Source organism: Nipponia nippon, unplaced genomic scaffold (genome assembly GCF_047370975.1).
Source record: "Nipponia nippon isolate SJK-2023a ecotype South Korea unplaced genomic scaffold, ASM4737097v1 scaffold_5, whole genome shotgun sequence".
Lineage (NCBI taxonomy): Eukaryota > Metazoa > Chordata > Aves > Pelecaniformes > Threskiornithidae > Nipponia > Nipponia nippon.
The window spans coordinates 36,589,958-36,711,853 of record NW_028262369.1 but is presented as its reverse complement, the minus strand read 5'-3'; the positions used below and the strand labels follow the sequence as shown (position 1 = coordinate 36,711,853).

Below are 121,896 nucleotides of genomic sequence, written 5' to 3'. Positions count from 1 at the left end.
CTGCCTCTTCCCGCCCTCAGGAGCCGCCAACAGGTGCCAAACACGCAGTTACCGTGCCCGGGCCCTGCTCTGCCTCAGCGGCGGGGTCGCGGAGCGGCGGCGGGGCAGGTGCCGCCACAGCGCGGCAGCGCTGTGGCGGCACCTGCCCCGCCGCCGCTCCGCGACCCCGCCGGGGCGGTGCAGGCCCTTGTTGAAAGGTATCATGGCAACTGTTCGGCCAATGGAAGCGGCGCTGGGGCGGGGGTGTGCGGGCGGCTGGGGCGGTTAACCCCGCGGGGCCCGGCGAGGGGCCGGAGCGGAGCTCGCTTGGGAGCCGCCTCTCTCCTCCTCCTCCTTTCCCCGCCGCATCAGCAGCAGGTGGTGGTGAGCGGGGCTCCTCCTCTCCCTTCTCCTCCTCCTCCTCCTCCTCCTCCTCCTCCTCCTCACCGGTGGCTCGGGAGGAGGGTTCCTGTGAGGCGCGGCGGGTAACGGGCGCTCCGCGACCGTTGGCGAGGCACGGAGGGAGGGGGCGGGCGGCGCGGCCGGGGCCGCTGAGGGAGCTGGAGCGCGTCGCAGCGCTGAGGTACCGGGGCTGCGCTGGGCTCTGCCCGCCCGCCGCCCCTCTGTGGGGCGGCCGAGGGGAACGGCGTTTTCGCGGTCTGGGCTCGCCCTGGGGCGCTCCGTCGCGGGGGGGAGGCGGGGGGAGCCTCTCTGGCCGCGGTGGTGTTGTGGATCTTGACATGTGCTCCTTCTTGTCAGGCTCCGGCTGATCCGCAGGGACGAGGGAGAGCTAGGTTAGCGGCTTGGCTTTGCCGGCTACCCCCCCTCGCTGGAAGGCCCAGCGTTTTGTTCCTCCCTGTGAAGCTACAAGCTGGAGGAGGTGAGAGTCGTACAGCTTTCTATTGAGTCAGTGAATTTGTGACGGCTCGGGTTTAGCTGGGAGTTTCACGTGATGCAAGAGTAGAGGTTCCATAAAGGATTTCAGCTTTTTTTTTTTTTTAATTTTGTTTAAAAATATTTTTTTCTTTATATCCGGCAAAGCCCATTTCGATTTGAAGATGAAATCATAATGCAAGATCAGTTTGTAGTGTTACTGCATCCCCTATTTGTGTAGAACGCTTTGCTGCTTTCTGTGCTGTTAGTGAAGTAGTTACACAGGGCTCCATATGCTACAAAGGTATGATAGGAATTTCAGGGCAACGACTTAAAATGGGAGGCATGTAAAGTAAAATGTGAATTTTAATAGTGACCTTAGAACGGAGGCCTAGAGAAATTATTTGATACCATTGATGGAGATTTCACATTATAAGTATTCAGGGGGAAGATATTCTTTCTGTGTTTTGTGGGGGTGGGGGAAGCTGTGGTACTAATATCAGTTATCATTTGGACTGGAGAGAGCATAGGAGAGGGTAATACCAGGCTCGTTGGGGTCAGTATCTTGTCTCTGAAAGTGGCTGGCAGCAGGTGCTAAGGAGAAGATTGTAAGTATAGGTTGGTTGTACAGTGATGCTTTTATCTGTGTATCCTCCCAGTATACTGCAGTCTGGAGCTGAAGATTTTCTGAGCAGAGGTTGTATTTCTCTCTTTTTAAATTTAATAGCTGCTGATGGATCTTTTTCAATGAATTGGAGCTAGTTTATGTATTTAGCATTCACAGCACCTCATGGTGATGTGAATCCACAATTTCACTGTGTTTTATATGGAAAAAAATCTCTTATTTTCCAGCTTCTGTGCTGAATGTTTCATTTCATTCTGCATAACTGTTGTGTTAAAAGAAGCAATGAATAATTATTTTCTGTACATTTTGTCCTATTTCTCTAGCTGTTTCCTCTTCTAGCTGAAAAGTCATAGCTTATTAGTTTCTTGTATGAAAGCATTGGTTGACCTTTTTGCACCATTTTCAGGTCTGTTCTGTCTTTTATGCAGGGAAGGTTATACCTGCATGTGATATTTAAGCTGGGGGAGCTTAGTGTTCATACAGAGACATTATGATGATCTCTTTTCTGTCCTCTGCTCCAATGTTCTGTTAAATGCCTGTGAGCTGTTATTTCCAGAGGACTAATCGTAGTGACCCTGGGATCTCTTCCTGCATGATAATACCTAACTAGAGGCTGTTGGTTTAAGCATGTAGCAGAGTTGTCTTTTTCACTATGTTAGTTTGCATTTATGAACATGGAATTTGAGCTGCTGATTTTTATCATCCATTTGCTTACTATGAGGACAACCTTCTGCAGTTCTTGTTATTCAATCTAGGTGTTTATTTTTCTGAATGACTCTGTATGGTACATGAGCTTCCTCACTTACCTGCTTATCACCTTTTTAAATTTACTGAACAACAAAGATGCCTGCACAGGCCCCTTTGGGACTCTATTTTTTTTTAATTAACTTTCATATGATATACTTCCATACCCTCGCCTCACCCTTCTTTAACTTATGCCCTTCCCCATCTATAATCAGTTATTAATAAATCCCCTGACATCTTAGTTTAAGAGCTTTTGATAGGAATCGTTGTGAAAAGCTTTTTGGAAATCCAATTGTGCTGTCTTGCCCAGGTATATTGGTTCATTCCTTCTTCCAGAGCCCCGTGGCTTGTTAGTGTTCCTTCCTTCCAAAGAAGGTATCCTGACACTTCACCAGTCCTATTTGCTTGCAATTACCAAGTCTGTTCTGTGACACTTCTGGTTTGCTCAATAGGAACCTAGAATTTACAGGAGAACCATTCCTTGAATTCCCTGGCAATCTTTCGAGAAATTAGTTACAGTTGCCATCTTCCATTCCATGCCTGATTTAACTTAAGGTCATATGCTACTGAAACTTGTGAGTTTCATTTCTGAGATCTGGAATACTAGTTCTGGCTCTGGCCAGTAAATATTATCAACTTTAGGAACTAGTTAAGGTTGTGGTTTGGTTTGGTGTGGGGTGTGTTTTGTTTGTTTTGGTTTTGTGGTTTTGGTTGTTTTTGTTTTTGTTTTTTTTTTTTCCAATTTCTTTCTTTTGTCTGCTTGCAGAGGCAGTCAAGCTGTGAAGTTTGACTAAAGTTGATCTCAGGAAAAGGAGGTGGAACTGCAGAAGGCACTTTCTGAGGCTTTCCTCTTGGGTACCTGTGATGTGGGGAGGTTTGGTAGCAGGATGTTCTGCCCCAGCTACATGTAGTAAGTGGTTTGTGAATGCAAACAGAGGAATACAATTTTGAAGATTACCAAAAACAGTGCTATTGTTTAGTAACAATTGGGAAAATGCCAATGTGGAGATCTATAGTGTTAGTTCAAAATGGGGTAGGAATTTGAGAGCCAGATGAAACATTTCCATGTGTTTCAATTTTTTCAGTGATTGCATTAACAGAATTTCAGTCATCTGTATGTAAAAGGTAGAGTTGAATCTTGAGGTAGTAGATCAGATTATATTCCTTGTAACCTGAGTGTTTGAGGCAAAGACCATGACAGAACATTCATCAAACATTGAATTTTATCAGATGTGAGGGTATATTCTTGTGTGGCTATACGTGTTGAGAAGGTCAAATAAACATTTATTTTCTTAAAAATCTTGTTGTTTGGGTTTTTTTTAATTTGTTTTTTTGAGTAAAATGGAATGGGGAAATGTAGTTGCGATTTTTTGAGTATGACGTGCCCAGAATGAAGTGGAGAATTAATACCCCCAGGCTGGGTGGTTTGACTTGCCTTTTCACATTACTTTTGACAATACTGAGAAGTTTAGCTGGAAATTTGACATTACTTAAAGTTCCCATAGAATGTGGATATGTGGAGGGATTTCCACCACCCCCATTTTGCAGTTAATAGAATAACGACTAAATTGCCACAATCTTGTAAATGTGGGAGGAAAGATATGAGGTCTGCTTTGATTGCAAGACCCATCATTAAAATTGCAATATTAAATAAAGGTCACTAAAACTGTAGTAGATTTTTTTAGAGGAAGGAATTCTTTCAACTATGCAGTTACCACAGGATATGACATGCATATTTTAGTGCTAATTGTAAACTGTGTTACTGAAACAGCTGTAGAGAGAGAATAAGTGTCAAAACTCTAGGGAGGAAATGCATGGACTTTCATGGTGATTACATGAATTAAAACAAGTATATCTCTTATGACATTATCAGGGGTATATTTGTAAACCTACAATGTCATGACTGGTGTGTACCCTAAATTTACATAGACTGATGTGTCTTTGTTTCTATCTGGATAAAAGCCATCTGTGTGGCATCTGTGGATTACTAGACAAATGTAAAAGCTTTAAGCAGATTCGCAGTTCCTTTTGGGATATAATTTTAGTAGAAAGAATCATGTTGCCCTTCAAGTAAAATTTAGGGGGGAAGGGGGTAGTTAGTGTTCAGAAGTCGAAACATACACATGTTGCAACTTGTAGCAGTATTTGAAATATACAGAGAAGGAATGTTTGTTTGACAATTTTTGGTTGATACTGACTCTTTAAACTTTTTTCTAGGACATTGTGATATTGTGGGCAGGTAGAAACCACCTCTCCAAAAATTGCCTTTCCCTATCCTCTCTACGTTGGGGGGGAAAAAAGTTTTCTGGGTTACCAGATACTGCATTTCCCATTTGTGTCACACCCTGTGTAGGTTAGAGATGACCAGATGGTGTAATATGATCACAGCACAGTGCTGTGACAAGTGATTCTCTTCAATTGTCTGAATGAGTTTTACAAGCCTAGTTACAACTACTCCTTTTCAAGTTTAAGCATGGTATTAAGAAATTGTAAGCGTGTTGTGTAAAGTTTATAATCCTACTTCTTGCTGCTCATGATCTTCAAGTTGTGATATGGTCTGAACTCAGGCTTACTTAATCAGATTTCTGTCTTGAATCTTGGCACATTTGTTGTCAATCCCTCCCCTGTCTCCCAAAACACAAAACAGTAATTTTTAAGAACAGCTCCTTTTAACTCTCTGGGTTTGTGAAATGTACTATTTTTGAAGTTTATTCTAAACTAGTACTTGAAAAGAAAGATGTGTTTGTTAATGAATCATGTAGGAGTTTGTGGAACTATTCCTGCAGATTTTTGTCGAAATCCCCCGTGTGCCTTTCTAAGAATCAAGTTCTGTTATATTATTACCGTGATGACTTTTTTAAGCTCTTGGGCTTTTTTTGTACTTCACTTGTTCCAACAAGCACTTGAATGCCTTGGTTTGATTATTGCTTCTTTGGTATTAAGCGAGCTCTCTGTGATTTTAGTGTAAGCATTTTTGGGGGTGTTTGAGGTGTGTTTTTTTTTTTTTTTTGCACGGTTTTTAGTTTTTTAGTTTCAGTGAGATGGCTCTGCCATTGTATTCACACATGTGAAATTGGGTCCCGGAGGCTCATTTTTTGACAATCCACTGAGGTCTTGTCCAGCCCAGGAATTTCTTCCTTGGGACAGGACGTGACAATGCCAATTGGCAGAATTTCATTTAGCAAGCACTGGCTCGTTACAAGTTTTTGGGCAAGTCATTGAACCTGTTGGTGAGGTAACTGCAACAAGTCCCTGAATACAGAGAATGGGCACAGAAGGAAAATCATTAAGTAGTTGCAGCAGTTTTGGCTGTTCAGTGGTTCTTTTTTTTCCCACCTGCAGTCAGTCAGATTTTTGCTTCCTACTGCATGTTTTCCCAACCAGGGGTTGGGGGGGGGGGGGGGACGACACTTCACAAAACCTTCTTACTACTTTTGTTTGGTTAAAGCCTTTCTGTGTTAACTAGGATAGCCTAGGGAGATCCCTAAAGTACTTTTCAATCTTATGTATTATTTTATTATTCTTCCATAATTACACAAAATACTGCTTCAGAGTTACACATTTTCCTCCTCTTCGTGAATACGTTCCCAGATATGTTATGGTGGTTAAAGAGAGCATTGTAGCGTACTAAAGGTGAAAAGTCCCTTCTGAATATAGCGTATCTAAATTAATTTTGCATCCACACTGTCTTCATGAGGAATGCTCATCTTTAGCTCTTGCATACTTCAGTGAGGCTATTCTGAGCCATGTTGCTCCAGAGGAACTGCCTAGACTGGGAAGGAAATGTATCTGATGGATCTTAATCACTAGACAGCTTTAGGAGTCACGGCTGAGGTCCTGAACTGGCAGTAGAAGCCATGTGGAACTGATGAGATGATCTTAGCATGGGACTGAAGGCTTGTAGCATTCCCTTTTGCAGCTGACATGGGATTGTCTTGTTCTGCACATCTGAGTTTAATTCTAAATACAGTATGTAAAGATGATTCAAGTTCAAAATGCTGACCACTTTCTGAAATGATTACTGCTTCAAAGCTACTGCAGTTGTTTGATGACGCATAATGCTTTAGGATACTTTGGGTTTAACAGTTCAAGAAAGTTTTTGAGCTTGGCGCTTTCCAAATCTTGAAATTGCTGAGGGTAGCTTTTAATCTGATGTATTAAACAGTGTGCAGTGTACTGCAGGTGGTCCTTTCAAGACAAAAGGCTCTAGAGCCTTCAAGGTCGATTAATGTGAGAATGTAGTTGCATTATCTGGACTTTATTGTACTGCCCATGTGTTTTTCCTTTCTCTGTCTTCACTAGACATCCTTCCGAGCCTGGGTTTGTGTGTTAATTTTATGTCCTCTTGTTGGTGTACCTAGAAACAGTGTGTCACTACAGAATAGTCTCGTAAAGCATCTGCGCTAAATGAATCTGCACACAGCTTGCAGGGCTAAAATTGAGAGAATCATTGCATTCCCACACCTGGACTAGTCCTGTTTCTGCTTCCAGTCAAACATTGTTTGGGGTGATAGATACTGTGTCAGAATAGTATTGTCAGCGTAGAGAGACCTGTAGGTTGGTAATACTGTACTTTGAGGGAATTGGGGTGATAAGATCTCATAATGGGTATGCAGCCTCTTAAAGAATAAAAGCCAGTTTGTTTGAAAGTAACGGCATACCTGAAATGTGAGTAGTATTTCTGTGGACTTCCCAGCAGTCCTTAATGGAATTTGCGTGTCTTGAGTTTTTTAACAACCTTTTGAAATACCTTATTAGAATGCAGGATTGCAATGCAAGTAAGGAGAATATACTTGTATATTAATTTGCATTCTTTTTCCCTTATATTTACAGGTTTCTCTATCTGATGGATCCAACAGAAACAAAACTTAACATGTAAGAAGTGTGTCCTCTTAATCCTTAGTTTGACCTTGAATTCCATTTTTAAAAGCACAGTTGTTTTGGATGGGTGAAAAAAAAAGGAAAGATTGCCTTGCAGATTTCTGCTATGAAGTCAGTTATTGTCAGTAGAATCTGACTCTTCACTTACTTCATTTCTGGACATCTTGGTTTTACAGGGCAAAAAAATTGACAAATGTGCGTAAGTGAATATGGGCAGAGAGAAAGCAGAAAAAAACATTTCTTAAACAAGAACAGCCAGCAGACTGTTGCACTGACTGTGTTTTCTTGCTGCCTTACGTGTACTTTCTGATATGTGCTTTAGTAGTTCCTGCAAACTTGCAACTCATCTGAGGAATAGTTGTTTACCCTTTTTATCCAAGTCAATTTATGAACCTGGAGAAATATTCATCCAGCTGGATATTTTCTTTTCTAGTGCTGAGCATTCTGTAACATGGCTGTGTGCCAGTATGATCTCTTAAAAACTTGGTGTTACTTTGGGCGCTGTGTTGTGTGCTTTGAAATATCGATAAGGATTCTTACTGTCTCTGTGTCCTCAAGAGACCGTATGGATAACAGAGCACACTTCCCTCCTTATCTTTTTTTTTTTTTACCCAACACGATAGCTTTTTTTTTTCCGCAGTGATAAAAATAAAAGGTTTTGGTGTCAGAAATTTAGAAGTTGCTTATCCAGAGTGTGTTTATTGGAACATTAGCCGGGGGGGGGGGGGGGGGGAAGGGGTTAGGGGAAAAATCCCTGTGCTTTAAAAGTCTACAGAGTCCATCTAAAACTGACTTGAGATTTTGTTCCAAAGTGTTAATTGAAAAAAGGGAGCTTTCTTTCCTGTCAGGTGGAAAGTTTGTTTCCCTGAAGTACCATTGTTCACATAACAGCTGATGGGTTGTGCTGTCCAGACCTTAAGCATCCAAGCTGGATTTTAAGTTTCCAGCAGTGTGGTAACTCTAATGCTATTATGTGCCTTCTTGCTGGGAGGTGGAGGTGGGGTGAGGGGACAATCGGTTTCTTCTTTCTTGAGAATATGTGACTTCCCTTTGGTTTCCAGAAGGTCAGTGCTGTACTGAGTGGCTGTGCCAACAGGGTAAGGCTTCTCCTATTTGTTTTCTTCAACAATTTTAAAGATTCTGCAAAGAAGCAAGCAACTTGCTAGGGAAAGGCAATATAACTAAATGTATAAGTTAAATATTTAACCATTTAAATTTAACTTATTAGAAGTTCCTTTGCCCTCTCTCTGCCAATATATCTTCTCTAGAGCCTTTATTATCTTTCTCTTTAAGTAATAATTCCACTCAGACAGATTTATGTTAACTAGGAAGCAATTTTATTAAAGATAAACTTATATGGCAGGAAAATGCTTAATATTTGGCTTGCTGTATTTTCTCTGATGTACATCAAGAGAAACAGCTGAGTTATCTACAGTGTCTTTATTATTTTCATGTGTGCGTGGCATTTTAGCTTTAGTTAATGGTTTACAAGACTTAGTTAAGTTTAACGCTAACTAAATATAGATAGATGCGTCATTTTTACAGCATAGTATTTGCTGCACTTACTGTGTTCCAAATGCTGTGTAAAGAAGTAGAAAAATTTCCTGTGGCTCAAGTCCAATAGTCACTCTCCTATGCCTGCTTTAATCTTCTAGCTGTATTAGCTGCTATTGTTAATCTAAAATGCTCTTGCTATTTTAGGAGATGCCTACGTAACACACGTTGCCAGCAGTTGTACTAAATACTTCACTGCTGAACCAGTTGCTCAGGTACCCTGCCTGTCTTTGTTGCTATGGGAGATTGGAAGACTGTTACTGTGCCAGTGCTGTCATCAGGTAAACTGGTAATATTTTGAATTTAGTGGATTTGCTGACTTTACCACTGATGTTATAGCTGTTAAAGAGAGAGAGATATGTTATGCATGACATATTTGACTAGTTAAGCAGAATGTTAAATAATATGAAGTACATACAGTGCTTTGTTTTGGATTGAGTCCTTACAGAAATGCTACTGTAAAATACTGTCCTTTCACATGTATATAAAGGTTCTAAGACTTTTCAGTCACACTTTTTATATTTTTTAAATCACACCTTTCAGGATATCTTGCATTTTTCAGAGGTTTCTTTACTTGTTCTATATTTTGCCTCATAAACTGATTACAAATTTATTAAAGGAGTAAATATTTTCTTGCCCACTTCTACCTAGTGGAAGAGTAAATTACAGCATACACTTAATATGTATAAGGATATCATACATCTATAAGAATTCTCACTAAATGCACAGCTTTTGCACCTGTGTAGAAAAAAAATAATTTAAAAAATTGTGTTGTAGCAAGCCAATTAGGAAGAAAGTTTGGGCAGTTTTTTCTTGGCAGATGAGTAAAATTGGAAAGATACAATACCTTAAAGTGTTATTGAGTCTTTAAATCTTCAGTGGAAGCTTATCTTTTTTTTTTTTATTGTGAATTGTTTAATATATGTCATTCTAGATGAAATTCTAAGCTCTAGAATTGTAAATTTATGTAAATAATAATTTGAGTAGTTAGGGATTTGATTTTTTTTTTTGTATGTGATGTGTCCTAAACTATGAGCCCTGACTTGTTTCTTAATGTTTTTAACTTTTAGATAGCAAAAATATTTTTCAATATACCTCAGAAAAAAGGATATCTCCCCCAAGCATGAACTCACAAGTGCTACGCTTGCCACTGCCTTCATCCAAAAGCATGCACAGCTTTTTCAGTGCCTTCTGCACAGAAGAGAATATTGAGCAGAGTATATCCTATCTCAATAGGGTAAGCCAGATCATCTTGTTTATTGGAGGTTGTGTGAAGGTGACATTAAATCAGTTGTGGTAGTAAAGATTCACTGGATTAAGAAGGCTTCTTTCTTGATGCTCAGAAGCCAAAGTTGGTGGGGAATAGGTTCCCCCCCCCCCCCCCCCCCTTCATATAGGATTTCACATGATATTGTTTCTCTTGTGGAGAATTGTGAAGAGATTGATCTAGTTATTTATTCCCCCCCCACCCGCCTTGTCTTTTACCAGGAATTGACAACATTGGGCTTTCCTTCTATTTATGCCGAGTCCAAAGGAAAAGAATTAAATTTAATATCTATCATAAATTGCATGAATGAATTGCTTGTACTGCAGCACAAGAACCTTCGAGCTCAGGAAGAAGTAGAAATGCAGCATCTGAAACTGGGTAGTGATATGGATCACTTACAGAACTGCTATGCTAAATTAAAGGTAGAAAACAAGATAATTCCACCAATATTATGCAGCACTTATGTTTAACAGATACTGTACATTCTTAACAGTGAGTGCTTTTTTTGGTTTTTCTCCCCACTACTAATCTGCATTTGTATTTTCAGGTGCATTTTGGGTTTTTTTTTGTCTTTTTCCAGTTGACAATTCCTTAAAGTTAATGAAATATGAATTAATGAGAGAACTGAAAACTTGTTTAGAATTACAGCCTCTTTAATCAAGGAAGAGGGAAGACTGTTCGGATTGGAAGTGTTAATGCATGCTGTGGGTGAAAATGCTAAACCCTTCAGTTCATATCATTCAGTATCACTTAAAAGGATATGCCCAGCTCTAAAAGATAAATTCCCACTATAATGGTAACAAGTAAAAGTGTAGGTAGCTTTTCTAGTTTGTGTCACAGGGTTATCATCAGTCTTTCTCCATAGCCGTAGTTTTTCTCATGGTTTTTTTTTTTTTTTGGTGTTGTTTTTGGAGTCCTTGGATAGCCGACTACAAAGTCTCTTTGTAAGAATTGCTCAGAAGCTGTTGTCAAAACTGAAGTTACTAAGCTTCGTTTTATCACAGAATAAATACATGCACAAGGCCACTCACTGTGGAGTAGCTGATACATTGGAAGTTCACAGCCTGTGCTACTTCATGGGTACTTGTATGTGCAGTCATATTAGAAGAGTGTTGTTTTTCCCTTGATTCTGTCAAGAAAACTTAAAGAAAAAGATTTCAGGGCCTTTTAGGCTTGCTTTTCACTGGGGCTGGCCAGCATTATCTCCTTGATAAATACTGCTGTAGATTATCAAAATCATAGTAGTCCTTCTGCTGAGATTGTAGAAGCATTTTGATGTGACATTAAAAATCATGTGTAGCTGCACTCATTTTTATACAAACACTGTATAATGTTGGGTTCCAGAACACTCCAGTTACTTTACCAAGACAAATTGCTTGGGGGGGGGGCAACTTGTTAGTACTAGTTCAATCCTAGGGCATTTAATTTAGCTGTCAGCTTGTAAGGTTTCTCACGTAAATATTTTCAGGTACCATGCAGCGATCCTCTTGACTTCCACTATTCTTACCTGTATTCTGGTGTGGTTTGCTTAGAAGTTCTTGTTGCTTAAATATCTCTACACATTTGTAGCTCACTACATATACAAAGAAGAGCTTATATGTAGTGTTTGGCTCTGTCGCTTAAGTTGGCAATTTCAGTTTTGTTTGAGTCTCCTATTTGTGGAAGACAACTTCTAAAATGCTAGTTTTGCCTAATCTGTTATAATGAGATCATCTGTCTAGCCTTACTCTGTATATGTGAAATTGACCATAGCAAAGCAAATGGGACCACTCTGCATATCTGTGTTAATTTTTCCCTTGATTAGTTAACAGAAACATTCCAGTAAAACCGTAGTCTCAAATTCATACAGGTTGCTTAGTATCTGCCTCACTCTCACAGTATAGATATGCTTACAGAACCCTGACTTAATGAAAAAGTAGTAACTGTATAAGATAATACCTGTTAAATACCAAGTCAAATTTTTTGTTTCTTGTGAGCAGGAGTGTTTCTTGTACTGGTGAATGTAGAACTTCATGCTCTAGAAAGTAGAACTAAGTTGTCATTGAGAATGCAAGATCATCCCCAAAACATCAGAAATCAAACATATAGGCAAACTTACCTCAAGTGAGATGGTTTGGCAGTTTTGTTTGTGTGTGTAGTTTTGTTTTTTTGGGTTTTTTTAATCCTTTGCTATTAATTCTTATTGATACTGAACTATCAACACTTTTTCTAGGAACAGTTGGAATTATCTAAAAGGGAAATAGTTGGACTTCAGGAAAGAGACAGACAACTGCAAAGCAAGAACAGAAATTTGCACCAGTTACTTAAAAATGAAAAGGATGAAGTGAGTTGTCTTATACATTAACACAAGTCATTACATAGATATTCAATAATATGTTTTTTTGCAAGGAGTCTTGTAATCACTTTGAATGCTTTTTTTTTTTGTTGGTAAATGCTGTCTTTCATCAAAGTGAAATTGGCATGTTACATATGGATAAATAGGTTCTGTAAGGGATAGGTCCAAGTTATACCGATAGTAGAGAGTACTGCAGAAATGCACCTGTGCAGTTTTCTGAGGCTTTCTGTACTTTTGAGCATAGCTTTATCTTAGAATGTTTTAAAATATCAAAAAGTAGGAGGGGGCAATAGGATTCAGTCACTTCTCCAAACATTTGTGTATAGGAGCTTTTATTTTTTTGGTCATATTGTAGAGGAGAGCAAAAGACCAAAAAGAAGGGAGGTGGGGGGAAAACCCAGCCCAAAAACACATCTCACTAAACTTGGGAGTCTTGAAAGAACCAAGATCAGAAAACACTTTGAAATCCAAGACATGCTTAGTTTGTGATTTGTTTCTGGTGTGCTCCTCCCCCCTGCCCCCCGTGCTTTACATGGCTCCTAAGTTTCTGTGAGTATTCTCTGTGTTCATAAACATATTCATACAGCTAGCAATTGCAGTACTATCTGTATATAGTGAACATCCTAAAGTTCCAGCTTAAAATATTGAATATGGTCCATGTTTGTAAGGTTAAAACTGATGATTCAAAAGAAACCAACCCCAAGTATTGATAGTACAGGGCAAGAATGTGCTGTATGATATGTTATAATGTTCTTTCAGACCAAATGGAATAGTCTGTCTTCCAGCATTCTGCTGCTCAAAAGAAGAATTTATTTTTTTGTGTAAACCTAACAAGCATACTTTTGAGTTAGAGTAAAACTAGATCCTGAACATTAATTACTGAAACTAAAAATATGCCTTTCTCTGCTCTTTTCAATAAAGGTGTTAAAGAAGGTTATGTGAATTGCCAGAACATGAGTTCAGTTGTACTTCAGAGGAACGATAGTATTAGAATATGTTGCTTATGATGTTGGTTTATGCAGAAAAGAAACTAAATCCCCAACATAACTCTGAGGTCAGAATTCGTGGGTTGAGAGAGTTCTCCTGATTGCTTTTGTCGCTTCCTTTCACCAGAAATACAGTTTAATAGAAGCATCATTTTGCTTCATGTGTTTTGGCTTTCTGAATAAATTTACGTGTTTATGCTTTAGTTGAAGAAACACCATTTTTGTGGGGTTGCTTTTAGGTTCAGAAGTTACAGAACATAATTTCAAGTAGAGCTACACAGTACAATCATGATATGAAGAGGAAAGAGAGAGAATACAACAAATTAAAGGAACGCTTACATCAATTAGTCATGAACAAAAAGGACAGAAAGATAGGTAAGTAGCTCTGTGAATTTTACTACAGCAAAATAGCATATTCTGTATGTTAAAAATGCTTAAATTTGGTTCTGGGTATCTTTGAAGTCAATATGTCCCTCCTCTTGTAGATTTTTATTTAGATGTTAGTATGTTACATAAAAGATGTAATATTTCACGTCAGCTGACTGTGTAAGGCTAATAAACTTTTATATTGTGTTCTATAAGAGTGTTTACCGAGCACAAACCAAATGGAGATCTTTACAAAATGAGCTTTTTTACTAGGGAGAATTATTTGGAATGAATTCCTAAGCTAGAGCTGTCTCTCCTCTGTCTTCTTGCTACTGCTACGATCACAAAACTTCAGATGGCGTCATAAACACTGTATTATGCCCACCGGTTACAATTGGGAAGGAATATTGCATGAGATTTTTTCCCCTTGAGATACTACAGTCTACTTCTGTTAATTACAAGCAATGAGAAATTTTAGAGAGGGAGTAACACAACATAGACATAGCATCTAGTGCTATGTGAAATAAGGAGAAAAATCTCCTTTATCATATCAGTACTCATATTGTGCTGCCCAAAAATTGTGTTCAAGACATTTATCAGTGCTATTTAGCATGAGTATACTTTTTTTGTGGTGTGTTGCTGAAAATAGGTATCAGTGTTATGTAATTAAAAAGGTATCTGCACCTTTTGGTTCATATATCTGGCCCTAGAGTATTTATATCACTTCTCTGTAGTGGAAGGGAAGTTCTTCTCTTCCTCTCTTATCCCTCCTGCCACGCCACAAATGCTCAGCTATTTGCCAACTGTAGTGCATGTTGTATTTCAGTAAGCTCATTTAGTTCACTAAACCAGAAGTTACCATTTGCTTGATAGCTAACTAGAATTGAGCTTAGACCACTAATCTGTAGTGATGTGTTGGTTTGGGGTTTTTGGTGGTGGTGTGTGTTGTGTTTTGTGGGGGTTTTTTTGTTGGTTTGGGTTTTTTGTTGTTTTTTTTTTCCTTCAAACGTGGACAAAGAGGTTTCTTTCTTTTGAGGAACATCTTGTGAAACATCAGGAAGTTGCTAACTCTAAACTGGAGAAAAAACTGGCATTATTGCCAGAAGAGAAGTTAGAGTTGATAGACCATTGATATAAAGGTTGAAATAGGGATGAAGGTGTTGTTAAGAAATGCATAAGAAAGATAAGACGGGATGAGAATACCTCCGTGAGTTTCCAAACACAAAAATTATCTTCTTTCCTTGACTATCTTATTCTTACTTTAGGCAGGGCAGTGTGGTTTCATATGGGTCTGAGGATTGAGGGGGATATTTAGGTAATGTGATCTCTTGACAATAACTACATGTAAGTGCAAATAGGTAAATGGAATGTCATCTGAATATATATTTGCATGTTGTTTCACGCTTTGAAATGTCCTTTTCATTTGTAGCTATGGAAGTTCTAAATTATGTTGGTAGAGCTGATGGGAAGAGAGGTGCATGGAGGACTGATAAGACAGAAGCCAGGTAGTTGTCTTAGAACAACATTAATTGAAGCATATATTATGGCTGTTATGTTGTTACTGTAAGATTTCTTCTTCCAGAAATGAAGAAGAAATGTACAAAGTTCTGTTAAGTGATTATGAACAACGCCAAAAACAGCTTTTAGTAGAAAATGCTGAGCTGAAAAAAGTTCTTCAGCAAATGAAGAAAGAAATAATTTCACTTCTCCCACCACAGAAACAGAAACCTAAAGAAAGGTCTGAAGATGGGCCAGTAAGTATTCTTCAGTTAAAATTAAATCTGCGTGGTAGTTTGTTATAGTGCTGGAGTAATTTGATCATTTTAAAAAAAAAAAAAAAGTAAACCTCTGAGACTTGCAGTGGACTGCACATCCTGTGCAGTGCTTGAAATCCATCTGTGTTTAAACGTTCTACTGTCTGTGAACAATACCCATGTATTCTTCCCTGTTGGTCAATGGAAGGCTTGAAAGTATACTTTGAATGAATTCTAAATGCAGTAGTTACCTGTATGTAATTCTGTATAACAATGCATTTCGGGTTTTGTCTTCCATACTAAGAGGTTGATGCTAGCTTTCAAGGTGCTTATGCAAAGAAACCAGGCTTCCCATAGAATCCATGTGGGTGGAGGAAGTGTAATTAGGGTGCACTCCTATAGTATGTGGATTAGAGTAGCTGTTAGTTCCTTTTACAGAGCTGCAGGTATGTTCAAGGAAAATGTTTGACTTCTAAGTAAAATGGCTTGTGGTGTTTTTTGTTTGTTTCCAGGTTTTAAGTATTTCTTTGTTTACACAGGATACTTTATTTTTATGGAACAGCACACTGCCCATTCATTGTTTGTTGGAGAGTTTGTTTATTCCTTTTGCTGATTCCTTGCTAGAAGTTGCGGTTCTGTTTTGATGTTGGAGTGAAGCAGGGAATAATCTAGAAGGTTAACTGAGCTTTTTCTTAGCAATGAGAGAAAGAGTATCCCTGGGCATAAGAAAGAGTTGAAATACACAAAACATGCATAAAGGCTAGATTCTAGGAATCATTCAAGATTGATGGTGTACTAGTAATAGGATATTAAGAGAATATGGTACTCTACAGAACAAAGTATGAAGTATTTCCTATTAGAGTAAATAGTACATGTTGGTACGTAAGAATGTGTAGTTGGAGCATTCTAGACTGTGCTGTTCCCGTGGAATCTAGTGCTTGCCATTTCAGAAGGTCCCCTGTCCTGCTCAAGTTCCTGTACTACTTCCTTTATTTATGAGCCACCTCAAGTGCATTTGTCCAGCCGCAGAATGTGCTGTGTAGAAAAGCACTAGACTCTCTCTGGCTGCTTCTTTGTAAGATGTGAATAAACCCTTAACATGACCAAGGGTTGTCTTTTTTTGTTGGTGTTGTTTTGGTTTGGGTTTTTTGCATTTGATCCGTTTCATGCTTTCTCTAATTTATGCCACTCTAGAATTGGGGATAGTTTTTTGTCATGATAGGGACACTGCTTACTTTTTTTACATTTGTCAAATTAATATAAACAGGAAGAATGTTGCCCAAAACTATGGTTTTGCAGAAATAAATTATGTATTTATTTAAGACTTAGTCTATTCCACAATGTGTATTTTACATGGATTAGTTTTTTGTTTAGAAGTACTGGTTTGCTTTGTGAATATCTGAAAATAAATTTCTGTTTAAAAGATTGCATCTGATAGTTCATGCTTGTTTGTGGCTCTTTAACATTTTAGTATGAAATCTGAACTCTTATTGAATCCCTTGCAGAATAAAAAAAAAACAAACCACAAACATTGCATTTCTGCTTAGAAATGCTAATTCATATTGATTCTTAGAAAGAAAAATACATCTTGGACTGTGGCAGCTAGTGATCTAGTTGCATCATTTATCATTTTGCTTCTCATTGCTAAATGACAGCCATGAAACCAGCCAGACTGTCGTATTATCCAGAGGCCTACTCCAGACTGGGCTTTCATTGTGTTAGCATATATAAATATAAGTAAAGGAATAAGATGTTTCTTTATGAAGTGACATAAAACTCTGAAACCAACCACAAAAAAAAAAAACAACCTCAACCCACCCCAAAAAACCCCACCCCCAAACCAAAAGCCTGTGCTTTTTTTATAGCTTTTGTTTTGCTCCTTAAGATCTCCTGTGATCCAGGTTTGAAAGAAAGTGCTTACTGCATATGTAAATTAATTACTTTGATGCCTTTGAACTTGGTTTTGTACTTCCCATTGCATTTTTCTTATCTACTTGGTAGATAAAGGGGATTGTATAGAATGGTTTAGATGCTTGAGAAGAGTGTATTCATGCCAGGTATTCAAACGGCTAGAACTTTTCAATTTAAATCTACTAAATTGTCCTGGGCTAGTCATCTCTCGACTGTTTAGACTTTTATGTCTTAGCTCTTCAAGATAGCATTCAGGTTTGATGTTTGAACAGTAGTGTAAAATGGAAGCGGGAGAGGGAGGTGCTAGTTCCACTCTACCTTCAGCATGTTATGGGGTTTTCTGTCATGGAGAAAATAAGGCAGGGGCAAATTACTTAATTATCAACAGGAGAAAATCTTTGTCTTAAATACTATTCATCTATATACATATTTAAATAAACAAATACACGTATTTGGAGGTGTTCGCAGCTTCTTGTTTCTGCTTCTATAGGTGCTGTCAGACCTGGAGGAAGATATTGGAGAGTTAAATAAAGAGAATATGTGGGAACTGTCTTGTGAAACTGTGCGAGAGCAGCTTACCAACAGCATTAGAAAACAATGGAGAATGTTGAAAAATCATGTTGAAAAGCTGGATAACCAAGGTGATGTTTAACTGTATTATATGTACATATAAAATGCTACTGATAATTCCACTTGGTATCATGCTCTTAGCATTTACTTTACTGACTGCCTAAGCTAAAAGGAAGCTAAAATGGAAGGCGTTGTGATGTGGTAGACTTTCTGAAAGGGCTTGTGATCGGCATTTTTCTGTGTGAGTTTTAATTGTAGGTAGTTAGGGAAGCAATTGCATACTGAGCCTGTCATCATGAGAAAGGACACGATTATAGTTTGACGCAGTAAACAGCAACTTCCTGAAGAAATAATTATTTTTCTTTTGAAAGTGCATGCCCTGTAGTAATGTTTGTTACCTTTCCCCACCTTTTTGAGATGTTCAAGTAATGCAGATGTAGCAGCCTGAAGTAATTGGATGCAAAATATGTAAATCCTGTCACATCCATATCTCTGAGGCTTCTTGTGGCATTCTAAAGTGAACTGGCTGATGGTATGGTGCTGGACTCTCCTCATTTCCAGCTGTTAAACAGCATTAAAAGACAGCTAAAAATATATAAAATTCTTTCCTAGTATTATTTTCCCATGCAAGCAAATGCTGCTGCTACCACAGGGATGTTTGCAGTCAAGAATAAGACTGAGAAGGTCACGCATGCAATTGCAAATAAAAGAGCAGATGGTCTATGAGAATATGTTTATACCATAGAAAGGATTTTAAGAACGCTTGTTCTGAGTAATACTTGATTTGGTGTAACTAACTGATAAAATAGTTGTAAGCACGAGGAAAAATATTTCAAGTATTTGCTATTTTCTTGGAGTCACCTTTTTGTTTTTTGGATTTATAGAGAAGACCGTAGTCTAGTCCTTTAGGATTAAATTAATGTTCAAACACTGGCATCAGGGGATCAAAACTTGGCTCATTACAATAACTGTGATAGCTATGCATGAAATTAAATAAAGCAGTATGTAATTATACAAAATACATTTTTTCCTCTCTAATTCATTCCCTTACTGGGATGAAAATATGCACACAATGTTTGCTAGCTCTATTTCTCCTTCACAGGACTTGAAGGAAAAGGCTTTCTTTTTATAACAGTAACTATATTTATCACAGATATATTTTTATGAATGCACAAGCCTTTCAAAAATGGGCTCAGAAGAATAGGCTAGCAGCATGTCAATGAAAAGAAGTCTTCAGTTGTCTTTGATTTTTTCTTTTAAATAACTGCTGAAACAAGTTGTTTTTTTGTGTGACACTTTTATTGCAGTGCAGACTCTTGGTTTACCTTGGGGAATGTGAAACAGCTATGTTTTCATTGCCATTTTTTTTCTGAACTGGATTTTGTGCATAATTACATGTGTAGCACCAATTCTGGATCTCTTGTTTCTGATAGAAGTGCTTTTGAATACACCGTGTATCTGTCTTCCAGGATGAAATAAATAGAGTCTAAAACCTTGTGAGGGATTTTTTTTTGTTTTGTTTTTAAGTAGCTTTTTTCCCCCCCCTTAGTGTCACTTGTAAATTCAGGAGCTTTGAATGAAAAAGATGTCATTTCAAGAGAAGACCATGAGCTGGAAACTGAAAAGCTAGAGTTAGAGATTCAGCAATGTAAAGAAATGATCAAAACTCAGCAACAGCTCTTACAGGTAGTAGGCTTTAATTTTTCTTATTTTTCTCAACTGAATCTAAGCTTTTTTTTTTGGTTTTTAATGTGCCACTTTTCTCACCTCTGACTTTGATAATGCTTTTTAAATAAAAATCTTAATGGTTGGTGTGAGTATAGGTGTGCTAGTGGGTTGGTTAGTAATTTAATGAGCTTGTAATCCTGGTAGGAATAATTTGGGGGGATAAAGAGAGGTAAGGAAGGCTGATGAGGTCAGCTGCCTGAACAGGGACATTTTGCTTGCCATCTGAAACTCTGCACCCACCAGCCACCAGCATGATACTTACTACATTGTTTCCATATTAAACTTCATTTTTCTGATAAAACTGAACCTGTGGAAATACTGCACCTCTTAACAGTCACTCCCAAATTAATGTTTGTGTCTTCTGTTGCTTTATATCTGCAGCAGCAGCTTATGTCTCCATGTGACGATGACACCACTCTGTTACTACAGGACTGCTATTTGCTGGAAGAAAGAGAGCGTCTTCAGGAAGAATGGAGACTATTTCGAGAACAAAAAAAGAATTTTGAGAAGGAACGAAGAAGTTTTACAGAAGCTGCTATTAGATTAGGACTTGAGGTATTAGAAAAATGGAAAGGTATTAGAAAAGGGAACTCCTGTGAACAATGAGTTACGATTGTTAAGTAGTTTTACTGTTACATGCACTAAAGTGCAGCCATCCAACAATATCTGTTTGCTAACGTTTACAAAGAAAGATCATTCCCATACTGTGTAAAAACATATCTTTGGTCATTGTAGGAGATCATTCTGTTGGCATTTCAAAAAAAACAATTTTTTTGTCTGTATTGGAAAATACAGTTGCTGCAACTGGAATGACCTATTTTTGTTTCAGCTTTTGAAATACCTAAATACTACCAAAAATCAGTCCACTTATTCATTAAATCCTTTAATAGATGCTGCTTAAGTTTGGTTTCGTATGAAAGAAAGGCCTTTGCAAATTTCGGTCAAATTTGGCTGTGGGATTGAATGCTCAAAGGTACTCGATTCCTGAACTTTTGTGAAAACCGGTGACTACTGCAGAAATGCAAAGGAATTGCTGCCTTTCCTTTAGTAGGGTCATCATCTGTTCTGTTCTTGTACTTAAGCTGGCCAGTGAGTACACAAACTGGAAGGCAGTCAGGGTAGATGTGTCTCTAAATGAGCTCTAGCATGTGTGTCCTTTGGTTTAGCCAGTAGTTAAGACCAAGAACATGAAGGGGCTTACAAGTTTAGCAGGGAAAGGAGACCACGATGATGTGGTCGTGAAACTATGATGGTACAAATATGACAGGAAAAAAAGCCATTGAAGGAAAAAAGAAATGGACTTTAGATTTATTGGTCACAGAACTGCTTGCTTTGACACACAGAGGAGAAGGTTGGAGTGGGATGTGACTGTAATTTATAAAACTGGATTCAGTTGGTCAGATGAAAGCAGTACTGTTGCTCACCAAATCTCTTAAGATTAGGACTAGAAGGAACTCGTAGAAACTGCTTGAAATTAAGTCTAAAACATATCCAAAAAGGTACCTTTTTTTATATACGAAGTAGTTGACTTCTGGATTTTGCTGCCATAGAAGATTGTGAAGGCAATCAATACCAGCAGGTTGAAAGAGCAGTTGCCTAAGCTCATGAGTAACACATCCACAGATGGATACTAAAAGGGGGGAAGAGGAGGCTGCCTTCCAACATCTCTAGTCAAATGACTTTTGGGGCTGGGAACCTCTGAGGAAATGCACTGCAGAAAGTGGCCAGGTTCATGTGATCTCATAAGCTGCATGTCTTGTGGCCATTGTTGGAGACAGAATACTGAGCTAGATGGACAACTTGTCTGACTCAAGACAGCTGTCTTTTTTTTTTTAAGCTGTAAAATTTATTGTAAAGAACATGAAATACTTCAGATTTTACTTGAGTTACTGGCACAGCAGTAGTTCACATGGTGACAAATATTGACTCAGACTACTACATATAGATATGTATTCTTCAACTTGTTAATTTAATTTTATTTGCATTTTAATGAGTTCATGAATTTCATGTTGGGTCTTGAATTCAGCTTTAAAAGTCTTAAGTGATAATAAATTATAATTTTGTCCAGAAATGTTGAGGATTACACTGCAGCATAAGTGTAACTACCCATGCTTCTGCTTGTTAAAATGCTTAAGTATGGAAAGAGAAGCAATGCTGTAAGCTTTGTAGGTGTTTGTGAAAGTTTGCGTTAGAGTTCAGCTTGCTCTAGTTTCTACTGACATAGTAGAAATAATTTTATATAATGGGGATATCCTGTTTCACTGATGGCTTTTGGAGATGAAATAGCTTATTGCTTGATTCCAGAGCCATTGGATCTTTTGGAGGTTGTCTTTTAGCCATTATTTTCCTTTTCTGTGCTCAGAGTGATTGGAAAATAAAACAACCCCTTTCTTTCTGCCCCAGTTTTGGATGGAAGTAATCAGTGCTATTTTCAATGTCATTTTTATCTGTTTAGGAGAAGGCTCAGGGTTGAGGTTTAAGCAGTAATCCTTATTGGCAGCTGCCCAGAAATGAGGGCTACCTCCAAGAGGTAGTGCTACACTGAGGGGGAAGGGGAGCACAGGAGGCAGCGAGAGGAGACTGTGTCACTGGAGTGGAGAACAGTAAAATGAAAGGATTAGTCAGACCTCTGTGAAACAAATCATGGGGTTTATGCTTGTAAATAAATACCTCCTCAGCTAATCCTTGTTGGATTCAAAAGCTTGCTCACGTGACTGTAATTCTGGGTTAAACTGCTGGCTCTCCTTAATTACATAGACATGTTACAACTTTTGCTTTCTCAGATAGAATAGCATCAATTTAATGTGAACTAAGCTTGTTCTTGTGGTCAAAGTGTGAACTGTCATTTCTTTTCCTAGAGAAAGGCATTTGAAGAAGATAGAGGAGCGTGGCTGAAGCAACAGTTCTTAAGTATGTCTACTGATTACAAGCACTCTGAAAATGTGACAACTCCAAGTGCCTTCTTAGGAAGCAAGTATTTGGTTCAAATTATGTTCTTGTAATGTGTTTCTTTTTCCCCCTGTTTCAATTAGAAGATGCAAATATGAACAAAACTATTAAAAAACCCCAAAACTTCCCAAGACAAATCTTACCACATATCTGTATGCCTCTACCTGTTAGGGTAACTGATAGTTCAAAATCTCCTTTCAAAAAGGGAATCATGATAACTCCCTCCCTGATAATTACTTATGTAATGAATTTATATTTGTGATCTGGTGAATGTCAAGTACCTGACAGCACAGCTGTTAAGAACAGGGAACTTTTAGAATTACTAAATTAAACCAAATACTGATTGCCAAGGCAGTTGAAGAAATCATGACCTATAGAGATCTGTATGGATTAGAAACAAGTTTTGGAAACAAGAGCATCATAATATGGAGACAGCAGCATTAATTATTTGGGATGAGGTAACATTAAACATGCATACACATACATATTCAGTAAAAAAAGAATGCTTTGGAAAAAGAAATAGTGAAAAGAGCATAATGATAACAGAAATAAATTTGAGCAATAAACAATTAAATTTTAAGATTCAAATCTTCATAAAGGAATAATTTCTTTAGAAAAGATAAAATATGGCTATGTGACATAGTTTGGAATATTGTTTTTATTGAAAGCATTTTTTACTTCCTTTCTTCTACAATTTTGTTTTCTTTCAAGTTGGTAAGTTTATTTTCCATCCCCTTATGCCTGAATATGCACATGCAGTGTTTTGGTCTTCACCACTGAGTCTTCAATACTTCCTAAGGTCGGGGGGCGCGGTGTGTGTGTGTGAGACAAAAAAGGGACAGGGGAGGAAAAAGTAGCAACAATCTCTGTTAAATAAATTCTTGTTGTGGCAGCCAACACTTACAGATAAACGTGTGAAACACCTGGCAAGTAAAGATAGTTTGAACTTGTATTCTTGTTAGATAAAGTAGCCTACCTCATGTGTTCTGTGTTCTCCTTGTTTCTCCTCTGTGCAATTCCTGTAGTGCTTCTGTAAGTGTGAAATGAAATGATCTTCACATAGGAAAACTTTTATTTTTAGGAACAGAATTGAGGTTGTTTGGCTGTTGCTCATGAAGAATGACTTAATTTAGTGATCTGTGAGCAACTTGAGATCTGTTTAACATTCATTGTACACTAGAGCTTTTGATTTGTAATTGCCTTTTTCCAAATTCTAGTGTTTCTGGATATATTTAATGCCATATTTTCTCTTCTAAATAGCATTCTTCAATCTTTTATATCCTATTTGTAAGCTACTGGATAATAGTAATAAAAACAAAAATGTGTCTGCCACACAGAGAATCATACTCCATTTGGATATTACTCCACAGGTTATCATTAGAAGTGTTTAATGTTAAATTTTCCTTTTTCACAACACTTGTCCAAAAGCTCTTAATTCTGTAGTGCTATGACTAATACTGTAGAATACAGAATCATTCGATTTTCCACTTCATATGGAAGCTTTGAAATCTGAATGTGAGGAAGAGTTAGCAGAGATTAATTTGGCCCTGCCAAGTTTGGCCATGTCTTTCCATTGACTTTAGTGATGGTTAAGTTCATATAAAGGCTAAGGCATCTAACTTACTGCTTTTAACTTTTTTTTCTATACTCTGGCAAGTTTGCAAGTTCTCATGTTGGTGTTGATTACTGTATATGCATGCTGGAGAAGTTTTTACATAAGGAGTAAAAAAGCTTTATCAATTGTAAAGCAAGAAACCTCACATTTGAGTGACTTGAAACTTGCCCTCAATATGACTACTTGCTATGGTGGTTGTGTATGTAAATGCTTCATTTTCAACTTTAGAATCCTAATTTTAACATAACTTCATTCAATAGCATTAAGTGTACTTACAAAATTTTAACACAGATCTATAACAATAAGATTTATTATTATAGACATGCCGTAAGATGTTTTGGTATGGTTTTTTAAAAATAGAAGACATAAAGAAGCAAGTCCTTCGAATGTTTTCGGTTGCACTGTAGTTTTAACTGTTGATATGTATATTTCTTAGGTTCTGACCAAGACAATCGGTTAGTGAAATCCGCATCTCAGCAAAGAAAACCTCACTGTATCTTGAGCAGTCCTGTTTCTGCAGAACCTTGCCAGACATCTCAGTATATTACACGTAACAGGTACCTGAAATGATGTTTCAGATGATTATTTTTATAGTGCTAAACTCTGTGTAGAGCACAGAGACTAAGTTGTGATAACTTACAAAAAGCCTAATCTAAGGCTTATGACTGATACATAGCAAAACATATTAAACATCATATAAAAACAGTGTTGTGTTTCTATCCAAAAGCATAATTTATTTGCATTGTAACATTCTCTTTTTCCTAGTTCCAGTGCTGCATCAAAAAAACCTGCTGGAGATAGCAAGCCAAATCAGTGGGTGGAAGGTGACAAAGAAGAAACCGAGTAATGCACAAAGTCATGGGAAGACTCTGGGGTTGGCACTCTGCTATGTAGAAACTTGCACATAGAACAACTGCCTTAGACTTCCTAGGGTTGCCTGCTGGGTTTTTTGTTAAAGACTTGTTCATAAACGTAACGTTCTAAAGTGAAACGGAATGCTGTGAGTTTGATCATTCTAGAGGATTATGCGGTCATCTGAATTGTGGCGCGTGCGTGTGTGTGTATGTGCGTGCACATGGCTTTTATTTTTTAGACCTTTTTTTTTGCCTCTTTTTCTTGCAACTCTTGAAAGAAGATAATTTAAAAATGTATAAAAGCTTTGATATTTTTCTAGTAACAGAAGCTCTGATTCTGTGAATGAAGCAATGGTCCGAAACTTTGACTGTAATGAAATATTGGATCCTAACGTTACCTTTCATCACAGGCAGAGACAGCACTTTTAGAAATTGTTTAATTATTGGAAACATTCATTTATGTCTCAAGTGTAACTGGCATTAAAACTTCTTTTGCCTCAACTTGAATGTACAGTATACTGTAGATTTTTAACAAAACAGGTTCTATATTTATTAAGTTGTGTGATTTGAAAATACCTCTTTGATATTTCAGATGACTTAAAGCGCAAAAATCTTTATATATTTGTAAATAGACAAAGTGATTATGCGGAGAAACCATGAAATTAAACACATGCATACATAGTATTATTTTACATGGCATTTTAAATTGTTTTATAGTGATACTCAGTTTACAGATGCATTAGGTATTTCAATGGTTCAGTCCGGAACCAAATTATTTCAAATGTGAACAATAAACGTGTAATTCTGTTCTAAGAAACCCTGGTTCTGTTTTTTGTGTGCACTAAACTTTTAAGCTATCATGGTTGTAGGGCTGCACACTATGTCAACAAATCTGATGCTGGTTTTGTATTTTGTTAGTTTTTGGTTTTCATTGACTCCAGAATCTTTTTTTGGCGTAGCCTTTGGGAAATCTGTTTTGTTTATAATGTAATAAAAATAGCCACGTAGAGGTAAGATGTTTCAAAGTCTCACTCACTTGACTCAAAACATGCATGTTTCCTTGCCCATTACAAATCCATCTCGTCTCTTGTTGGGTTTTCATGCATCTGTGAGCGCATGTGTAAAGCTCTGATCCTACTGTAATTGCCCTTTTGGAAGACGTCTAAGACACTTCTGCCTTTCTCAGGGTCATAGGAAAGAAACTAACCCTGAAGCTTAGAACCCTTCACTGAAAATGCATTGCTGCTCTGCCTGTTATCTTCAGAATTGGATGCAACAGTGATGGGACTACCTGGAAAAATAGCAATAGAAAAACAGGAAAGAGAAGAAGTTGGAGTACTCCAAGAAGCTAAGACAGAAAACTGCAGTTTCTGCTGATTAGTTCAGTATCTTGAGTTACAGCCTGAGATGGAGCAGTAGCCAATGCAAGCTGCAGAGGATACTTGTCGTATGGTTCTTGCACAGCACCCTTAAGGAAGCAGAAGTGTACGTAACTATATTCTTGGCCAGCTTTCTGCTGCATTGGTAGTCAGGTTAGAAATACAATACAAATAACATAATATTTCTTTTCTTATTGAGGGGGAACTGGAGAAATAAATAAATGGGTGATCATAGTCATCTGCTGAAAGGGTTTAGCAGTGTATAGTTACTGTTGGGCTTACACCTTCCCCACAACGTGTTGGACAGCTCTTGCCTGAATTTTAGTTATGATATATTGGCGATTAAGAGGGAGAACAGCACTTCACATGTAGGGTGCTTATGTTCAAGCTAGTAGGTTATTCCAGGCCCAGAAGTCCATAATTGAGGCAATATCCATGTGCCACTAGGGGCTGCTGCTGTTCTGAAGGAATTAAGGTGTGCTCGCTGGTGCTTTATTGGGATGCTGAAATGCATTCAGTTAAGTTGGACTTTTTTGCTAGACAGTTTTTCTTCATGATGGTAACTTCTAGGATAATAATGCCTTGGAAGAACAAAATGATTTACCTATTTAATCTTTTGTTTGTGCCTATTGAATGATTAGCGATTAATAAACATTTTGTACTAACTTTTTGCTTTAACGTTCTGTAACCCATCTTATAGAAGTGGAAGTTCATTTGAATGCCTCCATGGACGAACCAACTGTGCTAGAAGTGTGTATGCAGCTGAGTCCTGGTCTGGATTTCTGGGGTATAGATTCAGTCCTGTCCACACGTAAAGAAAGAAAATATGCCTGGAGTTTTTAGATTGCTCTATATGAAGATCAGGAAGCGTTTAAATCTGAAGCTGCTGCTAATAATGGTATGAATACCGCAGGTGGTCTGGTTGGGAGTATGCTGACATTGTAATGCTTCACTGTGTTGGAAACAACTTCAGGATCTTTTTTACTCAGAGACTGCTGAAGAGCAAAGGGGGGGACTGCTCGCAGGAATGTAATACAGGTGTGTCACTACACACAGGTGGATATTGGAGATAACAGAGCAAGTGGCCTACTTAAGAAGGAACAAGAAGTACTGACTACCAGTGACTGAGTAGCATACAGTTATTGTTAGCTACCTATGCGTGATACTGAAAAGATGAGTGGTTCTCTTAAACTATGGTGTTTTATTTCACAAAATCTTTACATACAATATGCATTGTTGCTTTTTCAGTCTACATGATGAGGGAGTGCTTTTACCATATGAGTCTGACTAGGTATGCGAACTTACTTTCCAGGATTAGATTACAGCTGTTAATCTTTTTCCCTTTCATCCCCAGTGGTTGAAGATGATACAATATAGCTTTTGCAAAACAGACTGTATAGCAAAAAAAAAAGAAAACTTTACTTAAGAGACCTTTCTCCCTACAAAACAGCCCTCTTCCTAATTTGAAGAACTGCTTCCACCATCTTCTGCAGACTTGCTCTATTTCAGTTGCAGCAGGACAAAAATATCCCCAGGTGTATCCAAAAAAAATCACACCATATCCTAGCTTTTCTCAGGGATTGTTCTATGTGTGCTTCAACTGGGCCAAGGTAACTAATAAATCCCCAAGATAATATCAATTTAAACAAGTTATTCTTGAAAGGAAAATAGAAGTATTTACAGGGTAATGGCAATGCTGTGTATGTTGAATTAGCTTAGCTACTACTTGTGCTGCTTTTTTTTCTTCTTTTTTTTTTTTTTAATTTGCAGTTACCACAAAGCTTTTGTGTGTGAAGACATACAAGACATCTTGCTTTTACTTTCTTCCCTTCCACCCCCCCCAATCTAATTTGTGAGAAGTAGATGACAATATATGAAAGGCTGATATAGTTGGATCCAAAAACTGATCCTGAAAGAAGTGTTCAAATTATCTGATGATTTATTTATTGCTTTCAGACAATACAGCTGACCTCTAATGTTCACTATGCCCAGCAAAGTTGCACAGTAATTAAGAAAAAACAAACCAAAAAAACATGGTATACTTTGTGGTGTAGTTTTCACACTGACGCAGTGCTCATGTTCCTTTATTCAAGTTTTGAGCTGTACAAGGCGTACGACTAACTGGAATGCGTAACAGGTAAGCTTGTTTTAAAGAAATGTTCAATGATAAATTAATTACAATTGTATGGAAGAGCTTGCCAACGTCATAGTGAAAAGTTTGTCACCTGAGGCACAAAACATGCTTATTCTCTTGAACATAATAATAGATTGATAATCATGAAAAAGGAGACATTTCTTGCTAATGTCCCCCCCTCCAAATGCAGTCTTCTGCAATGAGCTGGATGGCAGCTCTCAAAATAGAGGTTGCACAGCCCCGGGTGGAATTATGACCCAGATGAAATCTGTTTGAAGAAGTCAAGACTTGTGGGCCTGACAACCCAGGGAGAGCAGCTGCCAGTGGGAGACTGCAGAAACTGCTGGAACACAAAATAAACGTGGTTGTTAAAATAGTGTTTGCCACAAGGAGCACCCCTGTAGTTATTCTTATAACCATAGGTATTGTGGGAACAGAAATAAAGTGACTGAATAACCAGTATGTCATAGATGTTGAATTAGAATCAGATTCACGTTTTTTGTGTAACTTAAAGCCCACGGTTTATTGCATTGCCTGAAGTTACCCCTCCAGAAACACCCTCTAACTCGGAAGCCCCTGTGCATTTTTCTTGCCTTTTTTTGTTGATCCAGCTGCCACCTAGCTCACTTTGGAAGACTGCGTAACTTTTTGGCGAGCTTGACCAGCACTCATTCCTCCCTTTTTGTGATTATCAATCTATTACCGCGCTCCAAAAGGGGCAAGCGTGTTTTGCGCATCTCCACCTGCCTCCATGCCCCCGACATTTCTAGAACAGAAGGCTTGTGTGAATGTGTTCCTGGGCTGTCAGTGTAAATCAGTGATGGAGCTGGCTGCAAGCCTACATCAGTTGAGGTACTTGGCTGCATTTTGTGTTTGGCTCCTTAGGAAATGCAAAAGTTCTAGCTGACCTGCACTCCATTCCCCCTGCTTCGCTGCTAAGAGTCTCTGTGGGTTTTAATTGTTCACATTTAGCTGTCATTTACCTTGGAAGATAAAATATTTACAGATTGCTTATGAAATCTCTGTTCATTTAAAAAATATTCCTGGTCAGTGTGACCGGAGCTGAAAGGACACACTGAGCCTCTGATTTATTTAAATAAATATATATATATTCAATATATACGGGTTTTCTGCAGAATGTTAAACGTGCTTTGGTGTACATATGAATATAAGAAAAGCAAGGGTTTAGCTGTCCTCGTCTCCTGTCTACAGGGGTGGCCATAAACCAATGCTGAGGGAAGAGAAGAACACAGTTAACGTGTGTGACACTGACTCCGCTTTGTTAATTGGGCCACTATCAGTTAGATAACAGTTTGGGTCAGATGCCAGGTCAGCATAACCTGGGCAAAATCAACCTAATCTGTGGCGGGACCAAACACCAGCAGCCAGCCGTGACACAATCTAGGAAATTAAGTAATGTGTTTATTGTAAATTTATTGGAAACAGCCTAGTAAAATTGTTTTACTAGGATACGTAGAAACTTTTAAACAATCCAGCAAAAGGCTTATATGAGAAAATCAGTGGGATGCCAAGGTACGACTTCATTTCCATTATTCCATCTGAAGAGAAAGTATGATTGCAAAAAGGGAAGTGTTTACATAAACTGATAAAAAACTTGAGAATTCAGCAGAACACAGCCACGTGTTCCTGAGCTTTCTTCCATAAAAGTCTCACCATGTCTGGCAGAGCCCCATTCACCTTCAGCATGAGGGGAATCGTCCTTGCACTAGCGCTCACCCTTGTAGGTAAGCCTACATAATCCTTCTTCATCTCTCTCTCCCAATATTTCCTTAAGTTCAGTGGAAACAATTGGATCTAGACTGAATATTACTGATCTGGTTTTCCATCTCTTTTTGTAGGTGGCCAGAAGTCTGACATTGGTAAGTAAATTTCCTTCTATAACCTTAATTTGGTGACTTTGCTGTGATGCCTATTTATTAGAACACACTTATAGTATCGTGAAAATGGCTGTTATTCCCCACAGACCCTGGATTCAGTAGCAGAAAGAGCCACTTGTACAGCTATGAAGGCTGGGTGTTGAATGGGCTTCAAGAAAAGAATTTAGCCAAAGTTGGCGTGCGCTTGAGCAGCAAACTAGAGATCAGCGGGCTGTCAGAGAACGTTTACCTCCTCAAGGTACCGTGCCTTCTTCCGAACGCACAATACAGCAGTGAGCTATGAATCACAGTCGTGTAATTGCATCTGGCTAACCTGTGGTTTAGGAAAGCTGTAGGAAACAGAACTGGAGACTCAGCGCTGGAGATGTCAGAGAATGATCTGCAAGCTAAAGTTTCGGAAGTGATGCGTGATTTGGCATCCAGTCACTTAGAGGTGTTTGTTGTGGAAATTGTTCATAGCAGGTGTTCCTCAAGAATTTGTACCAGAAATAGAGGTGCCAAAATCAGGGTTTCTGTTAGAAAGTGTTTATTTCTAACTCAAGGCACTCAAGCCTGCTCTGATTTTAAGATTTGATGCTATTCCCAACACACATTTCTAACTTCTGTGGGAAGCCAGGACTTGGGTATGTAAAATCATTGTCATGCAGGCAATGAATGAATGTAGACTTTAAAAAGCGATAAAAGTTAAAGATAAAAAGTGACAAGTGATAAAAGAAAAATTTAAAAAATGAAAGGCATCAAAAAGGAGCATGTAATAATATTCAGTGTTTGGATAATGCAGTAAAAGATCTGTATGTGTGAAATCATGCCTCTCCCGACACCAATAGAGAGAGGACCTGACCCATCTGAAATAAATATGTTTCAGAGAAATACTTTTATTTGTCTGTTTAATTTAGTTACAAATCAGAGCTTCTTTTTGGGCACAGAGTTCAGTGACAGAGCTCTTTACCGGTTGCAGTCAAGCTGTAGATCTTCTTTCATTGATGAGGACAAGATGTCAAAGTTATAGGCTAGGGATTGCATTTCTCACTATAGTCTTCATCCTGAAGTTCTTAGATGGTGTGCACCAGGCTGTGCTCTGAGGCACCTAAACTAGCAGTAACTTTGCCAAAGTTACTGATATTGCTTCTGACATAGTGAAGTTTCTGCAATATTCACAAATATGGATCAAATATAGTAACTAGTTTATTAAAAAAAATTTTTGGAAGGGGATGAGTTAAAATGAAACATTCTAAAACTGTATTTTTTGACATTTAGAATTACATAAACTTTTTAAATGCTGAATTTCACCTAAAGCAGAATATTTATTTTAAGGCTGGAAAAATAGGGAGAATTTTGATTTTTTTTTTTTTAATTACTTTTTGAATCAGCTTTTCTCCCTATTGAGATAATGCAAGTAGAATGTTTAAAATGTCCCTGGGAGAATATAGTGATACGTTAACTGCTTCTGTAAGATAAAATAACACTGCTGAGCCCACACGTTTATACTGGTTTTACAATAGTGTAAGCACGAGATGAAAGAATAAACTGCTTTATGAATTTCTAAGCCTACATTTGGAAGGAAAGCATATCAAACTAGTCATTATGTTAATTTCTTCCAATCTGTTTGGATATTTAGTACCAAAGTAATTTTTTTCACATAAGTATCTTTTCTTCATTTCCTCCCAGATCCGCTCTCCACAATTCGAGGAATACAATGGCATCTGGCCCAGGGACCCATTTACTCGATCTTCCAAAATCACCCAGATGGTTTCTTCATGTTTTACCCGGCCCTTCAAGTTTGAATACAGTAGTGGACGGATTGGAAACATTTATGGCCCAGAAGACTGCCCTGATATATGTATTAACATAGTGAGAGGGATACTGAACATGATGCAGATAACCATTAAAAAATCACAGAATGTGTATGAATTGCAAGAGGTTTGTTTCTTCCATTCTAAAACTACTTTACTGAAAGGATGTGTCCTCTTTAGATGCTCTTCCTTCAAGTTTCTGTTTATTTGCTTTCAGTGCTTATAGCACTTTCAAATATTCATCATCAAAAATGGTCGATTTTTATTCATATAGAAGAAAATGTGTGCATATGTGTTGAACAAATTATCTAAGCTGGTTTCTTTTTAAGACATCTGTCTTTAAGACTTAAAATGCAATCCTTTGAAGAAAAAAGAATTATTAGCTATGAATGTATTTGTTAGATGGCTTCCCTGACACAGCTACTTAATTAATTTTATTTATTTATTCTTGATATTAATGAATTGACTACTTTTTAATTTTAAACTCCATCCCCTGACTGAGTATTGTTCACATGTCTACTTTCTAGTTCAATAGGATTAATTGTGTGTAATGGTAACAGGTTTCAAAGCATAATTAAGACTGTTCAGTAGGTCCTTACCCTCCTACTGCTCCTTCAGAATCTTTGTTCAGTAAAACTTTTTCTCACGCAGTGAAATTCGGATATAAATGGGAAGTCTCACTATCTCTATTGATCTGCCAGGCTGGAATCGGAGGCGTTTGCCATACAAGGTACGTCATCCAAGAAGACAGGAAGAACAGCCGAGTCTCTGTTACCAAAACCGTAGACCAAAATAATTGCCAGGAAAAGGTGACGAAGAGCGTTGGAATGGCTTACATCTATCCTTGTCCTGTCGACATGATGGTATGTGAGACGTGGAAAGATCTTCCTAATTAGAAGCACTCCTATTCTGTTCCCAACCACTTTTTGGGTCTCTCTGTCCTCCTCCAGAAAGAAAGGCTCATAAAAGGGACTGCGGCTTTCTCCTACAAACTGAAGCAGTCAGACAGTGGTACCCTGATCACAGAAGTGGTGTCGCAGCAGGTGTATCAGATCTCACCATTCAGTGAACCTACCGGTGTGGCTGTCATGGAAGCAAGGTAGATGGGACATGGGCTTGCTTCACAAAGTGAGAATACTTATAGTTTCTGGCAGTCCCTTTCACCCCCAGTTGAAGTGAAATGAGAATTGAGCTCCACAGCAGTTGGATAAAGCTGCGAGTACTCATACTTGGGGTTTCTGCACTCCTAAAAATTCAGTGAACCATTCTTTATTTGTACCCTGGTGAACTTGGCACTACAATTACACGGAAGAAAAGGAGAACAGCTCTTTTGCCTGCTTATACCATAAGAATGCAACTTTACTACTCTGTCCTGAAAAAGGCCTAATTTATAGCATCAGGAGGAAGATAGTGCACGTAGAAATAAGATCATTGATTACACTGTCACTAGCTCTCATTCAGAAGACAGTGGTTTAGCTCCTCAGAAACTATTTCATTGTAGATAATTCTCATACTGTTTTGCTCCAATTAGAAGGCTTTATCCATTACCAAACTGTAAGATTTTACTGTGATAAGAAAAATGATTGAAGAGTAAAACGGATACTATTGCAGCATCACTGCACTACCAAACAGCCAAGGCAGATGGAAGAGAGCTAATTCATTCCTCCCGTGACACTCGTCTCTTGACAGACAACAACTCACCTTGCTTGAAGTGAGAAGCGAACGGGGGAGCGCCCCGGACATTTCCATGCAGAGCTACGGAAGCCTTCGTTACCGCTTCCCATCAGCATTGCCACAGATGCCACTGCAGCTAATCAAGACGAAAAGCCCCGAGCAACGGGTATAGTACTTTTAGGTCTTCAAATTGCTTTCCTAATAAAAAAGTTAAGAAAAGAGTAATGATCATAAATTTCAAAGGATTTAATTATGTATGCCCTCCCTCTCTCTCGTGTTTTGTAACAGATAGTAGAAACACTGCAACACATAGTCTTGAATAACCAACAAGATTTCCATGACGATGTTCCATACAGATTCTCGGAGCTCGTCCAGCTCTGCCGGATAGCAAGCACTGATACTCTTGAGTCCATCTGGAGACAAATTTCAGATAAACCCCGCTACAGGTATTTCATTGTATCAACTTATAAGAAACTTTTCCATTTTTGGAGAATTGAGAGCTAAAATTAAGGATTTTTTTTTTAACCTGCTTGCAGGCGATGGCTGCTGAGTGCAGTTTCTGCGACAGGCACCACAGAAGCACTCAAATTCATTAAGACCAGAATTCGCAATGATGACCTTAACTACCTTCAGACTCTTCTAAGTGTTTCTTTTGCTCTCCATTTAATGAAAGCTGATGAACACAGTGTTCCAATAGCAGCAGTGAGTAAATCCGTGTGAATCTTTCCTGTCTGATAACAAAAGGAATTATAATTGATGACAACCTTTGATTATAAAGTACATTAGAGACTGGATTCTCCTCTCATGTATACCAATTTTGTGCAAATGCTGAACCATGAATTTCTTTTGGCATAGTTCTGTGTCTTCATTTTGCTGCATGGATATAAAAGCCATTCTCCCCTAACAGCTTCTGAGAGTAATTCCCATTTTAGTTTGCTGGAATCACGTCATGCCTTCTACAGACACAACTTTGTCCACTTCAGTCTCTTACTTCTGAAACAAATGGTGATTTGTGTGTTATGTCTTTTGAATAGCTCTTTTAATTGCAAACTATTCCTATAAACTGGAAAGTGCTGCAAGTGAAAGTACTAGTGCAAACATCAAATATTTTGACAGTATAATGAATCATTTATTCTGAACAGGATTTTTCCCATCTCTAGTCAATATTCTTCTTCTCAAATAGGAAAAAAGGATATGATGTGAGAATGCATCATTAGTATAATTGAGTTACCCATTGTTCTAAGGATATTCCATTTATAGATTGATGCTTACCCATAATCTCTGTATTTTCAGTGTTATGCTCAGTTGAGGAAAATCAAAATGGTGCTATGTAAACATATATATATATGCTTACTTATATTGAAACTAGCTGGGAATTAAGCTCCTAAGTGAAGTTTGCAAATAAAATGTCTACAAGCCGATTTAATTTGTTTGGATCTGAACAATAATAATTCTGAAACTGCTCCCCTCAGATAAGCTCTGATGATTTTCCTGCTCTGAAAGCTATGTCAAGCACTGTATTAAATACTAAATTATTTTTCCCCCTTTTTTTTCCCCCCAGGATTTAATGACCAGTTCTCGAATTCAGAAAAGTCCCATGCTTCAGCAAGTTGCCTGCTTGGGATACAGCTCTGTGGTCAATAGATACTGTTCTCAGACCTCAGCTTGTCCTAAAGAAGCTCTTCAGGTGGGTGGCTTTTTCTCAGGTTGTTCTTAATAGCTTAGTAATGTTCATTACATTAGCTTAATTCTTTTAAGATACAGTATAAAAATGGCAATTGGACTTACAAATACACATTTCATAGGTCTCCTTCAGAACAAAGGCAATGAATCATTTTATTAATGTAGATACTTGCTTCATCATTGAAAACACAGTTTTCACATCATAAGGTAAAATCCTGAGAGAAGCCATTACTGAGTAATTTTATTAAAACCAGTTGGTTTATTGCAATAGGCTTTTCAGTGGGTAAAGGGAACGCTGTGGACAATCTATACATTAGGAAGAAAAGACTGAACTGTGCTTTGCCTATAGCCCATCCATGACCTGGCAGATGAAGCGATCAGCAGGGGCCGTGAAGACAAAATGAAATTAGCTCTAAAGTGCATTGGTAACATGGGAGAACCAGCCAGCATCAAGCGCATCCTGAAGTTCCTTCCCATATCTTCATCCGGTGCTTCTGATATCCCCATCCACATTCAGATTGATGCCATAATGGCCTTGAGAAAAATAGCTTGGAAGGACCCCAAAACAGTAAGTATGATCTGTCAGAGATTTCTTTACTTAGTGAATTAGAGAATATATACTTTAAAGGGTAATGAAGTTAATGGTATCATGTCTGTAGATTCAGCATGTTTTAAAAAAAGGATTCTTTTTAAGAACAACACAATACAATTTTATATTTCAGCTGATGTTTTCTGCTAAGCTGTAATAATTGTTAGTCAGTAGGAAGCTTCCAGAAGGATATCAGCAGTGTTTCTTCAGTCATCTGTCATAACCAATTAAGTCCTGTGCTAGTTATGTATGGTGGAAATTCAGCCACCCAGAAGTCAGACATATAATTTAACCTGCCTTGATAGTCAAGAGGAGAGAGAGAGTCACTTTGTATTGACTTCCTAGGCAAAATGTCAACATTGCTCTGCCTCTTTTAGACCCTTCCCTTAAGGTTGGACGAGTCACCACTGACCTCCCACTGAGGCTGCTGGCATGGTGAGCGTAGGCAAGACTCCTGCCTTTCAGACGGCTTAGATATGGGAGCTATATGAGACAGCATCCACTCAGACTGACTTTGGTGAGCTGCTGAAGCTCCCCTTTTAAAAGTGGTCTAAAATAGTGAAGCATGCTCACCAAGTCAGCAGAGTTACTCCAAAGAATGAGTATATCTTAATATCTACCATTGTTTCTTCCGAAGTTATTCACCGATCTTTGAATGTCAGTAATGCAAAAAGCTATGCTGATATCTTTTTGATTGTGGTGGGTTGACCCAATACCTTGATACATGGACATTTATTTCAGATGTAGTGCCATCCCTTCTCCATGGGGCTGTTCCTCCATGGCCCCTTCAGTTGTCTTAATAAAATGTTGTGGAACCATGCAGTAAAAAAGATCAGGAAACCTTTCTGCAGGGATAATGACCCCCTCTCCCATATTTCTTGCGGGTTACATGTGGATCCGGTCTGCAAAAAAAGTCTTAATTGTTGGTAATTCCGGATACTGTTTTCTCTCTGCAGGTGCAGGGATATCTCATCCAGATCCTTGCAGAGCAGTCGCTGCCCCCTGAAGTGCGGATGATGGCTTGTGCTGTTATCTTTGAGACGAGGCCTGCCCTTGCTTTAATAACAACGATAGCTAATGTGGCAATGAAGGAGAGCAATTTGCAAGTGGCCAGTTTCGTGTATTCCCACATGAAGGCTTTGTCGAAGAGCAGACTGCCGTACACATACAACGTGTAAGTAGAGACAGGAAGGAAGTGGGTGAACTTCTGCAAATAATAAGTTCTGTTACATTCTTGTTAGTGAGCACTGCATCTGCTGACAAACTGAACTCAGTTTATATTCTGATGGGGTGCGGCTTATTTCTGGATATTATTACCTTTCTCATTTTGTTTAGATCTTCGGCTTGCAATGTCGCCCTTAAGCTGCTGTCCCCCAAACTGGACAGGCTGAGCTATCGGTATAGCAAGGTCATGCGTATTGGTGGTTACTTTGGTGAGTAAAAGCGTTTCAGTGACCAGGAAACTTTCCCTTCAGAAATCCATTCTTAAGAGACATTAAGTCCTTTGGAGAAATATGGCATTCTGCATTTCAATAAGAAATTGAATTAAATGTGACAGTCACATATTTAAAAGTGCATGAGTAACCATTTATTAATTTGGGCCTAAACAGTTAAAATTTATGTAGTGATGTATCTTAGAGTCAGTAATGGAAAAAGCTGCAGAAATATGATCTTGAATGATAAGCTGAATGGTTAGAAAAAGGACATGTCTTTTGTTTACTTCTGCCATAGATAACTATAAAGTTGGTGCTGCTGGAGATGTCTTTATTATGAACAGCCCAGGAACAATGTTCCCATCAGCCATAATTTCCAAGCTGATGGCATATTCTGCAGGGTCAGTGGCTGATTTGGTGGAGGTAAATATTTACCTAAATCAATACTAAAGAAAATTAAAATTAAAATTGACCACAAAGTTTCCTCTCTGTAAGTATGTTTCAGACTGCTCCTTCTCATGCTGTTTCGGTAGGTTGGTGTCCGCGTGGAAGGCCTCACAGACATCATCATGAAACAAAATATACCATTTGCTGAATATCCCGCATACAAAAAGATAAAGGAGATTGGAAAAGCTGTAGGTATTTTCAGTAATGCAACGTGTGGGTTATGTGAAGGGGTATTTAGTGAGGCTTCTCATGCTAGTTAAGCCCTGTCTCAGAAGGTAAACTACCCGCCTAGCAGTCAGCTCGAGTATTTCTATGAAAGAGAGATCTGCAGTAGGACTGCAGGGGACATCACTCCTGCGATGGCTGTGATAGCTTCTGTAAATTCTTGCCCTGGTCCTGCCTCCTCCCCACTTCATGTATGGCCGCAGAAGGAGCACGGGAAGAGACCGGGGAGGTGGGCATTGCAGCACGGTGTGTGTCTCATGCCTGGCAGGCTTCTTCCTCCCTCCCTTCATCTACCTCACTTAGTTTTCAAGAAACATACCTTTATCTTTAAGAGAAAAAGTGATTTGTTGCTGTGCTTTCAAACTGGGTTCAGTGGTACTAATGACCCAGGCTCTCTGTGTAAATGTTATTGTATCGGAATACAAAACACTGGACAGGAGGCTATTCCTGGACATCTCAGTGGCAGGGAGTAAGTCTGAATTAGTGCCACTGTGCTATTTACAAAGCAGCAAAGAAACGCAAGCAGCAATGGAAGGTGGCAGCTTGGTCAGTGATGGGTTTGGTCACCTTGCTGAATCACCATTTGTGAAGTGTTGCATTAAGGAACTTTGCTTGTTTCTTTATCTGTTCCCTAGCTGCTTGGATGGAAGGAGGTGCCAACAGAAACCCCCTTGATATCAGCCTACTTGAAACTATTTGGCCAAGAGCTGGCCTACGTCAGCATCAATAAGGAAGTCCTCCAACAGGCTATGAAGGTACCAGGAACCTCTACATTTCATTGCAAGATTTGACACCGTTTTACTTTTATATCCCAACCTCTTGGATCTCTGTTTTCTGGCAGACTGTGCTAGAACCTGCTGACAGGAACACAGTGATGAAGAGGATCGCCAGCCAAATCCGCAATGGCATTGCAGGACAATGGACACAGCCGGTGTGGCTGCAAGAGCTGCGGTACATCGTTCCTACCTGCACTGGTCTGCCGCTGGAGTATGGGTCATACACGACTGCTCTGGCACGTGCGGCACTCAGCGGTGAGTTGGGAAGTACAAGATCAGCTGTGCAAGCTCTGAGCAGAGAAAGAGAGGGACAGGCTAAGGTGGGCTGGAGAAAGAAGTGGAAAAACAGAAAGTTAGAAAAAGAACTAATTTTTGTAGTGGAGGGGAGGTAGTGAAGATGTTTGAAGAGAAGCTGGACATGGCTGATTTCTGCCTCATCTTTGAATGGACTGAAGACAGAGGTGGTGAGGTGAGAATCTGGGAAACCAGAGAGAGAAAGGTCACAGCATTCAAGGCCAGAAAAGAACAGGAGCTGCCTGGGGAGCCGACTGCAGACATGGGCAGAAGGGGGTGACTCCTGAGAGATGCACACACAAGCTAAGCAGAATTCAGTCGTGATTTAAACAGAGAAGAAAATAGAAGACAATCAAAAGAAAACTACCAGTAATGTTAGAGAAGGCAGGAAGAGAAGAGGGCTTGTGAAAAAAGAGAGAGTTCTGTTTTAAAAGAATAAATATGCATGTACAAATACTTATCAAGAAGTTAATTCAGTGATCATACTGTTTATTGTGCAGCAGACTTTTAATTTAGGCAAAACTGACCCTTTCTTTTGCTGACACCACATAAGGAACGAAGTGTGAACTGCATGTACTTGTGCTCTTCGTAGAAGTCTCGTATGTGCCCACTCTTCGCTGCTCTTGGTTTTTGGTTTGTTAGTTTGTTTTAATAACATGTTTGAACCCTTGCCCTTGTTCTGTGGGTGTTTTTAATTTTTTTTTTTTTTAATAACATCCTTGCAGCCAAGTTGAGGAGGTATGGATTGGATGGATGGGCTACAAAGTGAGTGAAAGCTGTCCGGACCGCTGATCTCCAAGAGCAGTGAACAGATGAAAGTCTAGTTGGTGGCTTGTTATGAACAACATTCCTCCGTTGTTAGCACTTGTTCATTGTCTCTTTTAACAATGTGAAGTTTGGAAAAGAAGGCACCCTCAGCAAATCTGTGTCAATGATGACATTGAATTGGTGGGAGCAGTCACGGCACTGGGGGGTCAGGCTGCCACCCTGGGGGATCCTGACAGGCTGGAGGGGGTGGCCTGACAGAAGTGTGATGAAATTTGACAAAGGCAATGCAACGTCCTTCACCTGGGGTGGGGTAACCCACGCAAGTGTATAGGCTGGGCATCACCCGGACAGAAAGCAGCTTTGCAGAAAGGGCCAGGGAGGCCTGGAGGACAAGCTGGTATAGTGAATCAGCAGTGTGCTCTTGTGGTGATGAAGGCCAACTGCGTCAGTGGCTGCAACAGCAAGAGCAGAACTAGCATGGAGATGATTTTTCCCCTCTATTTAGCACACCTGAGGCTGCATCTGGAGTATAATGTTCAGTTTTGGGTCTGCAGTAGAAGAACAATGTTCACATTTGATGTGAGGAAAGATTGGAGAGCAGAGCTTGTTTAGCCTGGTTGCCCACCTTTCACTCTGTCTTCTGGCTCCACTTGTTTCTGAAATTTTAATGTTATATTAATTAACAAACTTTCAGTTTGGGTCAGCTCTATTTTCTTACTATATTTTAGTTTCCATTTTCAATATATTGCATCAGAACCTTTGCCTACAGAACAAGTTTTTTGTATATATTCAGTATTTTTCAGACTCATAAAAGGTCTCATATACCCCAAAGTCTCTCTTATTTTCCAGACATATTTTTTGTATTAACAAAAACATTACCTCTTCCTGAAAACTGTCTTGCTTAAATTCAAGTCCTTTCTTTCACTTTTACCATTTTTAAATGTTGTTCTGTCCTTTGCAGTTGATGGAAAGATGACCCCCCCTTTAACTGGAGATTTTAGGCCTTCCCAGTTTCTTGAATCCACCGTGCAGATTCGGTCTGACATAAACCCAAGGTATAGCAGGTTTCTAAGGCTTTACATATGATGGAGATTTTATGAAAGGCAGAACCACATGTTAAAAAAGAGCATCTTTCTTACATCTGACTGCTTCACACTGTTTCAGCTTATACGTACAAACAGTCGCAACAATGGGTGTCAACACGGAATACTTTCAACATGCTGTTGAAATTCAAGGCAAGGTCCTGACAAGAGTGCCAATGAAGTTTGATGCCAAGATAGACACAAAACTGAAAAATATTAAGATTGAAACAAATCCATGCCATGAGGAAACTGAGATAGTGGTTGGAAGGTACAGTAGTGTTACTTCAGAATACTTTCTGTTGCTGAAACTTTACAAAGTTCATTATTCACTGACTTCTTATGGAGGTTCCTAGATAGGCAGGGTGGCTTTTCAGTGTGTAGCATAACCTTTGGGATAAAGAGCAAGTAAGAGAAATAGGGGAGTTAAAAGTCAAAGGATACCTAAATTATTTAGCAGTTTAATTTTAATTTGTTTATTATTTTATTATTATTTTGTGTTGTTAATTTTTATTTATTATTTTATTGTCTTTTAGGGTTTTTAATTTTTATTTTTAAATGAATGCCTTTCATGTTTTGGACATTTGTTTAAATTTATCCAGATTTTGAAAAATTCCTGTGATATAAGGAACTTATGTTCCTTATATTATTTGTCTTTAATAATATTTATATTATTATAATATTTGTCTTATTTTTCTTTAATAATATTTATACTTATAGTTGCATATACAATCCCTATGTTCAAACAACATACCTCTGTGCTGTCACATGATACTGACAGGGACATATTTCATTTAATCCAAAGGCAAGGGGTTGGAATAATTTACCATTTTTTTGTGCATATCTCAACAGACATAAGGCTTTTGCTGTATCAAGAAATATAGGAGAACTAGGTGTTGAAAAGAGGACCTCAATTCTCCCAGAAGATGCCTCATCAAATATTGTGGAAGAACCTTTCCAACCATCAGAGAGAGCTTCCAGTGAAGGTTTCACAATGGTAACCTATTCCTTTTTGCTTATACAGTAATATTTACCCTCTCTGTGATGCACTTATCTGCAGTTTTACTTTTGCCTATGATATGCTCCCAGTGGTATTCATACTCATCTTCAATGCAGCAAGGAGCTGACAGCATGCCAAGGAAACATGCCTATAGCTCTCAAGAGGATTTTCGCCATGGCACAGGAAGAAAAACTCATAAACGAGACTTTTGCGTCAAACTGCATCGTCTTGGTTGTCAGGTCTGCTTTTCCAGAAAGTCACGAGATGCCAGTTTCCTGAAAAATACATATTTGCACAGATTAATTGGAGACCATGAAGCTAAAATAGTCTTGATGCCAGGTACAATATTGAGCACAAGCCTTGTCGTCTTAGGTTTGTCGGTGCTATTTGAAGCAGTATAACCTTCTAATGTGTGCAATTGGTGTGTAGTTCAAACAGATGCTGATATTGACAAAATTCAGCTGGAGATTCAGGCGGGATCCAGAGCAGCTTCCAAAATAATTCGTGTGGTAAACTCGGAGTCTGAGGAAGAGGATGAGTCATCTCCATATGAGGACATTCAAGCTAAACTGAAGAAGATTCTAGGCATTGACAATGTGTTCAAGGTAAGAGACTTTGAGCATGGAAGGGGGGAATATTTTCCCATAAATGAAGCCAAGGGTTTGAAGTCAGTGTAGAAAGCTGGCATGGGAAAGCAAGGATGGGGCTAGTTTGAAAGGTGCCAGTGCCAGGCCTGTCAGTCAGTGCCATATCTGGAGGGATGGATCCTACGGGGTGCATCCAGCTGGGGCTGGTCCTCCGTGCTGGGCTAGGATTCAGCTGGGCAGAGTGGATCCAAGGGAGTTCTGCAGCTTCTGCAGTGAGTGAGGCAGGGAAGTTGTTGTTCCTTGAAAGGCTGATGTGAGCAACTTGTCTGATACCCAAAGAGGTTTTACTTTGTAAATACAGAACCAGATGTATCCCTTCTCTTGCACTTCTCTTTGAATTGTTTTTGCAGGCTGCAAATAAAACACGACACCAGAAGAAGCAACCTTCTAAGAAAGGAAAAACTATGCTAACAGAGCTTGGGGCAGATCCCAAGGCAAAAAATCCCTCCAGCTCCTCTTCTGCCTCCTCAACTGTCTCCTCTTCTTCCTCATCATCTGCTGCTTCTCCTGATCGTAAAAAGGCCACAGATAAAGATGAGAATGACCAAGTAAAGCAAGCAAGAAACAAAGATGCAAGCAGCAAGAGCAGTAGCAGTATCAGCAGCAGTAGCAGCAAGAGGAGCAGTAGCAGCAAGAGGAGCAGTAGCAGTAGCAGCAAGAGCAGCAGGAGCAGCAGTAGCAGCAGCAGCAAGAGCAGTAGCAGCAGCAGCAAGAGCAGTAGCAGTAGTAGCAGCAGCAGTAGCAGTAGTAGCAGCAGCAGTAGCAGTAGTAGCAGCAGCAGTAGTAGTAGTAGTAGCAGTAGTAGGAGAAGCAGTAGTAGTAGGAGCAGCAGCAGTAGTAGTAGGAGCAGTAGTAGCAACAGCAGGAAGTCATTGAGTCGTCATAGCCATGGGCATCACTCAAGATACCTGAATGGCAGCAGCAGCAGTAGCAGCAGCAGCAGCAAGTCATCGAGTCACCATAGCCATGGGCATCATTCAGGACATCTGGAAGGTCACAGCAGCAGCAGCAGCAGCAGCAGCAGCAGCAGCACATATTCCAAAATATGGGTAACTTTGTCAGTAAATTGACTGATGCTGCTAATGTTTGTGAATCACATTCCTGACGGCAGCTGGCTTTGCATCATAAATCAGGAAATTACGACTTGACACAGTAACTTTTAGCAACATAAAATTGCAAAATTTATTGGGCAAACACACCTGCAATCATTAGCTCAGATGTCTACTTCAAAGCATCTCAAAAGTTTCCACAAGTTTGTTGAAACTTTTGTTATATGCAGGCAACTATTTTTTGCCAATTTAATACGTTCCATCAATATGCATTGCATGTTTGTGTCTTAATTGTGCGGTAGGAACATTAATGCTTTATATAAACTACTTCAAGTCTTGCATTATGTGCTTGTGACTAAACATACAGAACTATGTGTGAATGATAATTAGTAAAATCCTTACTTAACTACCAGTGCTCAGATTTCAATGTAATTGCAGCATTTCTTTTCGTCTGAGGCTTTTCATCTTCTTGTTTTTATTATTTTCAAAGGGAGATCATGAGATTTATAAGTATCGCTTTAGATCAGCGCATAGACAAGAGGTGAGTTTTTCTTTCCTCAGTAAATTAAGTATGGAATCTGTCATGACTCAAATGGAAACCTTAAAGGCAACTTGTTGTCTTTGTTGAGGAAAATTACAGTACTGATAACATTTAGACCACCAAATCAACTATGGCAGTTCTTCTGAGTTGCATAAATACAGAGCACTATGTTCTCCTTTGTGTTGTGCACACGATGCCATTTGCGGCTCTACAAAGTAGATGTAAAGCTCCATCAAAGCAGTATAAGCAGCTGGGGACACACACTTTGGAGGAACAAAGATCCTACCATCATTTGACTGGCTTTGATCACTTGGTTTCTTGGGTTGGAATCACTGTTGATACACACTGGGATAGCTATGTTGACAAATGTGGGAGGATACCTTATTTTATGGTACTTTAGTTCAGCAGAAGATTCTTACTAGGGCATGATCCAGCCAGGAGCAGTGTACTTGTTATTAGCGTTCCTCAAAAAGTAAAAAATTCAGCTGTGTGTGTCCGTTCAGTTGATCCTTTACATTCAGTTAGTCCATTCAGTGTGTCCTCCAATTGATCAGGCCCTTCCAGAAGTAAAAGGAACTTGTTCTGGTCTTTCATATTGAATTGAGGGGCTCATTCAATTTGACTTGCTCTGGTCCCTTGTTTTTTCACACAGGGAATTCTCATCTAGACATGTTCCTTATTTGTCTCTTACAAGGAGTCAAATATATTTGGGTAAACAAGATTTTTCAGAGCTAGATCACGTGTACTAAGCAGGACAAAGTGTATTACATTGCAAGTCATTGAGCTGCTCAGTGTTGGAACGCAAGGTTGCCAACACTAAGTGCCATGACAGAGAGTATTCTGCAGCACTGCCTAGTCCAATCTCTTCAAGCATGCTTTTAAGTTACCTTAAGTTATCTTGAGCATGATGTGTTTTCTTCTTGCAGTTTCCAAAAACGCAACTCCCAGCTGACCGACTTAGCAGCACATACTCCTCTACCAGATCCAGTCATGCCTCATCTCGAGCTGCTTCCCGGGTTAGTTGCACCATTTTTAGGGGGTTTTGACAGCTTGGAAGAATGGCAGAGTGGCCGTGCACTTGCAATAATTGTACAGCTAGGATAATGGGAAGAGAGAAATACTGACTTCTCAAGTCTCAGGTATCAATCAAGAGTGAGACACACACCATAGTTCCCACACACATTTTCCTCTGCAGTGAGGTAAGGATGCTTCTTATTTGCACCGCAACTCTTCCCTCATGGCAATCTCACCCACCACATGCCTGCAGAGGCTTATCTCGTGACCTCTGCAACCAAGAGGGAAGTTGAGGTGTTGCAGTGCCAGTGCAAGGACATCGGTGGTGGAGGCCGAGGCTAAGAGGAGCCTCAACAGAAGGCATGCTGCAGAGGTGACACGAAGCACCTTGGCTCCTCACCAGCACCCAGTCTGATGCGTGCAGGCTTGCCATCTGGGGCAAGTGATGAAGCAAAGTCTAATGATGGAGTGAAGGAATTGCAGGTCACAGCACGCTTAAGGCCCTGCTGTTAAGGGGGGAGCTTGATGTTGAAGACAGCGTCCTGGATTATATTTTGTGCTAGGGTGCTGTGCAAACACAAAACCTGCCTGCCCCACAGAGCTCACAGCTGAAGTGTGAGGTGAAAGCCAACAGACCAACCAGACAGATGAACAGGAGGACACTAACTGGGAGATGTTCTTGTTGTAAGAATGAGTACAACTGACAGCTCATGCTGTTAGTCAAATTGAACCACTTTTATTCACAGGCAAATATATGGGTATTAACAATGAAGCCCAAATCATATAGTCATTACTGGAAAAGACGAGGGGTAATGGGTACCAGTCACTCCTGGGGAGATTCTGATTGGATGCAAGAGGAAAATTTTTCACAATGAGAACAATCAGCCATAGGAATAATCTCCCCAAGGAAGTGATGGATTTCCCAACATTGGATACTTTTAAGATTCAGCTGGACAGGGTGCTGGGCCATCTTCTCTAGACTGTGCTTTTGCCAAGAAAGGTTGGACCAGATGATCCTTGAGGTCCCTTCCAACCTGGTATTCTATGATTCTATGATGCTGTATCCCAATGATATGAATATTTCCACGGTATCAGCTCTAGCTGTAGGAAATGGCACAAATTTTGGCTCATATAAAATACAGTGATAAAATCCATCTGCGCATGAAGAAGCACATGCACATTAAAGACATATGCATGAGAGTTTATAGGCGTGTATATATGTGTGGTACATATGCTGGTATATATTTGCAGTTCAGTTGCTTATTTTCCATTTATCCACCTAGATCTTGCATTTAATATGTTCCATGGCAACCCTTTTATAATGATATTCTTTTCATACTTTCTCCCCCTTTGTCTTAGCCTAAGTTTTTGGGAGATGTTAAAACACCAGTATTAGCTGTTTTTCTTCATGGCATTCGTAATGATAAGAAGATAGGAGGCCTCCAGCTTGTGGTATATGCTGATATTGACTCCATCAGGCCCCGGATGCAGGTATTTGTGTCAAACCTCACAGATTCAAGCAAGTGGAAGCTCTGTGCTGATGCTTCAGTCCTCAATGCTCACAAGGCAGCGGTAAGGCTCAAAAATAGTTATATAAAGCTGTATGCATCACAGGAAAACTATGTTCCATGCATTAAAAAATGGGCCATTTCTCTCTCCATTATAGGCTTACCTGAAATGGGGCCAGAATTGCCAGGACTACAAGATTTCGACTGAGCTGGTAACTGGGCGGTTTGCTGCCCACCCTGCTGTACAAGTGAAACTGGAGTGGCCTAAAGTTCCTTCAAGTGTCAGATCCACAGCAGAATGGTGAGGTTTTAGCCTTTAGTGACACTCATTCATGATATTGGTCAACTGGCAAAAATCAGCATCCACCCATAAGGTTCTAGTGGTTAAAGTACCAGCTATTATTTTATTCTCTGATCCGTCTGAGTACTGTCTTCGGACATAAAAGCTGAGTGGGAGATCATAGCCATCCTATTGTAATGTACAGTAATCCTTTATACTGGACATAATTACTGAAAACTGAGGAACAGATCCTTCCTTTCCCTGAACACTTGATCAGTAAAGCGGAGAGTGGTCATGGGGACCTAACCAGTGACCCTGAAGACTCTGTATGCTACTTACACACAGATGTGAGAAGGCCTGGTTGGGATGTGTGCTGCTTTTTGCTTCTCTATTTCACCAGATCTTTCTGATTTGAATTTTTGAAGGTTTTACAAGTTTGTCCCTGGGGCTGCATTTATGCTGGGGTTCTCTGAAAAAACGGACAAGAATCCTTCTCGACAAGCCAGGGTGATCGTGGCTCTAACTTCTCCAAGGACATGTGATGTTGTTATCAAGCTTCCTGATGTAATTATGAAATATTACTATCACTCTCCTATTTTTTCCTAGTAGAAAAGTAAGACGGTTGCATTTTAAATACAGTGGTTACTTCTGAGAAAGAAAAATTAAGTAAGCATCAGTTTGTGTGCAAATGATGAAAACAACTTCTGTTTACTTTCAACCTTTTTATATTACATCCAAGAATATTCATAGAGTGATTTTTTTCATGGAAAAAGAGTGCTGTGGGTACTCATAATGACATGCGTTTCCATCTGTAGTAGCTCCATAAGTGTTCACCTAACCACCTTTGAAGGGGAGTAATTAATTCTCTCCCAAATAATATTTGAATGATGACCCACACCATGAGACAAAACTGTAAGCAGAAGCAAAAAGCTCACAGACAGTGAGTCAGGTGAATTATGTTCACATAAATTCTTTGTCAACCAAAGCAGAAGAATTTGAAATTAATTTCCAAACAGGAAAAAAAGCTGATCTCAGCTGTTTGCTGTGAATAGCTGGCACAAGTGTGTTTTGAACGTGCTTTTGAATTCCTTTTCAGGTGATCCTCTATGAAAAAGCCATGAGGCTTCCCTTGTCACTCCCTGTAGGCCCGAGGATACCAGCTTCAGAGCTGCAGCCTCCCATCTGGAATGTCTTTGCTGAAGCCCCCTCTGCAGTGCTTGAAAATTGGAAAGGTCAGGGTCTAAACTGCTTCAGAAGCATGACATCCTCAGTCTCCCAAATTACTTGAGCACCTTCTGAATTTTTCTGGGATTATTTGTCTCCAGTTAATTAGGAAATGTGCTGTAACAAAGTGAGGATGGTTCAACTGGGAGAGAATATTGTGCATATGGTACAGAAATCATCAGCATTTTGGGATCAAGATACCAATTATCTGAATTGGTAACATTTAAACTTCCTGGCAATTATTTTTTGTTAGATAGAGAAGTAAATTTTCCATGCTTTTTCTTAGAATTTATGAGTGCTTAGTAGCCAAAAGCCACTGTAATCCATACAAAAATATCAGTGGAAAAAAATATAAAGCTAAAATAATATAGCACTAGAAATAAAATCTGCCATTTAATGACTTTCTTTTATGGAAAAGCAAATACTCACTGGCATTTTATTTAACCAGCTCACTGCTCAGTTTCCCACAACAAGATCACAACCTTTAATGAAGTTCAGTTTAACTACACAATGCCGGCAAACTGCTACCACATCTTGGCTCAGGATTGCAGCTCTGACCTTAAGTTCCTGGTGATGATGAGGAGTGCTGAAGGAGCGATGAACCTGAAAGCAATCAACATCAAGCTTGGCAGTCAGTAAGTAACTCCTGCCAGATGCTGGGAGTGTGAGGGACTACATCGTCCACACTTAACATGAGAGGAGCTTAGATCTGAGCTTTACTGCAATGGTTAGCAGCCCATGGGATTTCAGCATTTCCCTTATTTACTTTCCATGCATATTGAATGTGATGCTGATGATGTTATCCTACATCCTAGGTGGCAAGAATACCCCAATGTAATTTAAGTATTTGAAATGAGCTTATGCTGTGGCCAGTGATATTTAGTGAGCAGGAAAATGCCTTTGACACTGTATGTGTATGAATGTGATGCAAAGAGGGTATGAACGCTCTTCTCCTTAACAGTGACATTGATATGTATCCTGTGAGTGGCCAGGTGAAACTGCTGGTAGATGGAGTTGAAAGCCCCACGAGGAATGTTTCATACTTATCTGCTGGTAAGTGATGCAGCATCTGTTATTTCATTTTCACATGTTTTAGAAGAAAGAAAGAAAGGAAGGAAGGAAGGAAGGAAGGAAGGAAGGAAGGAAGGAAGGAAGAAAAAAAAAAATCTATCAAAGAGATTCCACCAGTTTGCATTCAATAAGCATTTCTACCTTTGGTTGTAAGGTTAATATTTAAGAACATGTACCGTATTCCCTTGCACAGGAACATTTAGAAAGACTGACTAGAGTGTGAAGCTTTTGAAGTGGCCAAACTAAGCAAGATATGACTAATACGAAGATCCCTCCTTTTCATACACTACTGCAGCTCCTGCTGGAGTTCCAAATTTGAGAAGTGTTTTGGTTATACTGTAAAATCGTGCTTGATTAAAACATTTCAAAGTAGAGCTTTTCTAAAATTCACCACACTTGTATATCAACATTTTTCCCAATTCGATTTGTAGGCATAAATTTGGCTAGCATTCTGAAATCTGCTAGGAATAAATACGGAGAACTGGTAAATAGCCTGCTTGCTTCTCTCAAAGCAGGAATAGGTTTTTTTCTGTGAAAGGGCGCAGGAGGACCTTGTTTCATGCTGTGCTATACAGTCAGGGGCTATATAGAATGCAAGTATTTCCTAACTGTAGAGCTGTAGTATAGAAATGAGGTTAAGTCTTGCTGAAATTGGGTTAGCATCTGCCAGTGCTGAGCTCTGTCCTATTTGTTACATAGTTGGGAAGGGATAATTGTGCTAGCATTGGCCCCAGTGAAGGTCACAGTGTTCTTCTATTTCCTTACTCCGTTATAGTGTAGTCAGGGCCTTGTATAGCTGCACAACTATACAGATACTACCGACAGCTCTGTAATCATTTCTAGAAATAAATATGAATATGTTAATAACCCAAAGAAAAATAACCCAGAGAAAAATGAATAAATCTGTGATCATTAAAAATGTTTTCCAACTTCTTACAAACACCTATTTTCTATACATATACCTTTCTACATTGTTTTGCTGTATGCTTTGTTTCTTGAATAGAACAATTGAGGAATTTCAATGAAAATAACATTTTAGAAACCTGACAGTTGCTTTTTACCTTCTTAAAGAAGCTAGGTTTTGGGTTTGCTTTGTTTTATTTTGTTTTCTTCTAGGTGCTTCTCTATGGATCCACAGTGAAAAGCAAGGGCTTGGACTTGTTGCCCCAGCCTATGGCATTGATAAATTGTACTTTGATGGATACACATTCAGGGTATCGTTCTTCCTCTTCATAAGCTTGGGTGTTGAGAAATTTCCATAGGATTCCCGTAAATCTGTATGTATAAGCACAAGAGTATGCAGTGGCAAAACCAAACGTGTGCGGGGCCCAAAAAAACCCAAAAGGGAAGATGACACCACAGGGTTGCACAGTCCTGCTCTTTATTTCTGAGTGGGAGAAGGGAGAATCTTTTACCGACAAAAATGCCTTATTCTTGCAGTACAGGTGTGTGTTGGGAAATGGGCCTGTGAGCATGCACATGCTGAGCCACCAGTGCATTTGCAAGAAAAATGAGTTTTCGGCTCCTGTTGACTGTTCTTACAGCTGTATAATTCTTCAAATCAGCAAAAATGCAGCCATTCTTTTAAGATGAATGAGCGCTTTAAAGGCTGCACTAAAAATAATGTGAAACGGGAGTGTAAGAAATCGGTAAACCATACTGTATCTATCACCTGTACTATGAAAACATCCATCAGACAAAAGCTTCAGCGTATTAATAGTCTAGACTATTAATAACTTAACATACTAGACTGGCAGAGTGGGTTTTAAAGGCTGTAACGGTTAAAGATACTGCAGCACCACGGGAGTTTGGCATCTGACTGTCACTCTTTCGAATTCTTAGCAAAGAGATTTTAAATGTTTGTGCATTCACTTATACTGACAGGGACCTACATGGCAAAAATCTGCTCCATAGGTATTATTTTTTTTAACTTGAAATGGTTTTAATTTTTTTTTTCTCGAAGATTCAAGTTGCTTTATGGATGGCAGGGAAAATGTGCGGAATATGTGGAAAATATGATGCAGAATGTGAACAGGAATATCGGATGCCCAATGGATATCTAGCTAAAGATGCAGTGAGCTTTGGGCATTCTTGGATTTTGGAAGAAAAGCCTTGTGCTGGAGGTATGCAAGCTCTGATAAATTTAATATAATATTACTGCAGCTGTATAGAAAATGTAGAATTTATTTGGAAAATTTTAAATCTGTAAACATCTTTTAAAAGGCCTCATTATTAAGTTATATTAAGTATAAAAAGTATTTGTCAGTTTAGAAAGGAATAAGAAATTACAAGTTAAACAAACAAGCCAAAAAACACAAGTCAGTTGAAATTAAATAACCAAGCTGAAACAAAATCTTTGTTTCAGTTTTGAAGTGTTTTAGAAGAAGATCAGAAAAAAATGTAAAAGGATAAATTCACACGGAATGCTTTGATTTAAGCACAACAGCATTTTTCAGCCTGTGTTTGATCCATCAAAAAATCACACGGGGATTGGTAATTATTTTACCTTGGCTGACCACCTGATTTTTGAACCAGTGCAACCTGTCAAGCAAAGCATTCAAGTGCATGAGCAGTTCCAGGGACTTAATTACGTGGTTGAAATGAAATAAAAAAAGCTGTATTTTAAGTGTTTCAGTAGATTAGGATCTTATGGTGTGCTGTGTGCTCTCAGCTGAGGTTATGATGCAACAGCATGCTGGTTGGGAAGGACGTCCTCGGTCCCTGGAGATGGCTTCCACATGTTTAGCCGTACATCAACTGTTATTCTGCTATGTCTTTGTAAAGAATACTGGCTGTCAAACTTGCTTTAGATGGATATGGAGTCCACAGGCATGTACACAATAATGGTTGGTAGTGACCACATGTTGTGTTTCCATTTCGCATGTGGTGGAAATGGCTGGAATTTTAGACAATAAAGCTCATAGTCAGGAATAAATTGTGGCCCACTTAGGTTCTCACACACTTGTAGCTGCTTGTACTGGGAATCCAAAACACGGCTGGCAGCAATGGCTTTCGGTGTCTCTCTGCAGCAATTTTGAGTCTGAATGACAGTGGTAATAGTGTAATTCTTTAGTGATTATTTTTATTTGTTCAGAAATCCCCCCCTTTCTTTCCACTGCTGAATATTCAAAGCTTTCGACTGTGGGTTTGCAGCTATTTTGTGAACCAGTTTACTTTGCAAAATGTTTATTAGAAAGTATATCAGACTATGTTTCTACATGTGAATCTAGAAACAAACCAGTTGCATTTGAAATTAACTTTCCGTAGCTCCATATCTAATGAGCTGATGTGAAAAGTTTATCAGTTTGGGATGCTGCTTTACTTATGATGAAAATGTAGCTTTCATAGAGGAAATATGTTTGCAAAGTGGGGACACTGGCAGATGGGTCAGTCTGGGGAGATCTGAAGATTTTGTATATAAGCACATAAACTATCACCAATGATTGTGTTACAGCCTGCAAACTGCGACGCTCGTTCGTGAAGCTTGAGAAGACAGTTCGGCTTGCGGGTGTAGAGTCCAAGTGCTATTCCACAGAGCCCGTGCTGCGCTGCATGAAAGGATGCTCCGCCACCAAGACTACTCCAGTCACTGTTGGTTTCCACTGTCTCCCAGCTGGTAAGTCAACAGAAAGCCTACTGAATAGTTGCTGCACAAAAGTCTAAGTAGATTGTGCCTGGACTCAGTTGTTCTGCTTGAAATGTATGAGCAATCTAGCGTATCCACCAATGGACTTACTGAGGTATTGACTGAAGACCTTTCCCTGTTTTTACTAATATGTAAAACCTTCTTTAGCAAGAGAGATGTTTTTCTGTTGTAATTCTACTATGTTTTTCATGATACCGGCTTTTAAAATCTACACTGAACTCCTCGTCATGGTGCTGTGAACTAACAGGGCAAGGGCAGGATAACAGCACAGCCAACATTGTGATTCAGCTGAAACCTGTGTATTGCAGCCTGTGAAGATTCAGCCACATCTGATCATGTGCAGCACCCTGAAACAGGGATCCTCGCCTTGTATATTTTTATATATCGCTGCCTTTAGGCGTGATCCTATTTCACTGAGCTGATTTAGGCAATAGAAGGGCAGGTGGGGACGGAATTCCTGCACACAGGTGCAGTGATATAGGAGGATGTCTTTCTTATAGGTATATTGTAGATTATGAGATATTAGATAAGATAGATATAGATTATATAGATGATAGGTTCATGTCTGTTTTCCAAGTTTGTTTTTCTTTTAAGACCACAATACCCTTTCCTAAATGTATCATTAATAAAATGCTACATGAAAGTAGTAGTTTTCAATGTAGAACTGGCTTGTGAATTAAGTGGGTTTCCTGGAACATCTCTGCATGACTTAGACAAATATAAACATGTAAGCCAGTGAGGAGAAGCCAAGCCCGCTGTAATTAATGACTAGTGCATGGAAAATGCTGTACCTTGCAGAGCTACTTCTGAAGTATACTGTTTACTTTTCATTTCTTGTTCCCTATCAGATTCAGCTACCAGCCTGACAGACAAACAGACAAAGTTCGACCAGAAGTCAGAGGATATGCAGGACACTGTTGATGCACACATAGCATGTTCTTGTGAGAACGAAGACTGCAGTGCATGAAGCTGTACATTGCAGCACAGGAAAAAACAGAAACACTTTAATGTTTTTATTGTGTGGCGTAAGAAAACTCATCTTAAGGAATAATAGAGATACTAAATTAAGTGTTTAAGGACGTGTGGAATCTTCCCAAGTAATTTAAAGTATTAAACTTTATTATTGTAGAAACGGTTATGATTGCCCATAAATATCTGATTTCGTAATAAATCCATGCATGGAAAAATTGATGAAGGCTTCCTTATTTCACTGGTTATGGAAAGAGGAGGTCCGTGTTGCTTCTCCTCAGCCCCCATCATTTCATAGACTTCTTGAGTCTGTGGCACTTCTGTGCATCAGGCACGTGTCATATCCCCATGCCCCATCAGGGATATGGGTTGGGAAGCCATGGTACCAGGCTCCTGCTTGTTTCCCCCGGGGCTTTCTTCCCTGGTGCTAGGATCCTGTGGACCCAGAGCAGGACCGGATCACCTCTGTGTCATGCAGCACCCTCTGCAGCAGCAACGCAGCCATGGTGCTCTGCAGTGATGCGCCAGTGCTGCTGTAGGGAACACCAAGATGAGGGAATAAGCCTGAACCTCACGCCACTGGACAAGGCTGCTCTGAGGGAGTCAAGAACATGTTATGATCCTGATGCACCACATGGAGAAGCTAGTGCGAATCAGGGGTCTTTGAAGAGGATGTGGTGGAGTTACCCAAACACACCACCTGCCAAAGGGTGTGAAGCAGAGACAGACCTTTGCACGTTGGGTGAGACGCCCCAGCATGAGCCCGTGCTGCAGCCATCATCAGCAGGTGGGCTCTGCCTCCAGCCCACTCGCTGCAGCTCTGCGTGGGCACGGCGAGGGACATGCTTGTCTGCCATGAGCGCTGGAGCCAAAAGGATTCCAGCAGATCTGGAAGATGTTTTCTGCTTGTCCCTAAGGCTGTGCTTGCAGGCCGAGTATGCGTGCTGGGTGAATTTGTTTTTCAGAGAACTGCCTTAGGAGATGGTGCAGGCATAACCATTGATGTTGATGAGATTGTTGGCAGCAGTCAGCAGGAGTTTTGCATAAATTTCAATAGAAATAGTACCGTACCCAGTTTACCTGCCTTAATTCATCAGTGTTCTCCCAATTAATACACACACATCCAGTCATTTTTATTACTCACTGACCACACATTCATTTTTATATTTAGGTTTGTTAATGCAAAGCAGAATGTGATCCTCCTGAGTTGCTAAAAATGTAGATCAACATAAATTAATTAAGAGAAACAAGTGATTTGGTTCTTAAAATCAGTAGAAACCAATGAAGAAAAACGGCACTTACCTATGACCATGCGGGGCAGAGAGGTCATCACTGGCTAGTTTTTGGAAACACTCGAGAACATTCTGAAAAAATTGTGTTGTTTTGCTTTCCCCAGCAGCTTTGGTACCTTCAGTGGATGCACACATGAGAGTTTTACTGTTTGGATGTCAGTTTTATAGTCTGGAAAGGTAATGTCCTCAGTACCAAAAGCAATATGTTTGAAAGACAGACATAAATGCTATATACAGTTTAAATGCTGTCGTGGTACCTTGCGCTGCAAAGTCACGGGGACCTGACAGCAGGCAGGGTTTGGGCACTACCTGGCAGCAGCAGTAACGTGGTGAGCTGGTGGGTTTGCTGCTTGCCTGGAAGTCACACGGAGCAGTGGTGGGAAGCACAGGCTTCTCGGGTAACCCCTGAAGCTGAATCCAGCTAAAGCCAGGGCTTTCCATGACCCCCAGAGCTGGGCTCCACGGGGGGCTCTGGCGTGAGACCCCAGCTCCAGTGGGCCCAGCCCGTGGGCCTCCTCTCTTCCCAGCCTGCCGAGGCTGGAGCACAGCTTTGGGGGGACTCTTGTCTTCCAGCTCGCGTGCTCAGGTGCGATGAGCTCGGCGCTAATGCCCTGGCAGGAGACCCACGGGTGAGCATCACCCAGCCACCACGGCAGCCAGAGCACCTGTGGAACTGCAGGGGGATGCGGGCTGTGGGTGCCCACCTCACAGAGGGCTCCGGGAAGGCCTCAGCCAGCCTCTGCCCCGCTCCCCCACTCCCATTGTGGAGAAAGCCGAGCACAGCTTGAAGGAAATGCTGTCCAAGGGAGGTCCTGTGCACAGCAAAGTTGTCCATCACTCTCATAATTTTCTTAGGATTTTTTTTTCTTTCTCTTTTTAATTCAGGTTATATCCTTCGGAGAAATACAAACCATGAAAGGGCTGTGAGTGTAAGGGAGAACAGGCTGGGAGTTGAAATTGTTCTTGACGTACTGGAGAAATGATCTAGAAAATAAGGGGCTTCAGTTCTATAAAGAAACCCTCAAAGGCGAAACCCTCACCAACAGGTTTTGCCTGCACCTGGAGCAGAAGCATAGATGATCCCACCCCGTGGCAGCAGCACGGCCGGGGTGACCAGGGATGCAGTGTTTGCTGCCCAAAATGCTGGGGATGGGGGCGAGACTCTGCAAGCCCTGGGCTGGGGGGACAGGGGCTTTGGGGAGACCCTGCCCTTGCAGCCGGGCACAGCCCACGCAGCCCCCAGGGATGACCCTTATTTTGAGGAGTGTTACGGTTCGTGGTGTCACTGTTCTAGTGTGGTGGTTTAGTGATATAGTGTTGTAATTTTGAGACAGTGAATACAAGTGTTGTTGCATTTAATCTGCCATCACAGCAGCGCTCTTTTGCTTACACTGCCACTGACCTTGAGTCCTTGCTGCCCGCAATGTGCTTTGGTTTTTTTTTTAAAGTTTTTATAGTTATGCCATAATATAGTCCTTAGCTTTTGAGCCTCAGTTACCAGTCTCTAGTAGCTGTATACTCAAATCCTTTAGCTACACTTACCAAATCTCCAAAGACAGGACACAACTCATCAGTGAATGGCTTGGCTCTTCTGTCATGTGCCATCAGTTTTACAAGGCAAGAGGTTGAAACAAACAGACCAGAATACAGTGCCAGTAAAAACACAGTGAAGTACTTGCCATGCTTCAAAATTATTTTTTTTTTTTACCCTACAGATGCAGACTTTGATCTAGGAACAAAGTCCACAGTTTGTCAGACGTTATAAATTATATCCTAACTGCCAATTATAAAAAACCATCAGCTAAAGAGCATTAAGAAAACTAAGCTCTCCTGGATAGGAGCCACTGTTCTGTTGATGAGAAACGGAACCCAGTCCCTTCCCACAGTGAGCTGGGCAGCAGCTTCGGTTCCCCACCTGCGGAGGAGAAGGTTGGTGAGCAACGGGCAGCTGCCATAACCCTCCCCGTGCAGGTCTCTGACGGGAGCGGTGCGGGCGGCTCCCATCAGTCCTGGCCGAGCCCAGCTCCATGCCCCAGCCATGGGGGACTGGGGGACCTGGCCAAACCCTGGAGCCAAGAGCAGCCTGAGGGACCTGTGGGGCTGCCTCCAAAGGGACAGGGAAAATGCCTACCAATGGGAGAAGGGGCCTCCACCGTGGGGTGAAGATGGTATTCCCTTGTTGCATGATACGAAATGAGTTTGGGTGAACCAGACTTTGTACGCCTTTGTAAATTAAGAGGTTTGTGTCCATTATGCTCATCAGCCTCAGCCATTCCACCTTGCAGGGGCAACCCTCACCAACACTCTTCTACAGCTAATCGCACCAGTGGAAGGGGCTGACGCATTAGCCCTGTAAGAGAAGGCAGGTGAGGGAAGCATGAACATCAGCGGCATTTAGCCATGGCCTTTGCGACAATGACGGGAGGTTTGTGCACTGGGTGACTCCCCTGTCCCCAGAGAGCAGTGCTGCAGGTGACAGCGTGTCCAGCTCGCAGCAGGGCAGCTATCGGCGTGATGTCACAGGAGGGCTGCCCAGGGATTTTGCAAAATCCTGATGGAGCACTATCAGTTAGATAAGCTGCGTACCTTATGGTCAGGTCAGGATAACCTGGGCAAGGTTAGCACAGACTGCGATAGCACCGGGAGCTTCCAATGAATAAGGATAATTCATAAGTTTTCTCACACAATAAATATTTTGGCTTTAACTATATTTTAATACTTTTAAGCACCTGCTTCAAAAGGTACTTTCAGAGCATTCAGTTGGTGAAGTGAGAACAAAATTGCTTGTGATGGTTTTTGGCTCAGGAATAACAGCTAGCGCCTTGTCCCTGACCCCTTCTCCCTCAAAGGGTTTGAGTGGTTGATAAAAAGTTGATAACTCAACAAAATCCACTGTGCCTGTTAATAATTCTTCTATAAAAGCCTCACAATTTCCCCTGCAGTCTTCAGTTGCTTTTAGCATGAAGGGACTCATCCTGGCTGTGGTGCTCACCCTCGTGGGTAAGTTGAAGCTTTACCAGCACTGCTGAGCCGTGATGACCACTGCGGTCCTGAGCAAACTGCAACTCGTCAGGGCCTTTCAGGGTTATTTACAGCTTAATTTGCTGAAGCCCTTTTATGACTATTAGATTTGTGTGCCTAAGCTTAGCAGCAGGGGAAAAGCAGAGCAAGCAGCAGCTAGTGAGCAGGGCTGGCACAGGCTCAGTGTCCCGGGCGTGTGGGGTGCACCCCAGGAGCCCATTACTGGTTGTTTGCCAACCATTAGCACACTGAGTAGATGAATAATAAATGTAAAGTGTCCACAGAGATGGGGGGGTTTCTCACGCATCCTTCTCTTTCCTCCCACACAGGGGGTCAGAAGCAGGACCTCGGTAAGTGTGCTCCCACCACCAGCAAGCGGCTCCTATGCTGCCCTCCCCTATGGCTGTACCTTGCCCACTGCTTGCACCGATTTTTGGGCAGTAGCAGCCTCACCCTTCTTTGCTGGGATGGTTCTTGCAAGTAACATCACAACAGTCATAGTGAAGGAATGTTTCTGTTCTTATATTTTTTTTTTAACAGAGCCTGTTTTTTATACCGGCAAGACCTACCTCTATGGCTATGAGAGCTTCATCCTGCACGGGCTGCCCAGCAGAGGCCTGGCGATGGCGGGGGTGAGGCTGACCTGCAAGCTGGAGATCAGACGTGTGTCTCGCAGCGACCACCTTCTCCAGGTAAAGCACCATGGGCATGGGGACCCACCCACCCACTTTCATCACACAGCTACAGACATTCGGTTCATACCTCCAGGCTGGTAAAATAAACGAAAAAAAAAGATGCAAAGCTCACACAAAAGCTTAGGGCGCTTCCTGGTGCTGAGATGACGCTGTAAGCTCAATGTCAGACCAAGCAGCTTTGCTCAGGCAATGGTGATTTCCCCAGCGTAGGCAGAGGTGTGGGCATGGGCACTGAGCTTTGTACCCTGTACCCCTGAGCCATGCTGGGGGAGAGCCCAGAGCACCGCCGGAGCGTCTGCACCTATAGCCAAGCTGCTTTGGGTTACGGGTAGTGACCCAGAGACAGCACCACAGGCTTCCTTGCAGCTCGCACCTCTGCGGGAAGGGAGCCAGAGCTGCTCCAGCTCTGCTGCCATCAGTACCTGAGTCCCCTTGACTAAAGCTGCCTTAGGTTCATCTCAATGCAGAATGGCAGGCAGCTGCTTTAAAGAAATGGCCTTATTACAGTTTTACTAAGGCAACCCTAAGCTGGAATATGAAAACGAGGAGAATTCAAGCATGAAATATCCATGTTTTTCAATCATCTGATCCGTAGCCTGAGAAAAGCTCAGCGCTGGAATTCAGATATCACATGATACATTCCCGTCTGTCTCTATTATCTTCCTTTTGATATTCTTTACATAGGCATCAATTCAAATGTGAAGAATTCTAATGGTAATGTTTGTGCTTGGCATAATGATATCAGATCTGGAAGCGCTGTTACTCATCAAAAAGATCAAACTAAACAGCTTAAAATACTGACATGGAATGAAAGACCACAGAAAAGGGATCTAGAAGACATCACATGGGGAGAAAGGTGGAAGAGGGCACTTAGCATTCGTCCTAGGAGTTTACTCAGTCTGTAATCCTGTGCATATATTACTGAAACAGCATGAAGGAATACCTATTATCAAACTTTACACACTACTGCAATTGCAGGCTCTGTGTAACCTTGCTAGAGTTGCTATAACTTTAGCAATTGCAGACAACAGTCTTGAGTAGGATTTAATTTGAGAAAACATGACAAGAGGCAAGCCACCCTTGCAGCATTGAATGTAAATGCCTGAAATGAAACAGAGCACTAAACCCACACCATTTACCTCTATGCAGGAACACGTACTTTTACGTATGAGGGTGGGAAGTGTGCGTGTATGTGTATGCGACTAGATACATATGTGCATGCAGGCACGCATTTCCCACTAGGTAGCAGTCAAGGACTTGTGTGCAAGCTTTACAGCTTGATAAGCTCAAAATGATGACAGCTGCTTCCAAAGAAAGAGACGTCAGCTCCCACTGGGCCATCTTCCGTGCGAGGTCCCACGTTCATCTCTGCTTCCCCATCAGCTGTGCCAAGGCTTTAGTGCTCTGGGACATGCTGGACCTGGAGCAGCAGCCCAAATAGTCCCCATTTGTTTAGGCAGGCAACTTTAGCAACGGCTTGGCTGCCTCACAGACTGAAGGGAGATCTCACTGGACATCCAGGGAAAACGGGCGAGTATCCTTTCCATACAGATTGCTGGAAGCTGGTGTTGCGCTCACCCAGCAACCTTCACCAGACTTGCTGAAGTTTTGAATGCTGCTTGCACAATCTTATATTTCTGGCAGAAATCCTTCATGGAAATTGCATTTACAAGGATGCTTCTTAGGCCCAGCACAAGAGTTTGAGGAGGAAAATGTTTCCTGCGGTGTTGGAAAAGTGGCTTGTGTCCAGCCATGGACTGGAAGTGCCCAGTTTCCCTGTTACCGCACTGTTTCAAACTGAATGAACAGGATGAATGTTCTCCTAATTTTGTTCACAGATTCGATCACCAAAGCTGGAGGAATACAATGGCTTCTGGCCCACGGACCCCTTCACTCTGTCTTTGAGGCTCACAGAGACCATCACTGCATGTTTCAGCCAAGCCTTTAAGTTTGAATACACTGAGGGAAGGGTTGGAAGTATTTTCGCCCCTGAGGATTGTCCTGTCCTATGCACTAACCTAGTGAGAGGGATTCTGAACATGATGCAGATAACCATCAAAAAGTCACAAAATGTGTATGAACTACAGGAGGTTCGTTTTTTCCATTCTGATTTTACTGTTATTCTTATTTTACTGTTATATAGTAACTTGTCTGTACATACACTTCCCAGGCAATTTTCTTTGACCTATTTATTGCTGTTTCAAGTGGAAAGTTCATTGTGTTTAATCAATATTCACAGGCTGGGATTGAAGGCATCTGCCAAACTAGATACGTTATCCAGGATGACAGCAAGAATAACCGTGCCACCATTTCCAAAAGCAAGGACCTGACGGACTGCCAGGAGAAAGCGGTGAAGAACACGGGAATGGCCTACATCCGCCCCTGCCCCACCTGCCCCCTGGTACGAGCACCGTGGAGCCCTGCTGCCACGCTCAGGCATAAGCCACTGCCAAACACTCGTGCATCGCGCTGATGCTAGTAGGGAGCTTGGCTCGTCTGTGCTCAATTAACTACCACACGTTCGTATTTGTGAGTGGGTCTCTTTACACTTCTAGAAAGTCAGAAACATTAAAGGCACGGTGACATTCACTTACAAGATGAAGTATGATGTCAGTGGGGCCTTGATGACGTCTGCTACATCCAAGCAGGTGTACCAGATCTCGCCCTTCAATGAACCCAATGGGGCAGCAGTCATGGAGGCAAGGTAGGTGTCATGCATGTCCTTAAGCGGAGCTGTGATTATCAGAGTCAGGAGGAGATGCCTAAAACATATTCAGTGTTGATTTGTGAGTTAACAAGAAGCATCTGGCCTGTGTGCTGCGAAGGACCAAGGCACCGTACATCCCTCAGGATGCCTAGCCAGGTCCCATGTCCTTCCATTTGGGGGTTTTGCTGGGCCACCTGAAATATTTGTCCAACCTCTCAGAGACTTTGGCAAACTCTAATGAAAGCTCTCACCAGTCCTATGACATTTCCAGATAATCCTGAGCAATGCATAAACTGAGAAGTGCACAATCCATTTGTGGTCAATGCAATCGTCCTGCTGGGCACCCCTCAGTCTGCTCCAACCACTGTACGTGTCCCTCACGCACACAATGTAGTTAAAGGTTACTGATGCATTTCTTTCTCTCCCTTGAAGACAAGAACTGTCTTTGGTCGACATTAAAAGGAGTTCCATCAGTGCACCAAAAATTCAGCTGCAAAACCAGGGGAGTCTTCGTTATCAGTTCTCAGGAGAGCTACTCCAGATGCCAGTTCCTTTAATAAGGATTAAAAATGCAGATTTACAGGTATTAGAGGCTTACTTGTCATACTCCTTCATTGTTTATAAGGTTAACAGGTCATCACATAATTATTTTAGACATGAATCCTTCCAACTGTCTGTTTTTTCCCGTAGTTAACAGAAACATTGCGGCAATTAGTTCAGAATAACGAGGATGGAGCCACTAAAGAAGCTTCAGCCAAGTTTTTAGAAATGGTCCAGCTTCTTCGTATAGTGACGCTTGATCAAATTGAGTCTTTGTGGGTGCAGTTTGCCAACGACCGTCCCTACAGGTAACTCTGTTGTCTTCAGCCAGGATTTCCGATCAGAGGCATACTGGGCAATGGGGACAATGAATCGTTCCCTCCCTGGCAGGCACTGGTTCCTGAGCGCCATCTGTGCTGCTGGAGCTACTGACACATTCAGATTTGTGAAGCAAAAAATTCATGATGAGAAACTGAACATCTGGGAACCAGCTGCAATTCTCCCTCTCGCCTTCCATTTCGTGACACCCAACAAGCAAACCCTAGAGGTTGCCTCAGTGAGTACGGATCATTCTTCCTTCTATTTCCCCCTCACTCCTTTTTAAAGGTGAATTCACAGGATTATAAGTGAAAGATGCAACATATTTCCTTCTAAATTTGTAAAATGCAAGGTACTAACAAAAATGGGGAATGCTTTAGAAAATGTTTCCAAATGCTTGTTGCCAAAATTTTTAATGGCTTTGATATTTGATGTTAAAACCCACAAATCCTAAGAAAATTGCTATTGATTTCTTTTTGCCAAAATAAAAACAACAAAAAAAAAAATAGACAAACTCAAGACAATAATATCATGCAACCAAAATCTAAAGTACATACAGTATAATTGGAGTGAGGCTATTTACTTTTGTTGTAGCTGAATGACTAGCATTTGATTTAACTTCTGAAAATACTTAGGAAAAATCCAAAGCAATTTTATCTATTTATTTCTTAAATGTAATTTTCACTAAATACCAGCTTTAATTACTAGAAACATTAAAGACTGCTACTTCTTTCTTCTGCAGACTTTTCTGACCTGTCCCCAAATCCAGAAAGCACCACTGCATCGAATAATTGTTTACCTGGGATATGGTAGCATGGTAAATAAATACTGTGCTCAGACTTCACTTTGTCCAAATGAACTTCTTCAGGTAGGTGACTCTCATTTCTTATTCATAAGGGGTGAAGAAATGTTTAAAATGCCTCTAATTTAGCTCTCACAATGCTGGCAATTAGGTAACTCGCTGTTTACATGCTTCACTCAGCTGCAATTGCCTGCAAAATTGCAAAGACAGAATGAAATACTGAGCTGGTGACTTTGAAAAATCTGGTCTTAACAGCTCAGAATTTCAAATGTAAGTGGTAGAAGCCCATGGGGATAATGGATTCTGTAAACAACCTGAAGCTGAGTTTAGGCATGACAAATTTCGGATTCAAGCAAAATAATTATGATTCTTCTCTCTACTTTTACATTAGGTAGAGTGTACATAAAAATCTGTTAAAAAGGCACTAAGGTGTGAATATAAGCAAAGCTCTAGATATATCATAGGCTAGGGCTTCCAAAGAGGCCCTGCTACATAATTGCATACCACTGTCAGAAATATTCCGGACATTGTCCTCGGCCTGTGCAGCTCTGGCTCCTTACCCAGAAGGACCACAGCACTGAGATGGCCTGCTGGTGTTTGACATGTGTTTAAATCTTCCAAAAAAGAGTGAAACAAAGCCAAGCCACAAGAAGGGTAATTTGTCTTCTCAGAATAGCAAAACTGTTTCAGTAAACTTGCTGTCGCTATAGGAAGGGAAAAATACACAAGTGCAATCCTGCAGCTGTGCAGACCCTGGGGGCTGCAGGCTGGCAGGGCTGGTGGAGGGCCCCGGGGAATGACTGAACCCAGCGTCAGCTTGGGGCTCCTCTTGAACTTGCAATAGACTCTCTGGTGCAGGCATCCACCTAGGACTATCTCTTATGCTCAGGCTCAGGCACAAATTAAAACCACTTACAACACCGTGTAAGGAGAAAACCAAGCTTGCTTGTATGTTCTGCGTTTGGCATCCTGATAATGATGGTGAGATTCTTCCTGGGAGAAAAATCTGAGCAGCTTTACTCAGGGCTCTGCACCAGTAGTTGCTTTGATTGCTATGTCAATGCATATTTTTATGCATTATTACATGATCGTTACCTGATCAGATTAACACGGTCTGCTCTGTTTTCAGCCACTCCACGACCTTGCTACTGAAGCCACCAGCAAAGGTGATGCTAAAGACATGACCTTGGCCCTGAAAGCCATCGGCAATGCAGGAGAGCCAACCAGTATCAAACGCATCCTGAAGTTTTTGCCAACATTTTCCCCGGCTGCAGCTTCATTACCAAACAGAATTCATGCTGATGCCGTATTGGCCTTGAGGAAAATTGCCAGAAAAGACCCTGCAAAAGTAACTGAAATTATTATTTAAACAAATGTCTTAGAGGGGGTGACTTGGGTTGACTTAGTGATTCAGGAATAATAAAGCCATCGGGTAATGTTAGCAACTCTGGGCAGATTTCTCAGTTACTGGTCTTCCTCTTGCCCACACTGCAAGTTCCTGACACCACCCCGTCCTTGCTGGTATCCTGGGAAAGAGGTGGCTTTAGTCGCTGTAACACTGGGCCCATTACTAATGGCTGTTTCTTCCAGCCCTGTTCACTGTGCACCCAGCAATAGCTTCATTTTCAGTGACAGGTCCCATGCTCAAGTCTCTGTTCAGGGTTTTGTTCTCCATTCACTGCAGATCCCACATGCACGGTTTAGGAACCACTTCTCACTGAGAAGTTATGAGGTACTCACAGGTTGTATCTTCCTCCTCTAGGTGAAGGAGATCTCCCTCCAGGTCTTTATGGACAACACACTTGCTCCTAATGTACGGATGGTGGCTTGTGTTGTCCTCTTTGAAACTAAGCCTGCTCTTCCAACTGTAATAGCTATGGCCAGCTCACTGCTGACCGAGCCCAGCTTACAAGTAGCCAGTTTCACATATTCACACATGAAGGTTTTGGCAATGGGCAGGATCCCACAGCTCTATAATCTGTAAGTAGAGGAAGAATTACATTTTTTAGTAGCAAATGGTGGGTTTTTTTCTTGCAGTTTTCTAAGAATTTGGTCACAGTCGACTATCTTCATACGATTTTAACTCTTTATTACTCAGATCTGCTGCTTGCAACATTGCTCTTAAACTACTGAGCCCCAGACTTGACAGGCTGAGCTATCGTTACAGCAAGGTCATTCATGTTGGCGATTATTCCTGTGAGTACCAGGTGCCCTGTTCACTGCTTCAGATTATGTAGCCAAATGCCTCTATTGTGTTCCATGATTTTCATCCAAAACCCAATCACAGCCTGTGAGTTTAGTGTGCTCTTGAAACAGAAAAAGCATGAGAGCCTCCTAACATGCAAAATTCCCTGAGGGTGTTCTACTACTCTCTGGGTATCTGCTGAGGAAAGCGGTGCCTACACATGGATTTAGGCCTCCTTCTTCAGTCACTGTGGCTGTGTTGACTCTGCCGCAGAACAAAGTTCTCCTCTTGAGGTTGCAAACTTGAGGACCTGTGGGACTGAATCCTGGCAGAACCCCTTGTGATCTGCTACAGCATGTACCTGAGGTGGCTGACATGCACCAGACACCTTGGAGACCCTAACCAAAATCTCTGCTGCGTTTTATTCCTGTGACAGCTGAATATCAGGCTGGTGCCATTTGGAGGGTCTATCTAATGAACAGTCCCAGTGCCATGTTTCCATCTGAGATAATCACAAAAGTAAGAGGATATTATGCAAATACTGCAACAGATATTATCGAGGTAAGTATTTCATTAAAACAGCCAGCTAGATGCAAGCCAGCTACAGATAGTATTACTTGTTAAGCCATTTGGACTGTGATGTAGTGTTTAACTCCATCTCTGGCTGCGAGGGCGGCTGCGGAAGAGAAAATTTAGATAATGATTATGATTTTACTTAGGCTGCTTCTTTCATTTGGGCTTCTTGACACATACATTCATCAATGAACACATTCAGTATAGGCATGAAAATCTAGAAGAGCAGAGGAAAGCTTACGCTGCAGAGCATTCATCTGCCTACCTAAAATCACATGGCATCTAGGGTATTTTGCATAAGTACAGGGAAATAGCATCTGAAATTAAATTTCAGCCAGCAGTGCAGCCAGGGCAGCATAAAGCTCCATGTAACAGCACGCAGGCATTTATTCAGCTTCTTGGGCAAGGCTTTCAGCCTGGGCTGAGCTCTGCACTGCCCTAAAATTATCCCTGCTGACTAATTCAAAGCTGGCTCAGCATGTCCTCAGCATCTGCAGCCATAGCCTGCAGTCATCTGCCAGGTAGGCATAGCCTTATAAGTGCAATGGCTTCATGAAGTATGTATTTAGAGCGGCCTCGGTGAGTGTAATACTTGGTACAAAGGTTTTCCTGGGCTCCCTTGTACTTGGGCTGTGACACCTGACTCTGTTTCCTACAGGTGGCTCTCCGGTCACAAAGCCTAACCGAGCTTATGAGGAAGCAGAACATTCCGTTTGCTGAGTACAACACATACAAGACACTGAAGGAACTCAGCAAAACGGTATGTCTCTATGCACCCTCCTGATCTGTTTGCCATACACAGTTCCCACCAGCGCCAGGGTTGCATCACCCACCCACCGAGCCGTCCCTTTGATGTTTCAGTGAGAAAGGAGTCAGTCATCCTGTTTGGTCATGGAAAGATGTACTTACATTGTACTTATGCTGTCAACAGATGCCACCTTTTCACTCAACAAGTGTCAGCCCTTAATGTGCAGTACAAAAGATGATGATGATGCTGGTAGCCAAAATTCATGTGTTTTAAAGTGTACGTTAAGAGTGGTTGCTCTTCTCTTTTAAAATAACAACTCTTGAATAAGTTTTTTGTCCATGAGTCCTTGGGTGTCACCTACTACTTACAGCAGCAGAAATTACCAAGTCCTTACCTCATCCTTATGTGGGGAAACTCCCACTGAAGTCAGTTATGCAACAGAAGAAAGGCCACGTTGGCTCAGACCCATAAGATGTCTCTTAGTTTTTGGCTAAGGAACCATGGTTAGCATCCTTCAGATGGGATCCAATCTTTGCTAATACATTACTGTACTTGAAGTAACATTATCTGCTGCTTCTCTTTCTCTCCATCTCTCCTTAACACTGCAGCTTCTGGGATGGAAAGAACTGCCTCCTGAAGATCCACTGGTGTCCGCTTATGTCAAAATATTGGGCCAAGAGATCGCCTTTGTTGACATTGATAAAGATGCCATCCAGCAGACCATGACGGTACTTACAAGGCTGTGTCTTTTTTGTCTGCAATGCTGAGTGATTTCCCTTCCCCATATCTTCTTACTTACTTACCTAGCCTATTTCTCTGTTTTCAGAGCCTAACTGGATCATCAAACTGGCAGCCGGTGGTGAAAAAAGTGGTAGAAGAGGTCCAGCGAGGCATTTCAGGCCGATGGACTCTGCCGGCGATGGTGGCCGAGCTGCGGCACGTTGTCCCCACGGTGGTCGGCATGCCGCTGGAGCTCAGTCTGTGTGGCACCGTGCTGGCCCAGGCTGCGGCCGACGGTGAGCTCGGGATGCCAAACTGAGCAGTTTCCCCACAATAACTGTGGGTCCAATCTCTCTGCTGACATTAAATCCCTCTATAATCTTGAAAAATACTCTTGTAATGTGAAAACATTAGTGTTCATCTACCTCCTAAGGGTTTGGGAAGTAATTAGCATGTTTCACCTGGGACATATTTGTATAACTCTGGTTTGGAGTAGCAATCTTTAAATAATCACACAAAGTATTTCAAAATGTAAAAGTCCCGCCCATGTGTTAACTACTATGCTTATTGAAAACATTGTATCTCCAGCACTTATTGTTTCTCTGTTCATGTAATTCCTGTCTGTCTTTTGCAGTGCGTATACAGATGTCACCGCCATTATCTGCCAATTTTAGACCTTCACAGTTGTTGGAAACCAACATGGATATTCATGCTGACATCAAGCCAAAGTAAAAATGACATGTATTTTCACTTACACACACACAAGCATTTATATTTATATTTATATTTGAAATAGATATGTGATTGCATGTTGTTATATAGAGGTCTTACTTGTCCCAGATTTGGGATGGCTGTGCTAGCCCAGAGCAGTGAAGTTGTGAGAAAGCAACACAATCACCTGATGCTTTCCGATCCTGCAAACGTAGCAATGTGGACTGTATCCCACAGGATGCTGTGCTGTTCTGCCATTGCTAAAAATGCTCACTTTTGTACCTGTTCAGTGACTAAAGATACTAAGCTGTAAAGATACATGTGCTGACGTATGAACAGGTTTTTTACAAGTTCAACATAGAATCGCATCACCACGAGGCAAAAGCTGGGGGGATTTGAGGAGGTAAAGGGAAATGCTTCTGGATCTGCAAAAGCAAATGCAACAGTGCTAATAACAATAATAGTAATAATTATCATAATAATAGTGATAATATTAATAAACAACCAGACAAAATCTGAAGCTAGTAGAGATTCTGGCATTAGCTTGTCCTCAAGCAATGTATCAGTGACAAGTGAGAGGGTTTGTGTTAGCTTTGTTTATAAGATACCTCCCTTCACCTTTTCCAGTGGCACTTCAGCTTTTTTTTATCATAGAATCGTGATACCTCTCTTCATCCATCAGTAGTGGCTCTTACAATAAAAAGAACATTGTGAAAATGCAATCTTGCATTTCAAAGTTAAACATGTGCATATTAATCTGTAATTATGCATGGTTTTATTTCCACTCTTTCAGGGTATATTTTCATATGATTGCAATGATGGGGATTAATACACAATACTTTCAGAGTGGTCTTGAATTTCATGCAGAGTTCAGTGCCAACACTACAATGAAATTTGATGCCAGGATAAATATGAAAGAGAAAAATTTGAAGATTGAAACCCCTCCCTGCCGTCAGGAGGTTGAGCTCGCAGCTGTGAGGTACAGAAGAGCTTGTTGCATTTTGCTTGTTATGTGTTACTGATTGTGAGCTCCCTGTTATAAAATCATGAACATTCAACTCTGTGAGGCTCTGCCATACCTTGGCAGCCACATAAAACTTAGTATTGTCTTTTTTTGCACCAGCAAAGACAGGTAAGCAAAATCAGAAGATGTTGTGTACCATTTATCACCTCCACAGGAGTGAAGTTTATGCTATTTCAAGGAACATGGAAGAAGCAGATTCTGAAAAGAAATCCCAGCTTCTCCCCAAAGGAGAAGTACCAAGTATCTCCGACCAGCCATTTCAGCCATCAGAAAGATCTTCAAGACCTGGCAGCTGGAAGGTAAGGAGGCCTCTCACCATCTGTATTGCAGACAGGTAGAGAACAGACAGCTCCTCAGAGGGGCTGAGCACCCCCAAAACAGCAGCTGGCTAATCAGATCGCAAACACAGAAACTGTGAGATTCAACAGGTGCCTGACATATTCCAAACCAAGCCTAACGTAAGTCCCAATGGGTTCAAGTCATGATCATTCACAGTCTGCTCGCTCTCATCATCTCATGCAGGTAGGGTTGCTTTGACAGCATGTCTTCCTATTTCCTTACAGTCATGAGGAGGGTGTGTGAAATTCATAGCCTTTGTACAATATCCCTTTTTTCCCGAGCCAGAGCAATGTGGAAAAGATGGCTCTTGGGCAGGATATACATTTTTCTTCCCAAATCCTGAGGGAATCCCTGCAGTGGATTGCAGAAGCCCATTCTCTTATATGCTCTTCAGCTTCTGAGGCTGGTGCGGGAAGGATAGGTTGACTTGCAACAGGAGGGCTTGTAGCCCAAAACCGATCAGAGAAATAGCCCCTCCAAAGAGCCCTGCAGGTTCTCATTGGGAAGTTTGTTTGTGAAACACTGCCTGGGAAAGGCTGGGCGGGAGAGCTGTCCTTTTCCACAGAGCACTTTGGAGGAAACTCCACTGCTTCCAGTGCTTGGCTCTCTAATTTTAAGCAGTGCTTCCTTACTTAGGCATGACTGTCATCACGCTCTTCATTAATAGGAGGAAAGATTTTAGGAGCTGTGAGAATTTTTTTGTGGAAAATATCTTTATTTGCCTTATTTTTGTTTAATGCAGCAAAGCAATGTTCCTAGTGTCATATCCAAAGGATCCCAGCAAGGTTCAGAAGAGGCATATCACCACATCATAGGAGGAAGATTTTACGCACGCACCTTTTGTAGAAAGTCTGAGAGTTTGGGATGTTCTGCTTGTCTCAGCCTAAAGTCACGAAATTCTGCTTTCTTAAGAAATACCTATCTCCACAAATTAGTTGGAGAACTTGAAGCCCAAATAGTTTTGAAGCCAGGTACAGTCATGCCAACAAGCTTTTCTGTCAATGTCTGTGAATGCTGCTCAAGCAGCACAACCCTGGAATGTAAGTATCTTGACTTTAGTTCATACAGATGCTGATATTGACAAAATACAGCTGGAGATTCAGGCGGGATCCAAAGCAGCTTCCAAAATAATTGATGTAGCAAGCTCAAGGTCTAAGGAAGAGGATAAGACATCTCTGTATGAGGACATCCAAGCTAAACTGAAGAAGATTCTAGGCATTGAAAACGTGTTCAAGGTAAGAGACTTTGAGCATCAGAGAGGGAAATATTTTCCCGTAAATGAAGCCAAGGGTTTCCAGTGTGGAAAACTGGCATGGGAAAGCAAGGATTTCTGCTGGGAGGAATGGGTCTAGGTGAGTTCTGGTGCAGCTTCTGCAGTGTACAGGGCCAGGAAGTTGTATTTCCTTGAAAGCCTGTGGTGAGCAGCGTGTCTGACACCCAGAGAAATGTTACAGAATAAGCTATAAATTCATAACGCTTTGAATTGTTTTTGGAGGTTGCAAATAAAACACGGCACCGTAAGAAACGGATTGACAGAAACGAAAATACTGCAGTTACAGACCTCTGGGCAAAGCCCAGTGCAACCCCTCTCTCCAGTTCATCCTCTTCTTCCACTGCTTCCTCTGCTGATGGTAAAGAGCCTGGAAATGAACGCAAGAAAGATGAAATAAGGCGATCTGGGAAGAAGCGTGGCAGCAGCAGCAAGAGCAGCAGCAGGAGCAGCAGTGGCAGGAGAAGCAGCAGCAGCAGTGGCAGCTCTGCTAGCAGTAAAATCTGCAGCAGCAGCAGAGAAGACCACTCTGGAGACAGACACTGCAGTGGGGACAGAGAACATTCCAACCAACAGGTAATTCACCCCAGCTGGAATTTTTCATATTTCTTGTAGTGAATGTTTTTGTACATCAGGAAATTGTGCCCATAGAGCATGGACCAAAGCAAGAGAAAACAGACTGTTGAGGGTGGCTGTTTGCTGCAGGATGGACGAGGTAACCACCTAGCAGAGCTTTGTCCCCTTTTTAACCTCTCTTGTTCTCTGAAGCATTTCAGTTCAGAAGTTTCACATTTCAGATTTCAATTTAAAATGTTTAAAAAATTTAATTTTGTTTTGCCTTTTTTCCATACTCAATACTGATCTTTTTAATGCATTTCTCAAAAGTTAGTTCTTTGTCTTCTCTTAGATCTTCTTACATACTATCTGTTTTCACAGGCAGATCTACCTGTTTACCAGTTTTGGTTCAAGCCAGCAGATGAACAGGTACATTTACTCCTTATACTGTGAGCAGGGCCTACAACTGCTCTCACTAGCTTTGCTGCAATTAGAGCTTAGTTCTCTAAGACTAAAAAGATGAGAAATTAATTCTGCAACAACTTCCAATGGTAAACAGCTTGCTTCAAGGTGATTCTCTGGTTTTGCAGGACCCAGGAAGGGAAGCCCTGAACAGCAGCATCAGCTCCTCCTCTTCTTCAGCTAGTGATGAAGGCTTCTCTAGAGCCACGTCTCAGGTGAGTGTCTTAATCTACAAGAAATAACAACATTTACTTTGGATTCCCAGTTATTCTATGTTTATAACAATAGGAAAAATATGGTGATTTAGCATATTAGATAATATATAGAAAGAAAATGAATTGTTTCCTGTTTCATAAAGGTGAGCACATTGGAGAGCCATTGAATGTTTTTTAATATTCACTTAATACAGGCTACGTTTTTTAATGAAACTAGAATGCATTGCTGTATATGTCAAAATTTGTGTTGCTTGGTAAATAATTCACTGTAAAAATAAGAACACTTTAGAAGTGATGACCTGCTTGATCAGAAACTGGCTTCAGGTATATTTTTTACTGCATAGATCTCTGTAAAAGTTCAGGACTTTGCCACTCTTGTTCATTAGGTCTTCACTGCCAAGTACTTCTGTTCGCGTTAGCAGGATCATACAAGGCCTTTGAAAAGACCTTGATTTTGCAGTAATGCTCCAACTTTGAGAGCAATCCTGGCATTTATTCACGAATGACTGCATGGTACACAGTTAATGGTACCTGGTCCTTCTGTAAGAACTACTGGAAGAACTGATGGAATCTGGAGCAAATTTCATCAAAGGAAAATTTCACATATTTCAGACAATGACCTACATGCCTACGAAATAGTAAACCTGACTTTGCTGAGGCACCCCCTCTGCACCAGCAGCTCCCAGTTGTTAGTGCAAGTAGCTTGCGGAAAAAAAGGCAACCAGATCTATCTTCTCCCCCACCCATTTCCCTGTAACTTGAATTCACCTCTCTTGTCAATCTTTTCACCACATTACTACTTCCCTGAACTCTTCCCCAATGCTCTCACCACATACACCTTCTTCCTCAGCCACAGCCTTGCCCTTTCCCCATTTCGCTCTACGTCCTCGCCAGCTCTGTCTCACCTACTCCTTCCGTGGGTCTCTGTCAGTCGGGGCACAGGGAGGACTCGCTGCCCCACAGCTCGCTCCACCTGCGGCTCTCCCCTGGCCAGCTGGGGACTCCTGCCCCACCGCTCAGGCAGGACTTTGAGTGGGGCCACAAGCTGCTCCTGTGCAAGTACCGCACTTTGGACTGCACTGAACAGATCCCTCTGTCAACACAAATTATCATGGTTTTAAACAGGTGGTTAAACAAATTTTATCAAAAAGACTATTAGCTAAACTACAGGTTGGTAAGAGAGCGGTGCTGAACTGGGTAATACTGGTTCTTTGTACAGTAGGGTCCTACTCCATACTTCCTTTTGTTACACTGAAATCACTTTACAAAAAGATTCCCAGCACTACTGTTTTACTCACACAGGTTGTGACAGCTCTCCCTTGAAAGACTGTGGCAAAACTGCATATGAACTGAATAGACTGAGCGGTGGTCTATGATGCTTTCCCATACTTCACATAAAAGGACTTTTTGAATGAAACTTTTCCTTTACAAATACTTTTTATCCCTGGTTTTAATATAGTAATTTTAATGCTTTGTTTATGTCTTTGGTCTCTATTTCCTCTCTACTGACTTAAGCCTAAATTCTTGGGAGACAGCAAGCCACCAATACTGGCTGCAGTCCTTCGTGCCACCCACAGAAACGAGCAGCCGACGGGATTACAGCTTGTACTGTACACTGATACACAACCCATGAGACTGAGGATACAGATGTTTGTTTCAAGCATCACAGGATCGAGTAGATGGAAACTCTGTGCTGATGCTTCAGTAGTAAATTCCCATAAAGTATCGGTAAGTTTAAAATAATGATCAGCGCAAATGTAAATGAAATACAATGATCTTACTATTTTTTATACAAATGTATATATATTTCCCTCTACTAGGGTTCTCTTAAATGGGGTGAAGATTGCCAGGACTACCAGATTGCTGCTCAGATTGCAACAGGGCAATTTGCTGCTTATCCAGCTATGCAGGTGAAGCTGGAGTGGCCAAAAGTACCTTCAACAGTCCGAACAACTGCAAGATGGTGAGACTTGACTTTAGTTTTTGAAAAGTTCACCTGTGTCAATGCTCCAGATAGTTACAGATTCAGTTCTGCAATTTCCAAGCTGGAAAATTTCGCCTTAATCAGTAGGATATTATAAAATCAGATTACACGTGTCTGTTTTTTCTATGTGTTCACTCTCTCAAAGCAGAGTGCATTTTAGCTTGCAGGAAAACTGCTTGAAACAAAGGGGATGATGGGATTCACCTAATCTATTGTAGACTTTTAATTTAAAGTGCCTGAATTAGGAAATTGGTCTCCTGATGCTTCCTAATTGATGGAGGCTCAGAGCAGAAGGCTAATCTTGGTTCTCTGAAGGAGTTTGTCCCCTACTGACTGTATAGGGAGAGTAATTTCCTAACATAGGCTCCTTACCTCCGGCTTCTGAAGAAGGCGATACAAATGCTTCCCATAAGGCTTACTGCACACTGAATAGCAAATGTTGTCTGATGCTTAGTGTAAGAAAACTGTAACGGCTGGATTCAGTTCACACATGTGTCTATCCATACACATACTGTACTCACTGTATCCATTCATTCATTGTATTCATACGTGCATTTGCCCACAATCACATACAGATCCATATCAAAGCCTAATCTTTTTTCACAGTGCTACCAAAATAGCACTATACAGACACATACATCAACTCAGTTATCTAAATATGCATGCAACACAAGCTTTCACGTTAAAGTTATACAGGTGATTTGGTTAACAAATGTCTACTGAAGAGGATAATTTTTTATATTAGATTGAATTACCTGAAGTGCTGTTATCTGCCCATATTAGAGGGGATGAAACCATCCAGTTGACTCTCCTGGAGCAAAGCCACAGAACTCGGCTTTTTTCTGCTCTGAGACTATGTGGTTTTTTAAAGGAGTATTTTCTGTATCTCTCTATTTGAGTCCCAAGCCTGTAAGGGAACCCAGTCATAGAGTTCCCTCTGTCAACTCATTGACAATCTTAGTGGGCGGAGGATCCTTGCTAAAAGTTACCACTGCAGGACTGACACATTAATATGAGGTCACCTATTTTTTAGCATGTTAGTATTGTAGCTTTTATGTAATCGGTGCCTATTTTTAATTCTGAATGTGTTTAAAACAAGTTGGCTGTATTTTTCTTCTCATATCACTCTGCCATCCAGTCTCTTGAAGAGAGTTTCACCCATTAACAGTTAAAATCTGCCTGCCCCTCCTCCCATGCACAACTCCATGTATTACCAAACCCTGCCATAAAACGTGTCTCACACAGAATGCATATTGCTTTTGGGGGTATTTTAGTCTGAAAAAATAAGAACCAACTTTTTAAAAGACAGATCATTTTAATCACTTACTTCCTTTTCCAGGTTCTACTCATTTCTTCCAGGAGCTGCATATGTGCTCGGGTATTCCCAAAGGCAACAGCGTGGTTCCTCTCACCAGGCAACCTTAGTTATGGCTCTGACATCTCCAAGAACCTGCGATGTGGTCCTCAAGCTACCTGAGGTAACTATTTCCACTATCTTTTAGTGGCATTCAGTACTTATGAAATCAAAGGTTAATAGCTTTTTTTTAACTGATTTTTTTTTTTTTAAATTTATTAAGCTATAAAGAAGCTCCCATCACAAGGACACTATATTCACGCAGTTGGTTCCGTTATGAAAATATCTTACAACACGTTTCTCTTTCTTCTGTAGCATGCAAACACATGACATAAGAAACAGGTTACAAAACAACCATCATGATTGATAGCACATTAACAAAAACTTATTAAAAAGACTACTCCTTCCCAAATCTTCAGGAAGATGATAGGTTTTCCTGTGTCTTGGAAAAGATACTAAAAGCAGGCTGTAGACAAGCATGATGGCCAAATAGCAGCCCTCAATGTACAGGCAAGGAGAGCATGTGCATCTCAGGTAAGCAAACTGTTTGGACTGTGAGCAAGTCTGACGTACAACTCCCCAAAAAGCTGCAAATTGGTGAATATCAAACGTCATTTACAGCACTGCTATTCTATAGGCTGCAGATGTGTCAAACCGTAGAGATATTTTACGATGTAGACAGAGGACTTGATTTCTTTTTAGTTCTGACCTAAATCTAGATTCTAATTCAGATTTCAGTCAGTACAGTCTTCTGTGAACATTATAGGGAAATGCCATCTCATTTCTACACTGTATTTTGCATTTGCATTCATGTTTGTTTTCTGACTGACTTTCAGCTCACAATTTACGACAGAGCCATCAGGCTTCCCCTGCCATTCCCTTCAAGTCCAGGTACACCGATTTCAACACTACCATCCCTTGACCGGAATGCCTTTTCCCAAGCAACACTTTCAATCATTGAAAACCTTAAAGGTCAGCAATTAACTACCTGCACAAGCATTGACTGACTTTGCAGATTTTGTAAATGTATACTTTTGACATAACTTGAAATTATTTTACATTCACTTAAAATATCAGTTGGACTTCAGATAGAAATTAACCCATCTGTATGAAAATCTGTGGGGCTGCAAAGACGTAAAGAAAAGGAAACTTATATTAGTAAGATTAAATATTCAGTTCCATGCCAAATAGTGATTCCAAACGGATCCACTCCCAAATGCATCCATTTCAGCTTCACTTCACAGATTGCTCGTGAAGAAAAAAACATTACAAAATTTATGAGAGGGACATCTAAGTGACCTCAGATTTGGGGTGCTCTGCTTGATTAGTGCTGTTACATAGAAGCTAAAACAGCTTCAAAAGTATACCCATTAATTTCACCTTCTGCACTTGATTTTGAAGGGATTATTGTTTCATTAATGCTGTATTAAGAGCTAATCACATTATACTTACTTAGGGTAAATTTTAAATGGAAAAGCTTTACGTAATTCTGGGATAAGGAGTTACATTTTGCTTTAAATCAGTGGCTAGTATCATACCTATGCATATTTCTTTGGTAAACACCAAAACTAGTCCGTATTAATTAAAATTGCCATGAAATAATTTCTAATCAATCAGAGCTGGTAGGATTTCCAACAAAATATCATTACAGTGAAAAAGGGAGAAGTTTACTCTAGTGTGGCTTTTTTTCCTCCCCATCTTCTAACTACTTCTAATCCTGGTTATGACTCAATAAAGGTAGCAGCATTTTAGTGTATTTCCTCTAATATTAATGATATGTGAATTCTTAACAACATTTGAGAAATTCTTTTGACTTCAACGGAGTTACAAAACCCAAAAGGCCACAGAGTTGCACCAGCACTGGCCGTGAGCAGAATTAATCTCATACAATGACTGAATCATGAGTGGGTTGCACTGCTGTCTGGGGACTTGCAAAGTTTTGCTTTTGTATTACTACAAATCCAATATTTCCATCTGAAGGAATAATTTTGCTTTTACATGAGAATGAGTAAAACCAGAAAATGGTCTTTAAAAAAAAAAAATACAAATCTAAAATAGAATAACTGTCCTATATGAAGTATAAAAGGCTTTCTTTTGACTGATTTTTTTTTTTTTCAGCGCGTTGTTCGGTCTTCCAGAATACGATCACAACCTTCAATGGAGTTGAATTTAACTATTCAATGCCTGCAAATTGCTACCACGTCTTGGTGCAGGACTGTAGTCCAGAACTGAAATTCCTGGTGATGATGAAAAGACTTGAAGAGTCTGCTGACCTCACAGCAATAAATGTCAGACTTGCCAGCCAGTAAGTAACTGCAAACTTAATGACAAATAGATGTCAAGCTGAATAGTCTATATATGTGAAGACCAGATTTTTAGGGTAGATTGGTGCTAGCATAAGACTCGTGCAACAATTACTGATGTCAATGGAAAGATTTCTGGGAGTGTCAGTGGGATTTGGGACTTTGTCTTTCAAAAGTGCTTCTGAAATACATCTGAGCTTCACAGTAACCTAAGGTCTTTACTACCCAAAGTTCTTCATTAATTTGTTAGCATTTAACCATCTCTTTTTGGTTCTTAGTAATTAGGTAGACACATAAACTATAAATCCAAAAGGGACTATTTTAGTCATTTAGTCTGGCCTCCTACACTAAGCTAATAACCAGAACTAATTAGCACCCACAATCACCTCAGCAGAGATGTTGAGAAGTGGACATAGCTAAAAAGGGAATTACTTATCCCAGATTAGAGGCACTCTCTTACGTCATCCCTTAGTTGGTGCATAATGTTCTAATCTATTTGAAATTAAGGCACGCTTTGTTTCCTCTTGGAGCAATCACCTCTGCCATCATAGGTTCTTTAAAAGTGTAGTCTGATACTCTTAAGTTGTATGGGATTATGCATACCAAAATCATTGTAGGGAGTGTTCTTCAAAGCACATAAGTAGGCTTTGATCTGTAAGGTTTCATTACAAGTAATTATTTATTTCTGAAAATCGTGTGCCTGATTGTGCCATAATGTTAGAGACACAGAGAGAAACTAGTATTCCCTGCACCTGTTTTGTGGAAGAAGAGAAAGATGCTTGTTTTATAGACCATATCTTTTGTGATAAAGACATTCCTTGTCACTGTATCATTCCCTATCATTTCATACAACTGTATGGGTGTGCTTTTGATGTGCTTGAGCTTCATATTTCTTCATTAGAGCAAACACTGCTCTGAATACTACAACACACAGACTATTCAGGCTGTAAGAGAACCACCATAGGGAATCCAATCTTCCTTTGAAATGTAAAGCACCTTCAATTTATGCGAATGTAATAGCAATTTATTGTTCCGCAGCAAGGGTCCCTTTAGCCTGGTGTCTTCCTGCCTGAACCGTGGCCACAAGCAGATGCTCAGAGATGAGTAGAGCCAGGGAAAGGTGTACTGTGAGCACTCCTCCTGGCACACCTTCCTGGGCTCTCTCAGTCTTCCTCCCAAAGGGTACCAGGTGATTCATGCCAGAATGATATGAGCATCCTGCAGCGTTGGTTCTACCAGGACTAGAAATTGTGAGCTGAGTAGGGGGAAGGAAAAGCATTTGTTTATACTCATTTCCTTTACTTAAAGTGAGGTTGACATGTATGTTTCCAATGGACTCATCCAGTTGAAGATTAATGGTGTTCAAGCTCCAACAGATTTTCCATACACATCTAATTCTGGTAAGAGACTCATCTTCATTTCATTTAATCTTTTCTGATCTTTAGAAGAAGGAGAGGACGTGATCCTGCAAACACCTCTCAAGATAAGGATCACCCTAATTTGAGAAACAATTAGGTGATTTTAACATACCTTCATGCTAGCTTTCATAGGGGGTGGCAAGAAAGATGAGCAAAGAGAGAGATGCTGATCCTGTGTATCTTTGCACAAACCAAATAATGCAGGGCTGTGGTACCTCGTGCCGATCACAGAGACCCACAGAACAAGCATCTCGATGTCCCCTGGCCATGGCCACCCTTGTCACAGGTCTTCGGCTTGTTCCAGGGCAGGGAGCAGTACGGTCTTTCTCATTTCTCCCACCTCTTTCAAGATACATCAGAGCCTGCATTAAGTCCCCAGGAATTTAAGAAGCGGTTCAGGTTGGACCCTAAAACAATAACTTCCTTTTAAAAGAAATCCCTTTTTGCTTTTTTGTTGCAGATGCAAGCATGCTGATCAGCAGCGAAAAGGAAGGCCTGTCACTAAAAGCCCCAGATTATGGCATAGATAAACTATATTATGATGGGCATAGACTTGAGGTATTTTTAAAAATTATTTTCAGTAGTTTTATTTTTAGAAGAAAAACATTTAAGTGCATCTTTTCTTTATTTCCACAAAGATTCAGGTTGCTTTCTGGATGGCTGGAAAAACATGTGGTATTTGTGGAAAATATGATGCTGAGAAGGAAAGGGAATATCAAATGCCCAGTGGATATTTAGCTAAAGATGCAGTGAGTTTTGGTCAGTCCTGGATCATCTCAGAAGACCCCTGTGCTGGAGGTACTAAGATTCTAACATATATTATTGTCATTGCCTTTGACTAATTAATTAGTCACATGAATAGAATCATATTATTTTTTCACTGTCTTTGTGATTAGTGGCCACAGACTAAAAAAAAATCTGGTTTCCCTGAGTTTGGTAGCTCACTGCAAGTTCTGGTTTTGTTGCATTTTTATATCAACTTCTTATGCACCATGTAGTTACCTGAAGTTTGTGTGTTCCAGATAAAATTACAAACTTGAAACTCCCGAAGATGATAGGTTAGTATGAAAAGTAGGCAGTTTGATTGTTGACAAAAGACATTTTATGTCGTCCTTAATAGTTTCAATTCTTTATTTTCATTCTGTTATTTGCAGGCTTTTAGTTTCCCAGAAAAAAACTTTAAAATCTAGCCCTGGCTATCAAACTAGAGGGCATTTGAGGTGGGAAATACCTCTTTTAATTTCCTCAGGCTGAAGATGAACTTAATCTGAAACCTTCAGGCTGGGAATCATTGTTCTTACCATCCAGGTCCTATATAAAACCAACATGAACATATTGATAACATCAGGGTGCAACACATTTTGTGTGGAACCCAACCCTCTGAACACATGGTGGCATTTTTGGAATATATTCTTAGATCAAGCTCCCCTGGGGAGCCTGGTCCAGGAAAGCTTGGATCACAGAGGCTTAAGAACCAAGCTACTCAGCCATGGCAAGGCAGGTGTGATGCTAGGCACAGTGCAGAAGTGGATAGACGGATGTCTAGGAGCCACTAGTGCCCCAAAATGAAGTGCTGTCATAGTTTGGGTAAAGTTGAGTGTCCGTTGACCAAGGTTTTCACATGTATCTTTTCGGATTTGGACACCTGTGTCCTACCTAGATCCTATTTGGTAAGCCTGCGTCCTTGGGACTGTGCCCCACATGCCTGATTTTCTCACAGCCTAAGCCACTGACAAGAAATCGACTCATTTCAATCAGATTAGTTTCACGTAGCTTATGTCACTTGGTTCATCCATTCATCTTAGCTGTTGCTAATTCTACAAATTCAGTCCAAAACGCTATTTATATAAATTCTGTAGGTGCTTTAAGAGAATTCACGTTTTACAGCTTGTAAGCTGCAGCGCAAATTTGTCAAAATTGAGAAGCCAGTTGCATTTGAGAAAGTGGCAGCAAAATGCCTCTCCGTGGAGCCAGTTCTACGCTGCGTAGAAGGCTGTTCAGCAACCAGGATTCTTCCCGTCTCCGTGGGCTTCCACTGTGTACCAGCTGGTGAGTCTGCAGGACGGGTACTTGTGCACAACGCAACCAGTACGTCCGACTGTGATTCTGTGAAAACGGTGAGGTTGATCGAACTAACACGTGAGTACCTCAATGTATAAAAAAACCCCTCACACGACCTCTTTTTCCTCTTTTCTCATTCACAGACTCTGGTCTCAACCTGGAAGGCCAGATCAGGCTAGACCAGAAATCCGAGGACATCGTGAGCACGGTTTCTGCTCATACGGCATGCTCCTGTCACCAACAGTCGTGCCCGGCGTGACGCCCCATCCCACGGGACCCACTCGTTTCTCGGCGTCAGCATCAGCCCTGACGGCCTGCGACCCTGCGCGCACGGCTGGTTTGGACAGCCAGGATGTGGCCCAGTCCCCTTCAGGAGCCCGTTCTTCTCTAGTTATTTTGAGATCTTGAAAATAATTCCGGACACCCTTCGCCGGGTGTGATCTTTTAATAAACCCTTGCTCAGTAAAAGCGGTCGGTCAAGATCATTTCTCTCTGAACCAGCCGTTCCCTGAAGCTGGGCCGCCCAGGCGCCTGCCCGGGCCGCCCACGGCCACACCACCGGCAAGGCTGTGGCCCGTCCCTCACGCCGGGAGGCCGCCCCGGCCTCACCCCCGCCCCTCGGCGGGGAACCCAACGCCGCCTCGCCGGGGCTCTCCCCCGCGGCCCGCGGGGCGGAGCTGCGCGGCCGGGCCGGCACCAGCGCGGCCCGCCCGCCGGCCCCGAGGCGGAAGCGAGACCCGCCATGGGGCGGCCGGGGACCCGCTGGCTGCTGCCGCTCGGCCTCCTGCAGCTGCTGGGCCGCCTGGCCGCCGGTGCCTGCCCCTGCCAGGACCCGCGGCTCTGCCAGCCCGTCACGGGCACCCGCGGCTTCGAGGTGCGCGTCCCCCGGCGGCTCTGGGCCCCCCAGCCCGGCCCGGCGGCACTGGGTCCCGGGAGAGGCGCGGCGCTGCCGGCCGGCGGGGAAGGCCGGTCCCGGGGCGGCCTGGGCGGTTAGGAGCGTGTTACACACACCGTGCGCAGCTGCCTTGTTTTAATTGCCTGCGTGAGAGTCGAATAGATTTTTTTAAAAAATAGGTGCATGTGCTTTAATGTCAGAGTTGTGATGAGTTTGGGTTTGCAGACGGCTGTCCCCGCTGCCGGGGTAAGCCTTGCACACAGCTGCTGTCAGCCGCGACCCTTCCCGGCCTGGGTGCTGGGCACCGGTGCAGGCTGGCAGGGTGCGAGCTGGTTCCCAGAGACACAAGTCACGTACCTTTTTAAGAGGCACGCAGAAAATAATCGTGGAGCTCATGAGGGTGCTTTCTACCCCTTTTCCAGGTCTTCGTGTTCGATGTGGGAAAGGAAACGTGGAAGTCCTACAACTGGTCAAAAATTACAACTGTGGCAGCTTTTGGGAAGTACGATCCTGAGCTGATGTGCTATGCTCACTCTAAAGGCTCCAGGATAGTACTGAAAGGTTGGTTACGTTGCGAAAATGTGGATGTGATGATACATGAATAAGAACATAATGTACATAGGGCTATAATACCTTGACATTTCACATTTGCTTGTATGCAGAGTATTAAAAATCAGTAAGAGGATTAATTAATAAGGGGATGATGCACACAGGACTATAATACCTTGACATTTTGCACGTGCTGGTATGCAGGGTATTAAAAAGGAAACCAGCAGTGTCTTCTCGCACAGTAATAACAAAACCATTCCAGTGACATCTAAATAAAAGTTCTTTAACAGCGAACATCATAGCTATGGAGGAACAGGGAGGGAAGGAAAAGCCTGTAGAAGACATTTATTTGGGTCTGTATTCTGGATGTGATGCGCAGTACCAAAAGACAGAGTAAGGGAAGGGATTTTAAGTAATTTTTAGTACTTTTCACTAAAATCAATGCTGCTGTATTAGGAAGTGGTTGAGTTTTAAAACATGAATACTCGGGAACTGTGTGCAGGTACAAAGGCTGATTAGAAGGACAAAGTCCATTACAGCTTATATGATGTAGTCAAGTTTTGGCTCTGTTGAGGCAAAAATGGAATACAAGACCACAATGTGGAAAGCAACAAAAGTTAAACATAAAAGTATGTTTATCTAAACAGTAAGACACAGTCCCTCTGGCTCCATGAAAATACTGAAAGTACATTGATTTCAAGAAAGGAAACTTACAGTGGCTAATAGAATATTAAGCAGAAGTAGGGAGATTAAAATTATAGAAAAAATCCGAAAGGAACTTAAACACCGCCGTTTCAAAGAAACTTGGTAATCTCTTCTGGGGTGGGTTCTCAAAATTATGCTTGGGAAAAAAGTTAATTCCTTTGTATTTTACCAGTATAGGTGTGGGGATTTTTTTATTTTGTGGTTATGTTTGTTGGTTTAGTAAAGACAAACCTTTCCTCCTTACTATGACTGTGGTGCAAATACGTGTTAACTCTTGAAGGCCTCTTGTCTAGGTGATGTACCTCTTAAGGAAATTGTTGATCCTGCTAAAAGAGCGGCGTGGATATCCCAACAGGTGGACCTTGCAAAACAACAGTATATGGATGGAATTAACATAGATATAGAGCAAGAAGTTAACAAAACCTCCCCTGAGTATTATGCATTAACAGAGCTTGTTAAAGAAACTACAGATGCTTTTCACAGAGAAATACCAGGATCACAGGTAATAATAATAATGTACTTTATACAAACATTAACTTTATGAAAGGCAAGGAGTTTCGAGAATGCTGTTTAGCATATGAATATGAAAAAAATTATGCAGATCTAAAGCATGATATTCTCATGAGTGGTTAATTATGAATGTTAGCTGTGATATGCTAACATCATAAGAATCACTCTTTTTGACCTGTATGAATTTAAATGGAAAAACGGCTTCACTGAGATTTGTAGATACAATGTTATTGCCTTGTGTGAGCTGGCAGTTATTAGTACAGCTTAATGAATCTTTGAAAGCAGGGCAAATACAGCCTTCTGGTGCAAAAGCTAGACAATGTTTTGGCAAACCCATCGCTAAAGTTTTAAGGATTTGCGTCATGCTTCATATTCTTGATCAGATGGTTTTCATGTTACATTTTAATTTCTTTGGTGTTTTGAATTCACTAATAGAGGCACTCACTGTTTATTATCTAATGTTTATCAGCTGAGCAGCTTCTCCTAGAGTTCATTAGTATCACCGTGTGTTAAACACTGTGCAACATTTGGGAAATACAGGCTTTAGAAGCTACAACTTTTTTTAAAGAGAAAACTGGAGGGCCTAAGTGCCGTACGTGATACTGACTTGTGCATTTTTCCGCCAGGTAACATTTGATGTGGCTTGGTCTCCAGCATGCATAGATAAAAGGTGCTACAACTACACTGGGATTGCAGATGCTTGTGACTTCTTATTTGTGATGTCATATGATGAACAGAGCCAGATCTGGACAGACTGTATTGCAAAAGCCAATGCTCCTTACTTGCAGACTTTAGAAGGTGAGGACAAAATGCCTGCCCAGGAGTCAGAACATTTCCATTTGTTCACATGGATAGACAGAAAAGATTGCCTTTGCTTAGACAAGTTTTTTGGTTGTATTAAGGCTTTCAAGTGTGCTCAAATGTGTGTTGTCCTAATGTGAAAATAGTATCTCAGATCCTTACGACACTATGGATAGACCGTTAGCAGTTGTGTGTTGTTACTTGTAAAGTAATTGTCTAGCCCTCACGACTGCGAAGAACACTTTTAGAATAACAAACGGCAGCTAAAGCAATGGCGTCTGCCTGGGCTTGCAAAGAACCTGCAACGTTTGTCTCTCATCCTTGTGAACTGCTGCTCTGGGCAGCTGGTTTTAAGTGTGAGCAACTAGAGCAGTTACTAGGATCTGAACAGAGCAAGCGTAGGCGTGTGCAGGTGGGAGGTAAAGAAGAGCTTGCACCTTAGCCTCTGTCAGGGAATCATGCAAGTCCTGTGTTGGCTCTGGCTCCAGATTAGTTGTAAGACTAAAAAGCATGGGACAATGCAATAATGCATCTTAATTTTTTATTTCCTTCAAAACTAGGATATGAAGACTACATTACTATGGGTATTGATCCTAAGAAGCTTGTGATGGGTGTCCCCTGGTATGGCTATGACTATGTCTGCCAAAACCTATCTGAGGTAAGATGAAGATTATTCATTTGCAAGTGTACTGTTATTTTTTTCCTTGGAAAGAGACAGCTGGATTTTGGTGATGCTGTTTTTGGATGAGGAAATACTGTGATCTGATGGATAAGAGCATAAAGCTGGGACTCAAGACAGAGACTTTTGCTTGGCTGATAACTGATGAGCAGTGTTGTTACCAAACAAGGCATTTTATCTCTCCCTAGACAACCTGAACCCCACGATACCCACGTGCCATGTTTGACTAAGGAGCTGGAGATGTTATCTGTGTGAGAAGAGATGATGTCCGAAGGCACTACAACACTTGTATTTGCCTTCTCAACACAGTCACTAAGCTCATTGCTTAAAGACTAGGTGCAACAAACCATAGCAAACCTATGACTGTGAAAGTATAGCAGTTTATGGATAAACCATGGAGTCTCAAACATCATTATACTTATGAAAAATCTAAGAATGAATTAAAAGTGGAAAAGATAAGGCAACTGTATAAATTGAATGATGTCCATCCAATCCTGTATTACTACAGAGTAAACAAAATTTAACTGTTTTAATTTACTTCTGTCTACAAGTAGTGTGTCTGCCACAGATACTTGAAGATTTGGGATTTTTGAGACCCCAGTGTCTTTTGTGACTTCGTTCTTGGCTGTACTGCTATTTTGGAGTTCAATAAATCTATGTAGCATGAAACTCATGCCTTCTGCTTTTTTTCAGGATCACGTTTGTTCCCTTTCCAAAGTACCTTTCCGTGGGGCTCCTTGCAGTGATGCTGCAGGGCGTCAGGTCCCCTATGGAGAAATAATGAAGCAGGTGAACAGTTCTCTTTCAGGGGTGCTGTGGGATGAGGTACAGGAATCTCCATTTTATGAATACAAGGTAAGTAAGTGTCTATTTATAAGACACCATGTTGTGGAGTAAACGTTCATGAACCATAATTCTTTGTTTATAAAGTTTTCAGGGTTAAATTCTTCCATTTGTGTTTTCTACTTCTTTTTTTCATGTAGTAAAGGATGGCTGGATTTCCATATCTTGAGTCTGAAAGAGGGGTGCAGTGACTGAAGGCTACAGGAGTAATAAAGATCTTTATTACACTGCAGTTTTTTCGAGAGATTGTATCATGTCAATAAGGACGTTTTGGCACAAAATCCTATAGCTCCATTCTTCACGGTTATAGTTACTTTTATGAGTTGATCACTGATTTAAACTAAAACAGATTCTGAAATGCTCTGAAGTTTTCCTACCCCCCTGCCTTGCATGCATGTTCTCTTCTGCATTTGGTTTCTACATAGCCATAGTGAAAGAGTCCATGAATGATTGTGCTTACATGAACACCACAGTGTATGCATTCTGTCTTGTCTCTTTAGACATAACCTGTTAGGTTAGATAGTGTATCTGAGATTTTAGCTGTATTTTAAAAAGTTATTAAAATACAAATTAGCTAAGTCATTTAATCTAAATTCAGTTAAAATTTATCACTATTTTATAACTTAGATTCTACAAGTAAAAAATAGCCAAGTATTTGACTTAAAATTTTTAATTGTCCTGTGTGAAAAATAATTTATAAATCAGAAAAGTATCATTATGTAAATCTACATAGCTTTTATATCTGAGTTTTTAATTGTACTTTTTCATTGCATTCAACAGAAAATGTTTCAAAACTTGATGAACTTTAATGTATCATGTTTATATAGATAGGTGGATACTGACGCTAGTGTTTAAATGTTTTTCTAGGATTCTCTTGGTCACTTCCACCAAGTATGGTATGATGACCCTCGCAGCATCTCTCTGAAAGCAGCATACGTGAAGAAACGAGGCTTAAGGGGCATTGGCATGTGGAATGGAAATAGTCTTGACTATTCCAGGGAAGCTGTAGCGGAACAACAAACTGAAGCAATGTGGCAAGCCCTGACATCACAAGAGCTATGTGAACCCTTGATTTAGAATGGTGAAAAATACTTTTTTATTATGACTTACACTACCATAGATTTTGACTTTCTATAAATATACCATGATTACAAAAACTTTGAAAACTAGCCAAATTCATCTTGTTATTTGTATGCAAAGCCATATTTTCATTCTTCAGAAAGTTCCAATGTTGCTTTAGCAGCATTTTTTTTAAAAGAATGCTCATCTACCGTAAGTAGGTTAAAGTTTGAACCGAGTGTGTATCAGGTAACAAGTAAGACAAAGTGGATTTACAGGAGCAATCTGATAATGGTCCTCTGCTACGGCTGCCTGGTGCAGCAGGTACTCATTCTGGGGTCACATGGTGCAGTCACAGCTTTCTGACTTCCCACCCCAAACCTGTATTTTAGGTAAGTCACTCTTGAATCAGATTAAACGCAGAACACTGGAGAGACAGATTGTTGCTTACATTGCAACTTGGTGAAACCTGTGCTTGTACTTGGTTACTCTTCTAGAGATTAAAATATTTTATAGATTGAAGAAATTATGTAACACGAAGCACTTGCCATTAAGATTTTTATCAGACTTGTTGTTAGAAAGGAATATTCAATAATATCCAGTTTCATTGTGTTTATTATGTGTCACGTAAATTCCTCAGTTTCAAAAGCCAAAAATCTTGGACCTTATCTTGAAGAGGGAACATTAATATGGAGAGGACCTGGATGATGTTTTCTTCCATTTTAAACTTCTTCCTGAAAATGAGAACTCAGAAGCTTATTTAATGAACTGCCTAAGTATTTTTCCACACACTTTAAGATTCATTCAGTAGCCTGTTGTTTGTTTTCATGTGGTGATGTCTCTGAGATATATGAGGTTCTGTTTTCTTTCTAGTTCATATTTTTTCCTAAAATAATTTGCCTAGAGAAATTGTGTAACTTTTTAAAATATCTGTAGTCATGGAAAGATCGACTGGTGTCTACAGGATTTTTTTTGTTAAATAAAATCCTGTCTTCACTCAGGTTGGTAAACAGTGTCTGTTTATGCTTTACTTGTTCCACAGCTTACAGCCCACACTGCTTCTCTGCTTCTCAGAACGGTTTCACAACCAGATTAAAGTGCAGCTGTGCCCTGCTTAAGTGACTCCATTAATCAAACAATTTATTTAATTAGATATATGTAGTCAGTTGTGGGGTGGGTTTTTTGTTTTGTTTTGGTTGGTTTTTTCCCTCTTGCCAAATAGTTACTGGGAAAACACCACAGAATAGCAGCACTACCATAATGGCTACTGAGGAGAAGACTAGAAGACTTCATATGAGTGTTTGACTGCTTGATACTACAGGTGGTGGAAAGCAGAAGGTGAAGCCTACTGCTCTCACATTAAAAAAAAAAAAAAAAAATCCTTTGGAAAATCAGAGGGGTCTACACTAGAACTCTGGTCTGTAGGTTTTAGGAGAAACTGATAAATTTATTTAACATACAGATACTTCAGAATTTATATTACTATTTATTTATATTCTTATGCTAAAATACCGTGAGATAGATATTTGTGAAATTGAGAGGTCTTCCAGAGTGGATAATCTGAGCTACAAAATCCTAACTAACTGAAGGCCAGAGGACTTTATAATAAAACTCTCCTTCCTGTAGCAGTCAAAAATCATGAGTTGATTTTTTTTTTTTTTTAATTTGGGTTCAAATTTTCCAACAGCTATTTGCCTGCTCTTGTGGCTTAAATAAGACACGATTCTGAAATACAGAACGTAGCATTCAATCCTGAATTGAGCAAAAGTGGTTGTAGTTTTAATAATTAATGTAATACTTTAGTACTAAAATCTTTGTTAAATCCTATCTTTAAGAAAATAAATTGGATAATGGGTGGTTTGACTCAAGACATTTGGAAGTTAGTCCTTTTGAGAGTTGCATAATTTTATCGTATTACTGATTTCCCATGAGTGTTGCACTTCCAGTAATAAATACAGCCTTGTCAGCTTTTTAGCTGACATTCACTCCTAGCATGTTACTGTTCTGCTTAATGTAATAACATCTGGAGCTGCAAAGAAGCAAACGGGAGAGCTAGAAAAAAATTGCTATCAAGAAGAGGTTTCTGATTACTCTTTCAGAGAATTGTTATCTAAGCACATGCATGAGCTTCAATTTAAAGAAAAACAGTATGCAAAACTGTAAGTAGGACTAAGATCATCATTACAGCTTGTCCAAGACAAAGCTTGCATCTTCCACTAACTATAGAAGAAGGTTAATGTCCATATGGCTTCCCTAATAAGAGAGTGAACAAAAACAGCTAGATAGGAAATAAGGTGAGATTATCTGCAATTTTGTTCATACTTCATAATAATATGGTAATTATACATTGGTAATTTATAGATAGGCATACTTATAATGACAAAAATATACTTCAGTAAATAGCTAAATAAAGGATTACTGTTGCTGCAGTTATACAGAAGATGTATTTTAATCATTTTCCAAAAATTAAATGCGTATGCCTGAAAATAAGAACAGGAAGTTATAGATTATAGTTTTATTTGCTTAGTGGGTATTTTGTTAATGAAAGAACATCAGCATACCAATGTGATGTTACACAATTCACTAATTTGCACTTTTAAAATCACTTAGCTTTGTTTTAGACACATTACTAGGTTAAACTGTGTGTTTAAGTAGGTGACTAATCTTACCGTAAGAGTGAGATTTTACAAGAAGTGAGGTGCAGTACCTCAGTAGCCTAGTATACAAATTCCACAACATTTATATAGGTGATGTCTTTTTTACAAGATAACTTCAAGAACATACATACAAACAAATGCTCTGAAATTCTGAGCTTCTATATACATTACAGAGCTTCTGAAGACTTCACAGATGTTAAAGTCATGTCATCCTCTTAAATTCCTGATTTTCTGGACTGGAGAATTAAAGCTGAATGAATCTTCTTCTGTGTCAGTTCCGCTCTCAGTGCTCGTAAATCAGATGCTGCCTGCTTTCTCATCTGCAGAAAAAACAGTAATTTAAGGAACTGCAATTTAAGGAAATTTTTTGGAGTTGACATGCATATGGGTTTATATAACTAAGACTGAATTTTATACAGGATGACTGAATACAGGATACATCTTTCATCTTTAAAATTTTACATGTCTAATTAGATAGCCTAGTTCTAGCACTGCTTTCTTCTGTACTTCTTTGCCTTGGTGTTTTTAAGAGACAACTGTGAAATTCATTGTTTTTCCACTCCTAGTTATACAATGGAGGAGGCATAACGAGTACATCCACCCTTGATTACCCAGTAAACAGGGGCATGGGCAATCTCTGTGATGTAGAGGACTCCTATTTCAAGCATTCAAAGCTGAAAAGCTACCCAATGTGAAGGACAGCCTGTACCATCATCTTCCTTCCAAAGAGAGCCACAGGCAGCACTGGTATGGAATATAGCAGATCAAGAAGACTGCCATCTGCTTGGAGAGTCATTCTCTTTTTTTTTTTCTTTATACCAGGTTTTTTTTTTCTTAGCCATGGTCTACTACTGATCAGTGCCTCACCAAGTGTGTTCCTTCAACTACCTTTAGAGTGAAACAGGAATCTTATGAAAGAGACTGTAAAGCTTCGCTTACATTAGTACCTTGAAAATCTAGAGTGCTTGAATGCCATACATTCAAAATCATCTCATAACCTAGTATTCTGGAGTAATTTGGCTAAAGTGATAAAGTTACAATGACAACTAACACCATAAAACTAACAGCATAAAACAAGAACTGTTTAGCGGAAGATCTAAGGTTTTTTACACATAGTAACATTTTGACTGTTTTAATTAAAAGGCAGAGTACCTTGATTTCTGTTATGAGTTTCATTTTTGTATCATCCAGCTTCCTCCTCAGCTGATCAAGTTCATGCTGCACTGTAGTAATGCGGATGATTGTGTAATTCTATATGAAACAACAACAACAACAACACTTTACGTGAAGCATTAGTGCATCTCTTCATTCATTGGGTGTTACTTCACCACTCAGAAACAACACTCTAAACTCTTTCCAACTCCCTTGCTTTCTTCCAGTCCTTAATGAGTGCTGGGCTGTCTCTGGTTTGTAAGCAGTCTGCTCTCCAAGAGAATGCAGCTCCCTTCAGCTGCCAGCCCTTCAGCTGGGTGCGGAGGTTCTTCCACTCCCTATTGTTTTGGGAAGTTAAGATCCAGATCAGATCTCCTGAGTAATAGCACATTGTTTTGCAATTATCTTTTATGGCTACTCCCCATTTATAATAAAAAGGCATACTTCAAATAATATTTTTTTTCTCTCACAGGCTTAGCATCACTCTGTCACAGTACATTTATTGATGAGATTGCTACACTCATGATGTTTAGTGCAAATAAATAAACTCCTGGTTATACAGCACATCATTTCAGTGGGTGCTAAAGACTAAAATTCATGTTTTCAAAATGTAGGTTCTGATACTCAGCTCGCACAAGTCAGCCATGAAGTCCCTTGAAGTCAGTAACGCTGAGGGGTGGGGGTGTATGTGGTAATCTCTTGATGTTCCAGGCCTTTAAGAATGCTATTAAAGTGCCAGCTAAAGCATACAAGGAGTCATTAAGTGGTATCAGTAGCCTCTCATCTCTGAGTTCCCACTGTAAGCTTCTCCCCACCCAGGGGTGTAGCTGCCTGTGTACAAGGGTCCAAGTCCCAGCTCTGACACCGCACAGCTGTGTAACCCTGGCTCAGACCACTGAGAAAGCAGGAAAGGTACACAGTCATGAACGAAACAAACAGGCAGGGCCGTCAGACTAGTTGAGGGCTACTCAGGAATCACCATATTGTTGGGTTGAGTCACCAGTGAGGACAAAGCTGGTGGAAGAGGGGAAACCACTGCCAGCGGGATCGGTTCCCCAGACCCCGACTCTTCCCGCCTGACTGATGCCTGCCTGGCCAGCACGTAGCTTACAAGGGGTGGAGAGCATACTTGTGCTTAGCCTAATAGCTCATTAAATCCTAGCTACCTTCTGTGTGTCCTAGCCAATAAATAACTGCTGTATGCATGTTAAGTTGTGCATATCCTTCACATAAGGCCTCTTTGTGCCTAGCCAGAGAGAGACCTAAAAAAACCTGATATCCCCCCAAAAAGGAGCAATAACATATCTGAACATAGCTAGTAACAGAATGTAATATCAACCCTATTAATATTTTTATACTGTAGATATTTATATTAAGATTGATAGCTCAAATAATACACATAGAATCATAGAATCATTTAGGTTGGAAAAGACCTTTAAGATCAGCAAGTCCAACCGTTAACCTAACTGCCATGTCCACCACTAAACCATGTCCCTAAGTACCATATCTTACCTGTCTTTTAAAGACCTCCTTTTAAATACACACTCTTAGATTGCATATACACTCTCCCACCTTTCAGATACAAGAAAGGGACATTTATTTTTCCTGGTCTAGGTTCAGATTTGCCAATAGACTTGCTTCCATTAACACATTCAGAAAATTAGCAGCTACAACTATTGGGAAGGGTGTTTCCCCCTTTTCTTTTACCTTTTCTTTTTTTAATTCTTTTCTGAACTTCTCATGATTTGACTCCAACAACATAACATGAGACTCAGTTGCACAATAGTTCAGGAGCAACCACTCCAAAAGCCTGAGAGACATTTCTTGTCCTCCAAACACAACTAGAATTCGGTACGTCTGTATGTGAAATTTGGGATGATGAGAACAATATAGAACTGAACAATTCATTAATCATACTGAACAAAAGGGGATCTTGTTACGAGAAGGTATTGTACAAACACAAAACAGAAAGAATCAAACGCTCAGACTCAAGCACTTCTTCAGTCTTTTTGAGAAGAATGGGCTGAAGTAATTCTATACCTCAGATCATTGAGGGATATTTGGCTGTTAAAGCTAGTTTACAAGTCATTGGTTGGTGATGAATTTGTTCCTTTAATTTATATTTTATACAAAAAACAGGCTGTGTAAAAAGAGAGGTTAAATAATACAAGCAAATACCTTGGAGTTTGCCATATTGTTTGGTTGTTTTCGGCTATCTCTGGCTTCCAATTGCACGAGTAGTTTCTGGTGGTAAAGCTCTACATCTTGTCGCAGTTTGTTTAAAGCATCCTCCAGAGAAACCGTAGCTTTCTTAGTTTCAAAGTACTTCTTTTTCCATTCCTCACGAACTATACCAGAAAACAGTGATTCTGTTTGGTCTTGTTCACCTTATCATAAGGTCTATTGAAGACAGTAACGACCAACTGATCTCACAAGATTCAGTTGGCCAATGCACACATTAAAACATGGCAGTACGTTTCTTTAAAAAAAGTAATTAGTGAAAATCTTCATTAAAATGGCATTCGCTATAAATGCAACTGAATTTTCACACAGTCACCTGCAACAAAAGGCTCTATCTGTCCACCGAGATGTAACACAAGGTCCAAAACCAAAATTTCATTCAGCCTGGCTGTTCTGCAGGTTTCAGCTGCACAATAAGTGCTCCAGACCTGTGAAGACTGCTATGGCCACTACAGTCTGAAGTCCACAGCTTTGCTGTAGCAGAACATTTAGCACAGTAGATTTATGCAAAATTTGAGCTCTGCAGGGCCAGAGTTTGAACAGCTTAGTTTTATACAGAATTCCCAAGATTATGGGAAACAGTTATTTACCTTTGCACTTAACTATGATTCCTCCTATGTTGTTAAGGTGCTACCAACAGCTGGCACATACATCTCCCCATATCTAGTGCAGCAGTCTTATGGCCACATACATCCACTAGTCTGCAAAGTGTCTTAAATGATTCCTTCTTTCAAGGCATATTTTAGGAAATCAGGACACCTGCTTCTCAGAAACTTACCAAAAAGAATCCAGCTGTTGGAGGACTACACAGTACATAACTGAGAGTGACTGTCAGCATGGCAATCTTAGGAGGATATTAAATACAGACTGTATCGCTGTTCCTACAGAATATGCTCTTCCCTTCATACCTTGTGAAGAAACATGTTTGCAAATGCACTTACTTATGAAACTCTACAGGTCTGATAAAAATAATTCAGAGGAAGAGACGCTTCTTAAAGAACCTGCAGAAGCTGTTTGATTTCTTGTGAAATAACCTTTCTTTTACCCAACTGGATAATACCATTTAAGACAGGAGCCATTTAGGGCTTATCTCAGCAGGGTAAATTAGCTTGCCTTGCAGCTCCATGCTACTACAGATTCACTGCTTCAAGTACCCAGGTTTGTTTTTTTTTCTTAATACAACTTCACCATGCTGCGGAGTGCAGTTGTAGCCATGCCCTTAGAGAATAGTTGGAAGAACTGGCTTGTCTTCTCCTTTCAAAAAAGCTACAAATAATAGTTGAGACTCGTAGTGATTTAGCTATATTTAAGTACAAAGAGAATGTTCTCAAAACATCAAAGTGATAAAACCTCACCTCTGTATAACTGGAATGTGACTTAGCGAGGATAGTTTAGGTATAAACTTGAAAATAATTTTACAAAGAAAATTTGGGTGGGATTTCAATGAGATTTTACCTTGTTAAAAAACAAGGTTTGTCAAGCTTGTCATGACAGGCTGGTAACTTCCATGCCATAAGCTGAATACCATTAGATAGAAGGAACATGAAGTATTACGCTGGCAATTTGACTAGAAGCCCTATAAACACAGTAAAAATCTCTGTAAGCACCAGCTAAAGGCAGGTTTAGAATATGTCAGCTGCCCTGGGCCTCAAACAGTGAAGTGGCCTGCAGTAGCTCTCTGGGCACTGTACGTACATGGGACACAACTTGAATGGTTTATAAACGCCAGGATATTTTTAGATTTATAAGACTGCCACAAAAAAGTGGAAGGAAACATTGCAACATTGAATCTTTCCAGCATGCTGTTATACAAATGAGCCTTCTCATAGCTATTGGTTAGCAAACTGCTCTCTCTGTAATTAAGCTCACCGACAACGAGACAAACATTTTCACATTGGTTTCAGTGTAATTTCTCAATCATTCCAAATTCCAAAATAAATTAAAAGTCTACCGTAGTATCTCCTCAGCTTATTTTGTTCCAGTAGCCCTTTAGCTTTTTTTATCAGTTCTTCTCTAGTTTTTTCCATGTGCCTTCTGTCTTTCTTCATTTGTTGCAATTGTTCTACCATCCTGTTTTCTAGAGATATTACAATTACATTTAGCAAGCATCTGGATACTGTAAGTAGGAAGGATCAATCAAGATTTTTGTAATACACCCATCATAAATCATGCCAAAAGCTCTGTCAGAACAGGCAGTAGAAATTCTTTTATTTTAATAAACCATCTCTAATTTTTCAAAATGGCTGGTGCATTAGAAAAAAGTGAGAAATCCAGCATGCATCCAGGCATTCATACACACACACAAACAAGTAAACACCCTTTTATATGCCTAGACAATGTATCACTAAAACTATATTTTCAAGACATACATACACTGCATAGACTCAAAACTCTTGCCACATGAAGCCAAAAAAGCCTCCAAAAGACTATTTCCTGCTCAAAATACTTTGCGATATAAACTGTAGCAAAATCTTGCCTTTAAACTCCAGCTGCTCATAGGCAGGATAGTATCTCAGACTTTCACTAGTCTGCAAATTGTTGCTCAATCACTTATCTTCTCACTATCTCCACCACAGCGGAGGATCCTCAGCAATACTACCAGGGGTTCTTTGCTACATTCGCACATGAGCCAGCAGTATTTCATCCAACCGACCTCCTTTTCTCTTTCCATCCCCAAGTCCAGGAGCTAGGTTTTCTAACACTGGGAACCTGCCATGCTCTATGAACAGCCCATGCAATTATAAATGCCTGGAATTTTCCACCCACAAATTACAACTTGTAACAATACTGTGAATGAATGTATGTACAAATCCTTTCATAAAGTAGGTATTTCTGTCTTTAACTATTCAGTCTTGATTAAATGTTTGCTCCCCTACAATTTCTTGGAATCATATACTCACTTTCTGCCTGAATTGCAGGAACCTGAGCTGGATTTACAGAAAGCGCCAGAAAAGGCGGACTAGGAGGCGAAATATATTCTTTTGGACAAGTAAGATGACTTTGCTTGTTTTGATCTGCCTAGAGAGTCAAAAGACACAACTCTAAGTACATAACTCATAATCCTGAATAGTTACATTAGACATATGCCCTGAAAGTGGCCTGAGTGAGTGGGAGGGCTGAATTTGAATTCTGCATATAAGCTTTTCTATTCTGTTACCAATACAAATGATTACTAAATTACAGACAGCTAGACCTCTGCAAATAAAATCAGAACACTGAACACTTACATTGCAGAAAACATATGGACAAAAATGTAGACTATTGCTAATTGTTCTTGTCCATGTCAATAACCCCACAAGTTACTGACACTCCCATGGAAGACTAGGAATAACGGACCTTAAAACTGCCATCCGGCTCATTGCTTGTGAAGTCTGGACTGCCCATTTCTAAACCAAAATTTATAATAGAACATTTTTGATTTCATTAGTATTTTCATAAGACTCCACTACAATCACTTCTGCACAAGAGCTCACAGATGACAGTTAATAGTGACAGCATGTGAGTCCTGTGTCTTCCTAAATATGTTCTTACTCTGATGTTATGACTACATCATACATATGATTTAAAGAATTTTATAGTTTTTCTTATCAGAAGTTTTGCTCGAGAGAAGACAGATTTATCCCACAGGAAATATGAAATTATAAAAATATCACCAATAAAACCAATACAATGTTAATATGACATTATAAAAATGTCACCAATAAAACCAATACAATGTTACTGTCAAGAAACTGTAAAAAAATTCAGCTAACATTAAAAAGACTGAGATAGTTATTGTATATGCAGTTCCTGTTAAATGATAACCAGAGGTATAACTTCTGATGATTTCACTGTTTAGAAATATAGTTGATTTTTCATTAGCAAATCTGCAAAGGACCAGTGCATGAATTAACTTTTCTTAATTACTCTCAAACCTGTATTTGAATATTTAATATTTCTAATGAGTTATCTGTCTTATAAAATTAGACTATTTATAGGTGGAGGACTATGTTTACTGCTCCAGATAACTAAGAATAAGTTACCTTGAAAAACACACCTGACTATCCAGTTTTTCACCAGGATCAGCTATAGACTCGCTAGTTCTGTATTGCTGCAAGCTAGAGATAAAATCAAAGAAGCAAGTGAAAATTCACGTATCAAAATGTTTTTTTCACCATTTTCTTTCATTTATTTGAAGCCTGTAAAATAAATTTATAGTTATGAATTAACACTAGCCATTATTTTATCAGAATCATCATTTACTAACCTTTGGGTTTTGTGCACATATTGTGGGGTTTGCTCTTTCATTGTTTTAGGAATTCCAGAATCCTGTGTTTTGTCTCTTCTTAGTCTGGTATCTTTTTGGTGGTCATTATTTTCCATGTTTGTAATGAGCAGTTTCATGCTTAGTTCTGTGACAGGATAATGATGATCAAAATATATAGATTATACTCACAAAATTCAAGCACTTTTGACTGTCAATGCCTGGACTTTCCAACCTGTATTAGAAATTCAGTGAATCAATCCAATAAATAACCTTACCTCTGGGGTGTGGAAATGTTGTGTGAATAACCGAGGAAAGAAATAAAGGTTAAAAAAATATTTTTGTTTTGAGAATTTGTATCTAACTACACTCTCCAGACAATATCCAAATTTTTGTTTTCTTATTCAAAGTACCAGATATTCAGAAAATCACTCTGACCAAGATCTATAAGATGCCCATACCTATGAAAAAATGAATATTGCCTCATTTAATAATTATTCATTAAAAATTTGCAACAGAATAAAGGTCGCCTTTTTTTACAGGAACTGTAAAATTCTACTCAAATTAAAACTTGTCTTTCAGAAGTATTTCCTCAAAACCAGTTTGTTATAATTTTGATATTAATATAACAGTGGTCATTCAAATCCAGTTTAAATGTGTCAATCAATCATTTCATTCTTGCTAATTCCTAAAAATTTAGGAACATTAAGAACACTAGAAAACTGTTCAGAGATTGAATGGCTCCCAGTATACATAAGACACCACATTTCAAAGTAGTAGTAGTTAATAGGTCTCTTCCAAACAACACTTTCTATTTTGGCACAGAACTGTTATGTAGTTTATGTGTGCCTTAAACCCCTCCATACTTTTGTACTGTTTTCACTCTAGACTGCTTAAAGAGTTCTCCCACCTCTCAGTTTTAGGAATGCCACTGTTCAATAGCATATAAATAAACATTATATAGGAGGGAGGGGAGGAAACACTTCCTCTTCAGTAGATATGTAGCCATGGATATGATGACAATGAAAGTTTAAGTGATGACTAAATGCTTTCCCTGATGTACTGATAACGAGATTTTTTTTATTTAAAATTTCTGTTGAATTATGGGATCATTATCCTCCAATCTTTACAGTAGCTGCTTAGTAATTTATTTTCATGTAAATAAGATTAGACAAGTGCCTCAACTATAGTGAAGTGTTTCCCTGTTTCAGTACATTGTGATAAAGAAGGACTCATCCAAAGTATAAACTATAGCTCTTTGAAAGATGTTATTGTTATTCAAATTAGACTGTTGTCCTGATAGCAATATTCCAACTCATGCTGTAACTTTAGATTTCTTAAAACTCAGCTTTACTCTGCCAACTTTCTAAAACGCATGCTTTAGCAAAAAGATGACAATGAACAGTAGTACCCTTTCGATATTTAATGTCATTTTTGGGTGTTTGGTTATACTGGCCTTGTTCATCACTGTGGTCTACAGGAAGAGTAAGAGCAGTTCCGTTGGCTTTGTCATTCCACTTAGGAGTATTATGCTCTTTTTGATTCTGACTGAGATGATTTTGCTGGGAAGTCGGTAATAGCACATCACTCTCTCCAGACTCCCAGTCTGCAGGATTTGAATTACTTGGTGCAAAGAGAGATCCACTGGATCCATTTTCATCTGCATAATAATTGATATTGGAAAAGAGAAATATTATTTTATTGTTAATGTTACCCATAATAGTTATTATTCTCCTTCATCATCCTCCTTCACTACATTGGTTAAACTTACTTTTTTCTCTAAACTGCATCTGTTTTCCTTGAATCCTGCTGTTATGGCCTTGCTCATGTTTTACGTGCAAAACTGGAACAGGTTCTTTCTCACCCCATTTCACAGGACTGTTCGCTTCCTGATTTTCTAGCTGATGACTGCTTTGTGTGCTTTCTAAAAATCGTTTGCTTTTTTCAGGTTTTTGTTGGGGAAGACTGGATAATCTTGATCCATTAGCTTCTGCATTAAAGTGATGTCTCTGTTGAGTCGATGATGATAATGGATAAACATCTTCAAAGTATTCCACTCCAGGTAATAAATATAATTCAGGATAAAGTGCCTAAAATACGCAGTATATTAATCAGACACAAAAGAGGAAATGTGCCATGTAAAAAGTTTCTGAAAATGATAGTTTAAAAGCCATACAATACATACATAAGGAGGAGCAAATGACTTCAGTTCCAGTTCTGTTTCTTGCTTTGCTTTCACCTTGGAAGATAAAGAATGGAAGCATAACCAATAAAATACTTTTTTACCAATAATGTTGCATATGACTTTATTTCTGTATTCTATCATCATCATCTTTATATACTACATTTTTCTTAACCAGCACTATCTTCTGTAATGGCCTGATGAGTAAGAGGGAATATAGAATACAATTCTACTTTCTGACATGGCACTGAAACTTTGTCTATTTTTCAAAATTTAAATCAGACCCACAAGAGTACATGGATGTACTGAATAAATTTCATTACCCTTTGCACTTTCTCTTGTGGTTCAAAGGACCTGATCCAACAGTCACAGCAGAAGAAAGTCTTTGACTGTCTTTACCAGAAGTTGCTTCAAGCTGAATCCGAATAGAAATGCTGAATCTCACATAATTTTCTCTATTTACCTGATACCCCACTGCAAAATATTTAATGTATATATAAAAAACCCTAGGACTCTCTTATGTCTTCTTGTATTTATTGTTTTGATATTCTTTGTGTGATATACACATTCAGATTTCAACAGTCGTCCTAAAAAAAAAGTCTAAGATTATCAATGTATATTTGAAAGATGTGCTCCAACAGAAAAAAAAAGAAATCTGAGCTTACATTTAAATAATGAAATTGAACTAAACATGGGACCAAATTCTGTTCTCAATAATGGCCAGGCAATGCCATTGATACACTGTTAAGAGACACAGGCTGTATGAAAGATAAGGAAGAGCAAATGAACACGGTTTTGGTTTATGTTTATTTTTCATTTAAAGACCCTTACTTGCAAGTAGGGTACAGCTGTTAGTACTGCTTACGTTGTTACTGTTATGAAACAGAATACTGGGGGGGAAAAAAACCACTCAACAAATATTTGATCATGGAGATGTAATTCAATGAGGTTACCATGACCCCAAACAACAAATAAACCAGTTAGTTGGTTTATTGCTTTACACTTTGTTATAAAGTTAAAGAACAAGCAAGAGTAAATACCCCAAATTAAAATTATATCTTTAATTTTTCGCTAAAGATCTTCACTTTTATCTACCAATATCTTTAATTCTCTATTAAAGTAAAATACTTTATTAAATTCCTGACATTCTAAAGGAGGCTGGAAAATTTCTCCATTTATCTCAGAACTATCAGTGGGGAAGAAAATATACTATCTTACTTATTATCAGGCAGTTAAAAACACCTCAATCCTTTGAAGACATATGCACGTTTTCAGATTCAGATTGTTTCATAGTCTTTAACTTTCTCTTCAGATTTTTCCACCTAGTTTTCGCATATTACTTAGTATTCATTCCACTCTTCCGTGTGGGTAATTTTAGTCATAACTCAACTACAAATGAAATAAAGAACAGCACCAAATTTCCAGCTTGCAATTAATTTCCAAATCCATGAGAAACAGAGGTGAAATGAGAAGTGAAAAAAAGTATTCTATACTTATGTACATCACTTAAGTCTTTGTGTATTACACGAACAAACTTTCAGTTGGACTGGTTTTCAAGTTTCTTTAATCTTAAGCTACAGTTTGTAAGATATAAATATATAGAGAATCAATGTGAGGAACAGTTATGAATCAGAGATGTACGTTTTTGATTACATAAATCTCATGCTGTATTACTGGACTAATTGTTGGAACACAAACGTACATCCAGAGGAGTTTTCATTCAGAGACTGATCTTTAAAGGCTTTTGGGCAGGTCACAGCAGGAACCATTAAGGAACTCTGACTTACGCAGCTTCCATTGCAAATTCTACAAGTGCTATATTCCCAACCATGTGCTGGTAATAATGACTTTAGGGAGATTTTTTTTTTTAATGCAACCAGATTTGTCATATTTAACCCACTGACTTATCAAAACTAGCATCTTTTCACTGCATGGCAACTAATTACATTTGATGCTTTAAAGGATGCTTCTAATATACCTGTCCAGCTGTGCCTTTGTATTTGAGGAAGTAGATGTGCTCTGGCAAGAGTTTATGCTCCAGCACATTTAAAAACAAATGCTAACAGTGGTCCTAAAGTTATCTCTGTTTTCTTGTGATATTATCTAATCTGCAGGAACGAAATCTGTGGTTTACATTATAAAGCAGAAGAGCACTGAAGAAAAAAAATATTAACTTACCACTGCTAGTTTTTTCCCAATGCATTTTAAAAATTTGAATTTATCTGCAACTGCAACTCCACCCAGGTACTCTCCAAGCTTCTCCCGTAGCACTCTTAATGTGATGTGAGGAGACACCCTAGAATGTTGTTATTCATTAATACATCTGTAAATCAAATAACGATGGCTAGTTAGTAAGAGGGGGAAGATGCTGCAATATACATGCTGGCTTGCATAAACAGAATGACCAAAAATGGGAACTATGTCCTAGAACTGAACCTAATTACATATAGGCCAGAGACTCTTACTGTGGTAGAGTCAGGACATCATTGTATCACGTTATGGTAGACTGTATTAGAAGGGCTGTCATAACATTAACTAGCAATATTCGTATTTTAGGAACCCCACACAAAGGGAGAATACGAAAGTAGCTTAAATTTGAAAACTACTTCTTCAGATGAATAGCAAAAACATTAGAAACTACACTCATGCATTTCCATATAGGTGACAAAGTTTCATGGGGCCGGTCCAGGACTGTAGAACATACCCCTTCAAGCACTAAGGGCTAGAGGAGACTTGATCACTGTCCACTTTAAGTAGCAGGCACATTCCTTTGATTTTGTCTTCTCCAACACAAATTTACAGTTGGGTGTGTGCATGTGTACATGCAAATGTATTTTAAATCAAAACCAAACACTTCAGTGTGAGTATTTCCACCACAGCTTGAGGATGAGAGAGCTGACGCACATATGAATTGCATCATTTAATGTACTACTGGAAACCATGCAAATATTAAAGTAATGAGCTCAGTATAAAAATCACTATAGAATAAAAAGCATCTCCACAGAATAAAACCAAATGTGCAAGAGGCACACGAAAGCTCTGCAGCACAACATAAGCAATTCTAATTGCTCCTATGCTGCCATATAAAATAAACCAGGAAACAAATTCAGGCCTGAGACTGTTTATCACCCATGCTGATTAAGTGTTAGTATACTACCTAGCATGATTTTGGCCCAGGCAGCTATCACTCTTCAAGCAATGCACAGACATAGCTTGGGGGATAGCACATACCATTCTCAGTAAACAGTATAGACAAGAACCTGCCATCCCTTCAATTTGGACAGGTCTTCAACATTAACCTGTCAGGGTTTGTTTGCACTTTCAAATAGCTCTATACACTTCATTTCACACCCTGCGTAGGTAAAAACACCCTCAGTTTCATCTCATAAACACAGTACTTCAGTGGCCTACACTTGTGTTATTTCAAACACCCTGTACTTAGAGGACCCTCCTCAAGATCATAAATCTGCCTTGGAGCACAGGCAGAGCAGCAGAGAAGACCAAAGTCTGCAGGGTGGACACATCTAGGCCACACTGCTTGATCCCTGTACATTTAGCTCCTGTTTATTTCTTCCCCAGCCATTTTTTGCCCACACTTGCTGCAGATATTAGCCCTCATGTCATTTATTTTACATGTGTAAAAAAACATCTGAAAGATGGATACATAATTCATTACAGGTCCTTCCAAGGTCTTATGTGAGAACAGAGGTGATCTATAATTCAAATCGCTCTCATTCACTATCATTTCTTCAAGCTGATGTCTCAGAGAAGATATGCCCCTTGAACAGTCTTCTGAAACCCAATAAATGCAAGCTCTTTCAGAGGCAATTCTAACACTGAACACCCTTCACTGATAATGCCCATCCAATCCAGCAAGGAAATCTAAATCTAAGGCATTTATGAACAGCAGGGAAAACATCTAAGTAACTACAACGTATCATGGGAGAAAATTATCTAGGTATACAGAACCTGAAATATAGGGCAGAAATTTATCTGAAAATTATTTGCCAGCACAGCTGCTAGGAACATATAATAATATATTTCTTACTTGCTGCCACTGGCTAGCAGAAGACTAGTCACATCAGAGTCATTTGCTTCAGGGTGTTTCTTTAAAAGTAATGCAAACTAGAGTTCAGTGCAGCCATCTCATCTAGAAATAACAAAACTATGGCTTCTGTGGTGAGGAATGAGGAATAAATAAAAGATCACAGAAGCTGAGAAATCAAGTTCATGGGAACAAGAACTCAGGGCCATAGACAATTACACACTTAATATTTTCCTCTAATTTCATCATTAATGGAAGTGGCCTGTACTTAGACCTAGGAATCCTTTGTTAAGATGACTCAGACATGGCTTAAGCTCTTTGGACTGAGAGAGCTCAGATTGTCATATCCCTGCTCCTGGGAACTGACAGGCTATCCTGTCTTAATCGAGCCACTCTGTCTTGAAGCTAGCCCATTGCCAAAAAGAATTCAAGATTTTGATAATCAGGTTCAAGGAGACAGAAAGAACATAAGACTGTGAATTTACAACATTGGATTGTCAAGCTGACTGGACAGTGCTATCAACAACATCCAAACAGCGCTAGTACCAGCAAGGCTGCTGTTCCTTCTCCTGGATTATAAGAAGAGAAGTTTTTTTGCAATATTTTTTTGTTTTTAAAGACAGCAATACACTGGCCGGGTGCTAGTTATTGCTAATGCTAATGTACTGCAGCATTGCATAGTACCCATAGAATAATTAGCAATTATTTAAGACTCATTAGCAAGCAACAAATACCCAGACGGATATAAACTCACTAAAAAAAATCAATGAGAATCCTAAATTAAGTTGATGCCTCAGAATTGAGCCTTAGTGAAATAAATTTACACTAGAGAACAGAGGGCAGTGACAGATGTCCAATCACATGAAATGATTTGAAGTTACCACTCCAGCTGTGTATTTTGCGCCTCTGCTGGAGACTAGAACAGCAAACAAAATTGATATATGCACTTATTTCCTCTGGTTTTGAGCAGCCTTTCAACAAAAGAAGCTGCGAGAATGAATACATTCTGCCCTACATGCTCATACCATGTCAATCTTTTCAGTCACACAGTATATTGTCTTAAGTGGACAATACAAGCCTAAATTTAAACTAGTTAAAACCCATATTCCCTGCACTTTAAGCTAAATTGACAGGTTTTCAACAGGAGCAGACAAGGTGCATGTAAAAGCTCCATTTCAACACACATCTTTACATTATTTGATTTTTCTACAACTTCTTACCACACTAGATACACACAGATTTTGTGAGCAAAGTGTTTAGGAGTATAAAACAAACTTTCAAAGTTATGAAAGATTAAAACTGCAGCTCTCTGTGCCAGGTTTGGGCCTAGGACTGGGAACCAGGGTACTCTTTCACCAAGTCCTCTAAACAGCTACCTGAGAGCACACATAGCACATGGTGTTGTGCACAACCCTTCAGAAATACTGCTGAAGAAGAAAGAAGATACGCTGGTGGTTGCATGGGCTGTAATGCTACCCCTTGAGAAACATGGCTTAAGCTCTTTGTTTGGACTGAGAGAGCTCAGATTGTCATACCCCTGCTCCTGAGAACTGACAGGCTATCCTGTCTTAATCAAGCCACTCTGTCTTGAAGCTAGCCCATTGCCAAAAAGAATTCCCGATTTTGATAATCAGGCTCAAGGAGACAGAAAGAACATAAGACTGTGAATTTACAACATAAATTATTCTGCAGAAATACTATCACTGCTCTGGAAGCGTGTTTCAATGGTCTACACCAAGGGCTGCAATGGAGCTAAGTCTGATACAGTCCAAATAAACGTAACGCTAGTCATGGGCACCACTTACCCTCCATAAATTATTAGAAAACAAGTCTTTTCTGACAGATGTAATTGTGCTCTTTAGAGCAACAGATGGACTAAATGACTGAAGGACAATGTAAAGGACCTAGGAACCATGGACATGATGCCTAAGACTATACTCACCTTATAAATCCGGCTGAGATGAATTTGCTAGTAAGAGCTACAGGAACTGTATTCAGCTTGAAGTTCCACACTTCTTCTGGGACATAAAACACATGAAGCTCCACCAACTAAATAAAGAACAGATGATCATAACTGTAGATATATTATAACCCTCTTCCTATACGCTTTGTTTTGCTTAGGTGGACTTTCAATTTCTGGAGGCAGGAATGGTTTCTTTGATGTTAGCACATGGACTAGAAGAGTGAGGCACTATCTGACAATGATGACTAGATAGTGAGAACAGCGATGAGTAGAGCAATTTGTGATTGAATGCCAGCTGACAGCATCAAAATAAGTCACATTAGAACAAGCTCAACAATGGAAATGAGAGAAAAGAGAGCCTGTGCTACTGCTGTACGTCACTGTGACAGCAATGGACAGAGCTTACCAAAAACTGTTGATACTCTGGAGTGTGTTATGGTTACAAGAATACTTCAGCTGAAATCCTACCTCTGTTCGTCTCATAAAAAGTGCAAAGCCCTGAAAGCTTGACCCAAACAGCACCACAAGTTGACCTTGCCAGCAAGAAAAAAAAATTCAAAATATTTCTGAGAGTTGTTAATAATATTAGCTACCTTGGAAGCACAGAAATGCTCCTTCAAATGTCTGCAAAAAGAATAACTAAGCCTGCTATGAGCAAGGTTCACTTAGATTGTGTTCAAACTTTTGCTAGCTGTGGGACTGTTAATGTCTAGGTCTTGATATTTTTAGTGAAAATCAGATGGTATTGACAAGGACAATACACTTCCCTATAACTAGAAGACATGCAAACAAGCTATATTAAATATTTCTGCAGTTGTTGGGTTACTAAATATAAACTAGAAAAGAATGCTTTCTATATATACATGTTAAAAGCACATTTTTTTCCTCTCAGGTCTCCTAGAAATGGTGCAGTGTCCCTTATTTTATTATTTTTTTTTATTTTTACTTGTGAAATCTAAAAAATCTTTATGGAAAAGTACAAAAACTCTTACCTGTGATGTTCGAGGTCTCAGACTGAACGACATGTTGGTCCCTGTATTTGATCACAGCAAATGCAAGGTGGGCTTTCTAATTTTCTTTTTGATTGAAACATTCTTTAAGAATGAGTTTCATGATAATCTGTTACGAGAGAAGTTACTCCACTAATGTCCTTTATTTTCATTTACTGTTCTTCCTTCCATTTATGAAAACAGAAGAGTTGTTTCTGTGCTGAGGGCAGAAAGCTTCCAGCTAACTGCAGACAAACAGACTCAACCACACCTTCTACACAAGTGAGTATCACCTAAGTAACTGGGGGAATGGCTAAATCACAGCCCTGCAGCTCCGAAAGATCTGCCCTGGAGTATTTCCTCTTAACATTTTCTCCTCTTTCATGAAAATAATATTGAGTTGTATATAATTTTCTATATAACTGTGCTGTTTTCCTAACAACACAGACCTAAATCCCCATAAAATGGGATTCTTGCAGGGTCTGAGTTTATCTCTGATAAAGGGACAACTATTGTGAAGTGCAGCCAAGCCACAGGCACGGCACACTGCGCCAGCCAACCGCAGTATTCCAAGGAAACCTGACTGTACCAAGCAACCATGTCAGAAAAATCCTTTCACAAGCTATAAACCACGGTTCTGCCTTAACCTTGTTATGACTTTCCTCAGTGCTCTCACTTGAAGGCTCTTCCAGCACCTCAGAGGTTACAAACCTCCTTCTGATTTTCAGCCTGCTGAAGGCCCTCGCTGTTCTCCTGATCATCTTCGCAGCTCTCCCTCGCACCCCTGCTATTTCTAATTCACCTTTTCTTGAGCGCAAGTGACCAGGCCTCCCAGATGACCTTGCCGGTCCCGCCCTGGCTCCGTGTGGTGAAATTAAGATTTCCTCATGTCAGCGGGAAGCACGTATGTAAAAGGGCCTGTGCCTTTACTTGCCTCTTCGCAATTGCACTGCAACGAGCTCTCACGAATGACCTGACTGGAACATCCCGTCCCTTCTCCACTTATTCCCAACCAAAGACGCAGCCGGTTACAGCACAAGTTCTTCCATTAGTCCCTGTATATATACAAGAAGCTGCACTTTGCGTTACATGTCGCCCGATGCCGTTATTCCAGGCTCCACGGTAATTCCTGGACACTTCACCCACCTCCTCTAGACCGTAGTCAAGACCCCAACATGCTGGCAAGCGCAAAGTCAGTAACTTCATTCATTGTATCTGAAAATAAGCTCCAAAGTAGTAACTGACTGGGTATTATCACCAAGATTTGCCATCTTGGTCTTACTATTGTCCTTCCTTTTAATTCACTTTATAGGTAAATGGAGGGGGGGATGACTTATCTCTGTGTTTCCAGGCCGTCCCCCCCTTCCCGGGCACACAGAGCTCGCAGGCAAACAGCCACGAACCGCAAGCACCAGTGACCGACCCTCAGCCCGGGCTCCCGCCCGTACCCCGGCGCCGGGGCCGCCCCCGCCAGCGGCCCCCCAGCGCCCCCCGCGGCGGCGGCGGCCCCGGGCGCGGCGGCGGTTGCGCAGGCGCCGCCGGGCCGGAGAGTTTGGGACGCGCCGGGAAGTTGGGGCTGGGTGTGCCGCCGCCTGCCGTGCCCGCCGCCGCTCCCATCATGTCGGGCTCCTCCAACGTGGCGGCCATGAAGAAGGTGGTGCAGCAGCTGCGCCTGGAGGCCAGCGTGACTCGCGTGAAGGTGAGAAGCGGAGCCGGGACGGGACGGGACGGGCCGAGGCGGACGCGCCGCCATTACACCGCCCCGGGGGCCGCGCCCCGCGGCGCTCCTCGGAGGCGGCCGGGCCGCCCGGCGGGGCAGGGGCCGGGCCGGGGCAGCCTGCTCTGACCTGCCCTGCCCCGCCCCGCCGACCCTCCTTGGCGGCGGCGCCCCGCTCCCGGGCTTTAGCCCTCGGGCTCCGTCGGGCCTCCCTGGCCGGGCCTCGCCCCGTGCGGCCGCGCAGCCGAGTCCCTTCCCGCTGCCGCCGCTTCCCCGGGGCTCGGCCCGTCTGGGGCCCGGCCCGGCCCGGCCCGGCCCGGCCCGCCGTGCCCTCTCGCCTCCCGCAGCCCCCCGGGGGCCGCTCTCCGGCCGAAGCGCTCCCCCGGGGGGATGGACGCGCCCCGCTCCCCCCTTTCATTTCCTTATTCTGGGGAGCGTCTTCTTCCACCGGGCTCTGGTGGAAAGGGCAGCGTGAGCCGGGGTTTGCCACAGGTTGCCCTGGCTGGCCTGGCCCTGACACTGAAATGGAGACTTCGCTGCAAGGCACAGAGTGCATTTAACTTGTGCGTTTTCGGGGTGGGACTGGGCCCTGTCAAATTAGAGAAACTCTGGGCAAGCTGCAAATACAAGATAGGAGTGAAGATGCTACTTTCTGAAACTTTGATCGTGCTTTTTTATGAGTTCAGAGTTACAGCAAGACAAAGAATTTTTTCACTGCTCTGTTTTTAGGCAGCTACAGCCTACCAAAAGACCCATACACTATCTCATGATAAGGATGGCTTCCCAAGGGAAGCTAAAATGCCAGTTCAGTTGAGTCGAGCATCTTAAACTATAGGCTGTATTTGTAAACAATTTATGCTAGAACAAGGATCTTCATATATTTAACAAAGTAATCTCCAAGATGTTGCTCATCTTTCACCCTTCAGGCTTAGAAGTTTAACATGAAAATTTTCCAAATTAATTCTAATATTGCGCAACTTCTTGTCTTTGAGAAACCAAAAAATGGCAATGAAACTGTTGTACAAAATGTACATAAGCTGTACTGCAGAATCATTTAGCAGTATTCTTTATACTTTTTGATGTAGTTACATCCTCAGTAAAGAGCGTTCAGTGAATTCTAATGCCAACTTTTATTATGACTAGGTTTCTCAGGCTGCAGCAGACTTGAAGCAATTCTGCCTGCAGAATGCACAACATGATCCCCTACTGACAGGAGTATCATCAAGTACAAATCCATTCAGACCCCAGAAAGTTTGTTCATTTTTGTAATTACGTGAACTACTCCGGTATCTTTCAGTGGTAAGTTCTTGAGTTACATTTCATAAAATGTTCTGTCATTAAAAATAGCTGGCTTTAAATAAGACTGCCTGCATTAAAAGTATTCAGAAGAGACATGAGACTTCTGCAGCTGGTGTTAGTCTGGATCCCCATTTTGGGCCCCTCCTCCCCTGTTCTGGTTGTAGCTCTGTGCTGGACACATGCTGTTCGTAAGTATTGTGAGTGGCATTTAGCTCTTGCAGATCTTTCTTACACCAGTTTCTGTTGCTGCAGCAAAGTAGCTGTGGGCCCAGCTACTACTGAGCTGCTCTTTGGACTAACCTGGCTATATAGTAATTCTGCTGTATCTGCCTTCTGTGTAAGGGTGTCATTTCCCTTTTCTCACGTAGGATTATTCGCCTGACAGCATGCATGGTGAATCCTGATTGTGGCAGATAAAGCAGACTTCAGTTCTTAAACTTTGAAAGAGCACTTCTGGAGATAGGTTACTGGTGGTCTCCAAGAAGAGCAGTGTCCCCTATAGGACACGCCTTCTAAGTCAAAAGAAAAAACTATGTAGTCCAAGAATTGTGTCAAGGCCCATACCCCCCTCAAATAAGCTACTACATGGGTAGCAGTTTAAATAATTAGAAACAGTTGAATACTCATTTGGATTTTCATTCCAAAACTTCTATAGGTTCATTAGCACTACTGCTGTCACTGTGAAGACTACTAATCTGGCATTCCTTGAAAATCCTGGTAATTAGATTTTAGACTAACCTATTTAGAAAGGTGAGTTTTAGATCCACAGTAGTCTCACCAGGACTCTGAGAGTCACAATAATTTGATATTTTGCCCACAGTAGATGCATGATCATTTTACTATGTCCCTCTTCCCCATTGCCCCTTGACTTGCATCTGCTGGAGGCAAGAGCATGTATATTATTTCAAAGCACCTGATACGCAGTTAACTATAGTTCACAATCCTTAGAAATCTCATAGCAAGCCTTAACCTTAAAGAATTCTGCTTTTGTAGCTGACCTATATCACCCAAAGAATTGTAGTTTGCTAGATTTAAGTTGTGTTACTTAAGCAGCTTTATAGAAAGGTGACCACAGTCAGACTGAGTTGCTAAATTGTTCTTTAAAATTGTTCTCCCCTCAAGCAGACTGTAGAAAGCTTCCAGAAAGTTTGTGTATAAACAAGGGGGTTCATGCTAGTAAAGACCAGCGTAGTAACAGTATAGAGGTTGATGCTTAACTATTTAACAAATAAAACCACTTCTCCCATTGTTTTGAGCAATGAATTACAGCAGTGTAACTGAAATGTGCTTTAGAGTTCTTGCAGCTTTTAAAGTTATTTCTATTGTGAATTTTATCAACTATTCTTATTTAAAAGATACTATTTTTGGACACCAACTTGTGTTCACACTACTGTAGCTTTAGCTTTAAGCAGTAATTCAAGGAAGAAATCACATCATCTGTAAGCATTATAGACTGATAACCTATAAAAGCCAAATAAACCGTACTTTAATCAGTGACACATACAGTTCCCCACTGAGCTTTGCCAAGGTCTACTAATTCCTGGGTGTGGATGTCAGGAAATAACATTTACTGTCTCTCACACGCGTGTACATACACGGGGCATAAACGGCTTAATGTTGTCTTTTTCTCAATTACAGCCCTTATCTTCCCCCTTTCCGATTTTGGAATGGAGCACTTGTTTCTGCTGATGTTACAGGCAAAAGTCATTAGAACAGCAGTTTTAGTTACACTACCTATATGGAAAATTTCTTTTCTTCACTACCTCTTGCAAGCACTTCCTCAAAATTGGCAATTTCTTAGTTGTAATCCTGGTGTTTTCACGATGAGCCAACAGAGTTCATGTTTGCAGTCAGCACCGCCTCTGTGAAGTGAAGAGGAAGTGTAATTCGTTAGTTACACAGACTCCCCTGCTTTTCAAAGGCAAAGGAGATGCCTGGTATTTCTGTAGGCACCAGGTGACTGGGAACAACTTTTTCTGTCCTTCCACTTAGCAATTTGGCTTCCAGGAGACACTAAGCTTCAGTTCTTTTGTAACAGCTTTGATTATCTTCTTGTACCCTCAGGGACAGCTTTGTGGTTTTAAAAGTTTATAAAATAAACTAATAGTTTTATAAAACAGCTGTGGAAAAAGAGGATTTTTTTTTTCCTAAATAGCTGTCCATGGCATACTCTGAATGTACATGTTCTTAGACATAGAGTTGCTTCATTTAGCACTGATACTTTACTAACTACATTTTGGTTTTGTTTTCCAGATCTTTTAGCATCTTTTCCTAGCTGCTGATGTGTGTATGGGCAGAGTGCCTCAAGGAGCGGCCTGGTTTGAAGTCTGTACAAAAGCTTAGCTTTAACGTGCCAAATCTAACTGTAAAATTGCTACTGTCGTCAAACCTCTTACCATCTACCTCTCCAAATGAACTGTATGCTAGTCACAATACTTCTGTTTCATAAGGGAATCAGTTTTATATGCCAAGCGAAAAATAAATGTGTCTTGACTTAGCCTGGTCTCGAAATTCCTGTAACAAGTTGATTAGCTTCTGGATATGTTGACTCCTCACCAGTTACTGCATCACTGTGCAGCAGCTGGAGAGCATATACAGGAGTCTGTCTTCAAATATTCCGTGCTGCTGCAAGTTTGCCTGGGATTCATAGTCTTACAGAACAGTGAGCCTTCATCAGTACTACACTTGGAAGCATAATAGAAATAGAACAGAAAAAAAAATTGTGGCTGTTTGTAATTCAACTATACAGCTGGCCCGTATAGACATTAAATAAAGACAAAGAGTAACTTAATTATTATTTATCGTAAGGAGTAATTCTACCTTAGTAGATTACTTAGTCTATGAGCCATCTTACTCTTTAGATAAATGTGAAAAAGCACTTATAGCTGCATATGAAAAGAATGTAATTCAAAGAAAACTTAGCTTTTTAGCTGTCAGTCAGTGTGCAAACTTAAGAACACTAGTTCATTCTGCAGGTAATACCAACTCAAGTATAGCTATGAGGCTGAAGAAGCTTTTTTAAGATTTTAATGGGAAAAACCCTGCTCAGAGACCTCACATGTTCAACTGAGCAGCATTTTTGGATGAGATTGCTTTATGTACTTCCTGTAACCTGGCCTTACAAATTCTTTCCCGTTGGTGTTTATTTCTGTTTATAAACAAGAATATCAACTGCTTTGGGCATATATCTCTTCTAAATATCACATTTACAGAAGAGATGCCTGTAGGAGTCAAGCACATTATTTTTGTAACTACAGCGACATAGCTATTTTATGCAAGATGTTAATGAAATAGAATACCACAGACTTCCTGGATTGCATACAACCTTCTCAAATGTTCTCTAGATAGGGAGATCATTTTTGGAAAACTACCACCATACTGTCAGGGAACAGGAGGCTGTAAGTTAGAAAGAGGTTTAAAATATTTCTCTCTCACCTGATTAATGGCAGACATCTGGGTTTAGCTGCTTAACAGAAAAAAAAGCTGTATAACTAGAAATACTTTATTTTGAGAATATCTTTAACCAAAGTATTTACTGTCTGTGATGTTGCAAAGTGTAATTTATCTCTACAGCACAGCAGCAGTCATGGCAAATCTTCAGTGATAGCTAAATTACAGGCTGCTCTGACATCACCATAGTTTTTCCTGCTTGACTGGAAAAAGAGTCACTGTCCTTGTCATGCTGGATTTAGCTAAAAACATAGGAAGAAAGATGCATCCGACTTGATCTGCTCCTGTATAAGGTTTTAATGTTTGCAGTTTGTCTTTCTGCAGACAGATACTGTTCAGTATTGTTATCATTAGTTAGGAGCCTGAGATAATCCATAGTTCAAAGCAGTTGTATTTCTGGTCACCAGCAGCTGGCAGATAGCTGTCCCTTATAAGTGAAATTTTCTTCTATTTGTGTCCATTTCTCGGCGCTGAAATTTAAAAGAAAAGTTATTAACCAGCAAATTCATGCAACAGGATACAAACAAGGATGACGACTCCAGTTTATAGTAGGGTAGGTAGTGAAATGTGTCACGGTTACAGTGTAGTTGAGTCGTTACAGTCAGCTTTTCAAGACTAACAAGGGAGAAGAATTAGAGACTAGCGATTTAGAACTAAAGAACATATAGCAATTCTCCATCTAGTGATGGTAGACAAAGCATCTTTAAAACAAACAAGATTATCCATCTCATGGACTACACCAGGAGTATTCGAATTTTCCTTCTGGTATAGCTTGGATACTCACTTCCAAGTTTTGCAAATCAACTGCAATTCCACAGAAAAAATGACTGGAAAAGAAATTTATCATTGCCTAGAGTAATACTTCCATTTCACTTGAAGATGTGCACGGGTCAGTGTTACTTTCCATTCACTATTAAGAAGTGACATTTACGTAAATAGCTTAATCATTTTTACATTATGATTCTTGCACTCACCTTGCACAAAAATAGCTCTAGTCAAGCTTACTAGGCTTCCAATAACAGCTTATACCAAGGGAGCATTTTGCTTATATCTGTGTATGTTAAAGAAATTCCATTCTGCAAATAAGTAGTCATGGTATATTGATATTCATCACCCTTGCTATTTTTATTTTTGACTTGCAATATAGCAGAATGCTTCTACTTTGCATATTTCTCAAAATACACCTCTAAATATTTCAGTTAAACACTTCCATATTGAGAACTGCCTTTATACCGCTTTTTTAGGCTAAGATTTGTGGTTACATTTCCTGTCAGATTTAGTCTCCCTTCCCAAGCAGGACTATTATTGTTACTTAGACATACCTTATGAATCCATTCGTATTCTCCAAATTTGGAATCAAAGGTTCCTTTTTGAAGAGACCTCAGCTTTAATGTAAAACGTGGCCCAAGTTCTTGAATTCCCACTTTCTTTTCACTCTTGAAAATATATCTTGGGGAAGAAAAAAAATAAAAATTAGGAAGTAAGTTACAAGAGCATTCTCTCTCATTTGTGAGTTTTGCGGAAAACGTCACCTGTGGAATCTGAAAAAGATGTAGTCTCTCTGGTTGTGAAATGTAGCTACTTGTCTTCCAATGAACTGAGGATCATGTGGGAACAGAGAAGCAAACATGCGACCAACAGAATGGCCGAGTCGTGTTGTAAAATTGTTCAGGATTACTTCAGGCACGTGTTCTGTGGGCTCTTTCCCTTTTCGCTGAAATGAAAGTAGTAGATAAGAACACAAAGAATAGATGGAATGCAAAAGGGTTTTAATACATTATCAAAGAAAAGTTTGAAATAAAATAGGGGGAAGACAACCAGGGCCAACTTCTTGTAACAACGGCTGATAACATGCCCTGATCATTTTTTCAAATACAACCTAAGTTCATACACAAGTAAAGGAGCAGCTGGCAATGTAAGGATCTTCGGTTCAACAATATAAATTGAATGAAAAAGCACAAATAATTGTACGTTTCCTCTCTCCTCCACCAATCTCCACTCCTGGCAGCACCCGTTACAGCAAATAATGCAGTACTTATCACAGGAGTCTTCTATCGGTACTAATGCCAACTAAGAGTATATGGTACTAAGAGTATATGGGATTCTTTTTTAATAAGAACAGATGAAGTTTAAAAATTACTTCTTTCAAAAGAGAAGAGAAACCATTTTACTGCAAATTATTTAGGGCTAAGTAAGCAATACTTACTACAGAAGAGGTGACAGGGCTGTAAGAATAAGAAAAACTAGGTTTTATTCAAGACTAGGAACTACATCTATTGAAATCTTTTATACTGCTGATTGTTATATACCTTATTGTGTGTATACTATACATTGGGTATTTCCTGTTGATGTAGGTTATCAGCTGCTATTTATTGGCACGACTATAAAAATACTTGGCAAACAGTTAAAGAAATTCAGCAAATAACTATGAAAATGAAAATAAGCTGCTTATGGAAGTAGAATATACTAGTCCTTGGCCTCCTGTTAGCTTACCAAAAAAACATCTTTACAAGATCAGCTGAATCATACAGAAGTGCAACCAGTTTTGACAGTTCAAGTAGACTGAACATATTTATTATTAAACAACAGACTACCCATTTTTTTAAATTTTGTTGGAGTCTCACCTTTATTTCTTTACGCAAACGGACACTGCTCATTCTAAAATGAGCGGTTGGACCATCAGGCAGATGACTTAAAACAAGACCATCTGTTCACAGAGTTAATAAAAAAAAGGCTGGTAAAATTCAACATGTAATTTACAGTGGAACATTTTCTGCGAAAAACAGTATCATATTAGAATCTTATATCCATAATCTATGCCTGATTTACAAGGTTTCATTATATTTTTGCAGTGTGCTGAAGTATGTCCATTAAATTTTGTTTCAATAGGTAACCAGAGTTACCTTCTATGGCTTTTTCACTTATTAATTAGTAATGTTTTATCTAGTCAGCAAAACTAAATGGAACTTCCTGGTCAGAAAAACTTGTTAATTAATCAAACTGTTAAGTTTACTGAAATAATAACAATGTTTATCCATGCATTACAAACTAAAAAAAAACCAAACCAAAACAAACAAAAGCCAACACACTTTCTTTAGTAATTCCAAGTTCCATTAGCCATCAGATATTCAAGTTGGCACAGTCATTTTTAACTCTGTAGTTACACTGTAAGCTGCACAGTGAAGAGAAAAAAATCCAGAATAAAGTAGATCTTTGACGCACACTACAGAATTATTTTCTTTCCCTAACAGGCCCAGAGCTAGTATACCTATTTTAATAAATACACAAAAGGATACTTGGTATTTTGCGATCTTCATTAATGACGATTAAATCCGTGAAGTCCCTTGCAATACACTGTGGAATAATTCTTTTCAAAGCCAGTCCTCTTCGATAGTAGACATGCGAGTTAGGTATAACACTAGACAGTTGTTCACAGAATCTCACTGTTCTCTGCAAATCAGGTGAGTTAAATTGCAATGTGGTAAATACAGTGTCAAATTCAAATATTAGGGGAATGGAGGGTTGCTCATTCCAACTGCCCTCCCTAATGATATATTACTTCCAGTATCTCTCTAAACATTGGAAGACAAGCTATTAAATTACTTCAGTCAGTCAGTGGAAAAAATTTTATTTGCAGTAAAGACTGCAGCACACCAGGAACTAACTTTTTTTTTTTTTAAAAGGATTTTTTCTCCTCCTTCAATCATAGAAAAGCAGGAAAATTCCAAAAGTATAACCTCCAAACTCATTATTTATTAAGGACATTGGTTTACAAAAGGTTCATAACATTTCAAAATACAATATAACTATTACTTCAGGTACTAATGCCTGAGTCTCCAGATAAACTGTTTGAGGTGTACTTTTTCCTATTTTTAAAACCACTTTTATGGTTTTCACAAATGTCAGTAATCTCCCCAATTAGGTAATGCAGATCATTTGCATACAAGAACATATGCATGAGGTTGTTTTTTGTTATGAAGGAAACAAACAGTGCTAGAGAAACTAATAGATTACATACATATACAAGATTATTGACAGTCACTAAATAAAACAGCAGGAAAAAATCCATGTGAAAACTATTATTTTCAGCTTTAATTTACCAATTGTGGTATGAAAACCTTGGTATCTTATAACCAGTTGATTGCTCAGAACTCTCCGAGTAACACTTACGTACCCCACGAGGTCTGTCTGATGTTGTAATAAGAATCTTGGGAACCGTCTGTCTGTTGAAATATGGTGCAAATTCATCAGTTGCTTCATCAAAAGCAACCTGGAAGAACAGAAATCTTGTTAATCCACCATATATGAAAAAATTGAAGAACAATTGTTCAATCTGATCTAAATTCTGATGAAATTGAATTTAGTAGGAAAAACTTCAATTCACAAGATCTATCCTATAATTTATCATCACAAGGCATGTGTTTTTTACAAGAATATAGTGTGATGAAGATTGATTGACAGGTTTTGCTATCAATAACAGTAATTCAAAAGGTAATTATCTAATGTAGTTAATGAAAGAATGACATCACTTCTTAGTAAACCCATCACATGTAAAAAGTAATTCATCAACACCTTAACAGAAGAGTGGTGGATGTTAAGTTTCAGCAATCCATTTTACGTCCGTTCTTGGAAAAAAAAGGTTGAGTTAATAGCATATGCAGAAATTAAGCAGTTACCTCTTCATCATTGGGATCTACAGTTGTTTCGTCATACACTCTCTGATTTTCAATAGTCTTTGGTATGGCTTTTGGAGGTGCCTAAAATAAATAAGTTTATTAACATAACACGTTCATGTAATTTTTAAGTGTATTGTGAAAAACACATTCATACTACCATGATATTGTGTATATTTCTACACAGAATTAGAAGTATTATTTATTTTATGCCAGCTTTTAAAAAGAAGTTACGTTACCTTGATTAAAAATATGCACGGGTATTGGGACACCAGAGACCATCACACAGAGAAGCATTGCTAGAACAGTGACACTGCTTAATTTCAGCCTACTTAAGAAATGGGGTTCCAAAACGAAACAAAAAAAGGGAAAGGAGAGGAACTTTATATTCACTTCTCTTCTGTGGAAGAAAAAAGCTCTACTTTCAACAGCAACACATTTTAGCGTTGACATCTACAATGTAATGATAATAGCCTATAAAGTTTACCCTGTTTACTTACACTACTCTTGTGAGGTTCAATTCTATGATAATAATACAGGAACTCAAAACTGTCTTCAACTGTCAATATGGTTTTGAAGTAGTTCAGGAAAAGAAGCAAAATGCTTGTTCGTGGCTAGATTTGGAAACAAGCACACAACTGGTCTGGGCAGGGACTGGTCAGATCTGATTGTTTTAATTTATACAGAAATTACTTATTAGAGTATAATTCCTAATAACATCCACACAATGCCATAGCAATTACATCGGACTGAGAAGGCTTCTCAGGAAGAGCCTGCTTTTATGACGTTATTAGCTTAAAACTCACCCTGCCCGATTACAGCATCATTTAACGCAGTACCAACAACGCTTCTGGGCTCATCCGTTTGGTACCTCCACTATCCAACACCTGATACTTCCACTACCCAGCGCGGTGCCTCTGACGGCTGCCGCGGCCAGCGAGCACCGAGATCCCTGCTCCACTCCACTGCAGTCCGTGGAGACACCGCTTCACTCACGAAACTGAAGCAGCCCCAGAGCCAGGCCGAGCTGAAGAACTACCGGCGGGGCGGGCTCTTCCCCGCTGGCGGCGGAGCACCCCTCCCCGCGGCCGGGACGGCCGCCCCACGCTGCGCCCGGAGCCCTTACTTTGTCTCCGAGGGCTTCTCGCTCCTTTCTCCGCTTCTTCTTGGCGGCCAGTTTCTCCTAGCGGGAGAGGGAGAGGGAGAGCGATCCGTTAGCCAGACCCGCCGCCCGGCCGCGGCCTCCCCCGCCCGCCGGCAACGGCCGCCGCGCCGGGCCCTGCCCCACCTTCCTCTGCTGCTGCTTCCAGCGAAGGAACATGAAGTGCCGCCGCTGCTTGTTCTTGATCTCGGACACGCTGAAGGTCGGCGGGAAGAGAACCCGCTCCGGGGCCGGCGGTCCCCCATCCTCCGCCGCTGAGCCCACCGGGCCGCCGCCGCCTGCCATGCTGCCGCCGGGCAGGAGCTGACCCCTCACCCTTGACCTCTGCCCCCGCCCGCCGGGAGAGCATGCGCCGCGCATGCGCCGCAGGGTGCGGCCGCGCGGCCTTTGGGCTCGCCGCTCTGAGGGGAGCGGCCTCGCGCCGCGCCCACCGCCGGCGGCTCCGCGCCTCGGGGCGGCTTTGGCTAAGCCCCGGCGAGAAGGGAGGCTCTTCCAGCCGGGTGCCGTCCTGCTCGGTGCGCCGAGGGGACGCGGCTGGGCCTCGTCGTTGTGCTCCAAGTCACGGAAGGGCCCGGCCCCGGGCCCCTCCGGCGCACGGGCGCGGAGCCCGGCTCTGTGCGGCGGAGGGGGGTGTCGGGTCCCTCCCTCGGCCGGGGCAGTGCGCCTGACGGAGCTGCTGGCATAGCCTGTTGCTTCACTGCAGGTACCCGCAAAATGGCTAAGCTAACCGCTCAGCAGGCAGCAAGCCTTGAGATAAGATGAGAGTGCTTAATACAAGCTATTACTGCCGTGTAACTTATGATCAGGGTTAACTACCAAAACGGGAAGCGTTGAACAAACATGACACACCGATGGATTTACGTAAATGATAGTAACATCATGACCCAGTAGTGTTTTCCCATGTGCACGCGTTTCACATTCAGACATTTGCTCACAGCAAGTCGTGGGGAGCGTCTGCTTAAAAGGAAGCATAGGGTTTTTTGATAGTAATGTTCCTGAAAATTATTCAATTAAAGCCTGTTAAAACTGATGTTAAAATGAAATCAGAACCCCTACAACTAATTAGAGAAATTTAATTCATGTAAAGCTAGAAATGAGGTTTTCTGTTCTTCAGCTGATTTTCTAGCTTGGAGGTGCACAAGTGTTGCTGGACAGTGAAGACTACACTCTGTTTTACAGAAATGGAGTATCTGGGGATTTGGGGGGGCCTGGGCTAAGTTAGAGGCATTTTTAATCTCAGACTGCAAAATTCTGAGCCTCAGTGGGACTGATTAATTCCATTTGTCCCAAGGATTGTCTCCAAGCTTGGGATACGTTTACTAATTTTATATACAAATACCGTGTTGCATTACTAAGTCTCTCTTACTAGGAAAGTAAAAAAGAAAACTGTTAACATAGAGGCATGAAAATAATGGAAAAAGATCTAGAAATAACCTGAACTAGACAATGTCTCAAACCTACTTCTGTCCTATACACGAACTTAACTCTGTAACTCAACTTGCTTTGCTGAGGTTATTTCTACTTAACACAGATGTAAATGAAAGATCAAAGGCCTCTTTATGCACAATGCCATATTTTTCTGGCCTCATTCCCATTTTTATCAAGAAAATATTTCAGCTATCCTCGGTGCCTTACGGATAAGTAGTTTCCATGGTAATTAAGGTTTGGGGGATTTAGTTAAGAATATGTTAACCAAGGACTTTCTATAACTTTATCTCACCAGCTGATTCAAATATCAGTGATTGCAAGGGTCTCTCTAAAAGTCATTAGCAGAGATTTTCGCCACTGCTGTTAGCAAAGCTAATAGGGAATTCTGAGTTATTTGTAGTTTCAGTTTGCAATGGTGTTTCTGTTGGAATCGTTGCAAACTGATGTGCAGCATAATTGTGTGAAGCTCACTGAGTGCTTATGTGTGGAAAAAACCACATTATCTTTCTTCCTCCCAGCAAGAGGGAAGACAACCTCCTAATATTACTCAAAGGCTTTTCTTCCAAGGACTCACAGGAACAAAATAATGATACAAAATAATACAAGAACTTCCTAGGGCAGGGGAGGGGCAATAAAAAGACACCAGCAACACTTTGTGGACTTGGTAAAAATAAGATCACTAACAAGGTACAATTATAACTTCAAGAGAAGGCCCAACTAATAAATGCACGCACGGTATTCGTTTAATTTCTTTATAGAGATGGTCCCAGGATCTGTCATTTATTTTAGCTATGAACTCTGTTCTGTGTAAATAACGTTTTAACCAGGATACTCTTTTTTTTTACAACTAATGTAGCATTGCCAGGAAACCATCTTTTGGAAGAAGCTGCTTGGTTAAAACAAACAAAGAAACAAACAACCCAAACAGAAAGCACCAGTAGCTTTCATTTGTGTAAACCAACAAATAAGTTCTCCGGTGGAGAGTGATGAATAAAGACATTTATTCCATGTCAGCACTAAGGAATTTTGGAGGAAACCTTTCTGTAAATTACCACTGACCCAGCTGTAGTAGCGGAAGCATCATTTTGAGTTGTATCGATAGAGCACTGGGTTTTCTTGCTGATCTGTCATTTTAAACAATTGAAAAATATCTTGGGATTAAGTTGAAAGGACAAAAATTCAGCTGCAGAAAGGAAATTAAGTTAGAAAATATTTACAGAATGAGATGAGAAAAGAGGGTAAGGT

The 121,896-nt window shown here is 40.3% G+C and overlaps 7 protein-coding genes across 15 annotated transcripts; 5 read left to right on the top strand and 2 right to left on the bottom strand.

Annotated features, from left to right (window-relative positions):
• The first annotated feature begins 250 nt into the window (after nt 1–250).
• Nucleotides 251–25,802, top strand: SSX2IP (SSX family member 2 interacting protein). 7 transcript variants are annotated; one of them, XM_087732493.1, is made up of 17 exons: nt 251–363; nt 739–859; nt 7,055–7,096; nt 8,164–8,199; nt 8,804–8,937; nt 9,727–9,893; nt 10,145–10,345; nt 12,136–12,246; nt 13,484–13,619; nt 15,040–15,115; nt 15,193–15,364; nt 17,766–17,916; nt 19,395–19,531; nt 19,955–20,128; nt 22,432–22,543; nt 24,574–24,694; nt 24,903–25,802. In XM_087732493.1, the coding sequence occupies exons 5-17, from the start codon at nt 8,895–8,897 to the stop codon at nt 24,982–24,984; spliced, it is 1,683 nt and encodes a 560-aa protein (XP_087588619.1). In that variant the 5' UTR covers nt 251–363; nt 739–859; nt 7,055–7,096; nt 8,164–8,199; nt 8,804–8,894; the 3' UTR covers nt 24,985–25,802. The 7 variants fall into 7 exon arrangements, with proteins under 7 accessions (XP_087588619.1, XP_087588621.1, XP_087588622.1 ...); XM_087732495.1 differs by having other exon boundaries at nt 281–357; XM_087732496.1 differs by lacking the exon at nt 251–363 and adding an exon at nt 364–464 and having other exon boundaries at nt 20,003–20,128.
• A 4,342-nt stretch (nt 25,803–30,144) lies between these two features.
• Nucleotides 30,145–54,334, top strand: LOC104015466 (vitellogenin-2). Of its 2 annotated transcripts, none has more exons than XM_087731603.1 (35): nt 30,145–30,249; nt 30,364–30,384; nt 30,489–30,640; nt 32,071–32,322; nt 32,897–33,058; nt 33,146–33,294; nt 33,885–34,035; nt 34,158–34,315; nt 34,406–34,571; nt 35,431–35,556; nt 35,902–36,120; nt 37,098–37,315; nt 37,477–37,574; nt 37,873–37,997; nt 38,108–38,209; nt 38,882–39,001; nt 39,088–39,277; nt 41,046–41,139; nt 41,249–41,434; nt 42,016–42,160; nt 42,253–42,502; nt 42,593–42,768; nt 43,161–43,859; nt 44,350–44,400; nt 45,327–45,416; nt 46,774–46,986; nt 47,081–47,223; nt 47,628–47,766; nt 48,299–48,434; nt 48,875–49,061; nt 49,388–49,479; nt 50,614–50,711; nt 51,461–51,620; nt 52,952–53,113; nt 53,992–54,334. In XM_087731603.1, the coding sequence occupies exons 1-35, from the start codon at nt 30,180–30,182 to the stop codon at nt 54,108–54,110; spliced, it is 5,619 nt and encodes a 1,872-aa protein (XP_087587729.1). In that variant the 5' UTR covers nt 30,145–30,179; the 3' UTR covers nt 54,111–54,334. The 2 variants fall into 2 exon arrangements, with proteins under 2 accessions (XP_087587729.1, XP_009466501.2); XM_009468226.2 differs by having other exon boundaries at nt 30,146–30,249; nt 42,280–42,502.
• Nucleotides 54,335–58,364: 4,030 nt separating this feature from the next.
• LOC104015465 (vitellogenin-2-like) lies at nt 58,365–81,854 on the top strand. 2 transcript variants are annotated; one of them, XM_087731794.1, is made up of 35 exons: nt 58,365–58,404; nt 58,755–58,775; nt 58,966–59,117; nt 60,959–61,210; nt 61,360–61,521; nt 61,676–61,824; nt 62,260–62,410; nt 62,518–62,675; nt 62,758–62,923; nt 63,428–63,553; nt 64,617–64,835; nt 65,250–65,467; nt 65,586–65,683; nt 66,109–66,233; nt 66,904–67,005; nt 67,602–67,721; nt 67,820–68,009; nt 68,348–68,441; nt 69,218–69,403; nt 69,603–69,747; nt 70,530–70,758; nt 70,856–71,022; nt 71,283–71,633; nt 71,994–72,041; nt 72,203–72,289; nt 73,805–74,017; nt 74,110–74,252; nt 75,613–75,751; nt 76,464–76,599; nt 77,746–77,932; nt 79,239–79,330; nt 79,809–79,906; nt 79,987–80,146; nt 81,236–81,397; nt 81,553–81,854. In XM_087731794.1, exons 1-35 carry the CDS (start codon nt 58,365–58,367, stop codon nt 81,666–81,668), a joined length of 5,202 nt encoding a protein of 1,733 aa, XP_087587920.1. In that variant the 3' UTR covers nt 81,669–81,854. The 2 variants fall into 2 exon arrangements, with proteins under 2 accessions (XP_087587920.1, XP_009466500.2); XM_009468225.2 differs by having other exon boundaries at nt 70,847–71,022.
• Nucleotides 81,855–82,083: 229 nt separating this feature from the next.
• Nucleotides 82,084–88,451, top strand: CTBS (chitobiase). The gene is made up of 7 exons (XM_087733967.1): nt 82,084–82,283; nt 82,727–82,865; nt 83,852–84,060; nt 84,695–84,866; nt 85,430–85,527; nt 86,242–86,403; nt 87,259–88,451. The coding sequence occupies exons 1-7, from the start codon at nt 82,152–82,154 to the stop codon at nt 87,466–87,468; spliced, it is 1,122 nt and encodes a 373-aa protein (XP_087590093.1). The 5' UTR covers nt 82,084–82,151; the 3' UTR covers nt 87,469–88,451.
• A 128-nt stretch (nt 88,452–88,579) lies between these two features.
• Nucleotides 88,580–107,263, bottom strand: SPATA1 (spermatogenesis associated 1). Its single transcript, XM_087733968.1, has 13 exons — nt 106,926–107,263; nt 105,913–106,019; nt 102,104–102,221; nt 99,929–99,982; nt 99,515–99,833; nt 99,155–99,403; nt 97,747–97,891; nt 97,537–97,597; nt 96,401–96,518; nt 95,452–95,577; nt 93,438–93,607; nt 91,260–91,358; nt 88,580–90,427 (listed from the first exon to the last, which is right to left on the bottom strand). Exons 1-13 carry the CDS (start codon nt 106,956–106,958, stop codon nt 90,323–90,325), a joined length of 1,704 nt encoding a protein of 567 aa, XP_087590094.1. The 5' UTR covers nt 106,959–107,263; the 3' UTR covers nt 88,580–90,322.
• Nucleotides 107,264–108,445: 1,182 nt separating this feature from the next.
• On the top strand, nt 108,446–112,435 carry GNG5 (G protein subunit gamma 5). Its single transcript, XM_087733544.1, has 3 exons — nt 108,446–108,621; nt 109,783–109,938; nt 112,192–112,435. Exons 1-2 carry the CDS (start codon nt 108,541–108,543, stop codon nt 109,906–109,908), a joined length of 207 nt encoding a protein of 68 aa, XP_087589670.1. The 5' UTR covers nt 108,446–108,540; the 3' UTR covers nt 109,909–109,938; nt 112,192–112,435.
• Nucleotides 112,436–113,424: 989 nt separating this feature from the next.
• Nucleotides 113,425–119,576, bottom strand: RPF1 (ribosome production factor 1 homolog). Its single transcript, XM_087733539.1, has 9 exons — nt 119,350–119,576; nt 119,188–119,244; nt 118,065–118,145; nt 117,563–117,658; nt 116,685–116,838; nt 116,013–116,095; nt 114,921–115,102; nt 114,711–114,837; nt 113,425–113,858 (listed from the first exon to the last, which is right to left on the bottom strand). Exons 1-9 carry the CDS (start codon nt 119,506–119,508, stop codon nt 113,817–113,819), a joined length of 981 nt encoding a protein of 326 aa, XP_087589665.1. The 5' UTR covers nt 119,509–119,576; the 3' UTR covers nt 113,425–113,816.
• Between the last annotated feature and the right edge of the window lie 2,320 nt (nt 119,577–121,896).

Bases quoted from the DNA above. Each gene is read 5' to 3' on its own strand.
- SSX2IP (XM_087732493.1), top strand. From the start codon at position 8,895: ATGGGAGATTGGAAGACTGTTACTGTGCCAGTGCTGTCATCAG. The intron at 9,894-10,144 runs GTAAGCCAGATC...GTCTTTTACCAG, and splicing joins GTATATCCTATCTCAATAGG to GAATTGACAACATTGGGCTT. The intron at 17,917-19,394 runs GTGATGTTTAAC...CCCCCCCCTTAG, and splicing joins TGAAAAGCTGGATAACCAAG to TGTCACTTGTAAATTCAGGA.
- LOC104015466 (XM_087731603.1), top strand. From the start codon at position 30,180: ATGTCTGGCAGAGCCCCATTCACCTTCAGCATGAGGGGAATCGTCCTT. The intron at 30,250-30,363 runs GTAAGCCTACAT...CTCTTTTTGTAG, and splicing joins ACTAGCGCTCACCCTTGTAG to GTGGCCAGAAGTCTGACATT. The intron at 34,316-34,405 runs GTATTTCATTGT...ACCTGCTTGCAG, and splicing joins TCAGATAAACCCCGCTACAG to GCGATGGCTGCTGAGTGCAG.
- LOC104015465 (XM_009468225.2), top strand. From the start codon at position 58,365: ATGAAGGGACTCATCCTGGCTGTGGTGCTCACCCTCGTGG. The intron at 68,442-69,217 runs GTAAAAATGACA...CCACTCTTTCAG, and splicing joins CATGCTGACATCAAGCCAAA to GGTATATTTTCATATGATTG. The intron at 72,290-73,804 runs GTGAGTGTCTTA...TACTGACTTAAG, and splicing joins TCTCTAGAGCCACGTCTCAG to CCTAAATTCTTGGGAGACAG.
- CTBS (XM_087733967.1), top strand. From the start codon at position 82,152: ATGGGGCGGCCGGGGACCCGCTGGCTGCTGCCGCTCGGCCTCCTGCAG. The intron at 82,284-82,726 runs GTGCGCGTCCCC...CCCCTTTTCCAG, and splicing joins CGGGCACCCGCGGCTTCGAG to GTCTTCGTGTTCGATGTGGG. The intron at 85,528-86,241 runs GTAAGATGAAGA...GCTTTTTTTCAG, and splicing joins TCTGCCAAAACCTATCTGAG to GATCACGTTTGTTCCCTTTC.
- SPATA1 (XM_087733968.1), bottom strand. From the start codon at position 106,958: ATGTCGTTCAGTCTGAGACCTCGAACATCACAG. The intron at 99,983-102,103 runs GTAAGTTAATAT...TTATCTTCCAAG, and splicing joins TTGGGAAAAAACTAGCAGTG to GTGAAAGCAAAGCAAGAAAC. The intron at 99,834-99,928 runs GTATGTATTGTA...TGCGTATTTTAG, and splicing joins AGTCATTTGCTCCTCCTTAT to GCACTTTATCCTGAATTATA.
- GNG5 (XM_087733544.1), top strand. From the start codon at position 108,541: ATGTCGGGCTCCTCCAACGTGGCGGCCATGAAGAAGGTGGTGCAGCAG. The intron at 108,622-109,782 runs GTGAGAAGCGGA...TATTATGACTAG, and splicing joins CCAGCGTGACTCGCGTGAAG to GTTTCTCAGGCTGCAGCAGA.
- RPF1 (XM_087733539.1), bottom strand. From the start codon at position 119,508: ATGGCAGGCGGCGGCGGCCCGGTGGGCTCAGCGGCGGAGGATGGGGGA. The intron at 118,146-119,187 runs GTAAGGGCTCCG...TATTTATTTTAG, and splicing joins GAGAAGCCCTCGGAGACAAA to GCACCTCCAAAAGCCATACC. The intron at 115,103-116,012 runs GTGAGACTCCAA...CTTTCATTTCAG, and splicing joins GTTTGCGTAAAGAAATAAAG to CGAAAAGGGAAAGAGCCCAC.